Source organism: Amblyraja radiata, chromosome 5 (assembly GCF_010909765.2).
Source record: "Amblyraja radiata isolate CabotCenter1 chromosome 5, sAmbRad1.1.pri, whole genome shotgun sequence".
Classification (NCBI taxonomy): Eukaryota; Metazoa; Chordata; class Chondrichthyes; order Rajiformes; family Rajidae; genus Amblyraja; species Amblyraja radiata.
The window spans coordinates 98926708-99070886 of NC_045960.1; the positions used below are offsets into that span (position 1 = coordinate 98926708).

The window sequence follows — 144179 nt, forward strand, 5'->3', positions numbered from 1 at the left end:
GAAGTGGTTTTACCAAAGTTAGGCAAACTGAAAATCTTGAAGCACAGATTTCAGAATAAAAGGACATACCTTTAGCAAGGAGATGAGAAGGAATTTATTTAGTCAGAGTGTGGTGAATCTGTGGAATTCACTGCTAGGCTGTGGAGGCCAAGTCATTGGATATTTTTAACATGGAGAATGACAGATCCTTGATTAGTAAGGGTGTCAGGGGTTATGAGGAGAAGGCAGGAGAATGGGGTTGAGAGGGAAAGATAGATCAGCCATGATTGAATGGCGGACCAGACGATGGGCCGAATGGCCGAATATGAACTTATGAGTGTCCTAATTCTGCTCCTAGAACCTATGAACCTATGAACTATGACATTTATAGATTTTGGGGCTAACCAGGAATAGAACCTTGTGGTGCACCAGATGAAATAGCACAAGCAAGTGAGATGCTATTACCAGTGATTCTCTGTATAGAGAAGACTGCTGAACACAGGTGCCCAGCAGACAAGTGTAGAGAGGAGTTGGTGTAGGGCCAGATGATCACCTGTTTCAAAGACTGCAGACAGGTTGAGAAGGCTGAGGGAAACTAGATGACTGTTACTATAATAACAGAGTACTTTGATCAGAGACATTTCAAAGTTATGGTAATGGGGGAATTCTGATTTGATGCTTTCAAAGAGGCTTGGTAAAGAAGAACACATTTCTGGTAGATAGCATGTTTAAGGATCTTGAAGTGAAAATGGTGATATGGTGGCAATGTTTGAGGATGGAAGAGCAAAGGTTGGATAATCTTGAGGGGAGGTTAATGAGCGCATTGAAAGACCCCGTGCTAAGTGAGAGATTAATTTCCAATTTTAGGCCAGGAAAGGAAGATGGGGTGAACCTGTTGGAATAGGGTGCAGGGGAGTGCCAAGTTGGTCTCAGAAAACATGGGAGAATAAACCACAGATAAAGTTGACTGTTTAGTCTCATTCTTAGTCAAAGCTTCTTGCATCTATTGTAGGAGAAATACTGGACGTAGGAGGAAAGAGCAACTTAAAACGATGTCTGTAGTTGAGGAGAGGCTGGGATTATATATGTATTCTACTGCCACTGGAACAGTAAACAGCTTTTGGACAAGTGCAGGTCGAGATGGTACGACATGTGGACCAACCAAAACTGGCTCTACCAGCTGTTCACCATATCTATTTATGTGCTTCACTTGGACCAAAGAATATGGAGATCAAGGCTGGTTTGTTTGAATGAGGTGCACTAGATGCAATAAGATTTATTGGGATTTAGGCCTTCAAAGGTCGACATGAGAATGTGATAGAGCAGATAGGTTATAATAGAAATGTTGCAATGATTTGAAAGCGAAAGGCTGTATAGGGTGATTTCACGAAAGGTCACTGGAGCATAGATCCTCACCCACGTGACCGCAAAATCCAACTGGGGTACAAGCGTCACTTCCGGTACATGTTAGTGATGCTGAAAACGCGCACTTTCACACCCGTTAAAAACCGCGAAAACGGCCCGTTTTTGAGCTGTAAATAACTGTGCCAGTCGGGGTGACTGTGAGACACAGTTATCTAACTTTACAGTCCAGAAGATAGATAAAAACGAAGGTAAATACAAGAGGGAGCTGAAGGGGCAAAAACAGCGGAAGTGGTTAGCGGACATTCGCCGTGGAGATATAAAGATCGAAAATATCGGGAATTATCGCGTTTGCTCGCTGCATTTCATCAAAAGTAAGGCATTATTGACGTTTTATCTTTATTCATTTGTTATATGAAAAGTTTTAAAAGTGAAAAATCTGTCAGTAAAATTGCAAAATCGCCCATGCCAGGTTCTCAGGTGGGTTTTAACATGCAAAATGAAAACGGACAATTATCCCATTCCTTAGCTTGCATCGGAGTAAGATTTATTTCAAAACTCATTGATAGTTTACGATTATTTAAATGGTAAATGTAGCTTCAGAAGCGTTTTCATTTTGCATGTTAAAACCCACCTGAGAACCATGGACGATTTTGCAATTTTACTGACGGATTTTTCACTTTTAAAACTTTTCATATAACAAATGAATAAAGATAAAATGTCAATAATGCCTTACTTTTGATGAAATGCAGCGAGCAAACGCGATAATTCCCGATATTTTCGATCTTTATATCTCCACGGCAAATGTCCGCTAACCACTTCCGCTGTTTTTGCCCCTTCAGCTCCCTCTTGTATTTACCTTCGTTTTTATCTATCTTCTGGACTGTAAAGTTAGATAACTGTGTCTCACGGTCACCCCGACTGGCACAGTTATTTACAGCTCAAAAACGGGCCGTTTTCGTGGTTTTTAACGGGTGTGAAAGTGCGCGTTTTCAGCATCACTAACATGTACCGGAAGTGACGCTTGTACCCCAGTTGGATTTTGCGGTCACGTGGGTGAGGATCTATGCTCCAGTGACCTTTCGTGAAATCACCGAAATCGTGGCGTTTTGAAAGAGTAAATGATATTGATTGTCCTTTTCCAGGAGAACTAGAAGAAGGGAATAGGATTGAGAGAGAGAAATTATGAGTGTGTCGAGAGTGAGAATCAGATGCCATCAGAGATCAAGATCAAGGAGGTGAAATATCAAGGAGGTGAAAATGAGTTAATATGGACAGAGATTGAGGAAGGATATAAGAGGATAAGAGAGCAAGACACACTGAGTTGTTGACTGAAGTTACCAAGGGTGAGAAGTTATTTCTTACAGAGGCTAAAAGAAGAAAGTGGTAAACTTGATTAAAAATAATATATTCGATTCTGGTTGGCAATAGAGAAAGAAGATTTTAAATGAGAGACGCAAGGTGCTGATTAAAAAAAAGTACGAGGAGCCAAGCAGTAGACCAAGATACGATTTGATGATAAGGCTCATTGTCACTCGGATGGTTATGCGGCTGACACCATCTAAGCAGAATGTATCATTACCCATGAGCCAGGTTTCCATCACAGCTAGCATGATGATGCATGCAAAATGAATTACATTCATTTGATGCTTTCATGAGCTTGTGATGTCCCAAGATGATTTGTGCTCAAAGAAGTAATTCCAAAGTGTCACTGTGGTAATGTAAGAATCATAGCAATCGATCTGGACACACCAATCTTCCACAAATAGAAATGTGATAATGACCAATTAATCATTTATATTTTACATTGGATTCAGGAAAAAAATGTTGTCCATGTGACAGGAAATAACTTCCTTCTCTCTCTCAACAACATCATCTGCAATAGGTTTATGGATAGCCCGGGCCTTTTTTTACTTGAAAGAACATTCTGAAAGGAGATGAGAATAAAAGGGCGGTGATGGAAGTAGATTTCCTTGGGGTAATTTTGACTATTACAGGTGTGTATAAAGTATTTGATATGAAGTTTGTTGCCATTTTTTCCAAGAATGACAAAGGAACTGATGGATTAAAAAAAAACAAGATCCATAGTGTTCATTTCCTCATTTCAAGTTACACAATAAGATAATTCAGCTCTTGACCAAACATGCTAATTAATCTCTATCAATTAATCTACAAAAATTTAAAGATGAAGCCAGGAAACACCATGCAATGGGGAGCTTTGTGAACCATAGGATCAGTATGCTGCACATTACAGTAGAACTGTACGATACTTAACACAAGTCACATCTCACATCTTAATACACTACATCATAAAGACTTCATTACAAAACAAAATCTACCTAATTTACATTTGGAATGAATCAATACTAACTGCTATCACTGCCTCCCGAGGGATCATTCATATAGATTGATCAGTTACTCACTGAAGTATTATTTCTGCAGTTAAGTTTTGAAATTATTCCACCTCAGCAACATTCACTGGTTCCCTTGTACAAGGTGAATTAATTTGTCAGAGTCTATTATACAATCCTTACCATAAAGAATGGATAAAGATAATTGGCTGATACATTATTATCCATTTTTTGACTGATGATTAAACATGTTATTTTTCCGCCACCGCTTGGGTATCTAATTGGTATCAATAACAAACTACTAGAGATAGTTTGTTGAAACTTTATCTGTTTATCAGCTTTTGCCACGCAGTTATCTTCTACTTTCCGAGGACGATCCTATCAATTAATCTCTTGTCGATTATATTGATACATTCTATTGATCGGCTTATTTGAGCCTTTTTTCATGTAAAAAGTGTGTTGATTTTATTTTCGTTCTAAACTAATGTCTTCATGCTAAACCTATATTGAAAACCACCAGCCATGAGTTTCTCTAATCATTTATCAAAGCCTCTGAAATGTTGTGCTACCCTCCACCTGCTTACGGCACCATCAGCTTTGGAAGATGGATACATAGCTCTCTACAATGTTACCAGTTAATAATAAAATATAGTAAAGTGATGGCACAAGATTCTGATGAGACATAGCTACAGGTACTAACCTACTTCTAATTCAAATGCATATCCATTTTGCCTATTCTCCGTCTCTTGCTGCCGAACAATCCCCCTAACCAAATTAATCATTTGGCTTCAATTTATTAAGCTTAACATTTAACCATTCACCTCTCAGGTGGAACTTTGTTACATCCTCATGTTGTCCTTTTTAGTTAATCATCTCAGAACACTTGGCTAGTGTTGTTTGAAATGGCCTAGTCTTTACAAGCCAAGGTTTATTCAATCTTTTCTGCCCAGATTTGGATGCCCAGCCACTCTTTCCTAAATTATAGATTGCAACATGGTTTTCATAACATATATCAACCTAACAGATCCGCAATTTCCGAGCTTCATTGTCCTTTTAATGGTGTTACAATTAAAATGTTCCAATCTAAATGCACCATACCTGCAGTAATTACTTGTCTCTGTGTAGACACAGCTCCCATTGCTCAAGCAAGAAGCACATGGTCCAACCACATTCTCACACAGGTCTCCAGCATATCGAACGTTGCAGATACAACTAAAATTCTGGAAAGGAATAAACAACATGTAGAGGAGAAGGCAAAATGTTTCAGCAAATGTTACCTGAATGCTTACATTTTGTAAGTCTATTGTGCCTTAAACCTGAGAATAACATGGGATTGGAATTTGGTATAGTTTTCTAATTGGCATGTGTACCAATATAGGGGGGAAACATTGTTTTGCTTGCTATTCAGACAGGTCATATCATACATGAGTACAACAGGTCGTGCAAATGATAAAATAAACAGAGTGCAGAATGTATAACTAAACTGAGAAAGTGCAGATAAAAAAAGTGTAAGTGACAAAATGAGGTAGATTGGAAGATCCAGAATATATTGCGAGGTCTGTTCAAGAGTCTGATAACAGTCGGGAAGAAATTGTTCTTGACCAGGTGGAACATACGGTACTTTCAAGCATTTGCATCTTCTGCCCATGGGAAAGGAGATCAAATGCGACCTACCAGGGTGTGGTAGGGCCCTAGATTATGTTGGTTGTGGATCAGCATGAGGTGTAGATTATGTCAATGGGGGGAGGGGGGAGGGGGGGAGGAGGGGGGGGGGAGGGGGGGGGGAGGGGGGGGGGGGTCAGAGGCTGGTTTGAATGAAGTACTGGGCTGTGTCCATGATTTCTGCAATTTCTTGGGGTTTTCGGCAGAGCAGTTGTTATCCCAACCTGTGATCCATCCAAATACGTTAATCTCTGTGATGCATGTGTAGAAATTGGTGAGAATCGTTGGGGACACGGTGAATTTCCTTATCAGCCTGTCCCATTTATGTGACTTTTTGGGCGACTACTGGAGATTATGAGGTCGCCACAAGGTTGCCACATGTTCGCCGGGGGTTGCCGGGGTGTCGCCTGCATGGTGGTGAGTAGCTCCCCCATTCCTGTAACTAGTCACGGCTTCATTCTGGTCGCCGATAATTTTTAAACTCGTTGAAAAATTAGCAGCGACCAGAACTTTGATGCCATGGAGAGTAGCGAGAATTCTCGTGACATAGGTGCAGTGGTCGTGGGTTGCCAGGGAGTCGTAGGTTGTCATAGGTTGTCGTAGGTTGTCGCCGGTGCTGACCGGTGAATTTTGTTGGCTCATTAGGGAAAAAACCCCATAAACAGTAGTTTTCAGAACCAAGGCTAACCGACCGGTAATGCTACAAGGATAACTGACTGGTAATGTTATAAATGTCTGCTGAACTTCACAACCATGCATCTCTGGCTTCTTAAAAGTTGTCTCCACTCCTTCTCCCCACCCCGTCTCCCCCTTCTACCCCCTTTTCCCCCCTCTCCCCCCCTCTTCTCTTAAAGGACTTAAGTGACCCTTCCCGTACCCTGTGCTTTCACCGTCTTAATTTCAGTGCCAACCTTCCTGTTCATCGTGGTGTGTGTCTGTATCACATTGGCTTTGCACCGCGTGTATTTCACTCAGACAGCGCTCCACCTGCTTGCCCTGTCTCCTGCCTGCATAACTGGCTGGTGAAGGAAGCGATGTGTGTGTGTGTGTGTGTGTTCCACTCTGACAGTCGCCGTTCCAGTCGCCGGATTTTCAGCAAACTGCTACGACTTGACAGTCGCCTGAAACATCGCCTAAGTGGGACAGGCCCATTAGTCTTCTCAACAAGTCGTGATGCCAGTGTGTTTTCCTCACCATATCATTGAAGTGTTTTGGCCAGATGAAATTGTTAGTGATATGTACATCAAGGAACTTGAAGGTATCAATCCATCTCTACCTAGGCACCATTAATACAGACTGGGGTATGTACTCCACCCCATTTGCTGAAGTCAATGACCAGTTCCTTCATATCACTGACATTGAGGGAGAGGCTGTTGGCTTGACATTATGCTACCAAGCTCTCTTTCTCCTTCCTGTATGCCATCTCAGCATTGATCAAGATCTGGGCCACTACGAAGGTGTCATCTACAAATTTGTCAATGGAGTTAGAGAAGAATTTGGCTGGACAGTCGTAAGTGTAAATGGAGTATGATGAGAGCTTAAAGATGCAGTCTTGTAGAGCACTGGTGATGAATATTATTGTGAAGGATGTTTTGCTGTCTATCCTTATTGATTGTGGTCTTAGGTCAGCGTCTAGGATTCAGTAGCAGGTGGGTCAGTGCTGCCCCCTAGGTCCAGGAGTTTGGAGATGAGTTTGGTTGAAACAATGGTATCATAGGTGGAGCAATAGTCAATAAATAGTAGTCTGATGTAGGCATCATTTAATCTCAACACAGATTAGTGATTTTTGCAGATTATCTAACGGTGACAGCCTGGTGGATCTAATCCAAAGAGCATTTCAGAATGTCACATTGAAAAACCAGATGCAAGATTGATTTTAATTTCCCTGTCTAATTACTATGTATTGCTGTGTACTAGTAAATAAAAGCAATGATTCGGACATTTTTGCAGATCGTATAAAATGACTGCGTGCAAATGCAGCAAATTCTTTAAAGTGGAATGTGTCAGGAATCAATCTAAGTTACCATGGACAAAAGAGAAATACTTTCAGGTCTATGGAGAAACAGGGTAGGAGGTGTATGACTGAATGCCTATTTCACATCGGCATGGTGAATGGAATGGCCTCAACCAGTGTCATTTGCACTACAATTATACGAGAGCAAGAAATGATGCTGTGTGGAACAGTGGAACAGTGATATCGTGGCCATTACGGAGACATGGCTGCAAGGGGATCAGGACTGGGAGTTAAATATAGAGGGGTACTCGACAATTAGGAAAGATAGACAGGAAAGAAAGGGAGGAGGGGTGGCCCTTTTAATAAGGGAGGGAATAACGGCAATAGAGAGGAAGGATATTGCGTTGAAGGATCAGGATAGTGAAACAGCTTGGGTACAGATAGAGAATAATAAGGGGAAAAAAACACTAGTGGGTGTAATTTATAGACCTCCAAATAGCTGTGACGCTGTTAGTCAGAACATAAATCTGCAAATAGTTGACGCATGTAAAAAGGGAACTGCTGTAATCATGGGGGACTTCAATTTTCATATTAATTGGGCAAACCAAACTGGGCAGGGTAGACTAGAGGAAGAGTTTATAGAATGTATTAGAGACGGGTTCCTAGAACAGTATGTCACAGAACCGACAAGGGGGGAGGCAATCTTGGATCTGGTCCTGTGTAATGAAGCAGGATTAATTAAAAATGTCATAGTTAGGGACTCGTTGGGAACAAGTGACCACAATATGGTCGAATTCCATATTCAAATAGAAGGGGAGCAGGTTGAAACTCAGGCTAGGGTGCTTAGTCTAAATAAGGGGGATTATGAAGGTATGAGGACTGAGCTGATCAAAGTTGACTGGGATAGCAGACTCAAGAATAAGACGGTACATGAGCAGTGGTGTACGTTTAAGGGTATACTGTATAACCTTCAAGAAAAATTTATTCCTATGAAGAAAAAAAGGGGTAAGGGTAAGAACAGTCAGCCATGGCTCAGTAAAACTATAAAGGATAGTATTCGGCTGAAGGCAAGGGCATATAAGGTAGCCAGAGATAGTGGGAGGGTAGAGAATTGGGAAGCATTTAAAGGTCAGCAAAAAATAACTAAGAGATTAATTAAGACGGGGAAAATAGACTATGAAAGGAATTTAGCGAACAACATAAAAACTAATAGTAAGAGTTTTTATAGCTATATAAAAAGAAAAAGGGTGGCTAAGGTGAACGTTGGTCCATTGGAGGGTGAGACTGGAGAGTTGTTGGTGGGGAACATGGAAATGGCAAAGGCATTAAACGAGTATTTTGTATCAGTCTTCACCATAGAAGACACAAAAAATATTCCAACGCTGGATAAACAGGGGGCGGTAGGAATGGAGGAGCTAAATACTATTAAGATCACCAAGGAGGTGGTATTAGGGAAATTAATGAGACTGAAGGAGGATAAATCCCCTGGGCCTGATGGATTACATCCAAGGGTCTTGAGGGAGATAGCGGTGGGGATTGTGGATGCATTGGTGATAATTTTCCAAAACTCCCTGGAGGCAGGAACGGTCCCAGTGGATTGGAAAATGGCCAATGTAACACCTATATTTAAAAAAGGAAGTAAACAGAAGGCGGGTAACTATAGACCGGTTAGTCTAACATCGGTGGTGGGTAAAATGTTAGAGACAATTATTAAAGAAACACTAACGGGGCACTTGGATAAACATGACTTCATCGGACAGAACCAGCATGGTTTTGTGAAGGGGAAGTCCTGTTTAACGAATCTGCTCGAATTCTTTGAGGAAGTAACAACCCGGGTGGATAAAGGGGAACCGGTGGATGTGGTATACTTGGACTTCCAAAAGGCTTTTGACAAGGTGCCACATAAGAGACTATTGCTAAAAATAAAAAATTATGGGATTGGGGGTAATATATTAGCATGGGTAGAGGATTGGCTAACAAATAGGAAGCAGAGAGTGGGGATAAATGGTTCATACTCGGGATGGCAACCGGTAACTAGCGGGGTTCCGCAAGGGTCGGTGCTGGGACCCCAGTTGTTCACAATTTATATAAATGATTTGGAGGAGGGAACCAAGTGTAATATATCAAAATTTGCGGACGATACAAAAATGGGAGGAAAAGTAGGGGATGAGGAGGATAGGAAGAGTCTGCAAAAGGATATAGATAAGCTAGGTGAGTGGGCAACAACTTGGCAGATGAAATTTAATACTAATAAATGTGAAGTCATTCACTTTGGGAAAAAAAATGATAGGGCAAGTTATTTTCTAAATGAGGAGGAGCTGCGTTGTAATGCAACGCAAAGGGATCTAGGGGTATTAGTACATGAATCACTAAAAGTTAGTATGCAGGTGCAGCAAGCAATCAGGAAGGCCAATGGAGTTTTGGCCTTTATTGCTAGGGGGATTGAGTATAAAAACACGGAGGTCTTGCTGCAGCTGTACACAGTGTTAGTGAGACCACATTTGGAATACTGTGTACAGTTCTGGGGTCCATACTTAAGAAAGGATGTACTAGCCCTGGAGGCAGTGCAGCGAAGGTTTACAAGATTAATTCCTGCAATGAGGGGATTGACATATGAGGAAAGGTTAAGTAGGCTGGAACTCTACTCTTTGGAGTTTAGAAGAATGAGAGGCGATCTCATTGAAACATATAAGATCGTGAGGGGCCTTGATCGGGTGGATGCACCGAGGATGTTCCCAATGATCGGGGAAACTAGAACTAGGGGACATAGTTGCAGAATAAGGGGGGGCTCTTTTAAAACTGAGATGAGGAAGAACTTCTTCACCCAGAGGGTGGTTAATTTATGGAATTCACTGCCCCAGGGAGCAGTGGAAGCAGAAACTTTAAATATATTTAAGACTAAAATAGATGGTTTTTTAGCTGCCAAGGGGATAAGGGGCTACGGGGAGAGGGCAGGGATATGGACCTAGGTATGGTTAGTATAGTAAGACCTGAGTGATCTCCTGGACAAGTGTCGATCGCCTGGATTGGGGTCGGAGAGGAATTTCCCGGATTTTTTTCCCGAATTGGACCTGGGTTTTTATCCGTTTTTTTGCCTCCCCCAGGAGATCACGAGGTTCTTGGGGTGGAGAGGGGTGATAGCGGTATAAAGGGGAGGGTAGTGTCTTGTGTTCTGTGTCTTGTGTCTACTGTTTGTGGGTAAGTGTGTCTGTTTAGTGTTCAGCCATGAGCGAATGGCGGTGCGGGCTCGACGGACCTGGTGGTCTACTCTCGCACCTACTTTCTATGTTTCTATGTTTCTATGTTAGTACACATTTAAAGCAAGGGAACCAAGCCTTTGAAGAGCTGAAGATGAAATTGGTTGGAGGAGAGAATGCCATGAAAGTGGCAAAGGCTCAAGTGATCCTAGATTAACCTTAAGCATTTCAATTGTTATATTTCGTTCTCTTTCCCTTGCAAGATGAACCACACTTACATTTATTCCATCGAAGCATGAACCTCCGTTCAGGCAAGGTTGTGAGGAGCACTCATCCATATTGATCTCGCAGTTGTGTCCAATGAAGCCGGCTGGGCAATCACAGATATATTCTGACATTGTGTCCTGACACAGTCCCCCATTGAAACATGGCAGCAAATCACAGTACCTCATCATCTCCTCACAAAAGGCGCCTTTAAAAGACAGCATCACAGTTTGTTTAGGAAAATAAATTGAAAGCTTAGTCATTGCTCCATTTGAAGTACTTTTGTCAATGTAATGTCAGCTTGATAGCTTAAGAACAATTTCCTTAAGAACAATTTTCAGAAGGAAGCCTGTAAGATGTTTCTGATATATTGAACAAACCAGTTTCATTTGACAATACAAAAGGAAAGTAGAAGATGGTCTGACATTCAATGAAATACAATGCAACAAATACACTCATTGCAGAAATAAACATCTCCGCTAACCGAGTGAGTCACAAATTACCTCTCTCTTGGCATGAGCAACAATGCCTGCTCTGGCATTAGGCCAGAAGGTACTTTGAGCATTGTCCATCATTGTTTATTGATGATCCAAAGTCCTCCACTGCCATTATACCCATAGTTTGAGTAATCAATGATCTCCATGTTGAATCAAGTTAACAATTAAGAATCCATCACACTCGGAAGTGGAAAATTCTGAAAATTCACAACCCTCTGTGTGCAGAAATGTTTTATCTTATATCTAAAAATTGCTTCTTTCATGCCCATTTAATTGCATTTATTTCAGCTTTGTTTAAATTCTGGTTTTCAACGTGTTTGCCACTGTCAAAATGAATATGAGATTCTATGATATTACAATAACTATTCCCCAGAGTATCATTTATGATGAGATTACTAATTATCCCTGCTTTGTGACAAACAACAGGATCTAATTAAGTCTGTTTATATGAGTCCACAAAGCATTGTTCTAAGAAACCAAATGGGATACAATCTGTTAAATCATTCTGAAGGCTTTCTTTGCCAAATTGAATTTCTCAATCTATATGAAGATTAAAGTATTCCATATTTATTACATTATCATTGTTAACAGCCACCATGATTTGAATCTGAAGGAGGGTCTCGACACTCAACGTCACCTACTCCTTTTCTCCAGAAAGGCTGCCTGACCCGCTGACTTACTCCAGCTTATTGCGTCTATCTATAATTTTTCAATTGGCAGGCTGGCCAGCAGACTAGCTACCATGAAGAATCCTATATCATTAGTAAGGTATTTTCCAGAAGAATTCACGGTTATGTTTGGATTCAGAACCAGTTCATTGTCCATAGAAAGTAGAGGGTGGTGGGGGTAGAGTATTATTCTGGCTGGAGGTCTCTGACCAGAGGAGTTCCACAGGGATCTGTGCTTAGATCTCTGTTGTTTGCAATATATACAAACATCTTGGATGTATATGTAGATGGGTGATGGGTTGTTTCCTGAGTTTGTAGCAACACCAAAATTGATGGATTTTCAGACAGTGAGGAAAATTATCAGTGTGTACAACATATATACATCTAGATTACCGATATGGTCAGAGAAATGACAGGTGGCATTTAATCTGAGTAATTGTGAAATGTGTAACTTTGGGAAGTCCATTGTAACTGGAAATTAAACAGTTAATGACAAGACCTTCAACAGTATTGATGTGCAGAGGGATTTTGGGGTCCAACTTCACATCTCCTTGAAAGTGGCAACACAAGTGGATAGATTGGTAAAGAAGGCATAGGTTATGCATGACTTAATCTGTCAGGGCACTGAATATCTCTTGAACTTCTATATGTGTACAGTAGAAAGCAGATCGACTTGTTGCATCACGGCCTGGTTTGGCAACTCAAAAACCCAGAAACAAAGAAAATTGCAAAAGTGGTGAACACTCCCCACTATCAAAGGGATCTAAAGGAGTCGATACCTTAAAAGAGCAACCAGTATCATCAGAGACCCACTATGTTGTACTATTGCAAGTAGGAACTTCATTGTTTTTGTTTTGGGGCATATGACAATAAAACACTCTGGACATATAAGAGTAAGGAAGTAATATTGTATATTTATAGAACTTTAATTAGGCTGCATTTGGAGAATTGTGTTCAGTTCAGGACATCCCAGTACAGAAAGGACGTGGAGGCTTTGGAGAAGGTGTAGAAGTTTACCAGAATGACACCTGGAATAGAAGGTATTAGCTATATGGAGAGCTTGGACAAACTTGAATTATTTTCTCTGAAGAGTCGGAGGCTGAGGGAAGACCTGATGGAAGGTATATAAAATTATTGGAGGCATAGATATGGTAGAGAGTCAAAATCATTTACCAAATAGTGCACCAGCCACTGCATGTTAAAGAACCGACAATTGGTTATGCCTTCAATTTTTAAAGTGACTCATTGTGATGTTTTAAAATTCAAAGAAGCAGCAAATGCAGAGCCGGCTTCAGTAGGGATAAGGAAAAACAATGCTCAAGCACTAGAGCATATATTGCTTCTGACTACATGTAGAATTCTGGGCTTAATGTGTTACTACAGAATATTGTCTCGTTAGCATGGAAGTGAAGAAATTGCCACAAGCAAAGAAATGTTAGAGCAAAGAACCGATAGACAATCACAAAGGGTTAGGAAACTTGAGTGCAATGTTTTTCTTGTTCTACTCACTTGGACACAAGTTGGCTTGAACTTTCCTCCTGGGTAATTCAAATCATGCACCAATTTCCAATTTTTGGAACTGGAAATTCTTCCATTATGCCTTAAGGGTTTTAACAAAGGAACCACACGCAGTTTATGAAATGTATGGATTATTGGGTCTGTCAGCCTTAAGGGAGCATAATGACAAAAACTGTTAAACTTTTAAATTGTATGCCAAGGCAAGACCAGTGCAGGATAGACTTTGCAACGGCATGTCAGAAAATTGCTACATAATAGAAATCCACGATGAAAGGGTCAAGTTTACTGGGTCATCAGCAATTCCTCTGAGCATTTTAGAGTCATTTAGTCATAGAGTGATACAGTGTGGAAACAGGCCCTTCGGCCCAACTTGCCCACACTGGCCAATGTGTCCCAGCTACACTAGTCCCACCTGCCTGCGCTTGGTCCATATCCCTCCAAACTTGTCCTATCCATGTACCTGTCTAACTGTTTCTTAAATGTTGGGATAGTCCAGGCCACAACTACCTCCTCTGGCAGCTTGTTCCATACACCCACCACCCTTTGTGTGAAAATGCTACCCGTCAGATTCCTATTAACTCTTTTCCCCTTCACCTTGAACCTATGTCCTCTGGTTCTCGATTCCACTACTGTGGGCAAGAGATTCTGTGTATCTACCCAATCTATTTCTCTCATGATTTTATACACCTCTATAATATCACTCCTCATCCTCCTGCGCTCCAAGGAACAGAGAACCAGCCTACTCAACCTCTCCCTATAGCTCAGACCCTCTAGTCCTGGCAACATTCTCGTAAATCTTCTCTGAACCCTTTCAAGTTTGACAATATCTGTCCTATAAAGATGGTGCCCAGAACTGAACAAAATACTCTAAATGCGGTCTCACCAACGTCTATACAACTGCAACATGACCTCCCAACTTCTATACTCAATAGTCTGACTGATGAAGGAAAATGTGCCAAAAGCCTTTTTGACCACCTTATCTACCTGCGACTCGACCTTCAAGGCACCATGCACCTGTACTCCTGGATCCCTTTGCTCTACAACACTACCCAGAGGCCTACCATTTATTGTGTAGGTCCTGCCCTTGTTAGACATCCCAAAATGTAACACCTCACATTTCTCTGTATTAAATTCCATCAACCATTCCTCAGCACACCTGGCCATTTTACAGCCAAGACACAAAAAAATATTACACCAACGTTTTCTTGAGCTAGTTGAATCTGAAAGGTTCGTGCTTGGCCGCCTAATTACATGTAGGGCAACACCTCATGGACCAGAAAAAAGATAAAAATGTGTTACAGTTTTCATGATTGATTGGTATCAAGTAAATACTTGTTAGTGCAGAGAGTTGAAGTCAGGTTAGGCTGGGTTATATACCCTCAAGACTGTCAACATTCAAACTCCATTAACAAGAAGATGAGATGAAGTTGACTATGAAAACGTGCATTAATTCAAACATCACAAGTCATGCATATGGGACTCAATGGGTAACTTCTGGCAAGGATTATTTAACGTGTAGGAAAGAACTGCAGATGCTGGTTTAAATCAAAGGTGGACACAAAATGCTGGAATAACTCAGCGGGACAGGCAGCATCTCTGGAGAGAAGGAATGGGAGATGTTACGGGTTCAGACTGAAGAAGGGTCTCGACCCGAAATGTCACCCATTCCTTAACTTAACCTCGGGATTCACTGGACACCAGAATGGAATTCCCCACACATTATGACACTATCACAATACTCTGGAAGTTCTGTCTTTAGATAAATTGTTAATATTCCTGACACCTATTCCAGTTGATGTAAATATCATGAAAATAGAGCCATCAGCATGGAATAGATCCAAGGGCCCATCTTACCCTTGCCAACCAAGATGTCCCATCTAAAGTTGTCCCATTTGCCTGTGTATGGCCCATACACTTCACAACTTTTCAATCCATGTCCCTGACAAATGACTTTTAAATGTTGTCATTGTGGCTGCTTCAACAGCAGAGTTCCTGCCTCACAGCGTCCGAGACCAGGGTTCGATCCTGACTGTGTGTTGGCTGTATGCAGTTTATACGTTCTCTCTGTGACCACGTGGGTTTTCACCGGGTGCTCCAGTTTCCACCCATGTTCCAAAGACGGGCAGGTTTGTTGGTGAATTGAGCTCTGTAAATTGTCCCTAATGTGTAGGATAAAACTAGTGTATGGCTGATTAGTGGTCGGCATGGGCTCGGTAGGCCAAAGGGCCTGTTTCCATGCTGTATTTCTAAACTAAACTAAATTAAATTGCACATTCCATATACCTGCCACTCTCTGTGTCCAAAGGCTGCCCCTCAGGTTCCAATTAAACCTTTCCTCTCTCACCTTAAATCCATGCTCTCTAGTTCTTGATTTCCTAACCTTGGCTAAAAGACTGTGCATTTACCATGCCCGTCATGATATTGTACTCTTCTGTAATATCACCCCTCATCCTCCTGTACTCCAAGAAATAAAGTCATAGCCTTCCATCCTAAAGCACTGGATTCCCGGCAACATCTTCATAAATCTTCTGTGCACTCTTTTTTAATAGAGTGGCATCGTTCCTGTGGCAGGGCATCCAAACTTAGAATATGCATTAATCCTATCTAGCCGCAAATTTCTAAAAAGAATGGATGTGTTCTGATAGGTGCAATTATCAGATTTAATTTCTCCACAGTCATCACAAAGGCATATAAGCAGTCTATAATCCTCCTGCAGTTTGTGGAATCCTGCTGTGCAAAAATGATTGCATAAATCAATTTCAAAAAGCATTCGATTTGCTGTAAAGATCTTTATGATAACCCAACACTGTATACAAGATAAATGTGAGTCTTCCTTTCATCAGAGGAAGGTGAAGAGCATGAGTGGGAAGGAAGAAAGAGGATTTGATGGATCCGCAATTAAATAGTATATAAAGGGAGAGACTGCCGACGATCGCAGGCGTGTGCAGTGGCATCCAACATTATACAGTGCCTCCCAAGCTGCAATTTCCATAAATTGCAGACCTATATAAAAGGAGACATCCAACACACTCAGAACATTTATTTTTGCATCTCCTAAAAGGATACCCATATGTAAGTCCGTGGCACAATCAGGGAATCCTATATGGATAGGTCTGCTATACACCCTGCTTGCATCTTTGTAGGGTATGTTGAACGATCCCTGTTCCAGGTGTTAATATTGGCTAAATTAAAGACACCATAAAATGGAGGATCCCTGCACTTGTTAGAATTGCTTAACCCTTGTCAGCTGAACTTTACAGGCTTTGATTGGCACCAGCCAGTCTAGGCTCAGACTGATATGCTGGATGGTAAGGGGTCCAGGTGTTCTCCATGTTTCTCTTAAATTGATAACATGTATATTGGTTTTGCAAACTAACCTTAAATGCATCATTTCTATTTGTTCGGTGCAAAAGTATTATAAACAGTATAAATAATGTCGCAAGACGGTCATCCTGTTATTGATGATTGGTCGAACTGTTGAGCCTTGGAGAAATTGTTTGAATCTCGGGGCACATGTTTCAATATTTGTTCTTGTTAGCTTTCTTCGAGAGCTTTCTTTCTTACACAATGTATTGAGCTGTTGTGTCATTGGGTTAAGGGGATGTCTGCTATGTTTGGGGTTAATCAATATCTGTAATTGGGTTATTAAGAGACCACCCCCGTGTGCTCCTGCCCCTCGAGGTCCCGGGACATATAAAAGTCCACTATCACATAGAAACATAGAAACATAGAAATTAGGTGCAGGAGTAGGCCATTCGGCCCTTCGAGCCTGCACCGCCATTCAATATGATCATGGCTGATCATCCAACTCAGTATCCCGTACCTGTCTTCTCTCCATACCCTCTGATCCCCTTAGCCACAAGGGCCACATCTAACTCACTCTTAAATATAGCCAATGAACTGGCCTCGACTACCCTCTGTGGCAGAGAGTTCCAGAGATTCACCACTCTCTGTGTGAAAAAAGTTCTTCTCATCACGAGGCTCAGCGTCAATCTTCTGGGTGAACACTTAGGACTGCGTGAACCTCTGGAGTGTCTCTGTCTGAGCGAGGCCTAGAGGGCTTGAACAGGCAGACACGAGGATCGAACCCGCGGTGGGATAGGTACAGTAGTTGCACTGTAATGCGCTTTTGGTAAAATAAAGATTAGTTGTTTCAAGTGTTTGGTTCAGTGTTTTTACTGAAACTAGACTGGGGGGAAGCTTAGAAATGAGCAATTATCACAGGCATACACTGGCCCTATCCCCAAACTCTATCTCCGTTACATTGATGACTGCATCGGTGCTACCTGCTGCACCCATGCAGAACTCATGGATTTCATCAACCTCACCACCAATTTTCATCCTGCACTCAAATTTACTTGGACAATCTCCGACAGCTCCCTCCCCTTTCATGATCTCACAGTCTCCATCACAAGAAATAGACTATTGATTGACGTATATTACAAACCCACTGACTCCCACAACTATCTCGACTACACTTCTCCCCACCCTGCTTCCTTTAAAGACTCTATTCCTTATTCCCAATTCCTCCGTCTACGCCACATCTGTGCCAAGATGAGGTGTTCCATACTAGAACATCCGAGATGTCCTCACTCTTTAGGGAATACGGGTTCCCCATTCCCATCATAGATAAGGCCCTCACTCGAGTCTCCTTGGCACCCCGCAGTTCCATCTTTGCTCCCCCTCCCCCTAGTCGCAACAGAGACAGTCCCCCTAATCCTTACTTTCCAACCCATCAGCCTTTGCATACAACACATAATCCTCCAAAAAGTTCGCCACCTCAAATGGGATCCCACCACTAGCCACATTTTCCCATCTCCATCCCTTTCTGCCTTCCGCAGAGACCATTCCCTCCACAACTCCCTGGTTAACTCATCCCTTCCCATCCAAACCACCCCCTCCCCAGGTACCTTCCCCTGCAACTGCAGAAGATACAACACCTGTCGCTATTCCTCCTTCCTCGACTCTGTTCAGGGATCCCGGCAGTCCTTTCAGGTTAGGCAGAGGTTCACTTGCACCTCCTCCAACCTCATCTACTGTATCCGTTGTTCAAGATGTGGACTCTTATACATCGGCGCGACCAAACGCAGACTAGGTGATGGTTTCGCGGAACACCTTTGCTCAGCCCGCATGAACCTACCTGATCTCCCGGTTGCTGGACACTTTAATTCTCCTTCCCATTCCTACACTGACCTTTCTGTTCATGGTCTCCTCCATCGTCAGAGTGAGGCGAAACGCAATTTGGAGGAACTGCATCTCATATTTTGCTTGGGCAGCTTACAGCCCAGTGGTATGAATATTGATTTATCTCACTTCAGGTAGCCCTGGCATTCCCTCTCTCAAACCCTCCCCACTCAAGTTTCACTAGCTGCTCGTTTTCACCCTACAAACAGCTTACAATTGCCTGTTTCCTTTATCATTGTTACTTTTTGCATATCTTTCATCCACCGTCTATATCTCTCATTTCCCTTATCCCTAACCAGTCTGAAGAAGGGTCTCGACCCGAAACATCACCCATTCCTTCTCTCCATAGATGGTGCCTGAGTTGACTGCTGAGTTACTTCAGCTTTTTGTGTCTATCTTCGATTTAAACCAGCATCTGCAGTTGCTTATTACACAACAATACCACCAGTGGGTCCCCCTCCAAGTTGCACATCATCTGACTTTGAAATACATTGCCAGACATTCATCATCACTGGGTCTAAATCCTGGAGCTGAACCTCAACACCATTGTGGGGGCACACTCTGCAACAGTGCAAGAAGGCAGCTCAACACTACCTTCTCAATGGCAATACAGGATGGGCTATAATTCTTGGACTTTCCAGTGATTTTCAGATACTAAATCTTGAAGAAATAAAATTAAACAAAAAATTCTATTTGTGCCTCAGATTATGTTTTAACTTACTGTTGAGTCGAAAATGAAAGAGAGCTTGAGCTTTGTTGCAGAACTTGAACTACACTGAACATTTTGTTAGGCCTCTTGCCACCTTCCGGTAGTGCCACTGGACTGACACCTTCCGGAGGTGCCACAGAGAAGACAGGGGCCGGTGCCTCACGGTCTGGGCCTCGCTGGCCGGAGCCTCGCGAGTTGGAGTTAGAGCCACGCAGGTCAGACCCCAGGCATTGCGGGCCAGAGCCTCATAGGTCGGAGGTGGAGCTTCGCAGGTCGATGAAGCCCGTGGCCATCAGTGTCTGGGTCTGCAGAGCCCATGGAAGGGGCCTGAGTTGACACCATGGAGGCGTCTGGAGAGGACCCGGCAGCGTTAATGGAGAGGTCAGAGCGGGGGTCGATGATGGCACCGATCGATGGATGAGGACGGGCATGCGGAAGTGAGGACGCCACTGCCAATGGAAGGAATAAAGGTGGAACCGGTGTGGGGGGACCACCATGAGGGAGGGTAAAGAACAAAGGGGGACCTGCCGTAGGGGTACTTTATAACTCGCCCTTTATGGACGACTATTTGCATACCTGGGTATGCAAGCTAAGAATTTCACTGTGACTTGTCACATGTGACAATGAAATATTCAATTCAATTCAATTCACCTGAATATCAAGAATATAAAGTTGAGAGAAAGGAAATGTTCATCAATTGACGTTTCCAAAACTGTGTTTTGCAGGGTCTGACCATCTTAGGGACTCATGTGCACAACACAATCTCAAGACCTTCCAATTTAGAGACTCTTTTTGGCTGCTAAATGCCTTTATAAAATATTATAACTGCTGGTTTTAAAGCTTAACAGGAGGTGATAATTGTTTAATCATATAACAGGTATTAAGAACTGGAAGGTCGAAGAAAACTTACACTTAAAACTATATATATTGTGATTTTCTACTGTCAAGAAGCAAGGGTGTTTAATTGGCATATGTACCAACAATGGAGCAATGAAATTCTTACTTGCAGCAACATAACAGGCATTTAACACAATACACATAGATAATGTATAATAAATTAAAATCAATATAATAAACAAAACAAAAAACAACAGGAACCCTAGAAAAGAAAATGTCATATCATCAATGAAATGGTAAAATATCCTCTTTTGTGCATATAATATTGGTCAAATAGAAAAAAAGTTAAAATATGCTAACATAGTTTAATTTAATAATTTATGTTATTAATAAATTGCTCAACTGCAGTCATTCTACCTGAAAAATAAATAAACTGCAAATACTGGAAATCTGAAATTAAAATGGGGAAAGCTGGACATGCTCAGTAGGTCAGGCAGCAAATGAGAAGAGAGAAACAAGTGGTGCCAATGAAAGATGCGTTTAGATAAGTTTTGTTTAGAGAAACAGCATGGAAACAGGCCATTTGCCCACCGAGTATACACCAACCAGCGATCACCTGCATACTAGTTCTATTCTACACAGTAGGGACAGTGTACGTCAATTAACCTGCAAACCTGCACTTCTTTGGAATGCAGGAGGAAACCACCCGGAGAAAATCCACGCCGTCACAGAGAGAAAATACAAATTTCACTCCAACAGCACCCGTGGTCAGTATCGACCCCGCTGTAAGGCAGTAACTCTACTGCTGCTCCACTGTGCTGCCCACAGTGTTTGTTTGATGTGTGTTGCAATTAAATTCGGAAGACCTTTCATTTGCAAGCAAGTTGTGGCTAACTTTATTGATGAACTGATCACTTGAAGAGCAGGTGAAGGCAAGGAGGAGTTTAATGGGGATATAAAGAGTGAGCTTGGGGCATGTTGCAGACATGATGGAGTAGGCAATGCATGTCACAGCCAATGCATTCAATGCTTCTCCTGTCAAGAGCACCTGTTCACACTTGTGTGTGCAGTTTTGGTCCCCGAATTTGAGGAAGGACATTCTTGCTATTGAGGGAGTGCAGCTTAGGTTTACAAGGTTAAATCCCGGGATGGCAGGGCTGTCATATGCTGAGAGAATGGAGCAGCTGGGCTTGTACACTCTGGAGTTTAGAAGGATGAAAGGCGATCTCATTGAAACATATAAGATTGTTAAGGGATTGGATGTGCTAGAGGCAGGAAACATGTTCCCGATGTTGGGGGAGTCCAGAACCAGGGGCAACAGTTTAAAAATAAGGAGAAGGCCATTTAGAACAGAGACAAGGAAACACCTTTTCTCACAGAGAGTGGTGAGTCTGTGGAATTCTCTGCCACAGAGGGTGGCGGAGGCAGGTTCTCTGGATGCTTTCAAGGGAGAGCTAGATAGGGCTCCTCTTCTTCTTCTTCTTCTTCTTCTTCTTCTCCTCCTCCTCCTCCTTCTCCTCCTCCTCCTCCTCCTCCTCCTCCTCCTCCTCCTCCTCCTCCTCCTCCTCCTCCTCCTCCTCCTCCTCCTCCTCCTCCTCCTCCTCCTCCTCCTCCTCCTCCTCCTCCTCCTCCTCCTCCTCCTCGATCTTATTTGATTGTGTACACCGGGTTGATTGCATTTGTCGAAACAGGGCTGACCACGTGAAGGTTGCAATCTCCCACCCCGATAGGGCTCTTAAAAATAGCGGAGTCAGGGGATATGAGGAGAAGGCAGGAACGGGGTACTGATTGAGGATGATCAGCCATGATCACATTGAATGGCGGTGCTGGCTCGAAGGGCTGAATGGCCTACTCCTGCACCTATTGCCTATTGTCTATTGTGGGGCTAGACCGAAACTGTGAACATAAAAGTAACATAAACTAATACATATAATAAGGAATATTGCTTAGCATACATTCTCTATCAGAAGAACAAATTGTCTAGGTCTTCTGCATGTTGGCACAGACTCCTTCCTTTACTGTGGAGCTATGAACAAATTAAACATGGTGGAATCACCAGTGAACATTCTCACTTAAGTTCATTAATGAAGGAACGTGTTTGGAATTTGAGGAACTTCTGCTGTGCTGTCTTGGGGTTGGGGTGCGTTACCTCCAGCAACACCACCACAGCAGGGCAATGAGTAAATGTATGTGGTCAGAAAGTCTTAAGTCGCCGTGGCAACGTTTATTGATACAAGAAAAGGCTGCATGTTAGAAAAAGCTCTCTGCCATGAAAAGCTTCAAAGTTTTTTAAGGTCAGCTTAGATCACAATGTTCAAGGTGATCTCTGTTGCTGAGATGTTTGCAAATGCTTAAGAGTATGTGGAAAGATTTTTTACTGTTACTAAATGACTCATATACATGACGGAACAGAAACAAATAATTGCTATTTTTATTGATGAGAGCAACATTTTTACCCAGGTTATTTGATGTAAACTAATGGGCTTACTCAACCTTACCCAATAAAAACATACAGTATATTGCACCATTTGCTGCAGATTAAAGATGCTGGTAATAAATTGTGATTTCTAACATACCTGTAGCCGAAAATTAATTTGTGATTTAGTTACCTGTTACTAATAAGACAACGCTTAAGTTCTGATTACAGTGAGCTGATTTCTCACCAGAGAAGGCGCACACAAGATTTACAACCATTACACTAGGACTGAGTATTTACACTTGTTAAGAAGCTGGGGGCTTATTTCAAAAGGAAGGAGGAAGTTGATTTGGAACCCAAGAGTTTACATAGAACAGTAAAGGGCCTGTCCCACCAGCATGCGACTGCAAGCGGCTAGCGCGACCTAACGTGGTCGCTTGAGCCATACGGCCTCGCGGGGCCGGTCCCACTTCGAACGCCGGAGCCGTATGGAGTTGTGCGGGACTGGTCCCGACATCGCACGAGGGTCCGAAAAACTGACACTGTCCAAAAGTTCCGCGCGACAACGGCCTGTCGGCCTACAGCTGCTTTGAGGCCGTACGCAGAGCCTCAACGGGCATAAGCAGCGTCTCGAAGCCGTATGCAGCGTCTCAACGCCGTACGCAGCGTCTTGACGCCATATGCAGCGTCTTGACGGCATAAGCCTAGCGCGTGGTGTTGCACAATGATGTCACTGCCCGGCGTGCCGTTGCGTGATGACGTAACCGCCCGATGCCGTGCGACGTCCAAATTCAGTCGGCCCGCCTCCTGCCCAGCTGATTGATGAGTATGATGTCGGGACCAGCCCCGCACAACTCCAGACGGCTCCGCGGTTGGAAGTGGGACCGGCCCCACGAGGCCCTACGCCTCAAGCCACCACGTTTGGTCGCGCTAGACGCATGCAATCGCATGCTGGTGGGACAGGCCCTTTGGCAGTTTGTTGCAACAGGTGGTGAGAAGGTATTTTCATTTGTGGGAAAATCTGTTCGGAAATATAAGATCATAATAAATCCAATCAGGAATTCAATGGGAACCTTTAGTAAAGGCGCAATATGAACTTACTGCCTCTGGGAGGGGATTAACTGATAGTATCAATACATTTAAAGTATAGAACATGAATGAGGAAGTTTAGGATGAATTCACAGGACAGGAACAACACGGAGCATTTTAACACTGTCACCCGGAGAAAACACAGTCGGTCACAGGGAGAACGTACAGACAGTACCCGGGGTCAGGATCAAAGGTCTGATGCTGTAAAGCAGTAACTCTGCTGCTACACCACCGTGTAAATTCACGGGTGTTGCCTATTAAACAGAGGTTGTTCCATTTGGAGTCCTGTGTAAGGCAGGAGCTGGATGACCATTTGTGCAGGCTTTCAGGTAGTCTCGTTGATGCCCCAAATATCTTGGCGTAGCTATGCCCCAATTTGCCTCCATCTGCAAATCACTGCAAGTCTTTCTCTGAGATTTCCGGAGCAGAGCTTTTGTATAACCTTGTCCTCCAAGAAACTACCTGCCCCTTTCCTCTGTTCTAATACAGGCTCACGCCAACAGAATTTTCATTTAATCTACCCTCTCCAGTGTCAATATGCTGCCAGTGAGATGAGGATGGAAGAGGTGTCAATTGTGAAGCTGGAGAAAGAAATATACATGAAAGGGGAGAAATAGGTATGGCCCATGTGAAATAGAGGATGGAGGGGGAAAAGAAAGGAAAATAACATCTATCCTTATTTCACATGCTTTGTCTTTTCATCTTTGATCAACCATCTACCTATCAATAATTCCCTTTTACCTGTTTCTACCCATCACTCGCCATGCTTTGTCCTGCACCTCCTCTCTTCCAGTTTTCTCTCCGGCCCCTTCTACCACAATCTGTCTGAAGAAGGGTTGGCATTAATCCAGAGATGCTGCCTGACCAGCTGAGTTACTCCAACACTTTTGGACTTTTTTTGTAAATCAGGATCTGCAGTTACTTGCGTCCACATCTTTCTGCTCTCCATTTTGGCTGTGTGCCTTCTTTTGCCCATATTCTTCATTCCATGTTCTCACTCTTTAACTGCTCCCATTCACTCAGTGACCAAACTGATATACTGATGGCCACCCCAGTTTCACCTATGAGAGACACGCTCGTCTCCCAACCTAACTGCAGCACAGGTAGACAAAAGTGCTGGAGAAACTCAGCAGGTGCGGCAGCATCTATGGAGCGAAGGAAATAGGCAACATTTCGGGCCAAAACCCTTCTTCAGACCTGACCTAACTGCAGTGCATCCAGCTTCTTTAGCCTTCTCACCAATTCTGATGAATGGTCTGCAACCTCAAACATTAGCTGTTTTCCCCTTTCCACAAAAGTGGCCTGACCAGCTGAGTATTTCCACAATTTTCTATTTGTATTTTGGAACTGGAGGTTCTACTTAAATTTACACTTAGGTGTAAATTGTGCAATAAAATCATGAATTTCTCTGTTTGCATTGTCCCAGTGTAAGCATTTTAAGCCAAAGGGTAAAGTTCACTGTATACAATGCAATGTGTTGCAAGCCACAAATTCTATTGCTTTCGATTTTCTACATGCTGCTGCAGTTCCCTATTTAATTGGAATCACTAAATGAAGGACCTCTGCAATGTTGTCCAGTGTAATATGTTCCAAATATTCTGCGGAAGGAGTCGACAACTCTGCATTAATAAAATATTCAAATTATGCAATTTAACATAATTTCAGTTGAATCTGTATGAATTCTGGGACCTCATCAAAGAATAGGCACTTCTGTCCATTGAACTTATCTAATTAGGACCCAATTAGGGTAAGTATTACCATGTTAGAAAGTAAAGTAATGCTGAATTCCTGGAAATCTGAAATAGGAAGAGAGAATACTGGAAGCACTTAGCAGGTCAGGCAGCATCTGTAGTTAACGTTTCAAGTCAGTGATTTTTCAGTCCCATTATAATGAGTATTATCTTCCCTTTCTTTATTATATGTTAATGTAAAATCAATATATGTTTCTATTTTTATAAATATGGTACATTGCCATGAGGAAAAAAATAGCTTCAAATCAGTGATGGATAGAAGAATCCAGAAAAAAACTTTTATTGTTACTAGTTGCAGTATTTCAATTGGGTGTGACTTTATTTCTTGGAGCACAGGAACCCGAGTGTTGATCTTATAGAGGTGTCTAATAAGATAATGAGGTGAATATATAGGGTGAACGAAGAGTTTTTTTACTCAGACTAGGCAAATGAAGAAGCAGAAGTTACAGGTTTAAGATGGGAGGGGAAAAATTTAATAGGTAACTGAGACTGAATTTTTTCACACAGTGGGTGGTGGGTATACGGAGTTAGCTGCCAGTGGAGGTGGTTGAGGCAGGTACAAGTGTAAATTGCTCGTTCTAAGCTTTCCCCCCGTCTAGTTTCAGTCAAAAATCACTGAGTCAAGCACTTGCGAATCTAAACTCTATTTTGAAAAAACACAATTACAGTCCCCACTACTGTACCTAACTACTCCTGGTTCAATCCTCGTATCTGCCTGATCAAGCCCTCTTGGCCTCGCTCAAACAGAGACACTGCAGAAGGTCACACAGTCCTAAGCGCTCTCCCAGAAGATTGACGCAGGACCTCGTGGTAGCGGACTTTTATAGGTCCCTGGACCTCAAGAGGCCGAACCACATGGGGGTGGTCTCGTTACAATCCAATAACAGATATCGATTAACCCCATACATGAGGACATTTCCCTAACCCAATAATACAGTGGCTAATACATTGTATTCAAACAGGGTTTCTCAGAGGAAATGAACATCGCAAAATGTGCCCTGATATGCAAGAAAACCAGACGGCTCAATAATTAATCCAATCAACATCCAGCAAAGTAAAGCTTTGCAACATTATTTACAAAGTGTATGTCTGGTTTGCATTTATCCAATCCATTCGATGCATTTTGCACCAAATTGTCAGGGTCTGCAGATGTTCTCATTCTCTTCATGCAGCTCTAATCTAGGCTCTAGACAAACTGGCACCATTCTGCAGCTTGACCCATTTGTGCAGAAAGCACTTTTAAATTGACCAAATACCTAGCAGCCCCAAAGCCTTTACTCAATTTTAGGGACCTAGCCTTTCCAATTAGACCAGGATTAACACAAGAACAACATTTAAAAGTCATTTGGACAGATCCATTGATTGGTAAGGTTTAACGGGATATGCGCCAAACACGGGCAGTTGGGATGTGTAGATCTTGGTCGGCATGAGCAAGCTCAGCTGAGGGGCTTGTGTCTGTGTTGTATGACTTTAAAGACACAGACAACACACAGAAACATAAACTACACATAAATTACACATAAATCCTATAAGAGAGTGAAAAGAATAAGACTGCAAAAAAGAACACAGTACAAAAATACACCGTTGATGAAGTCTATGGCAGTGCAAGGGGTGATCCTTTGTGTTCTGCTGTCGAGATCGGGATGTTCAGGATTGTTCTGAAAACTTCCATATGAATAACAATCTCTTTCTTTCTTTTCTTGGAAGTGCGAGACATAAATCCATAAAAGTACCTAAAGCTATTTATGATGTTAGAAATTAACGTATAAAGTATAATACTCCAGGTTTAGAAAAGTGCACATAACTAGATCACGACCAGAATACTACACTGTGAAATTTGGAAGAGATAATTAACCTATAGAAATAACACAATGAAACACCCATTGAGAATGAAAAATCTTTTGACATGAAAAGACATTTACAATGCTAGTACTTCTATTTCGACAGTAAAGGCGGCCCAATGGGAATCCAATATGTGGTATTTAGATAAAAGATATAAATAATTTTGATAAAAGTAAAGGAAAAAAAAAATTGTTCAGATTGTAGAGGCCTTAATATATCATTAACAAATGAACAATGATCGGGAAAAGAAATTGAGAAGTGAGACAAATATAAAGAATGTTTGGAAATTGAAATGCTTTGTCACAGGGAGCAATTGTGGCAGGGACTACTGAATTTCCGATGGGTCAGCATAAGAAGCAGAGTCAAGACACAAACTGGATCAAAGCGATTCATTTGAAAATTGGTGCAGTGGATCACCACAACTCTTACAGACCCAATAAGCATTTTCTGTACCCCTTTTACCAATACCAAATTATTCTTCAATTTATAATTCTTACTCATCTGCATTTCAGTTGGCATTGGCCTTAGAAAGGACTGCACACGCAGAGTGCATGCACAGCTCTCCCCGTGTGGTTTATTAAACATGAATACAAAATCGTTCTCAATGGTGCAAGGGTGCCAGACATGGTCCATTGATCTTGTATTGTATGATATTTCCATTGACTATACATTTTTTTCTAGATATTTCAAGACATTTATGAGCAGTTTTTTAATCCTATATTCTTGTATATGTTCTTTTTGAGCATTACTACAATACAATACAATACGATATAACTTTATTCATCCCCGGAGGGAAATTGGAGGCTCACGCAGATACACACGCGCATATCAGCACTGTAACATTGTTACAATTTAACTACTTTTCAGACCCAAGAAGGCTACAAATTAATATTTTTACACTGAGAAAGGACATGATAATGTAGCTGTCAGCAAACTGTTTAATTTGGACTGTGATCGTAGAATTAAAGGGCACAAGTACAAAACTATCAAGCTTCAAGTAAAGACTAAAGATGTGGAGAGAATTTATTTAATCTTCACTGAGTATACAATGAACAACCCTTGGCAAAAGCAAAGTCATGTCAGCTAATTCTTTCAATAGAAAAATGCTTGACTTATAGTTGGCATAGGATATTTAGATGTCTCTGGGTCAGAACAAAGACTGGATCAACTCCCTGGAAAAGCTCCAGTGATAATTATTGATGTGTGATCCTCTGCTATACATGTCTACCGACTGAGAGCAACAAAGCTAAGTGTTCTTACCCTATGAATTCCAAAGTAGTCCCCTATAGGAGTAGGAAACCAGGCTGATTTTCACGACAAACTAAAAGGTGTGGAGGTTATCCAAAACGAACTCTCTTTTCAGCAGCGATAAGTCAGCTCATCACAGTCTGAATATCAAATCTGTATGATTGTTTTTACAGCTCATATCTGCAGTAATTGCTCAGGCAAAGCATTAATTTCTGATGCTTTTATGAAATTGTACTTATGGAATTCAAATGAAGGTTCATACACTTGGACCACCGATTAAATATTGGACAAAAAACATTCCAAGAGTTATTTCAATTAAATTGCAAATGATATTGAAAAAAATCCATTATATATACTTTTATTTTGTTTCACAGATACCATTGTGTTCATTTTAAATTCTACATCAAATTGTGCTCCTAATTGATTCTACCCTGGCAGATTATCCATAGTTAATAATTTATTTTGTTTCATATTCATTTTCACTTTCATTTTACAGTGCGCATAAATTCTGACATTCTTTCTGATCACCTAAACTACATAAATCTATCCTTTTAAAAAAAAAAAGTGTTTTTGAAAAATGATTTATATTCATACTTATCGTAACTCTGGAATATGAGCTGCAGAGTGACTAATTTTGAAGAGAGGTTGTTGCTGTTATTTAAGAAAAGAATACCCAAATAAAAGAGTGTTTGGCAAGGAAGAAAAGCTCCAAAAAGTCTACCAAGGTGCCTTTTCACTGCCAGGCGAGTACTGCCTGCTCATTAGAAAGTAGCTCTTTCTTCCCAATAACCCTTTCTGGCTTAAGCCCTCCCTTCACCACCTCCAGTTTAAATTCCATTTGGAATCTTTTGGAGGACCAAGAAACCAAGAACCAAGAACCATTATCAGCCAAGATTGAAGGGTTTCGGCCCGAAACGTCGCCTATTTCCTTCGCTCCATAGATGCTGCTGCACCCGCTGAGTTTCCCCAGCAATTTTGTGTACCATCAGCCAAGATTAGCTAGTTTAGTCCAGTTTATTATTGTCACGTGTCCCAAGGTACATTGAGAAGCTTTTGTTTGCATGCTCTCCGGTCAAAGAAAAGACGATTCGTGAATACAATACAGTCGTCCACAGTGCATGGATGAACAACAAAAAGGTACAACATTTGGTGCAAGATATAACATTGAAGTCCAATAAAGTCCGATTAGAGATAGTTCAAAGGTTTCCAACGAGGTAGATGGACCACATTCTAGTTGATAAGAGGGCCGTTCAGTTGCCTGCTAACAGATAGAAAGACTCTGTCCCTAAATCTGAAGGTATGTGTCTTTAAATTTCTGCACCTCTTGCCTGCTAGGAGAGGGGAGAAGTGGGAGTGACCTACCCATCTAATTGCATTATCATCATTAGCAAGGTAATAATGCCAATCATATCACCACGACAATCACAGTTGAGTCATAGGGAAATATGGTCTTTGCAGAAGTGTTCTGTCCCAAAATAAGTCCACTGCTAAGATTTCAAGTAACATCTCTTGGTTCACAGTAACTATTATGGATAAAGGTTATCCATCTGATGGATGGATATTAAAATGGAAAAAAACTTTCTTGAGTACTTTGTTGATATTTCAGTTCATACATTTTTGCAATGCAGGAACTTCAAAGGTTACATTTACTTGTTTTTGTTTTCATAATTAGTTGCTTTGATCACACTAATCAAAATGAATTATTCAGCTTAAATCTCCTGCTTTTCCTTTCCATGCCTAAAGAGGTTGGTTTAAACAAGGGAGCTGCAAATGCTTATATTGATAGTTGGTCATTGCCAAATTCAATATGCAGCAAGTCCAAAGCATATGCCTTTGGGCATGCAGGGTTGGCACTGTGATTGGTTTCAGGGTTGGGACTGAGGGCTGCAAGGAGAGGGTCTGGAAGAGGAAGGAGGAAATAACAAGAGGAATGGGGGCACAATTTTAGGAGGTAATTGGGCAAGAACTGCTAAGAACTGTAAGTCTTTTTTTTCAGTTAAGGGGATCATTCTGAATGAAGTGAATATAAATATGAATATCAGACTTTAATAACACATGCTTAGTCGAGTGTTTCAGTTGATGAAGTCAAACTTTGATCAGGGGCAAAATGATTATGTTGACTTCTAAGTGCTCAGATGAAAATATCAGCATAGGAAGGAGAACACATAAGCTCCCAGTAAGGTAGTCAATTTTGAAGACACATGGAAGACAGAAGTATGTTTAGATCCTGCAGAATTCGCTTAGAAATACCATTCTAAAATATCACTCACATTGCTGAGTATATCTTCTCAAATATATTCAAGGAGAGGATATAAATTAGAAAATGAAGAGACAGCAAAAGGCATCAAGGTTAAGGACTAATAAACCCTTAATAATAACTAATATCTAATGTCGGGACGACAGATGGCACAATGGGCTAAGTGTTCGGCTGGCAACCGGAAGGTAGCCGGTTCGAATCCCGCTTGGAGTGCATACAGTCGTTGTGTCCTTGGGCAAGACACTTCACCCACCTTTGCCTGTGTGTGAATGTATGTGAGTGATTGGTGGTGGTCGGAGGGGCCGTAGGCGCAGATTGGCAGCCACGCTTCCGTCAGTCTGCCCCAGGGCAGCTGTGGCTACAGAAGTAGCTTACCACCACCGAGTGTGACTGAGGAGTGAATGAATAATGCGATGTAAAGCGCCTTGAGTATTAGAAAGGCGCTATATAAATCTCATCCATTATTATTATTATTAATAATGGAGGAGGATTCAAACAAAAGAGAAAAGGGAAGGTGAAAGGAAATAAGAAGACAATTAAATTGCAACACAGCTCATTGTTTGGTGAAACTGAGGAGGATTAAAGAACAAGACAGGAGAAGTAGTGCAGGGGAAATTTTCTCTAACCAATGAAAAATGATAAAATAATCTGGTGCTTCAAACAATATCTATGAGTTTTTTTTTAAAATACACCTATGTGAGTCGTTTTAGACATATTCTTAACTAAAAAAGAACAAGACTGATACACTAACCTCCTGAGAGGAACAGGGCTTGGGAGTACAGTAAATAGTATTCCTGAAGTACTAGGGAAATACATCAGTTAGACAGCAGCTGTTGGATGGGGAGTTGCATCAGACACTGAGAAATCAGTAGCCACTCATTGTGTGCCAAGTGCAATGAAGCCTGACTTTATATCCAGTAATTTTCTGTTTAATCATTTGTCATGTCTTTAATAAAAAGTAATTGATATCCAGTGATCCAGAGAAAGTGAATTGGTAGAAGTGCCAATTTTCAATGACTGGAAGTATCACATTCAAAAGTTGAAGGTCAGGCAGTGTTCCGTGCTCCTCTATTCCACATTTCTAGCTATTGGAACAGACAGCCTTGTCCATCGATTAACTAAAGGAAAATTCTCAGCAGCTTGGGTGAAAATTGAACTAATGTGCTCTGGTTCAATACTGTGTGCAGATAAGACTCCTTTGCTATTTCAGCTGGATCCAGTGAATTCTTAATTTATTTAAATGTTAAGAAGCTGCTAAGTCCCAAAAGGATATTAAATCTAAAAAAAATCTTTGAATTGATGCAAGATAAAATCAAATAAGACAGTATATATATACCTTGCTTAATTTTTTTTTTTAACTGCAGAAGCTGGAAATGGAAGAGGTGGAATGGAATTGAGTCCTAATAAAATGCTGGATGGGTGAGAGCAAAGTCAGGATGGCTATGGGAGTCTATGGGTTTGTAATGGATGCTTGTGGCTAGCCTATACCCTGAAAGAAAAGGGAAAGAAAGAGTCCGAGATCGACCATGTGAAGATGAGAGCAGCATGGAAATTGAGTTAAAATCTGGATAAATGTCTGCAGAAAACAACACCAACGCAGTCAGGGGCGGAAAACCTGGAGGGGGGGGGCAGAGGGGACAAGTCCCCCCCATGTTTTGAGAGGTGGGGGACATTCCCCCCAAGTTTTTGTCATCCGTATTTTAAAATCTCCACTTTCTGCGAGACAGTGGAGGTGGGACTGCTGATTGAGGGCTGATTGGACAAGAGAGATGTCGGTCAGCAGGCAATGGGGCGGAACATGATGATTCAGCGCGATGATTGAAGGAGGGACGAGTGGGGGTTGGTATTGATGGCACTGCCCTGAGCTGGTTCATCTCCTACCTCAAAGATAGGAGTTCCTCTACAAACATAGGCAACTATGTTCGTTGGTATCATTTAAAAATACATTGGATAAGCATATGGATGAGAAGGGAATGGAGGGTTATGGTATGAGTGCAGGCAAGGGTAAAAAGTTGTTCGGCACGGACTTGTAGGGCCGATATGGCCTGTTTCCGTGCTGTAATTGTTATATGGTTATATGGTTAACTCTTTCTCCTCCCCAGCTAGACTTTGCTGTGGGGTTCCACAAGGCTCCATCCGTTCTCTTCTCCTTGTATATGCTCCCATTAGGCCAAGTCATTCAAAGGCACGCCATTTCCTTCCATTGCTATGCAGATGATACACAACTCTATCTCCCCTGAAACCCAACAACTGATCAAATCTACTCAGTCTTATCCACTGCCTCGAGGATATAAAGTGTTGGATGGCCCAGAACTGCCTTCAACTAAACAAAAGTCTGAGGTAATCCTACTCGGCCCCTCGGACACCATCAAAACTTTAGCAGGCAGCTTTGGAAGCATTACTCCGCTACTCAAACCTCACGTCAAAAACCTTGTCGTGATACTTGTCTCCGCGTTGAAATTTGACAAACAAGTCAATGCTGTGGTAAAAGCCAGCTTCTTCCAGCTTCGGATGATAGCTAAAATGAAACCATTCCTCCAATTTGACGACCTCAAAAAGATCATCCACACATTTATCTCCCCCCGCCTTGATTATTGCAACTCTCTTTACACTGGCATCAGCCAATCATCCCTGTCCCGCCTGCAATTGGTCCAAAACGCCGCAGCGAGACTCCTGACGGGCACCCGAAAAAGGGACCACATCACATTCTGGCCTCTCTCCACTGGCTCCCAGTGTAGTTCCGAATCGATTTCAAGCTCCTTCTTTATGTCCCTTTCTTAACGGGCTTGCCCCCACCTACATCAAAAATCTGCTTACCCACCATACACCTCCAGGTCCCTCAGATCGGCCGACTTAGGGTTACTGACCATCCCGCGGTCTCGGCATAAGCTCTGGGGCGACCGCGCTTTTGCGGTTACAGCACCTAGACTATGGAACAGCATCCCTCTTCCCATCAGAACTGCCCCCTCCATCAACTCTTTTAAGTCTAGACTTAAAACTTATTTTTACTCTCAAGCCTTTCTTGAGGTCCTCTAAGGGAGCGCTGTATGTATGTATTTATGTACGTATTGTTGATCTATGTACCACTCTTTGTAGCACGTTAGTATCTGCACTAATGTAAAGCACTTTGGTCAAGGAGAACCATTTTTAAATTTGCTATAGAAATAAAATTGGCTTGACTTGACTTGGCTCTGTTCAAGGATGAAGCGGAGAGCCCTCAGACTCCCTTGAGGTGAGATGGAGGCGCAGACTGATTGCTTGTCCATGGTAAGGATGAACTAGTTCTGATCAAGGGTCTCGATCAAGAAACAATGCTGCTCTTCTCTCAGACGCCATCTGAGCTGCTGAGCATTTCTGGCAGTTTTTGTTTGCAGTTCATATACATCACTTAACAGGTAGTGGTCAACAATGGAAAAGTAAAGGTGTAGCCAGAGGAAGCCATGAACGATTAAGCTATACTCTGGCTAGATTTTCCTCTGGATAAGGTGCTCATTTTTGTTTGTCAAGAAGCGGAGAATGCAAAGGATCAGAGACCGCACCAAGAAGGATCAGCTAATCCCTGCCAGGAAGCGAGCGGGCAAGATCATCTCTGACCCCTCTCACCCTGGCCACAAACTCTTTGAATCACTTCCCTCTGGAAGGCGACTCCGGACTGTCAAAGCTGCCACAGCCAGACATAAAAACAGTTTTTATCCACGAGTAGTTGCTCTACTCAACAGCCAAAAATCTGTAGCCTCCTTTGATCTGGTATTTTGTTGGTTCATATGCTTGATCAATGGTGTTTTATCATTAATGTTTTATTATTATTAATGTTTAGTGTTTTCTGAGTCATTCGTAACTGTCACTGTATGTCATGTTGTTACTTGTGGGCAGAGCACCAAGGCAAATTCCTTGTATGTGAATACTTAGCCAATAAACTTACTTACTTACTTACGACAGGACCAGCTCAAAATTTTCAATCCCAAAATTAAGCAACTATTGATTATCTTCAAACAGGGGCATTGTTTGAAGATAACAATGTGCCCTTTCCCTCCTCAAGCTAACCTGTGAGTTGGGTAATGGAACACAGGTTCCAAGTAATACAGGATGAGCCCAGGACTGACGTTATTAATTTTCACATGGGATAATACACCTGTAAGTAAACAGGACTTGGAATTTAATCCTGATAGAGTAATTGTGTTGAAAAACATAATCACATCACAACACTGCATTTAGTTTCTATTTAGGCATAATGAGAAATGTTTGTGCCACCGTGGACAATTGAATCATATATCTTACAACAGAGGAAATCATTTGAGTAATCATACTGAGTCTGGCTCTTTCCCCATAGCCCTGCAAAATATCTTCTGTTTCAATATAGATCCAATTCCCATTTTAAATTCACCACTTAATCTGCTTTCATCTGGCTTTCTGGCAGTGTACGCTAGATCATAATAATACGCTGCATATAAAAATCTCATCTCCTCTTATCACCACCTTCTCAATCTAGATTTTGGCCAATTATCTTTGAAAAAAAAATGTCCTTCAGTTAACAACAATCTGCCAACTGAGACAGTTTCTCTTTGTTTACTTTCAAAATCTTTCATACAATAAAAACCTCTAATAATGCCTCTGTAACCTGACTTCTGCAATGAAAACAACTCAAGCCCCTGCAGTCTTTCTTCAACCTTAGGTCCCAGGTGCCCAAAGCCAAACAAGTTCATCTTTACAGAACCAGGATACACTTGTGTTTTATTTATTACCAGAATTTATGGCTCATCCCTAATTGTCCTGGCACAGAGGAGGCAAACAAGGATCAATCATAGTATTGGGTGTGGAGTCATATATAAGTAAGGTTAGCCGATTTTCTTCCAGAATGTCATGAGCAAATTTAAGAGCAATTTGGTCGTTTCGTGGATACCATTACTGAGATTAGCTTTTTAAAATTAAACAGATTTATTTCGTTATTATTTTTTGGTTCCTCAACTGCCAAGCTTGAATTTCAACTGGTACACAAAAAAGCTGGAGAAACTCAGCGGGTGCAGCAGCATCTATGGAGCGAAGGAAATAGGCAACTTTTCGGGCCGAAACCCTTCTTCAGACACACAACTCATTGCCGTTGGATAAGTAACTCAAAACATGAACGTGGCCTAGCTCAAGTTTAATGATATCCACTAACATTTAGAAACTAGAGTTATTTCTTTGGAAAGCCCTTCACAAAGCATACCACTCAAAGTCATCCAGGTCACTCTATGTCACGCAGATAACACACGAATGCAGAGGGGTGTATGGACAAGATCCTCTCAGCCATACGTTTACAAACACAGAATGCAATACTTTGGTGATTTTCCTGGCAGGTCGTGGGAATCTGTGGAATTCTCTGCCACAGAAAGTAGTATCTGTGGAATTTTCTGCCACAGAAAGTAGTTGAGAAAGTAATCTTGCTGGTCTGGAAAGCTAATCTTGCTCCTCCATCTGCTGCTGCTTGGCTGGAAGACGTGATGTTTTTATTAAGGCTAGAAAAGATTAAATTCACATTGAGGGGGTCTGTGAAAAAGTTTTATTTGAAATGGGAACCCTTTTTATCATACTTTGAGGGTCTAAAGGAACTACCTATTGACTGAGGGCACTTGACAGTAAGTGGGGAGCCGCCTTTATTCTGTTTTGTTATTTTAGTATTGTTAATATGTGCATTTGTATTTGTGATATATTTGTATTGTGAAAACATTAGCTGCCAAAGAGTGTTTATGGAGGGTGGGTAAGGGTTATTTTGTTATTATATATAAAAAACAAAATGGAGGGAAATGTAATGCAATACGTCAGATGTACTGTCATTTTTTTTTCCTCCAATAAAAATAAATTAAATACAGAAAGTAGTTGAGGCCAGTTCATTGGCTATATTTAAGAGGGAGTTAGATGTGGCCCTTGTGGCTAACGGGATCAGGGGGTATGGAGAGAAGGCAGGTACAGGATACTGAGTTGGATGATCAGCCATGATCATATTGAATGGCGGTGCAGGCTCGAAGGGCCGATGGCCTACTCCTGCACCTATTTTCTATGTTTCTATGTTTCTATCTCTGCAATATTTTCAGTTCTGTAACCTTGCCAAGGTTAATCTCTCTTTCCCAAGGTCAGGTACCAGTGGAGAATGCCAGACTCCAGGAGCAGTTATGCCAATTGGTGATGACTTACCCAATTGATGACATTTCACATGTCATGCAAACCAAGTGTGGTCTACAATATGTGCATGTAGAGCTGTTTTGGTGTAACTGGTTGAGGGGATCTGGTCCAGGGAGTCTGGCACTGGGAACTGCTTCAGGAGGTTCCATTCAGCTTAAATTATACTTTCTCTACATGCTAGCTGTCTCTCTCTTCCTCGTTCTCTCTGAACTACTACTGCCCCACTCATCCCCAAATCATCTTACAATGTCATATTTTAATGTGTTACATATTACACTAGCTGGAGCCTACCTGTGATATATAGAGATTGAATAAATAAGTCACTGCTTTTGGATTTATGCAAAGTACTGTATATAAAATCATATATCCCTTATGCTTTTTAATACGATGATGAAATACAAAAAAAACTGAATGGTGGAAGATTGTCATGCAAAAGCCATGTCGTGCAAAATAATATTAAAGTACAATAACGGAATAACCAGAAGTATCAGAGTATCAGAAGACCAGAAGGGCTAGGAGCAGAATAGGCCATTCGGTCTACTCTGCCATATGATCAGGGCTGATCAATTTTTCCCACATAACCCCATTCTCCTGTCTTCTCTCCATAACTTTTGACACACTTACTAGTCAAGAACCTATCAATCTCCACTTTAAAAATACCCAATATCTTAGCCTCCACATCCGTCTGCAGCAATGAATTCCACAGATTCTCCACCCTCTGGTTAAGGAAATTCCTCCTCATTTCCATTCTAACGGTATGTCCTTTTACTCTGAAGCTGTACCCTCTGGTTCTAGATTCTCCCACTCTCAAGGCCTTTCATTATCCAGTAGGTTTCAATGAAAACCCCCCTCATCTTTCTAAACTCTAGTGAGTATGGGCCCAGAGCCATCACTTCTAATATGTTTATCCAATCACCCCTGGGATCATTCTTGAAAAGCTCCACTTGACCCTCTCCAATACCAGCACATCCCTCCCCAGATGTAGGGGCACAAAGCAGCTCACAATATTCCAAATATGGCCTCACCAGACTCATTAGACCATCCTTTATTTTATATTCTAATCCCCTCAAATGTATGCTAGCGTTGCTTTTGCCTTCTTTACCACCAACTCAACCATCAAATTAACCTTATGGGAATGCTTAGTACATGGCAGGATCTCCTAGAATAGGGTGTGAAAGAGGTGATTGGCTCATGGGTCAGATAGCACTCGGGGAAGAAACTGTTCTTAAACCTGGATGTCTAGATTTCAAGCTCCTGTTACTTCTCCCAGAAGGAAGAAGCAAGGGAAGGGAATGGCCAGGGTAGTGGGCATCCTTGACAATACTTCCAGACTTACCATTGCAACATACCATGTAGATGGACTGGATATAAGAAAGTGATGAGCCTGTGATAGACTGGGCTGTGTTCACCACTCTCTGCAGGTGTATGACTGTTATTGTTTCTTGTAACTAGAATAAATCACTTCCTTGGTGGAATTTTCTCAGGTACTTATTTTTAAATCATTGCAGAGCACCACAGAAGGTATCGACATGCAAGGGCAGAGATAACATTGATATATTGACTCAAATGTCTACAACGTGGAAAACACAGTAAAGGTTTTGTTGCAGAGAAGCTTCCCGTGTCTACTTTATATTGGCTCACTGGGTAAGTCCGGCTTCTGATCAATTCCACACTGTCCAAGGTTGCAGGTTTGATTTCTGATTCTATGCAGTCTGGATTGTATGGGGATTTGGGCCAGACACATACTTTATTGTCCTTGGACCTGAGAACATGTAGATTACAAGTGCATCCAACGTCACAGTTCAGCAATGCATAATTACAATGGATGAATGTCCATTCTAGAATTTACTGGCTCTTCCAAAGATTAGGTTAGGTTAAAATAAGTTAAATGCATTTATACTGTGCCTATCATTCCCTCAGGTTGCCCCATACCACTCAACTGCCAATGAATGATGCCTTTAAATCATATTCACTGTTTGTGCAGGAAGTAGGTAAGCCAGTAAGCAATATAATAAATCCCAGACAATCTGGCCAAAGCACACCTTGTTTATCCCAGATTACCCTGTGCATTCCATCAGCATTTTTATCTGTGAGTAAATATCATGCTTGGGAAAGGTCGGGTTCAATTGTGACATCCAATGTGTTGTTCAGTGGCCAAGAAGACACGTGAAAACCCCAAGACACCTTCAGATGCTATAAATCTCAAATAAAAACAGATAATACTGTGCAAATTCAGTAGACCATGCCGCATCTGCTTCTCTCTCTGCAGATGCTGCCTCATATGTGGAGTGTTTCCAGCATTTTGTGCATGAAGATAACACCAAGACAAGGAATTGGAGGTCATCCGCCAAAGAAAATGGTTCAGAAGAGTGGACAGAATGCAATGGAGGATGAAAAATGTTGAAAAGTTGAGCCTTGAATTGATAAGCTACTCTGCTGAAACAGGCCAGATGTGAAGAAAGCAATGTTTAAGGGATTATTGCCTTAGAAATGGTAAAAAGGCTGAGCGAGTCAACCATGCAGCACATGTATTTTTATGTGCTGTGGGAATGAACTGCGGTGTAAAATCAATTGCCAAGCACAATCAGGACATTCTGCTGTGCAAATACATACTGAAATTCTAGATTGAGCACTTCCAAGTACGTTGTGCGCATACAGGCAAAAGATCCTGCGTGCACAGGAGTGATCATTTGTCATGCAGGCATATTCGATACTGCTGCTGCTAAACTGAACCAAAGAAACTGCAGTTAGATTGTGACATTCACAAGCCTAAAACTGGGCTCTCAATCCTAAATAAAGCCAATTGCAAAGATATAAGGAGTACATGCGTAAGTTGAATTGGTAAATTACATTAAGAAGTATGATATTAGATGAGCTCAATGAAGTAAATATTTTTTTTTACAAAATTACCTTTCATAGAGAAATGACTGCTTCACAGGAACACTGTTCCAAATGTAGCTAACTTAGGAAGGATAAAGTTTGACTGACCAATGATGCTGATAATTTTGTGAAGCAAGACTGAGGATTGGGAAGACAAAAGTGCTGGAGAATCTCAGCGGGTGAGGCAGCATTTATGGAGCGAAGGAAATAGGCAACGTTTCGGGTTGAAACCCTTCTTCAGACTCAGAGGACTGAGGATTGAGAAGGTGTTTTAATGAACAGCAAAGGATATCCAAAATATTGATACATAGTTGAAAAAGTTAATTGGGAGGAAGTTAGTTCATTTTATATTTATGTAATAATGAAAAGATTTATGATTTTAAATGTTTTAGAGCCAAGGCACGAGACTCCGAAGGAGCTCTCAGCAATTGTTGGGCTTAAAAGATGTGTGGGAAGGTGCTGGTGTGCACGAAAGACAGACACAAAATGCTGGAGTAACTCAGTGGGTCAGGCAGAATCTCTGGAGAAAAGGAATAGGCGCTGTTTCAGATCTGAAATGTCAAGTATTCCTTTTCTCCAGAGATCCTGCCGGATCCTCTGAGCTACTCCAGCATTTTGCATCAATCAGCAGGGCTTACAACTTGTATGTGACCAGACAACTTCCTGTCAATTCAAATAGATTCACCTCATGACATCCAGCAGGGTCACAGTTGAGTTAAGCTACTTTGAGAGCTTCCGTGAATGCAGATTAGTGCAAGGTTCATGTGCAGCTCTTCAAATTGTGGACTGTTAATATGCACAACCATGGTGAATTCAAAATCACCTTACTATATCCATGAAGCAGTGTGTCCCAGAAAACCAAATCAAGTAAGAATCACGTTCCCTCATGTAAAACTATTTTAGCAAATGTACTGTGCCCTCCATAATGTTTGGGACAAAGACCCATCATTTATTTATTTGCCTCTGTATTCCACAATTTGACATTTGTAATAGAAAAAAATCACATGTGGTTAAAGTGCACATTGTCAGGTTTTAATAAAGGCCAATTTTATGCATTTTGGTTTGCAGCAGTGTTTATACAGAGTCCCCCCATTTCAGGGCGCCATAATGTTTGGAACACATGGCTTCACAGGTGTTTGTAATTACTCAGGTGCGTAATAATTGCCTCCTTAATGCAGGTCTAAGCGAGCTCTCAGCACCTCGTCTTTCCTCCAGTCTTTCCATCACCTTTGGAAACTTTTATTCCAGTTTATCAACATGAGGACCAACGTTGTGCCAATGAAAGTCAAAGAAGCCATTATGAGACAGAAACAAGAAGAAAACTGTTAGAGACATCAGTCAAACCTTAGGCTTATCAAAATCAACTGTTTAAAACACCATTAAGAAGAAAGAGAGCACTGGTGAGCTTACTATTCGCAAAGGGACTGGCAGGCCAAGGAAGATCTCCACAGCTGAAGACAGACAAATTCTCTCTATAATAAAGACAAATCCCCAAACACCTGTCCGACAGATGAGAAACACTCTTCCGGAGTCAGGTGTGGATTTGTCAATGACCCCACTGTCCACAGATGACTTCATGAACAGAAATACAGAGGATACACTGTAAGATGCAAACTACTGGTTAGCAGGAAAAATAGGATGACCGGGTTACAGTTTGCCAAGAAGTACTTAAAAGAGCAACCATAGTTCTGGAAAAAAGCCTTGTGGACAGATGAGACGAAGGTTAACTCATATCAGAGTGATGGCAAGAGCAAAGTAAGGAGGAGAGGAGGATCTGCCCAAGATCCAAAGCATACCACCTCATCTGTGAAACACAGTGGTGGGTGTGTTATGGCCTGGGCATGTATGGCTGCTGAAGGTACAGGCTCACTTATCTTCATTGATGATACAACTGCTGATGGTAGTAGCATAATGAATTCTGAAGCGTATAGACACATCCTATCTGCTCAAGGTCAAACAAATGCCTCAAAACTCATTGGCCGGCAGTTCATTCTACAGCACGACAATGATCCCAAACATACTGCTAAAGCAACAAAGGAGTTTTTCAAAGCTAAAATATGGTAAATTCTTGAGTGGCTGAGTCAATCACCCGATCTGAACCCAATTGAGCATGCCTTTTATATGCTGAGGAGAAAACTGAAGGGGACTAGCCCCCAAAACAAGCATAAGCTAAAGATAGCTGCAATACAGGCCTGGCAGAGCATCACCAGAGATGACTCCAGCAACTGGTGATGTCCATGAATCGCAGACTTCAAGCAGTCATTGCATGTAAAGGATATGCAACAAAATGCTAAACATGACTACTTTCATTTAAAATAGACAATAGACAGTAGACAATAGGTGCAGGAGTAGGCCATTTGACCCTACAAGCCAGCACCGCCATTCACTGTGATCATGGCTGACATTGCTGTGTCCCAAACATTATTGTGCCCTGAATTGGGGGGGACTAGGTATAGACACTGCTGTAATTTCTACATGGTGAAACCAATATGTATAAACATGGCCTTTATTAAAATCTGACAATGTGCACTTTAAGCACATCAGATTTTCTCTATTACATGTCTCAAATTGTGGAGTACAGAGGCAAATAATTAAATAAGGGGTCTTTGTCCCAAACATTAAAGAGGGCACTGTATTAATGGTGGGTGAAAGGATCTAGGTCCAAGAGTCCAGTGCTAGGTCCATGCATAATATATGCTCAGTAATAATATTTGTACAAAAAAATTAAATTGATTTATGATAAAACTTTTTAAAGTGCACATCCAAGTGGAAAAGTTAAATGGCTCCAGGTAGGATCAGATGATTACACTGAAAGATTTGTTCAGTGCAAAATGAAAGAAGAACATCTGGTAAGAAGTGCTATTTCATTACCTAATCTACTGGAAAATACATTAGCTACTTCAGGCTGATATTTTATTTGATTCCAACATCACACATTTTCTTTATAGCAATATTTATAAGTCAGTGAAAAAATCTGATGCAAATTGTTTGTTGAATTAAATCAGCGACAAGGGCAGAGCAATGACAAGAGAGAGGGACGTTGAAAGCTAAAAATAAAGAAGGCAAAAAGCTACAACCATTAGCAAGGATTGAACTGACTGCAAAGAAAAGTGAAAGCTTTAAAACTAAATAAGAGGTACATTGCAGAAGTTTGTACTTTGAACCATCAAATGAGCACAGTCATAAATCCAATAAGAAAATCAGGAGAAACCTCCCATTTCTGTGAATATTGAGAGTTTGGAATGCACTACTGTAGATCAGTGCATGCTCCTTTAACATAGTGACCTCACCACTACTAACCACTCCCCATTGTCTCCTGTATAATTGTAGCTTCCCCACCTCCAGCTCGCTCTCTAGTTCCAGTGATGACCACGGACAGCTAGGGCATAATGTGTGTAGTGCCTTTAATAAAGATACTTAGTAAAATACTTTGTGTGTCGAGCAAGACCTTTCACATGGTGTCAGAAGTGGGATCTGAACCCACGCCTCCATGGTGCTGCACAACGGCGTGGTGGTGAAGGGTCACAAGGTCGTGGTGCCGGCCGCGCTGCGGGATCATTACTTTCAAACCGCCCACAACGGCCACCCCGGAGTGGAAGCCACTTTGTCCCAGGCCCAAGCCCAGTTTTACTGGCCTGGCATGGTTCAGGACATCCGGGACAGGGTCTCCGCCTGTGCTGCCTGCAATAGTCTCCGGCCCCATCAACAGCGCCAACCTCTCATGCAGCAGCCGGCTCCCGAGTTGCCGTGGATGGCTGTCGCCACTGACATATTCGAATGGCGTGGCAAACACTTCCTGGTCCTGGTGGACTCCTACTCCAGCTGGTTCGAGGTGGACCAGCTGCCGTCCCTCACGTCTGCTGCCGTCATCGGGAAGCTGGGCTTGGGCCTGGGACAAAATGGCTTCCACGCCGGGATGGCCGTTGTGGGCGGTTTGAAAGTAATGATCCCGCAGCGCGGCCGGCACCACGACCTTGTGACCCTTCACCACCACGCCGTTGTGCAGCACCATGGAGGCGTGGGTTCAGATCCCACTTCTGACACCATGTAAAAGGTCTTGCTCGACACACAAAGTCTTTTACTAAGTATCTTTATTAAAGGCACTACACACATTATGCCCTAGCTGTCCGTGGTCATCACTGGAACTAGAGAGCGAGCTGGAGGTGGGGAAGCTACAATTATACAGGGGACAATGGGGAGTGGTTAGTAGTGGTGAGGTCACTATGTTAAAGGAGCATGCACTGATCTACAACTACCACAACAGGAAGTGGTGTATGTAAGGAGAACCTATGAACATATGAGAATATAATAATACATTGGTGGTTTTAAAGGGAAAAGGGGGATGGCATTTAATGTGGAGATGCAAATATCTGTTCCCATGCTGTAAAGTGCGGGACATAAGTTGGGGTATTATCTATAGGATGCTAAGTGAGCTGGTTTCTGGTCATCCCAGCAATCGTAATAAGATATTCAGTCATAATTCAAAGTTAGGACTTTGCTGGCAGACCTGCAGAATGTCAGTCTAGGTGTCAAGGAAAGTGAAGAAGAGTCCATCATCAACAAGGCAAAGACATTTTACACTTGCTCGGAGGTCATCCTTTCCAATAAAAAAAGTTGTGGCCAGCTGCATTTGCACAATTATGAAACGAGCATAATCTCTTAAGGTTCAATGTTAATGTCAACAAACCACAAGCTGCTAGAAAATAATATCTGAGTACAGTAATGTCGCTCAGAATATTACCAACAAGGTTATGTTGTGTGAAGGGATAATGAGTAAATGACAACTGGAGTGGGACTAATTTGATTGCTCTGTCAAAAAGCCAACTGAGGGCCAAATGGCCTCCACATCATCTACATCAAACTAAAGCTCGATGCTGGCAGTGGAATCAAACTTCCCACAGCTGGAACAAAATCGCAGTAGCTTGGCTTAGCTTCCTGACAATTAGTTGCACAGACAGGCACCCTTGTCACCTTCCTGTTGAAAGTAAAATTAAAATATGGTGGAAACATTCAGCATGTCCGACCGCTTCTAACGTGAAGAGAAACGGAGTTAACATTTCGGCTCGAAGATGAATTTTGAAAAAAGGTCTTTAACCTGAACCATTAGCACTGTTTCTCTTCCAACAGATGCTGCCTGATCTGCTGAGTATTTCCATATTCTCTATTCTTACTTTCGATTTCCAGCATCTGAACTTTTTTTTGATGTACACCTTCATGTTGGATCTTGTTTTTCCGCACAGTTATTGACATTGTGATTTGAATTATAGTATTACGCACAAGTAATGGTGAATTCAAATAGAAGATAATAATACCAATTAAGTAAAATAATGGATGTCTGAACCTTTCTGCAAAAGGAACTTGGCTTTCCCACCCTGTTTTGGTTGATAAAAAACAGTTGCATTCAACATTAATAATTATGCTGAGAAAAACAATGATCGCAAAAGGTAATGATTGTTCAAAAGCTGCGTTAACTGAGAGAAAGCAATTTCTCTCCTCACCCCTTGCATTTGTTCTTGAGCTGATATAAATTTTAAAATTAAATCCATTCCACCCTTCCTTGTTTCAGCTTTCTTGGATTATAAAATTGCATGCATTTTTGGTTTTAACCTTTTCATCTACATATAATTTAAATCTATAATATTCAATAAGCTTGAAACTCTGACACCTGTTGCATGTAAATTGTAGAATTAAAATAGACAATTGTACATCAGTCAAATTACACACTCTGTGATTGAGTGTGCATTGAGTGCTTACAAGTGCATTCATTTTTTGGGCACCTTCGTCTGCTTTCTTTCTAAGGACACAATGTCGAGTTGAGAAATAAAAAAGAGCTGCTGGAGGAACTCAGCGTGTCAGACAGTCTCTGTGGAGGGAAATAAAACAGAAGGACTAAAAGAAGTGGATAAATAGCCAGTATAAAGAGGTGGGGGGAAAGGGTGGGGCAAGAGCCACTAAGTGATAGGTAGTTAGATGTGAGAAGGGGTAGATTGGTAGATGGAATCTGGAGGGGGAAGGGTAGAGATAGTGACAGTGCCTGGGACATAGTGGGTGGGAACAAAAGGCTACAGATTCAGGAATCTCATTGGAAAGGGAGTTGAAAAGTAGAACCAAGTAAGGAGGGATGGTTGCAAATGGATCATACTGGCTGGAGGGAAGGGGAGAGGTGAATCAAGGGAATCCAGTGAAAGGAGTGTGTTGGCAATAGGCAGATGGGTTAGGTTGTGGGGTGAGAAATAAACGGGGTTACATAGGGCTGAGAGGTATTGGGGGAAGAAGGGTCTGTGAATGTGAGAATCTAAGAAGGAAAGAAAAATGAAGACTAGAACCAAATTAGTAGGGATGGTGGCAGGTGGGAATAACAGAGGGAGGGGGATCTGCAACTGAATAACATAATCTGTTGCCTTTTGTTCTCTATTAATCACCCGCCAGCCTCTGTCATTATTTCCACCTTCACCTTTCCCACCTGACCCCTCTCTGCCAATCTACCCATCCTCATCTGTTTCCACACATCACTTGCTATCTCTTGTCCCACTCTTCTCCTCCACCTCTTCACGCTAGCTATTTCCCGCTCCATTTTCAGTCCAGGTGAAAGATCTTGACATAAAGTGTTGACTGCGCATTTATCTCCGCAGATGCTGCCTGACTTGCTGGGTTCCTCCTTTCATTGCTCCAGATTCCAACATCTTTTGTCTCCATTGTGTTGAGGAATGTTTTAATCAACCTTCAAAAGAACAGGGCAGATGATGAATAGAGATGCGTTCATCTCAATTCATATTTGAAAAGCTTATGGTTGGAGATGTATATTTCAACCAAGAGAACTCTGCTTTCCAATAAATCTCTGCTGTCCGTTTCCTGCTAAATTATCGGTCATTAACTGTTCAGCATCTAGTGTTGTGCTGCAAATCTGGAGGAAATTTCATCAAGGTTTCGGCAAAGGTATAGGCAAGATTTACTACCATAGTATCTGGAATGAGAGTCTTCACTTTCAGGGAAAGATGGGGGAGTATCTGGGCTTTTTCTAACAGAACGTAAGTTTAATGGGTGATTTAAGAGAGGTTTCTCAATTAATCTTCTGGGTATCTGCACCTCCAATTCTTGTTTCAGACTCCTCGACCTGTCTTTTTGACTATTTGCTGGTTTACATTGCAAATGAACTTGCACCTTCATCTGCATCAGCCATAGGATTTGGAGTTTCCTCCCCCAACCTCTGCCTCTCAAGTTTTACTCCCTTGACCCCATTGAAACTGTCAGGTGAATGTAAGTTGTTGTCAATTTTGTTGTTATCTTGAAAGCACGTTAGTTAGCACGCAACACATATGTTAGCCCACAACAGAAATCTTTTCACTGTACCTCGGTGCACCTGGCAATAAACCAAACTGATAGGATGGCAACCAGAAGGCATACAATTCAGATCCTGGATTAAGAACCAGACAGGTAAAAAAAATGCGGATTTAAAAAAAAATTGCACTTTGGTGTTGTGAACTGCAGTGCACGGCATGACAGAGTGGTGGAATCCGATTTAGCAGTGGAAAGGGATAAATATTTGAAAAAGAAGACAAAAATGCAGGGATATGAGGTTTGTGCAAAGAGGTCAGGTTAATTAAGTAGCAATTTTAAAGAGCTGGCACAGAAGTGGATGGACAAATGGCATTCTTTTGCGCTGCCAGATATTACCACTATTGCATTTTTCAGACTCTCAAAATGGATATGGGATCAAGACTGGCATTGACCTGCATTCTTTGGTTTGATTGCAAATGTAATGAAATCACAAATCAGTTTTTAAGTGCCAGCCCTTGTAACTTTAAATTGTTGGGGAAGCACAACTGCAGATTACAGAGAGAAGGAATGCTGCTGATGTCCTGGAATCTGACCTCCGCTGTCCATGTGGCACATTAACATGTTGAGAGTGTGAAATCGCCTTCATCTGTGGTGGACCCACGTGGTGATATGTGGGACTGATAATACAAAATGCAGGTTTTCAATGGTAACTTTCATCAGAAGAACAGCTGAAATAACACAAATGGATATACTGTACTGAACAAATGCTCTGTGACATCAGATGGAACATAACAGCTTGCTTTGAAGAGAAAGTCTCAGAGACCTCATTCACACACCTAATAGCCATTGCCAGCCTCTGAAGTTGAGGACATCTTTACTGAAGGGCTAATCCCTCTCTCATTCCTTGCTGATGTTTAGCTCCTTGACTGAACAGGACATCCCACTGAGAGTCCTCCTCCTCCTCCCTCTTTCAAGAGCTTGTCCTATTTCACCAATCCTCCATCTTATATTACTGTGCCTTGCTGCAGGAGGAGTACCTGGTGCACAGGAACAGCCCTGGAGATGGAGTGATACGTAACACACTTGCACCACTTGGCAGTGATCATGTCACTTGTGGTTTAAACAGACTGCGTAAAATTTACACTATCATATTTACTAACTGGTCGAATCACAAAGATGTGGAAACTTACATGAGCTTTCAACCACTAGTTACTTTGAGGTCAATCTCCTGCCCCAACTCCAAATGTACTTATCTATTCCTATTGAAGTCCAGTTTGCAACACTGGTGTGGGCCTGATATTAGCCAAGGCCATTTTCACCCTGTTGCCACCTAGTGCATTGTTGTTCCCATGGTCACCATCAGAGACACGCAATCTTCCACAGGTCCAAGAACAGCTCTCCCTCTTCAAAGGAATGGGTGAAATTGGCTACCCAGGGGAAGCCAAGTCATTCCTTTTTACCAAGTAACAGTTACTTTTGATTACTTTTCACTGCTATTTGGTGTGCCGGTGTCCTTTTTAAATAAATCTAGCTTAATATTTTTAATTAGTTTAGTTTAAAGATACAGAGTGGAAACAGGTCCTTTGGCCCACCAAGTCCGTGCCGGCTAACAATCACCCATACACTTGTTCTATCCTATACACCAGGGTGGGAGATTGCAACCTACACGTGGTCCAACCTGTTTCGACAAATGCAATCAACCTGGCGTGCACAAACAGAAGATCAAATAGAACAAGTTGTCTTACAACTTTAGGCTGTGCACGCCATACGCAAGAAGAAGATCCTACACACCAGGGACAATTTACAGAGGCCAATTAACCTACATGTCTTTGGAATGTGGTAGAAAACTGGAGCACCTGGAGGAAACCCACACGGGCATGAGGAGAACATGCAAACTTCACACAGACAGCACCAGGAGTCTGGATCGGAACCGTGTCTTCGGTGCTACCCTGCACCACTGTGCCACCCTGATCTTTTGCAAGTTTTTTTTTAACATGCCCTGAGTGTGTCAAATATGTTACAATGTCCCTGCCAAATTAACAGCTCAGGCAGCCATTGAGCCTGGACCTCAAAACTGGATCCACAGCCGGCTGCCTGCATTGAGACAGTCTCACTATAGCACTCACCACAGCAAAAGTGCTGGGAGCTGGAAAATCACCTCCTCTGCCCGCCCCTCCCCATTGCTGAAACACTCAACGAGCCCAAGACAGGGGGCAGGTTCATGTTAAATAGAAGAGCTGCTCCTTGATTCACCCAAATAGGGTTTCTTTGCATCCTGAATTTATTTCTTTAATGAAATGGTGGAAATGATCAGTAGGCCAGGCAGCATCTATGGAGGGAGAAATTAGGCTAATATATCAGAGACAACATTCCTTTGCCTGCTTGAATGCATCTTTTGTTTGAAACGGCTGTTCCATATGACAAAATATTCAACAGTCTCTCCATTTATCTCCTGAATTCATTATTGTTGTTATTTTTATGCCCTTAGTTTTGAACTCCGTGTAAAATTCCCAAGAAAATATAGTTTAATTCCCCTAAACTACAGCTCTCTGTGAATCTTTTGTGCTAATCTAGATGAGAATTATCTCTGCTTTAGGATTTTCACTTCTCCGCATTGGCGACTGATACTCTCATTCAGGTACACAACATTTAGATGCCGACTAAATATCTTCCTATTCAGCTTCAACACAGGCTAGCAATTTGCAGAATCTGTCACGGAGATTTGCTATTTATGATCCAGTTACAAAATGGTAAGATGGCATGGTTTTGAAATGTGTATTTATTTTGACTATGCTTTTCACAACGATTTTGAGAACCAGCCAGTCAGGATATAGCATTAACATTTCTCACGCAGCAGCATTATGTAAAGGCATGAAACGTTTTGTAATCTGAATGAAGAATGTGCAGTATATTTTGCCAAATTTGAGAAGCCTCTTTTTTTTTCTTTTCATCATGTCTTTGTCAACTGCACCTTGTAAGAGGCAGAAAGTTTGCCTCTTATTATGCTACGGAGCCAGCGAACATAGCAATATGTCAGAGATAATGTCAACAGTGCAGGACACATATGCAAATATAGGAATAGAACAATTCTGAAAAATATATGCAAATAATTCTGTAGTCTCACACATGAATGTTAACAAGGTGAGAAGCATTAGGAGTGAAAGTAATAAGCTTATGGAATTTAAAATAGACAACTTTATGGCAAATATAATGTCCAGTGGGGGAAAATTACATGACGTATTATTTTGACCTAGTTAGCACTGCTCTCACCTTTATCTACAGCCACCCTCTGAGTTTACAAGGTCTTGAGTTCAAGTCCCTATCCACTTCAGCACAAAATTTAGGCTGACACTGCATGGCCAGTGATGCAATGTAAAGCAGCTTACCTTTACAATATTTAATAGACCCCACCTAACTATTTGATCCCACTTATCTTGATGGTTCAAGGGTCCTGATTCAGTAAGGCATCTCTGTACGACTCAAAGAACAGTCAGCAAGTTGTCCCTGGTAGCCTGGTTAATACTTGCCCTGCAACCAACATCCATATACCAGTCCACCCAGTGGTTGCTTTATTGCAGAACATTCATGTGCTTAAATTGGCTGTGGCATTTCTGACATTAGAACAGTGACTGCACCTCACAGGCTGCACTTCACCCAGAGGTCTGGAAATGTGTAAATTGAAGTATTTCCTTTCAGGGTTAAACTTTAATGCCACTGGGATTTAGAAACATAGAAACATAGAAATTAGGTGCAGGAGTAGGCCATTCGGCCCTTCGAGCCTGCACCGCCATTCAATATGATCATGGCTGATCATCCAACTCAGTATCCCGTACCTGCCTTCTCTCCATACCCTCTGATCCCCTTAGCCACAAGGGCCACATCTAACTCCCTCTTAAATATAGCCAATGAACTGGCCTCGACTACCCTCTGTGGCAGAGAGTTCCAGAGATTCACCACTCTCTGTGTGAAAAAAAGTTCTTCTCATCTCGGTTTTAAAGGATTTCCCCCTTATCCTTAAGCTGTGACCCCTTGTCCTGGACTTCCCCAACATCGGGAGCAATCTTCCTGCATCTAGCCTGTCCAACCCCTTAAGAATTTTGTACGTTTCTATAAGATCCCCTCTCAATCTCCTAAATTCAAGAGAGTATAAACCAAGTCTATCCAGTCTTTCTTCATAAGACAGTCCTGACATCCCAGGAATCAGTCTGGTGAACCTTCTCTGCACTCCCTCTATGGCAATAATGTCCTTCCTCAGATTTGGAGACCAAAACTGTACGCAATACTCCAGGTGTGGTCTCACCAAGACCCTGTACAACTGCAGTAGAACCTCCCTGCTCCTATACTCAAATCCTTTTGCTATGAAAGCTAACATACCATTCGCTTTCTTCACTGCCTGCTGCACCTGCATGCCCACTTTCAATGACTGGTGTACCATGACACCCAGGTCTCGCTGCATCTCCCCTTTTCCTAGTCGGCCACCATTTAGATAATAGTCTGCTTTCCTGTTTTTGCCACCAAAATGGATAACCTCACATTTATCCACATTATACTGCATCTGCCAAACATTTGCCCACTCACCCAGCCTATCCAGGTCACCTTGCAATCTCCTAGCATCCTCCTCACAGCTAACACTGCCCCCTAGCTTAGTGTCATCCGCAAACTTGGAGATATTGCCTTCAATTCCCTCATCCAGATCTAATATATATTGTGAATAGCTGGGGTCCCAGCACTGAGCCTTGCGGTACCCCACTAGTCACTGCCCGCCATTGTGAAAAGGACCCGTTTACTCCTACTCTTTGCTTCCTGTTTGCCAGCCAGTTCTCTATCCACATCAATACTGAACCCCCAATGCCGTGTGCTTTAAGTTTGTATACTAATCTCTTATGTGGGACCTTGTCGAAAGCCTTCTGGAAGTCCAGATACACCACATCCACTGGTTCTCCCCTATCCACGCTACTAGTTACATCCTCGAAAAATTATATAAGATTCGTCAGACATGATTTACCTTTTGTACATCCATGCTGACTTTGTCCAATGATTTCACCACTTTCCAAATGTGCTGCTATCCCATCTTTAATAACTGACTCTAGCAGTTTCCCCACTACCGATGTTAGACTAACTGGTCTGTAATTCCCCGTTTTCTCTCTCCCTCCCTTCTTAAAAAGTGGGGTTACGTTTGCTACCCGCCAATCCTCAGGAACTACTCCAGAATCTAAAGAGTTTTGAAAGATTATTACTAATGCATCCACTATTTCTGGAGCTACTTCCTTAAGTACTCTGGGATGCAGCCTATCTGGCCCTGGGGATTTATCGGCCTTTAATCCATTCAATTTACCCAACATCACTTCCCGGCTAACCTGGATTTCACTCAATTCCTCCAACTCCTTTGACCCGCGGTCCCCTGCTATTTCTGGCAGATTATTTATGTCTTCCTTAGTGAAGACGGAACCAAAGTAGTTATTCAATTGGTCCGCCATATCCTTGTTCCCCATGATCAACTCACCTGTTTCTGACTGCAAGGGACCTACATTTGTTTTAACTAATCTCTTTCTTTTCACATATCTATAAAAACTTTTGCAGTCAGTTTTTATGTTCCCTGCCAGTTTTCTTTCATAATCTATTTTTCCTTTCCTAATTAAGCCCTTTGTCCTCCTCTGCTGGTCTCTGAATTTCTCCCAGTCCTCCGGTATGCTGCTTTTTCTGGCTAATTTGTACGCATCATCCTTCGCTTTTATACTATCCCTGATTTCCCTTGTTATCCACGGATGCACTACCTTCCCTGATTTATTATTTTGCCAAACTGGGATGAACAATTTTTGTAGTTCATCCATGCAGTCTTTAAATGTCTTCCATTGCATATCCACCGTCAACCCTTTTAGAATCAATTGCCAGTCAATCTTGGCCAATTCACGTCTCATACCCTCAAAGTTACCTTTGTTTAAGTTCAGAACCATTGTTTCTGAATTAACAATGTCACTCTCCATCCTAATGAAGAACGCAACCATATTATGGTCACTCTTGCCCAATGGGTCACGTACAACAAGACTGCTAACTAACCCTTCCTCATTACTCAATACCCAGTCTAAAATAGCCTGCTCTCTCGTTGGTTCCTCTACGTGTTGATTTAGATAACTATCCCGCATACATTCCAAGAAATCCTCTTCCTCAGCACCCCTGCCAATTTGATTCACCCAATCTATATGTAGATTGAAGTCACCCATTATAATGGTTTTGCCTTTGTCGCACGCATTTCTAATTTCCTGTTTGATACCATCTCCAACTTCACTACTACTGTTAGGTGGCCTGTACACAACACCCACCAGCGTTTTCTGCCCCTTAGTGTTTCGCAGCTCTACCCATACCGATTCCACATCCTCCAAACTAATGTCCTTCCTTTCCATTGCGTTAATCTCCTCTCTAATCAGCAACGCTACCCCACCTCCTTTTCCTTTCTCTCTATCCCTCCTGAATATTGAATATCCCTGGATGTTCAGCTCCCAGCCTTGGTCACCCTGGAGCCATGTCTCCGTGATCCCAACTATATCATAGTCATTAATAGCTATCTGCACATTCAACTCATCCACCTTATTACGAATGCTCCTTGCATTGAGACACAAAGCCTTCAGGCTTGTTTTTACAACACTCTTACCCCTTATACAATTATGTTGAAAAGTGGCCCTTTTTGATTTTTGCCCTGGATTTTCCGGCCTGTCACTTTTACTTTTCACCTTGCTACCTATTGCTTCTACCCTCATTTTACACCCCTCTGTCTCTACGCTCACACATTTAAGAAACCCTTTCCCTTTAACTCCATCCTCCACTATCCCATTCGACACCCCACCCCCCTTATTCAGTTCATTTCACAGGAATGATATCAGAAGTCGTCTATTGGGAATCTGCTCAGGAGTGAGGTTCTACCTCTTTGTACATTACAGACATGAAGAGTGGCCTATACCACTTATATTTTTTTCTAACCTTGATCCTTTCAGGGTATTCCCATTTCCCCAAAGCAAAGTCAAGGAAAAGTGGATGTAGATTCCAATTGCTGAATCTTTGCTTCCTCTTTGGAATTTTTAAGGATTAGAAAATGGTTTGGCAGCAGGATATCTACTCCTGTCTAAGATACAGATGCACAGAAGTGTAAATGCTGCAAAACATATTGCAGATTCATCGGCGAGATCACAGAACCATTCATCCTTTTTACAAAATGCTGCTGCAGCACATCTAACTATGATTTAACATGCACATGCTGGCCTGTTGTAAGGGGAACCTCAAGAAGCTGGAGCATGGTCTGCACCATAGTGAGCAACCCTGGTCACATTATGGTTAAGGAGCATGTGTGTAGCCCGGACATTAAACTGATGGCTGTGGATCTCAATCCATACTAGGGGAATACCCAGGGAATTCTTACACGCCATTGTGGTGGCTGTTTACATTCCTCCATCTGCCAACCCGCAGCGCACATGTGACGTCATCCACACAGTCACTGCGAGACTCCAGACACACCACCTGTGTGCTTTCATCAAAATCTCGGGGGATTTCAATCACGTGACTTTGGACGCTACCATACACACTTTCATTCAGTTTGTTGACTGTCCCACCAGGGATATGAAAACATTTGAACTGTTGTACGCCAATGTTAAAGAGGCATACAGCTCCATACCCCTTCCACCACTGGGAAGATCCGACCGCAACCTGGTTCACCTCTTACCCAGGTATAAGCCAATGGTCCAGAGGCTACCTGTGACCACAAGGTCAGTGAGGAGGTGGTCACAGGAGGCCTGTGATGCTCTACAGGGCTGTTTTGAGGTCACATACTGAGACGCTCTCTGTCGTCCCCATGGAGAGGACATAGACTTACAGATTGTGTTAACAGCTACACAACGTTCTGTGTGAATAGCGTTGCCCCTGGGCAGACTGTACACTGTTTCCCCAACAAGCCCAGGGTCAACAGTGACATAAAGGCCCTTCTCAACCAGAAGAAGAGGGCCTTCATAAATGGTGACCTGTAGGAGGTGAAATGACCTGAAGGCAAGACTGAGACAGGGCAAGGATGACTACAGGAGGAACTGGAGCTGAAACTTCAGCAGAACAACATGGGGAATGTGTGAAGCAGTATGAAGAGCATTACAAGCGACACAAAGCCCAGTGGCCTGGGAAGGGAAAGCAAAAGCAATCAAGATTGGGCCAGCGATCTAAACCTGCTTTTTAAAGATTTGATGTTGGGGCCTCTGCCCACCCTCCCTCATGCTCACCAGCAGACTCCCCCCCTCAATCCCCCATGTCCACTAACTCTGCCCTTTCTTTGTTGCACCTGACCATCAAGGCTGAGCATGCGAGGAAGTTCTGAGCAGACTCCGCCCAGGCAAAGTCATGGGTCATGAGTCAGCCCTAATGTACTCAAGGCATGTGCCAGCCAGTTGTGCTGAATGCAGGACAATTATCTTCCCGCCGGCGCTTCCAGCGCCCATCAGAGCGCTGTCAGCTTGAAGCTGCCCGCGTTTATCAACCTCAGGTGTGGTTTGCCCATGTTGAGGCACAGTTTCATCTGCATCACATCGTGGCAGATGAGACGAGGTACTTCCACGTGGTGGGAGCCCTGCCGCAGGAGTCCACCTCGCGCTAACTGCCTTACCTTCGGGATCCACCCGCAGCTGCCAAGTACGAGGACCTCAAGGCCATCCTGTTGCACACCTTCGGACTCAGCCGACGGGACCGTGCTGCTCGCATCCAGCACATGGAAAGCTTGGTTGATCGACGGCCGTCCGCCCTGATGGCCAGGATGCTCATGCTCACGGATGGCCACCGCCTGTGCCTTTTGTTCGAGCAGGTGTTTCTAGAACAAATGCCCAATGATGTCCGTCTGATGCTCACCGGCGCGGACTTCAACGGTCCCCAGCAGCTCGTGGAACAGGTCGATGAGCTCTGGATGACCTGGCATCAGGATCTCTGCACCTTTGACCACATGCCCGCACCAGCGCGCCCTTCGCCTCGGCAGCTCCGCAAGGAAGGCATGCCTTCAGCTTCCACTGAAGAGCCGCCGCAGCGTCACGAGTTTTGCCGTAGACACCGTTGGTGCTACTACCACCTCCGCTTTTGAGCGGAGGTGCGATGCTGCCGCCCTCCCTCCATGTTTCAGGGAAATGCCCCGGCTGATTGTCCGTAGAGGCGATCGCAATCGGCCAAAATGACCACCTCTACGTCCGCGACCACCATTCCGGCCGCATCTTCCTGGTGGACTCTGGCGCAATCGGCAGCATACTGCCCCCGAACGGCCGCGACACTTGTGCTGGTAAGAAGGGCCTTGTCCTCTTGGCCGTTAATGGGAGCGACATACGAATGTACGGTACACGGAAACTTACCCTCACTTTCGACTCCCGCCCGCAGGTAGACGCAGTCGCCGGAGTCGAGGACCCGTTCGCCGCCATGCTCTCCGATTTTCCAGAGCTCCTTACGCCCCTGTTTAGCGGGGTGGCTCTCCGGCACGGGGTCGTGCACCACATCCCCACCGAGGGCCCCCCGGTGCATGAGCGGGCGCGCCGCCTCCCGCCGGACAATCTGCGCATCGATTGAGACGTATTCCAGCTGATGGAGGACACGGGCATTGTCCAGCGGTCCGACAGCCTGTTGGCCTCCCCGCTACATATGGTTCCCAAAGCATTTGGGGGGTGGAGACCGAGCGGTGATTATAAGCTCCTCAACGCGGTAACCACGGCAGACCGTTACCCGGTGCCTCATATCCAGGATTTCTCTGCACACCTTGACACCACCGGGTTTTTCTCCAAGGTAGACCTAGTCCGTGGTTACAACCAAATCCCCGTCCATCCTGATGACGTTCCCAAAACCGCCACCATCATCCCGTTTGACCTGTTTGGATGGCTTTGAATGCCTTTCGGCCTAAAGAACGTCGCGCAGGCGTTCCAATGGCTCATGGATCAGGTGGGACGGGGCATGCCTTCATGTTTTCATTTGCCTGGTTGACATTCAGGTCGTCAGCGCTTCCCAGGCGGAGCTCGTCACCCACCTACGTCTTTTGTTTCAGCGCCTCCGCGCACACGGCCTGGTAATTAACCCCACGAATTGTCAGTTTAGCCTGAGTTCCATTTTGTTCCTGGGACACCGGGTTACCTCGCTAGGTGCTACCCCGCTCACTGTGAAAGTGGAGGCCATCCGGCAGTTTCCCCACCCGCGAGCGTCCGCCCCCACAGCGCTGCCTGTTGACGCCTCGGATGCCGCTGTTGGTGCAGTTCTGGAGCAGTTTGTTGACAACCGCTGGCAGCCGTTGGCGTTTTTCAGCTGGCAGCCGCAAATACAGCGCTTTCGACAGAGAGCTCCTGGCGCTTTACCTGGCCTCAGGCATCAGGCATTTCAGGTATTTCCACGAGGGCTGCGTGTTCACCGCGTTCATGGACCACAAACCCCTTACTTTCGCCCTGGGTAAGATTGCGGATCCGTGGTCCACCCGACAGCAATGGCACCTTGCCTACGTCTCTGAATTCAGATCAGATATCCGTCACGTAGCTGGGAAGCTTAACGTCATGGCCGGCGCCTTGTCCCGCCCCGCCATTCCCTCCGTTTTGGCCCTGAACCACGGCGTCGACTACGGCGAGCTGGCAACAGCTCATAAGCTGATGCCAGTATGGGAGACTACCGCAACGCCGGCACTGGCCTTCGGCTAACTGAAGTTCCTTGCGGCGTGGCAAGTGTCATGGTCCTGTGCGACGTCTCCACAGGACGCGCTCGCCCGGTAATCCCCATCAGTTGGAGATGGCAGGTTTTTGACGCGGTCCATAGTTTGGCCCACCCGTTCATACGTGCGACGTCCACCCTGTTGGCCGCCAAATTCGTTTGGCACGGACTCCGTAAGCAGGTGGCTGCCTGGGCCCGCGCCTGCATTCTGTGCCAGACCTCTAACGTCCAGCGACACGTACGGCCTCCGGTGCAGGATTTCGCTGTCCCTGAGGGTAGGTTCCTGCACGTGCATGTGAACCTCGTCGGTCCCTTGCCATTCTTGAGGCGCCACGCACCTGCTCACCATCGTGGACCGTTCCATGAGGTGGCCGGAGGCGATTCCACTTTTGGATACCTCCGCCGAGGCTTGCGCCCGGTCTATGGCAGCCCACTGGATCGCCCGGTTCGGGGTGCCATCCGACATCACCGCGGACCGTGGGGCCCAGTTCACCTCTTCCTTGTGGTCGGTCCTGGCCCAGCTCTATGGCGCCCGGCTGCACCAGACGCCCACCTATCACCAGCAGGCTAATGGGATGGTCGAAAGATTCCATCTGCACCTTAACTCGGCGCTGAAGGCCCAGCTAATGGGTCCGTACTGGGTGGACCAGCTGCCCTGGGTCCTCCTGGGTATCCATACCACGCCTCAGGAGGATTTGGCTACTTCCTGGGCTGAGCTCGTGTATAGCTCAGCCCTACGGGTGCCTGGGGATTTCTTGCATACCGCCCGTGGTGAGGAGGTTTCGGCCCCAGCGTTGCTGGCCAACCTTCATGAATGGGTGCGCACGTTGGCTCCCGTTCCCAACTCCAGGCATGGGTCAGCCGAGGTGCATGTGCCCACGGTGTTACAACAGTGTGCAGCGGGTCTATGAAAGTCCTTTTCGGGTGCTGCGGGCCGGAGTCACCACGTTCACGTTGGACGTGGGTGGCCGGCAGGAGTTCGTCTCCATTGGCCGTCTCAAGCCCGCCCACGTGGATGGGGACAAGCCGGTGGTCAATGCTCCACCGCGACGTAGGGGTCGTCCGCCAGCCATTCCGCCCGTGCTGAGCACGTCTGTTTCCGGCTTTGTTCCGCCGGCCCCCATTGTTACGACCATCCCACTTTCGTGGGCCTCGCGTCCTACCGGCTTTGTTTTGCCGGCCCTACTGTTACGCCCACCCCGCTTGCGAGAACCACGCGTTCCAGACGAATCTTCCGGGTCCCTGCTCTGTTCCGTACCTCTGGTTCTGGGGGGGGAGCCATCTAGCGGCATCTGCTGGTGCTCGCAGGTAGTCGAACTCTGCGGTTGGGTTCCTCGGGCACGTGACTCTGGGAGGGGTTGCGTTTTCACGCTCTTTTTGGGCTGTGCCCCTTCAGTCGATCGAGACCACCATTGTGGCTGGATCTGTGTTGTTGGTGTTTGTGAGACTCATCGCATGTTCGATCGTTTTCGAATAAAACTTGATTTACAACATCGACTCCTGTCTCTATCCGCCAAAAAGTAACTATTTAGGGCATGGAAAGAAAAAATTAAAAAAATCGTTCTATTGTCGTGTTAAATCTTTAAAGATTGAAGAACAGGTATTAAAAAAGGCATTCGTAATCCATGGCTCTATAGACATCAACACAAGGATAGTCCATGAAACTTGGAATCTATTGTACCCTGTCATTCTGTGTGAGTTACTGTTTCACAACTGTGAAATGCATTATGATGATTAGCGACTAAATTTTGCCCATTTGCTCAAAATGACGACATGGTTTGAGCTAGTTCGATTGTGTGTATTAGCTGTCATTACAAGTGTTTAGTGCTGGTATTCAGGGGTCATGTGGAAGGTCTATTAATCACAGTTTTAATATGCAATTAATATTCAAGGAAATTGAGCTCTCTCCTTATTGGCATCTATTTGTCTGCTTCAGAATGAGATCAGCAAGCTACCACTTGCCGTTCTTAATGTATCAAGATGAAGGTCCATGATCCTCCTCAGATGCTGCTCACCTCTTGAGTTCCTCCAGCAGATTGCCTATAGTATCAGATTCCAGCACCTGCAGTGTCTTGTGTCCACATGAGCACCATTACAGTTTTCCATGGGTTACATAACATAGAACATAGTACAGCACAGGAACAGGCCTTTCAGCCCGCAATGTCTCTGCTGAATATGACGCAAAGCTAAACCAATCTCATCTGCCTGCATCTGATGCATATCTCTCCATTCCCTGCATATATGTGCCTGTCTAGAAGCCTCTTTAATGCCACTATCGTATCTGCCTCCGCCATTACCCCTGGCAGCACGTTCCAGACACCCACTGCCATTTGTGTAAGAAACTTGGCACACACATCTCTTTAAAATTTGTCTTTTTCACCTTAAAGCTCTGCATTCTAATCTTTGATAATTACACCCTATCTACCCAATCCATGCCTCTGATAATGATATTTACTTCTATCAAATCATCCTAACTGAACGTGGGTATTTCAGGGACCACATGAAGAGTCTGTGCAATGTTGGTCAATGATGTAGAGATCTACGGGCCTGTGATGCATCTAATGTAGATCTCTACATCATGGTCCCAGTGACCACTTGGATTTTTCCCAGGTGCTCCAGTTACCTCCCACATCCCAATCATGCAGGTTTGTATTTTTAATTGGCTTCTGTAAATTGTCCCGAGCTTGTAGGATAGAACTAGTGTATGGGTGAATGCTGGTCGGCATGGAATTAGTGGGCTGAAGGGCCTGTTCCCATGCTGCAAATCTAAACTAAACTAACATGTACATTCAAGATAAGCACCACTGCACAGGAAATTATTTTGTTCAAAGAGATTTGTGACATTGGGCAGTTGACTTCTATAGTTAATGACCAAGGAAACTGTCAAAATTCAAGATGAGAGAGAAAGATGATACGGGTACAGAGCATCTAAATGCACATTAGATCATTGTTGGGTTATGGACAAATTGTCCACGGTATGGCAGCTTCACTACATTGCTGAAGAAAACTGAGTGAAAGAGGCAAGAGATAAATCTAGCATCTTTTGCTCATCTGCTCCATTGACTGATTGGCCAAAATTTGAGGAAACACACATTTTGATTTATAAATGATTGGGGATTCTGTCCTGTTTGAAATCATGTCATCAGTGCTTGGATTGTTGGATAAACGTGTCCGTCTGTAGTTGTATTATGCAGTAATTTTATAATAACCTTGTATTTATAATTGCACCTGAATCCCAAAGAATTCACTGAATGCATTATCTTTAATGTGTAGATACTTTCAGATTTTAGAAAATACATGTCTCTATATGCAAACACCCAGCTCCTGAAAATAGCTCGTTAATATTGAATGAATGAATCATTTGATTTCCTTAAACATAGAAGACAGCCATTTCACCCATTTCTTACTTTTTTAAATTAGCCAGAAAAAGCAGCCAACCAGAGGATTGGGAGAAATTCAGAGTCCAGCAGAGGAGGACAAAAGGCTTGATTAGGAAAGGGAAAATAGATTATGAAAGAAAACTGGCAGGGAACATAAAAACTGACTGCAAAATTTTTATAGATATGTGAAGAGAAAAAGATTAGTTAAAACAAATGCAGGTCCCTTGCAGTCAGAAACGGGTGAATTGATCATGGGGAACAAGGACATGGCAGACCAATTGAATAACTACTTTGGTTCTGTCTTCACTAAGGACGACATAAATAATCTGCCGGAAATAGCAGGGGACCGGGGGTCAAATGAGATGGAGGAACTGAGTGAAATCCAGGTTAGCCGGGAAGTGGTGTTAGGTAAATAGAATGGATTAAAGGCCGATAAATCCCCAGGGCCAGATAGGCTGCATCCCTGATTACTTAAGGAAGTAGCTCCAGAAATAGTGGATACATTAGTGATAATTTTTCAAAACTCTTTAGATTCTGGAGTAGTTCCTGAGGATTGGAGGGTAGCTAATGTAACCCCACTTTTAAAAAAGGGAGGGAGAGAGAAAACGGGGAATTACAGACCAGTTAGTCTAACATCGGTAGTGGGGAAACTGCTAGAATCAGTTATTAAAGATGGGATAGCAGCACATTTGGAAAGTGGTGAAATCATTGGACAAAGTCAGCATGGATTTATGAAAGGTAAATCATGTCTGACGAATCTTATAGAATTTTTCGAGGATGTAGTAGAGTGGATAAGGGAGAACCAGTGGATGTGTTATATCTGGACTTTCAGAAGGCTATCGACAACGGTCCCACATAAGAGATTAGTACACAAACATAAAGCACACGGTATTGGGGGTTCAGTATTGATGTGGATAGAGAACTGGCTGGCAGACAGGAAGCAAAGAGTAGGAGTAAACGGGTCCTTTTCACAATGGCAGGCAGTGACTAGTGGGGTACCGCAAGGCTCAGTGCTGGGACCCCAGCTATTTACAATATATATTAATGATTTGGATGAGGGAATTGAATGCAACATCTCCAAGTTTGCGGATGACACGAAGCTGGGGGGCAGTGTTAGCTGTGAGGAGGATGCTAGGAGGCTGCAAGGTGACTTGGATAGGCTGGGTGAGTGGGCAAATGCATGGCAGATGCAGTATAATGTGGATAAATGTGAGGTTATCCACTTTGGTGGCAAAAACAGGAAAGTAGACTATTATCTGAATGGTGGCCGATTAGGAAAAGGGGAGATGCAACGAGACCTGGGTATCATGGTACACCAGTCATTGAAAGTAGGCATGCAGGTGCAGTAGGCAGTGAAGAAAGCGAATGGTATGTTAGCATTCATAGCAAAAGGATTTGAGTATAGGAGGAGGGAGGTTCTACTGCAGTTGTTAAGGGTCTTGGTGAGACCACACCTGGAGTATTGCGTACAGTTTTGGTCTCCTAATTTGAGGAAATACATTCTTGCCATAGAGGGAGTACAGGGAAGGTTCACCAGACTGATTCCTGGGATGTCAGGACTTTCATATGAAGAAAGACTGGATAGACTCGGCTTGTACTCGCTAGAATTTAGAAGATTGAGGGGGATCTTATAGAAACTTACAAATTTCTTAAGGGGTTGGACAGGCTAGATGCAGGAAGATTGTTCCTGATGTTGGGGAAGTCCAGAACAAGGGGTCACAGTTTAAGGATAAGGGGGAAATCTTTTAGGACCGAGATGAGGAAAACATTTTTCACACAGAGAGTGGTGAATCTCTGGAATTCTCTGCCACAGAAGGTAGTTGAGGCCAGTTCATTGGCTATATTTAAGAGGGAGTTAGATGTGGCCCTTGTGGCTAAAGGGATCAGGGGGTATGGAGAGAAGGCAGGTACAGGATACTGAGTTGGATGATCAGCCATGATCATATTGAAGGGCGGTGCAGGCTCGCAGGGCCGAATGGCCTACTCCTGCACCTATTTTCTATGTTTCTATGTTTCTATGTTTAGTGTTTTTCAAGAGCCTAGTGGTTATTGGTTGTTCTTGAACCTTGAAGTAACAGTTCTCAGGCTCCTGTAGCTTCTTCCCAATGCGAGCAGTGTGGCCAGGCTGGTGTGGGTCTTGATGATATTAGTTGCCCTCTTCAGGCAGTGTTTCATGTCGATCCTTTAGCTGGTAGAGAGGTCACTACCCATTGATGGACCAAGCAATATCCATCATTTTCTACTGTCTTTTACATTCTTGGGCATTTAAGTTACCGAACCAGGCCTTGAACCAACCACTCAGTATGCTCTTCACCAAATGCCAGTGGAGATTCGATAGAGGAATCAGAGACATGCTTAATCTGCTCAAACTTGGGAAGTAGAAGCATTGATGAGGTTTCTTTGTGATTACATTGATGTGCTGCACACAACAGAATGTTTACACCCAGGAACTTGAAGCTGTTAACTCTATCCACTGTCATCCCATCTATGAAGATTGCTCCCCTGATCTCAAAATGCTTCATTCCTCACTAGGTGCTCCCAGTTTGACAACCTTGAATGGGAGGAGGATGAATTTCAATGGGATTCGGGAACATTGTACACATTTCAATTAAAATCTTAGACCTTTCCTACTTGGACTAGTTTAGTTCAGTTTACTTTATTCTCATGTGGACCGAGGTACAGTTAAAAACTTTTGCTGCATACTAACCAGTCAGCGGAAAGACAATACACGATTATAATCGAGCGATCCACAGTGTACAGATACCTGATGAAGGGAGGGAATAATGGGAATAACATTTAGTGCAAGATAAAGCCACTAATGTCCGATCAAAGATAGTACGATGTTTCCTCAATGAGGTAGATAGTAGTTCAAGACTGCTCTTTAGTTGTTGATAGGATGATTCAGTTGCCTGATAACAGCTGGAAGAAACTGTCCCTGAAACTGGAGGTGTGCGTTTTCATACTTCTATTACTTTTGCCCAATGTGAGAGGGGAGAAGAGGGAGTGGCCAGAGTGTAACTCAGCCTTAATTATGATGGTGGCCTTGCCGAGGCAGCGTGAAGTATAAATGGAATCGGTGAAAGGGAGGTTTGTATGATGGTCTGGGCTGTGTCCACACTTCTCTACAATTTCTAACGGTCATGGTTGGAGATGTTCCCAAACCATGCTGTGATGCATCCCGGTTACATCCGTTCTGCGGCACATCTGTAGAAATTGGTGAGAGTCGTTGGGGACATACCAAACTTCCTAAGCCCTCTAAGGAAGTAGAGGCGTTTGTGTGCATTATTGGCCATAGCTTCAATATGGGTGATCCAGGAGAAGTTGTTGGTGATAATTTACCCATTCTTCTGGATTTTCAGATTTCAAGGTGGCTCATCCAATCGATCCTGCCAACTATGCATTCAATCAAGAAAGAAGTGCTTGAATTTATGCAGCTCAGGGACATTTCCTTCCTGTAGCTTTGTGGTGAAAGTAAAATGGCAAATCATTCAATGTCCTAAAAATCAGGTCAGAGATGTGTAGCACAGCACCTCACTCAGTGCACATGACACACACAATATGTGCCTTTGTATATTTTATGAAGATAAAGGTGTCCGTCCTTTCTCCTTTTTAAAAACTTTTTTTAGTATGTTAAAAAGTTCATTGGAGGTCTAATCCTTTTTATGTGGGGGGTGGGGGGTGAGGGGGGGGGGGAAGGGGGGAAACTGCATTTCTCAGTCCCCATCTGGTCGGAGATACGTCTTTTCTCCTAGCCGGGACCGGCAGGCCAGAACTTCAGCTTCGGCGGCGGCGCAGCGCTAAAGGACCATCGCGGAGCGGGCGATGCCTTACCCGGGTCGCCATATGGTAAGCTCCGAAGCTCTGAGACCGCCGACTCCATCATCGCGGAGCTAGGGATCTGCGGAGCGTCCAGCTGCGGCGGCACTGGGTTTGAACACCGCGGAGCCTGGGATCTCTCGCCGAGATCGCCAGTGCCGGAGCTCCGACCAGCACGGCCTGTGGATTTCTGGAGCCGCGGTCTCTCGGGAGGAAGCGACCGTTCCAGACATTCCAAGTGTCGGAATGTCGGACCCGATGTCGGAACTCCACCATCTGGCGTGAGGGGGCCTGAAACATCGGGCCGCCTTTACGGCGACTGCGGAGGCGTCAATAGGCCCCGACTACGGGGTGAACAAGAGGAAAAGGACTGGACTTTGTTGCCATCCCTCACAGTGGGAACCATGGTGGAGGGGGGAGGGGGGGGGGGGGCGTTTTTATGTTCTATGTTAAATTCTTCTATAATGTGGTGTCTTAATTTTATTGGTGTGCTGCAAAAGAACATGAATTTCCCAAAAAAGGGATTAATAAAGTATCTGTCTGTCTGTCTGTCTGTCTGTCTGTCTGTCTGTCTGTCTGTCTGTCTGTCTGTCTGTCTGTCTGTCTGTCTGTCTGACTGACTGCCTGCCTGCCTGTCTGTCTGTCTGTCTGTCTGTCTGTCTGTCTGTCTGTCTGTCTGTCTGTCTGTCTATCTATCTATCTATCTATCTATCTATCTATCTATCTATCTATCTATCTATCTATCTATCTATCTATCTGACGATTGTTGCTCTGTTGTTGCTAATATGTGCATGAGAAAAAATAAAATGCAATGCAAATTTACAACCTAGCTCTACATTTACATTTAGTCGAAGGTCTTGATTCGTATTCACTTGTAACACTTAATGGACACATAATACAGTTCAAATTCTCAGAGTAACATCAATGTATTATCGGAATAGTTCTCCTCTCAGAAAGCTGACACTTAATAGTTCCTCATGACATTGCAAGAGCTATTTGCTCAGCATCTTACTGGCAATAAAGTATGTCTGTGTGATGCTACAGTTAATCTTAAGAGATGACCTAACATGATTAATCTCTTAGCTTTCTTGAACAGCAAACTTAAAAAGATTAAACATCAAACTCATTGACAAAAGAAAATCCTTACTTGACACAAATTTGAGCTTGATATGTGTCACTTAATAGCATGCACAAGACTATTACGGTGACAAGAACAAACAGCAGAAATGCAGGAAATGCTTATGATTGAGAAAATGAAAAATGTTATCTTAAAAAAGGATTTTGCCTGATGACCCTTAAATGTTTTTCTCTTTAGCCATTCACCTTTGGAGGTGTTTTTTGAAGCTGACAATAGTTACAGGGACATGGAACAGCATGGTGGCGCAGCAGCAGAGGTGCTGCCTAACAGCTCCAGATACCCGGATTTGATCCCGACTTCGGGTGCTGTCTGCGTGGAGTTTGTATGTTCTTCCCGCAATCGCATGGGTCTTTTCCCACATTCTAAAGATGTACAGATTTGTAGGTTAATTGGCTTGGTATAGATGCAAATTGTCCCTAGTGTGTGTGTAGGATGTGTTAATGTGTGGGAATCGCAGGTTGGTCTCAGTGTGCCGAAGGGCTTGTTTCTGCGCTGTATCTCAAAGTAAAAAAAACAAAAACTAAATAGGGTCTGTATATTGAGCCGACTCCAGCATTCAATTGAGCTCTGAGCGATTCTGCATTTTTGTTCCATTTGCTGGCTTGATAAAAGTATTGCAACTCAGCTTTGAAATTTTCAGCTGGCTTAACCTCAGCTGGTCTTTCGTGGACACAGCTGCAGATCCCCATCGGTGCTTGTATGATGAAGTACTAGTCAATATCACAAATGGGCAGTTGAACAGAGTTCAGCTGCTTTAGCTTCTTGGCTCCGGACTCTCCCATCTGAGGAACTAGCTTCTTTCAGTCGTGCCCAATCAATTGCTTTAATCATCTTAAACACCTCACCTATCTCTGCAATATTTTCAGTTCTGTAGCCCTGCCAAGGTTAATCTCTCTTTCCCAAGGTCAGGTACCAGTGTAGAATGCCAGACTCCAGGAGCAGTTATGCCAATTGGTGATGACTTACCCAAGTGATGACATTTCACACTTGTGTACTGGCAACATTCTTGTGGGGTATCAAAACTCTCTTCCATCCACTTCCCCTTACCTTGCATTACAAAACCAGCATCCTCTAATTCGCTCTATTTCAGATGTAAGGCCATTGACCTGAAATGTTAACTCTGTGTCTTCCTCTGCAGATGTTGCCTGATCTAATTTTATCTTTACTCTTCTTCCCAAATTTATTTTCACTTGTAAACGACACACTTGTGATCTAAACTGGGATTTACCATATCCGTGCAACTCATGGTCACAATATTAATGCACTTTGGGAAACTCACATAGTAGTCCTTTAGGAATCTACTTAGCTTTCAGTTGTTTCTCTGTGCCAGTAACCACCGTGGGTCAACAAGTAAGTCTACTCTTGCACATATATCATGATTCTAGTCTCCTCTTTGTATCCCAGATCATATTTCAATCAACTTCATAATTGAGAAATAACCCATTTAGTTCTGATTAAGGTTCAAAGACCGTTATTACTTTGGCAGCAAGGAAGAACTCCTCAGCAAATTTTCAACATTATATCAGGGTTTTTATATGATCCTGATAGGGTAAATAGGGATTCAGTTTGAAGTCTGAATGGCCCCTCAAACAGAATCCTAAGAAGGATAAGCATTTAAGGAGATTGTTCAGGTCTTTCCACACCCCCGCAATCTTACCATAAGCCTATCAATATTTTCCTTCTAAGTAATGATCCATGTCTATGTCAAGCATTACATTTGAATTTGCCTCGGATACTCCTCTATGTATTGATTGATTGAAAAATAGAGCAAGGAAACAGGCCCTCCTTCACCCCTTCACTAGTTCTATGTTATCCCACTTATACAGTCATGCGCTACACATTAGGGATGATGTACAGAGGCATATTAACCTACACACCTGCATGCCATTGGGATGTGGGAGGAAACCGGAGCACTCGGAGGATACCCAGGTCTCTGGCATGGAGAGGCAGCAACTCTTCCAACTGCACTATCGAGTTGTGCCTAGTACATTCTAGATCCTCTTGCAGTGCACTAGGAGCAACAACCAAGATAGGTGTGCTCAAGACACTTGGAGCACCACTCAAACCCACAGCTCGCTGAATCAGAAACAAATAATGCTATTACATGAAACATGCATCTGTTTATTTCAGGGGGATGTACATTTGGAGATGTTCTTATCTGTAAGAATGTGGTGAAACCCCAAACTATTTTGAGAAAAACACAGGCTATTCAGCACTGGAATAATGGGCTGGAAGATCTGACCTGCCAGTACATGGCATTGCCTCCTGACAGAAGCTGGCTGGATTGGTGGAGCTATTTGTTGATCATTGGCCTTTCACTCACTTGTAACGCTGGTCTTTCTTTGCATGCTGGGAACTGCGACCTTCTGGAGGTTGTCTTAGAGGGTGTTCTCTGCTCTCAGCAATCCAGGATCGGCTCAGATTTGCTTGTGTACTTAAACTGTTGAATGAGGTGGGGAGCAGGGGTGAATTCTGTCCAGGTGAAACACTGGGGCGGAGATGGTATGGAGGGAGGGGAAGGAGAGGTTTGAAATGAACATACCATATTTTGTTCAATTCTCGCTATTGCAGGTTGTGGAAGTTAAGCATGGATTGTGATGAAGAAACATGAGTTGGAACTCAAGCAACCAAGCAAGTGGTAAAAACTGCTACAATCAGGAATCCCAACACTTCACCAGCAACATCCAGCATCAACAACATCTCAAGTTCAAGTGAGTTTATTGTCATGTGTCCCTGTATAGGACAATGAAATTCTTGCTTTGCTTAAGCACACAGAAAATAGTAGGCATTTACTACAAAACAGATAAATGTGTCCATATACCATGATATAAATATATACACACATGAATAAATAAACTGATAAAGTGCAAATAACAGAAAGTGGTTGCTAATAATCAGAGTTTTGTCCGAGCCAGGTTTAATAGCCTGATGGCTGTGGGGAAGTAGCTATTCCTGAACCTGGTTGTTGCAGTCTTCAGGCTCCTGTACCTTCTACCTGAAGGTAGCAGGGAGATGAGTGTGTGGCCAGGATGGTGTGGGTCTTTGATGATACTGCCAGCCTTTTTGAGGCAGCGACTGCGATAATTCCCCTCGATGGAAGGAAGGTCAGAGCCGATGATGGACTGGGCAGTGTTTACTACTTTTTGTAGTCTTTTCCTCTCCAGGGCGCTCAAATTGCCGAACCAAGCCACGATGCAACCGGTCAGCATGCTCTCTACTGTGCACCTGTAGAAGTTATAGAGAGTCTTCCTTGACAAACCGACTCTCCGTAATCTTCTCAGGAAGTAGCGGCGCTGATGAGCTTTTTTGATAATTGCGTTAGTGTTCTCGGACCAGGAAAGATCTTCAGAGATGTGCACGCCCAGGAATTTGAAGTTCTTGACCCTTTCAACCATCGACCCGTTGATATAAATGGGGCTGTGGGTCCCCCTCCTACTCCTTCCAAAGTCCACAATCAGTTCCTTGGTTTTGCTGGTGTTGAGGGCCAGGTTATTGCGCTGGCACCATAAGGACAGTTGCTCGATCTCTCTTCTGTACTCTGACTCATCCCCATCAGTGATACGCCCCACAATAGTGGTGTCGTCAGCGAACTTGATGATGGAGTTCGCACTGTGGTTCGCTACGCAGTCATGGGTATAGAGTGAGTACAGCAGGGGGCTGAGCACGCAGCCTTGAGGTGCTCCCGTGCTGATTGTTATTGAGGCTGACACATTTCCACCAATACGAACAGACTGTGGTCTGTGGACGAGGAAGTCGAGGATCCAGTTGCAGAGGGATGCGCAGAAACCCAGTTCTGCGAGTTTGGTAACCAGTTTGGAGGGGATGATTGTGTTAAATGCCGAGCTGTAATCAATGAATAACAGCCTGACATATGAGTTTTTGTTGTCCAAGTGGTCCAGTGCGGAGTGGAGGGCCAGCGAGATCGCATCCACCGTTGATCTGTTGTGGCGGTACGCGAACTGCAGTGGGTCCAGGTTTTTGTCGATGTAGGAGTTGATTTGCTCCATGATCAACCTCTCAAAGCACTTCATCACCACCGGCGTTAGTGCTACTGGTCGATAGTCATTGAGGCACGTCACCTTACTCTTCTTGGGCACCGGTATAATTGATGCCCTTTTAAAGCAGGTGGGGACCTCAGACCTCAGAAGTGAGAGGTTGAAAATGTCCGTAAAAACTCCAGGTAGTTGGTCCGCACAGGTTTTTAGAACACGGCCGGGTATACCATCAGGTCCAGGTGCTTTTCAGGGGTTCACCCCTCTGAAGGATTTCCTGACATCGGCCTCTGTGACTGAGACTGAAATGCCATCACAGCGAATGGGGGATCGGGAAGGCACATCAGTATTCTCCCTGTCAAAGCGTGCGTAAAACGCATTGAGCTCGTCAGGGAGTGATGTTACACCGGCATTCGAGCTGCCTCCTGGTTTTGCCTTGTAGGAGGTGATTGCATTCAGACCCTGCCACAGCTGCCGAACATCTGTCTCGTCCTCCAGTTTGGAGCAGAAGTCCCTTTTGGTCTTTTTGATGGCCTTACCAAGGTCGTATCTGGTCTTCATGTAGGCCACTGTATCGTTGGAAGTGAATGCCCTGTGTCTGGACTTCAGGAGAGTGCGGATCTCAAAGTTCATCCAAGGTTTCTGATTGGGAAACACTCGGAAGGTTTTTGTAGGGATGCAGTCCTCCACACATTTCTTTATGAAGTCTGTAACGACTGTGGCGTATTCGTTCAAGTCCGTTGCCGAGTCCTTGAACATTGCCCAGTCTACAGACTCCAAACAGTCCTGGAGTTCTTCTTCTGCCCCCCCCGACCAGCTCTGTGCTGTCCTCACTTCTGGGGGTGCGCTCTTTAATTGCTGCTTGTAGGCAGGAAGAAGCAGCACCGCGGTATGGTCGGACTTACCGAAGTGAGGGCGAGGGATAGAGCGATAGGCATTCTTGATGGTGGTGTAGCAGTGGTCGAGGGTGTTAGGTCCTCTGGTGCAGCAGGAGACATGTTGGTGGAAGTTGGGGAGTGATTTCTTGAGGTTCGCCTTATTGAAGTCTACATGCTTTAACGACAGATTGTCTACATCAAATGATTCATTTCTATTAAAACCACAGTGCCCACCTCAGATTCTATACCACCACTCTCCAGGGATTTAAAGAGATTATGCCAGTGTATGTTCACACTCCAGGTATAATCTTGCATAAATAACATTTTAAGATAAACTTCTAACTTTATCTTAGAACTGGTTTTGTTGATGCAGTTTTGTTTTTCGATTTCAGTTGTTGAAATATCGGATCAGATGGTGTTAGAGATTCCCCAATGATTTATGTTACTGCATTGTGGTTAACGTGAGATAACACAACAAACACGACTTGAATGGTCCACCTGCCAGGAGACTCAGCTCACCAATGTATTATTTTTATTTGCAATTGATCTTTAGCTATTTTCTGATCAACAGTGATGATCACTGATTGTTTAAGACTTTAAAGCCATGTAGTGAATTTCTGTTAAATCTTCAGTGAAAAACATTTGTAAAGCATGATCCAATCTTTTGAATGGAGACACAAGGAACTGCAGATGCTGGTTAACAAAATGGACACAAAGTGCTGGAGTAACTCAGCGGGTCAGGCAGCATCTCTGGAGAACATGGATAGGTGATGTTTCGGGTCTGAAGATGGATGTTGATCCAAATCCTCATCTATCCATGTTCTCTAAAGATTCTGCCCAACATTTTGAATACTCCTTAACATGAAAATCTATTTTTCTTGAGGAGATGCCTCTTTAGTGCTGTTGTCATGGGCCAGTCACCGCTGAGAACACCACAGTGTCAGATCCATCATTATTTGCCCGCAACTCACCTCACAACTTTGGTTGTCCCATTACAGAACTCAATGGTTACGGGACAACCAAACTTGTGAGGTGCGTATAGAAACAAAATGCTGGAGTAACTCAGCGGATCGGGCAGCATCTCTGGACAAAAGGAATAGGTGATGTTTCGGGTCGACACCCTTCTTCAGACCAACCGGTAAATAATGATGGATCTGTATTATATGGCTCCTTCCTGTTCCTATCGTTCACAGTTCGAAAGCACCCTCAAAGTTGACGAGGAGAGAATTATAGAAAATCCAGATCATCTGTAAAATCCATTTTCCCGAGTGGCAAATCAAATATATCCAAGTTTGATTGGTTAATTATACTGAGATTAAAATTGAAGAGGAGGCTACATTCACAATAAAGAAATCAATTTAAATACAATTTCCAATACAAACTGCACAAAGGATTGAATTATGCAATACCAACATTTATATTGGCCTTAAATTTCTATTTCTCACTTCAAATGCCAAGGTTAAGGATCGAAAGAAGAATAAACATTTGCTGATGCCATTCAACTGTATTATGTTAATTTTATTTCGCTCTGCCTGACCTTCCTTTCATGCTTCATTTCAGTTCTTACTGTTTAGCTTTTGTCACACTTTATGTCACCATTTTCCATTACACAAAACTCTCACCAACACTTATAAAGGATTTTACCAGCGTTAATGCTAAATGTGCTGCCTGTTTTTTCACGCACAGCTTCCCGAGCTGTCTGAGAGTGCTCAGCCAACACCTTGTTACATTAATGCAATCTTCCTCAGCCTTGGCTACCTGACAGATAATAGAAAAAGTGGAAGTCCTCCACTCAGTCCACAAGCACAACATCAAACTTTTAAATGATGTCACTAACTTTCTGTCTCGTTCCCACTCTGAATTCCCGAACCACCCTTCCTGCACTCTTTCAATGAAGCTCAAGCAACAAGCTTACTGTGTATATTATATCGTTTAAGAAGTTCAGATAATAAGTATTCCATTCATTTTCATTTCCAGATTTCCAGCATTCTTTTTGAATTCTGAGATTCATAGAGTCAGTGTGGAAACAGGCCCTTCGGCCCAACTTGCCTACGCTTGCCCAATATGTCCCAGCTACACTAGTCCCATCTGCCCGCGTTTGGTCCATATCCCTCCAAACCTATCCTATCCATGTACCTGTCTAACAGTCTCTTAAATGTTGCGATAGTCCCAGCCCACCACCCTTCATGTGAAAATGGTACCCCTCAGAATCTGATTAAATCTTTTCCCCTTCACCTTAAACCAATATCCTCTGGTCCTCGATTCACCTACTCTGGGCAAGGGACGCAGTGCATCTACCTGATCTATTCCTCTCATGATTTTATACACCTCAATAAGATCACCCCTCAGCCACCTGCGCTCCAAGGAATAGAGTCCCAGCCTAATCAACCTTACCTTATAGCTCAGACACTCTAGCCCATGCAGCATTCTTGTAAATCTTCTCTGTACCCATTCCAACTTGACAACATCTTTCCTATAACATGGCGCCCTGAACTGAACACAATAAAAATGCGGCATCACCAACGTCTTATACAACTGCAACATGACCTCCCAACCTCTATACTCAATACTCTGACTGATGAAGGCCAATATGCCATACGCTTTTTTGACCACCCCATCTACTTGATGAATTTCAGATTACTATTCAGAATTTTAATTTCTTTCAGGCTTTTGCTACTTTGTACTGATACCCCTTTTAGAACATGGAACAGTGCTGCACATCGTCTGTCAACATGCTTCTTAAACATTGCTGTTGCACCTGCCTTTACCACCTTCCCTGGTAGTGCGTCCATGCACCTGCTAACCTGTGTAAAAAAACATGCCTCAAACGTTACCTCCTTCATGCTTCACCTATATTCTGCAGCATTTAACATTTTCATCATGAGAAAAATACTTTGGCTTTCTCCATAATCTATACATCTCATAATTTAATAAACTTCTATTGTCGTTCTCAGCCTTTGGCACTTCAGTAAAGACAATCCAGGTTTGTCCACCTCTCTTTCTGGCTAATGTTTTCCAATCCAGGCAACATCCTGGTGAACACTTCACCACCCTCTCCAAACCCTCCGCATCTTTCCTGTATGTGATGATCCGAACTACGCACAATACCCCAAATATGGGGAAACTAACGTTTTATACAGCTGCAACATGATTCCAAACGTTTATGCTCAAAGCCCTGACTGATGAAAGCAAGCATACCTTCAGGCCTTTTTACCACTCGATCCACACTTTCAGGGAGCTGTAGACTTGTACCCCAAGGTACCTCCTCTGTACATCAATGTTCTTAAGGGTTTTGCTATTAATTATAATTTATTTTTGTATTTGATCACCCAAAACAAAAAAATACTTCCCAAATTTTGTTTAATCTCTCCTGTCCTACTCCCTTTTGTTGCAACTTAAAACCTCCATATTTCTACGCATTTCAAGTTCTAGCGATGTAATCGATTTGAAACATTAACCGTTTTTCTCTCTCTGCAGCTGCTGTCTGGCCTGCTGTTTTTACTTTGATAATGTGGTTGTTGTGTAATCACCGTTAATTAGTCGACAAATTACTGAAACATGAAGCGAGGAAAATCACTGTGATGGAGAGAGCTTTAGAAATCATGCGTCCAAAGTCACTGTTCCTTCCCAAGTTACCACGCCTAGCATGCATAAGGAATACTCAAATAGTTTTTCAATCTGGTGTACTGCATTCACTGTTTATAATATGATCTCCTGTGTATTGAAGAATCCAAACACAGATTGGACAATCACCTGATGGAGCAGTTTTGGATATTCACTCACCAGGCTCAAAAGGTTTATTGCTGACCTCAGTTTTCTTGCACAGCAGCTGAAGCTTGGTTCAAAAGGCTTATTGTGGATTAGGGTAAGCGTTTGACAAATAAACTTTACTCGTCATCTTGACATTGTCAATATTGACCATGATGACCTTAAGGTTATAACCCTCCTGTTCCATGGACTGATAAAAAAGCATAAGGTCCAAAGTAACCTTATCAAACATAGAAACATAGAAAATAGGTCCCTAGTGGGTGTAGGATGGTGTTAATGTGTGGGATCGCTGGTCGGTGCGGACTTAATGGGCCGAAGGGCTCGTTTCCGTGCTGCATATCTAAATTAAACTAAACCAAGGTGCCAATTTGGATCAGGATCTATCTTTATACCCACTGAATTACCCCAGCACTTTGTGTCCTTTAGTTTAAACCAACAGTTCATTGTTTCTGATTTTACAAGTCTGACTTCCTTATGTCAATGTACTTTTATCTACCCTCTGATTCTAACAGTTCACATTCAATCAGTGAACAAACCCCATTAACAGTTTATTCCCCATGGTCACACTGGGCATACTCTAACAGAGATATTCTCATCCTCCCTCCCTCAACCTTCCATCCTCGCTGCAGTCCAACAAGCTTGTTTTGTCTCCTTCCCAATTCTGCTGAAGGTTCTTCAACCTCAAACATGGTCAGTTTTTCTTTCCACAGATATGGCCTGGTCTGCTTCATATTTCTAGCCTTTCCTGTTTTAACTTGAGGGGTGTACTACAAAGGCTCCCACACCCTGTTCAAGAAACATGGTCTACAGATTGAACAGTTGCACACTGATATGATTCAGTGAGTTAATTCTGAATTTATCCACTCCACATTTAGTTTACATTATCTGCAGTTCTGGGCAGAGAGAAAAACTCTTAGCAGTCGACATTATCCATTCACCTTAAAATCGTAAAAACAATTAAATCATGCCTCAATGTCCTCTATTCCAGCAGATGAATAATTAGTATCATTATCCCTTGGTGAACATTGAAAGATAATTTACCATTGAGACACAGATAACATTTCACATCTAGAAATTTTGTGACATTAGAACATTTCTGAATGTTTTATAAATTTCTTCTCATTCCACTACTTTATTGATTAAGGAGAATGTCACAGTAGTACTCTGAGATGACAATACTGCTGGTTCATCCCATGAGGCTATATGGGTGGAGCTACAAAATAAAAAAAAGGATGATCACCTGCTTAGGAGAGTAATATTGGCCTCCAAATAGTTAACAGGAATTAGAAGAACAAATGTGCCAAGATACTGCAGGCAGCTACAAAACGAATAGGAACGCCGTAGAAGCGTATTTTAACTTTTCCAATATAGATTCCAACATCGGGAACATTTTTCCTGCATCTAGCCTGTCCAATCCTTTAAGAATTTTATATGTTTCCATAAGATCTCCTCACATCCTTCTAAATTCCAGTGAATACAAGCCCAGTTGACCCATTTTTTCATCATATGTCAGGCCCGCCGTCCCGGAAATTAACCAGGTGAACCTACACTACACTCCTTCAATAGCAATAATGTCCTTCCTCAAATCAGGAGACCAAAACTGCACATAATACTCCAGGTGTGGTCTCACCAGGGCCCTGTACAACTGCATGTAGGGACTCCTTGCTCCTTAACTCAAATCCTCTAGCAATGAAGGTCAACATGCCATTAGCATTCTTCACTGCCTGCAGTACCTGCATGCTTACTTTCATAGAGTCATGCCAGCATGCTGCCTATAATAAATTCACCCTTTTCAGTCTTCAAGGGTCCAACTTTGGTCTTAACTATTTTTTTCCTCTTCACATACCCAAAGAAGCTTTTACTATCCTCCTTTATATTCTTGGCTAGCTTACCTTCGTAACTCATCTTTTCTCCGCGTATTGCCTTTTTAGTTATCTTCTGTTGCTCTTTAAACGTTACCCAGTCCTCTGGCTTCCTGCTCATCTTTGCTATGTTGTACTTCTTCTCTTTTATTTTTACACTATCCCCGACTTCCTTTGTCAGCCATGGTTGCCCCTTACTCCCCTTGGAATCTTTCTTCCTCTTTGGAATAAGCTAATCTATTGTATTGATCCTGCGCCTTCTGTATTATTCACAGAAATACCTGCCATTATTGTTCCACTGTCATCCCTGCTAGCGTATCTTTCCAGTCAACTTTGGCCAGCTCCTCTCTCATGGCACCACAATCCCCTTTGCTCAACCGAAATACTCACACCTCCGACTTACCGTTCTCCCTCTTAAATTGTAGATTAAAACATCATATTATGGCCACTACTTCCTAATGGCTTCATAATCTCAAGTTCTCTTATCAAATCCGGTTCATTACACAACACTAAATCCAGAATTGCCTTCTCCCTGGTAGGCTCCAGTACTAAGAATCCATCAGGATTCATCTAAGAATCCATCACAGAGGTACTCCACAAACTCCCTTTCTTGGGGCCCAGTACCAACCTGATTTACCCAGTCTACCTGCACGTGGAAATCCCCCATAACAACCATAGTATTACCTTTACGACATGCCAACTTTAAAAATATGCAACATTCTTATATGCTGAAGATAAAACTGAAGGGGCCTAGCCCCCAAAACAAGCATAAGCTGAAGATGGTTGCAATACAGGCCTGGCAGAGCATCACCAGAGAAGACACCCTGCAACTGGTGATGTCCATGATCGCAGACTTCAAGCTGTCGTTGCATGCAAAGGATATGCAACAAAATACTAAACATGACTACTTTCATTTACATGATATTGCTGTGTCCAAAACATTATGATGCCCGAAATGGCGGGACTTTATATGAACAATGCTGTAATTTCTACATGGTGAAACCAAAATATATAAAAATGGCCTTTATTAACAGCTAACAATGTGCACTTTAACCACATGTGATTTTTTTTCTATTACAAATCTCAAATTGTGGAGTACAGAGGCAAATAAATAAATTATGGGTTTTTGTCCCAAATATTATGGAGGGCACTGTATCAACTGACTTCCCAAACTATAAATTCCTGTTCTGACCATCTTCTGCGTTCCTTTGAGGATTCTCTTTATTTAAAAAAAAATAATAATTGCCGAGATAACTATTATTTTATTGCATCCATCTCTGTGCCGTCACACGTAAACTGCTGATTATGTGCATGCAAGGTCAAGAATCACTAATCTTGCCCTTCCTCCAAATTACTATTGCCCAATGGGTAATACTTTGAAGTAAATAGCGCAACAGTAAAAATGTCAACAAGTATTTGTTATACTTCAGTAGATTTTGGCTCTACAAAAAATGGGCTGTGTAATTCAAGTTCATGATAATCTCTACATCACAGCGGGTCATCAATTCAGTTTAAAGTATTAAAAAGAGAAAACTAAAATGGTTATTTTCAAAACATTCCTTCCATCAAATGTTCACCCACAGTACTGCCACAAATGCTAAACTTATACAGCACCAACTTGATTTGACCTCTGAATTTTTTACAATGCATCCACTCATTATCAATAATGGATGCACATGATTACTATATTTAATATAGGCTAAATTAAAATAACATCTCTTTGTGAAGATGTAAAAAAGACAAAGCCGTATATCTATCTCCTGCCACAAGATGGTGTTCCAACATTGTAGGCACTGATGATGATATCTGTGTTTTTTTCCCCCCTTTGATCATTTGGATGGGTTTGCTGTGAAAAAACATCATGAGGCTGAAGATTATCTTGTTACAATGCTCCCCTGTGACATCAGGCTAGATGAAGCAGCGGTATCTCTCCAGAACCATTTGAGAGTTGATAATCTAATCCCCAGGTAACAGCATCAGCCCTAGTTTTGCCAGTTTGTCTTTCAGGAGTTCATGACAAGCAAAGGTAGAGCCTTATTATAAAGTACTCGAGCAGCACAAGTGTTGGCAGTTTTTATTTTTTTTTGCAAATTAGCTATATTTGGTTTCTTTTCTTCCCAGACATATGGCATGTTTAGTCAAACTACAAAGAATGAAGAATAAAGGCAAGAGAATGAAACTAGTCAAAATGCCTGCACTAAACTCGACCAAACCCTGTAAATTATTCATGCTAATTGGTTAGAATGCAACAGAGCTCCACAGTAAAAACAGTTGGTTTTATTTAAAATCAGAATTAACATTTTTGTGTGTCAAATATATGTCTTCATATATTTTAAATGCGGGTGATTGGTCAAAGTTATTAATGTAGGACATAACTAATTTTTAAATAGTCAAATAACAAGCAGGTACAGATCTGACCAATTTTGTAATTTGAAGGCCAGACGATTTCAGGAGATATGAAATGTCCTCAAATGGAAGCACGGTTGAAGATGGTGATCAAGCAATGAGGAATCAATCGTAGGAAAATATAAAGTATGAAAAGATAAAATGTAACTGAAGAGGTGAAATGGACGATGGAAAACAAAGTGAAAGTGCATTCTTATGCATCATAGCTTTGTCAGAAGGAGGAGCTGAATGCACTTCCTTTACCTCACATACAATTTTGCCAAAGCTCAAATCAGGAATTTTTCTGTGTCTTTGTTTCAAAAACAAATTCAGCCAGCTTACCGTGCAACGCCCGTTTATTTTATGCAATGGAATCATTAAGCAGAAAATGATATGGAAACATTCTCATTACATCTACACAATATACTCCACACATCGGGTAATAGAGAATTCCATAGATTCACAAGTCTCTGGGTGAAAAGGTTTTTCCTCATCTCAGTCCTAAATGACATACCCCTTATTCTTAAACTGTGACCCCTGTTTCTGGACTTCCCCAACATCGGGAACATTGTTCTTGCATCTCGCCTATCCAATCCTTTCAGAATTAATCTACAAACCTGTACATGTTTGGGATGTGGGTGGAAATCAATCACAGGGAGGATGTGCAAACTCCACACAGCCAGTACCCAAGGTCAGGATTGTACCAGAGTCTCTGGTGCTGTGAGGCAGCAGCACCAACAGCTGAACAACTGTGCTGTATGTGGAAAGAAAAAACAGTTCATGATTTGAGTCAGGGATCCTTCCTCAGAACTGGGGGAAGAGTAGAGGGGTAACAATTTTCAAACAGAGTTGGGGAGGAAATTATGTGCAAGACAAAAGACCATGTGAAGATTGTTTAAGTCAGCTCTGGGCTTGTACTCGCTGGAGTTTAGAAAGGTGAGAGGGGGATCTCATTGAAACTACAGGATAATGAAAGGCCTACATAGAGTGGAAGCAGAAATAATGTTTCTGGTAATGGGAGAGTCAAGAACCAGAGGGCTCACCCTCAGAATACTAGTACGAATTTTAGAATGGAGATGAGGAGGAATTTCTTAAACCAAACTGTGGCGAATCTGAGGAATACATTCACACAGACAGCTGTGGTGGCCAAGACATTGGGTATTTTTAAAATGGATTTTGATAGGTTCTTGATATGTAAGGGCACCAAAGGTTATGGGGAGAAGGCAGAAGAATGTTGAGAGGAAACAATAAGAGTAGCCATAATTGAATGGCACAGTAGACTTATTCTGATGAATGGCCTAATTCTGCTCCTTTGGTTCTTGGTCTTGTCAGAAGCATGAGTACTAACTGGTCCGGGGCCAGTTTACTGAAATGAGGTGAGAAATCTGAAACTTAACAGAAAATGCTGGAAAAACCCCACAAATTCAGATAGCATATATAGAAAGATAAACTGTCATAGTACCAGATGCCAAACCATTGGGTTTTCTGAACAGTTGGGTAGCAGATTATTGTAGGTTTACAAATCTACGGAGAAACCAGTTGGCAGCTTAGTTTTTTAGGTGGAATTACACAGAACAATGGAGACATAATGTGGATTTTATCCCAATAGACAAAAAGGATGTCACATCTTGACTTGTCAGTGGTTTGGTCTGGCAGATGGAACTAATAGAGAGACATCAGGAAAAATCTAATGCAAGCAATCAGTTCAGCCATGCAATTCACAGATGAAGATGCAAATATTAGTTCAAGGAACAGTGAGACCAGAACTAAAACGGGTACCAGAAGACAACTGAAACCAGCCAAAAGATGCAGCCACACTGCATCAGAAGCCCTGAAGATTTGTGGCCATTAAAAGTGGAGACATGGTGACGGTGAAGCCTGCATTACGCAAGGCAGAAGGCAGTGACGCTTCAACACATATTATACCTCAGATTACTGATGATGTTTCAATGGAGGAGGGCAACTATATCAAAGGACATGTGCCATCTTAGAAATATGGAAACTTGATGGAAGCAGATACAGGGATAACAGGGGATGCAACACTAACCTGCATGACAACAACAAAATACATCCGCAACAACATGCCTGGGAAATACTACGACCAAATAAGTTCACGTCTGACAGACTTAGTGCCATAATGCAGCCCAGTGATGTTGTGTGCAGTACATATGACATGTGGAAGGCATCCATCTTTTCAATGTACATCAAGAATAGTGCATCCTGTGACTCGCACCAGAAGGGACAGTGTCCTGAGCGGAATGTCCAGAGCAGGTTCACGTTAACAAATCAAACTTGATCCTGTCCACAGTGTGTAAAGAGTTTGCATGTTCTCCCCATCATCCTCTGGGTTTCCCCCAGTGCTCTGGTTTCCTTCCACATTCCGAAGATGTGCTCATTGGTAGCTGAATTGACATGAGTGGGTGGCAGAGCAGGGAAACCAGCTGCCAGAGGTTTAGGTTAGGTTTAGGTTAGGTTTATTATTGCCACGTGCACCAGGGTACATGCTTTGTTTTGCATGTTATCCAATCAAAACCGGAGTTGGTGCGCCTGCCTGGCTGCTACTTCAATGTGGTTGGCCCACGACAGATCGTTAGTAATATTATTAGTCATGGAGTTATGGAACAGATTATAGTAATATAAGGAAATTACAGCACTTTGTCCTGCTGACATAGAGGGGGGAGTGGTTGGTGTCCTGACACCATGTTACGAAGGTCTCTTTCTCTTTCAGGAATTTTGTCATTGTTCATGATGTGGTGTCACCTGCAAGCTTGCTGATGGAGTTATTGCTGAATTTGGTCACACAGTCGCGAGCATATAGGAAATATAGTAGCAGATTGAGAACTAATTCCTGAAGTGCACCAGTAATGAGAATTATTGTGGAGGAAGTGTTGTCACCTGTCCTTACTGATTTTGGTTTGTGGGTCAAAAGGTCAAGGATCCAGTGGCAGAGAGGGGTCCTGACTCCTAGATCCAAGAGTTTGGAGATGGGTTTGGATGGGATTATGAGTGGAAGGTGAAGGTGAAGTAAAGTCAATAAAGGTACAATTACAACATTTAAAAGATACTTGGACAGGTACTTAGATAGGAAAGGTTTGGAGAGATATAGATTGTTTAGGCAACTTGTTCGACATGGATGAGGTGGTATGAAGGATTTGTTTCCATGCTCCATAACTCCATAACTAATAATGGGGAGAGGAGGGCACTTGCTAATGGGTAAGTGTGACAGAGACTGAACATATTTTGCATGTTCTTTTTTTAATTTTTGTCTTTCATTTTTAAAAAGGACAGATGTAAAAGGAGAGTGTTCACATTCGCAAACAATTATTACTGTTTTAAGGTTCCCCCTGCCAAAGTATCGCGCACCAACCATCAACCTGGACACACTGCAGCAGCTGTCGATCGGAACGCCTGTTGATGTTTAGTAGAGAGTAGAGTGTTTAATTTAATTTGTTCATGATATATGTTTTTTATTTCTAGTTATTTGTTGTTATTTGTACTGCACACTGAATGGACACTGGTTGAGCAACGTTTTTTTGTTTCCTCTGGGTATGTGAGTACTCAGGAAAATGACAATAAAGATATACTGATACTGATACTGATACCATTTGAAGGATTGTATCATGTTCTCGAAAATTAATGTAACAATATTTAGATTGGAAAGTCCAAGAGACTTTCGGCTTCTGATGGACAAAACAGGCTGCCATGACAAAGTGAGCTTTTCTTTAATTTAGCGATTTTGGTTTGAACTCCAGAATACTTTCCAGTATCATGGAGAGAGATCACATGAGACAAGGTGATTCAGATTTTCTTTGAAACATTCATTTTTAAGGTCAACATTTCTCAGAGCTTTCTTTTTGCTCAGAACTCCATGCATGGGGCAAGCGGAACTATTTCTTGAAGGAGAAGAGTTGTCAATGTAGCACAATCCGCACTTTGTTTTTAACTTAAAAAATCCTGATTCTGTTCACAATTCTTTAAGGCAAACTTGACATTGCTAGCAATGACAAGATGGTGGTTTTGGTGTTGTGGTTCCATTACTGGATGAATAATTTAGAGACCATGAAAAGACATGAATTTAAACTCAGTTTTGTAAACAGCCTGGAATTAAATTTAAAACCCTGTCAGACACAGTAATAGTGATCATGAAAAAAACGGATTGCCATAAAATCCCAAATGGTTCACGGGTGTCCTTCAGAGAAAGAAATCTGCCTCCCTCAAATCAAACTGGGCGTGTAATTGCTGACCCATAACAACAAGGTCTGCTTTTAAATGCCCTCCGTCAAGGCCAGATCAGTCACTTAGTTGATTTGTGACCATTTCAGCCTTTGTGATCATTTCAGCCACATTGAAACACAATAAGCATAAAATCAGAACAACTATTGGCATTGACACTATTGCGGACACAGAAACATCACTCCCAACTCAGCTGCTTTATAAAAACTTCTCCTCACGAGCATCTGGGACTGACTGGTGTAAGCAGCTCCACAAACTGGTTGAGCAGAAGCTTGACATCGTCACACTTTTTAAATCATAATTTGCATCTTATGCTGCAGCCATCCTAATACCAGGATACTTGTCGTACAGCAGGACAATCCAACAGTATGAGCATTAAATGAAACATTTCCAATATCCTCCTCTCTCTTTTATGTTCCCCCCCATTCCTATGTATACCATTTCCCCCACTATCTACCAAACTCCCATCACCCTGCTCATTTCCCCAACTCCCATCCCCAGCCATTTCCCTTTTATCCTTCCATTCATCTGCCTTCTCCCTCCACCCATATACCTCTCATTGGCTTTACATTTCATTCCTTTTCTCTCCTTAACTGACATCTTTATGTCTATGAAATTCGGGACATGGAATGAAAGACCCTCATGGACAGTTCTAATGACAATAGACTTAAACATTACTCTACTTCCTAGCTCAGGAACTCAGTCACTTTGACAACAACATCACAGTATCAAGGTACAAGCTCAAGGAACAAAGTGATGGGTACCGTTTTCTCACCCTCTTCTAGTGACTAAACTAGAAGAGTGAAGTCATCATTGACTAGACTTCATCATTAAAAATTAGCTAGTCTGAGAACTCCCTTTGTGGAACTGGTGAATTTAATCTGGCACATATGACAGTTAAACACTCTTAACTCTCTTTTTTCTTGCCTTTGAGCCCCATACCTGAGGAAGGATGTGCTCGAATTGGAGAGGATCCAGAGGAGGTTTACGAGAATGATCCCAAGAATGAATGGCTGAACATATAATGAACGTTTGACAGTACTGGGTCTGACTCGCTGGAGTTTAGAAGGATGAGGGGGCACTTCATTGAAACTTACTGAATAGTGAAAGGCCTGGATAGGGTGGATCTGGAGAGCATGTTCCCACGAGCGGGAGTGTCTAGGACTAGAGGTCAGAGCCTCAGAATTAAAGAACATTCAATTAGGAAGGAGATGAGGAGGAATTTCTTTAGTCATAGGGTGATGAATCTGTGGCATTCATTGCCACAGAGGCCATGGAGGCCAAGTCAATTGATATTTTTAAGGTGGAGATTGACAGATTCTTGATTAGTAAGCGTGTCGAGGGTCATGGGGCGAACGCAGAAGAACGGGGTTGAGAGTGAAAGATAGATCACCCATGATTGAATGGCACAGTAGACTCAATGGATCGAATAGCTGAATAGTGCTCCTATGATTTATGAACTTATAAATTGATGAATCGGCCCCTTGTAAACTCCATAGCAAACTCCAAATCAGCTTGTCCTCTGAACAAGCAGTATGCAGCTAGCACGGTAGTGGTTCAGTGGTGGGGTTGATGCCTTACAGCATCAGAGGCCTGGCTACGATCCCAACTACGGGTGCTGTCTGTATGGAGTTTGTACGTTCTCCCTGTGACCACATGAGTCTTCTCTGCGTGCTCCCATTTCCTCCCACATTCCAAAGATGTGCAGGTTTGAAGGTTATTTGATTCTGTAAATTGTCCCTAGTGTGTAGGAAAGGACTAGGGTATGGGTGATCATTGGTCCACATGGACGGTGGGCCAAAAGGCCTGTTTCTATACTGCATCTCCAAACTAAACTAAAATTGTAAGCACAAGAAAAACAAGAGTATTGGACAATGTGATATTTGCCATGAGGCATTTCAACTAATGTTTAATTTTAATTAATGTTAAAAGATAAAGAATTGCATGGGTGGAACACACTTGTAATATCCATGCAAGTTAAATTAAGTTTATTTTAAAGGTATTTCCCATAATTAATTGTAGTTATTACAATATATCATTCATCTGTCATTAGGTTTCCATCAATGAATGCAAAATCAAATCCCCATTTTCAGCAGCAATTCTAATCAAGAAAGGTTCTGCATTATAGGGATTTAGAGAGGTTTCCTTTGTGAGTTGTGCGTAATAAAAGCACCCATCTGTTCTTCCTAAATGTTTTATGATTGAGTGCACAAAGAAAATCTCAGTTTGAGTCATGTGGCTGATTGAATAAGCATTAGAAAAAGACTATCTTACATAAGTTTGTCCAGCAGTCTATTTTTTTTACCCAACATAAGGTGCTTTGGATTGAGTGCAGAAGATTTCAATAGCTCATTTTGGAAAAAAAAAAGCGGGGAGATTACACAGAAGCAAAAATTGCAAATTATTCTACTGTATTATACCAGTGGAATAGAATACTGATTGTGAATTTAGATAAGGGAACAATGAACATAATATTAGAAGAAACTCTGTCACCTGGAGGTGACAATATATGCACACGGATATTAAAGAATCTAAAGAAAAGAAGATTTATGCTGAGGAATGTTTAATATGAATACACAGTTGGACTGCCATAGTGGAGCTTTGCGAAAACCTAGATTGTACTTTCAGATGATACAGAGCATGGATTTTCACAAATGACTAAATTGATCATTTATGCCAATCCAGACATGAGTGACCCTAAACCATTATTCCCTATTAGCCCGATGAACAAAAAAAAGACCACAGTAAAACAAGGCTGGCCAGTGTGAATCAGGCCGAGCACACCCCATTGGTCCATGGTTTGGGGTTCAGGCTCCATTCTGGAGCACTTGACACCAACTATGCTGCCTTTCCATCGTGGCTGAGGGTTTCTGCAGTGCCCAAGCTACTTTCTCAGGTGTGTTTAGTAAATACCACAGCATTATTTTCAAAAAGAATGGGAGAGTTATTTGTGAGATCCTGATATTAATGTTTATCAAGGAATATTTATTCGTTGATAGACATTAATGTTACTATATTATATTATTGTTATAGGGAAGTCTAAAACTATACAGCATATGTTGAAGGTGAGAGAAGATTATAAGGGACAGACCTAAAGGACAGTTTAATATACTCATACAGGACAGAAACAGACCTTTCAGTCCAACTGATCCATGCTGATCAAGATGCTCTGTCCAAACTGGTCCCATTTGTCCACGAAGATAGACACAAAAAGCTGGAGTAACTCAGAGGGACAGGCAGCATCCCTGGAGAGAAGGAATGGGTGACGATTCAGATCGAGACTTCTTCAGAGATTTGTCCACACCTGGCCTGTAGCTCTCTAAACCTTTCCTATCCATGTACCTGTATATATGGATACAAGGACAAATTGTACAAATTTGTATGATTGTGTACAAACAGATATATGGAACTAGCTGCCAGAGGAACTGCATAGGCAGGTACAACTGCAACGCTTGAAAGACATTTGCACAGGTGCATGGTTAGGAATGGTTTAGGGGGATATGGGCCAGCGTCGGAAAATGATAGGCAATTTGGTCAGAATGGACGTTGGATTGATAGAATCTGAATTGATTGTTAGAATCTGAAGAATTGGATTGATAGAATCGGAAGAATTGGATTGATAGAATCTGAAGAAGGATCTCAACTCGAAATGTCACCAATTCCTTTTCTCCTATAGATGCTGCCTCGCCCGCTGAGTTTCTCCAGCATTTTGTGTCTAAGTTGGATTGATAGATCTGTTTCATGCTATATAACTCTCTGACTATATAATCTTGGTTAGCAGAGCTGGGAGAGGGCTGTGTAAGTATTCCAGCATATCTAAAGCCAACAATAAGTTTTTGGTGACACTCTCCAAAATATCTAACCATAATCTTATTGCCATTATTTGTAATTTGTCATGGATTACGTGTTTCCCTGCATTGAAAATTGAGAATAATGTTAAATTAGGTAATTGACAGGAATTTATTTTACATATACAACAGACATTTTATGCAGTCCCAGCACAACCTTTTCACTAACAAAATATCTGAAAACTTGTAACTTTTGAACAACTTGGGTAATGAAGGCAATAATATAAATGCAAGAGTAGCTGTTTGGTTTATATCTTAGTTAATAACATTTTAGAAAACTAAAATACAATTGTGTCAATTGAAAGATAATCACACAAACATAAATAAATCTACACGTAGAACTATATTTTGCTAAGAAATATAAATTGTCAGAATAAGGTTCACTGTTAATTGTTTGTGAAAAGTCCTCTCATGTCCAACTCATGTTGAAGAGATACTCCACAGAGCAGAGATTGCCACAGTTTACAGGACTCTGCAATTACCCCCATGAACATTGCATCTCACACTTAACCTCTCATGACATTGCTGCACTTGTATGTTTGTGGTCCATTAAACTCCTTGTGGAAAGTAAACCCGAGTAATCAATAGTAGAAGCACTCTTTAAACAACGTAGAAATTATTCATGATTGCCAATTAATCCTTCTGATTCAGAAAGTGTTTTGCCTCATTCCTTCCTGTTGCTTTAAGAGTTCCTAAAATCTTATGCTTTACATTTGAAATGATGCTGTTATTTTTCCTTTGCATTTCTCTTCTTAAATTAGTTTTATTTATTGTTATTTTCCATTTCCAGATGCTGATTTTGCATTGAAATCTTTCTCTCCAACTCATCTTCCATCTCAGACCTTTTCTCACTGGTTTCTAATCCTTTATTATCTCTCGAGACAATACGGTATTTGCCCAATCTTTGCCAAGGTCCTGGGGGGTACTGTTGTTTTCCCGCCCTGTCTCCAATCAGTATGTCCAGCAATTTTGTTGGCAGAAGAACATTACATCCGATTTGACTTCCGGTGGCGCTATGGAGTAGGAGAGACTCGCGCCAGCTAGCTCCGTGAAAAATCCAAAAAAACGGGAGGAAAAGACAGATCCTACCTGCAGAACCCGGGACCGATTGTTTTGAACTAAGCCCGTGACGTCATCAGGCGCGCGACACCGGCAGTATGTCGACTCAACATACTCCCCCCCACAAGGCAAAAAACGGCAAGACTAAAGAGGTAGGCCCAACTGAAGCCTCGGCCTCAGGTTTAACAGCATCCCGAGAAGACATCTCAAAGAAGAAGAAAAAGACTGAGATGGAAGAATTAAAAACGTTCCTTAAGGAGGAACTTAAAAATCTTAGACAGGACTTTAAAGAGGATCTAGCATCTTTTAAAAAAGAAATGAAAGACCAAATTAAAGAAGAAGTTACAGAGATGGTACACGAAGTCCTTGAAGACTGGAAATTAGATATGGAAAGAGATATGACCCAAAATGTTGAAGAAGTAAATGAAAAACTGAATAAGATGGAATCCAGATTTGATTCTAAACTTGAACCTATTCTCCTGACATTAGACCAACACTACAAGATTGTAAAAGAACTTGAGGAACTTGCTGAGACAAGCACCGCAACTACAAAAAAACTCATCACTGAGAACCAACGCCTATCAAAGTTATTGTATCAAATAACTGAAAAATGTACAGACTTGGAGGGACGACAGAGGCGTCAGAATTTAAGAATCGTGGGCATCCAGGAAGGCAGAGAGGGGACTCGTGACCCCCGTGAATTTGCTGCAGAAGTACTGAAAACAATTTTGAACCTGGATCAGGCGCCATTACTTGCCCGAGCGCACAGAGTGGGTCGCCCAAAGGTGGGCGACCGACCAAGAATAATGATAGTAAAGGTCCAATATGACCATGTATTGGATGACATGATGAGGAAAATTGGTAAAAGCAGAAATCTTGTATATGAAGGAGACAAGATTAGCGTATTCAGAGATTACCCCGTGGAAGTTGCTAAGAAAAGAGCGTTGTTCACAGAAACAAGAAGAATACTGAAGAACATAAAGAATCTGAGATATGGACTGTTATACCCCGCAACACTGAGAGTCAGTTACGAGAAGAAGGAATACTTCTTCATCAAGCACACGGAAGCATTTGAATTTGCCAAGAACGTCGAGGACAAGATCGAAGATTGAAAAATATTCAACTCTTAACACCTACCTATCTCGCAGAGAAGATATGGAACTCTAAACTTTAAACTATTATATTTAAGAGTTGCCTAAAATTCGCAATAAGAATTGGGTATATTTCCTACAACGGATATATATAAAACTAACATTCTAGTACTAACCTCTAACCTCTAACAACTATTAATAATCAAGAATATTAACTAACACTAACTAATGATAACAAGATTATTTAGATTATTTAAGAATTAATTAAAAGTATGAAATATAAGTAAAGTATGATTCAGGTATTTTATAATGAGAAATGTCTGATGGCCCTTGCCCTGATGTTTTCGTTTTTGATTATTCTTTGATAAATGTTTAGATTATACAAAACTAATATCTCAATTTGAGACTATTAATTATACCATTAATGGAATATAATCAATATTTCTTTCCCCCCCACAAATTGTATGCATCGAATTGGAAACTTTCCTTTTAAGGAAAGCACGGAGCTAGTATTTTTATAAACCAAAAGCTACGGAAGTCCATAGATGCTTAGCCACATTAGGGTGGCTATCACTAACTGCACTACTTGTAGTTGTAGTTGCTTTTCTTTCTTACTTTCCACACTTTACTAACCCTATTAGCTATCACCTTTTTTATCTTATATCACATTATATTTTGTATATGGAATGGAATTGCATATTTTATTTAAGGAGATACGTTCGGATGGAAAACAGACGTGACCTAAAATTCATCTACCTGAAGTTCAAGTATAAGGTAGGGTTGAGTGTGCTGAATCATCTGCTCTACCACTTAATCACAAGATGCAAGACATGAATATAAAAATTGGGGGTGAGGGAATTAAATTCTGTAGTTGGAATGTTAAGGGAATTAATGAACCTATCAAGAGAGGCAAAGTGTTAGCACATTTAAAATCATTGAAAACAGATATAATATTTCTCCAGGAGACACATCTTAAAAAGGAAGCACAACATAGACTGAAAGCAAAATGGATTGCTAAAGCGTACCATTCTTCATTCTCACATAAATCAAGAGGTGTTGCAATATTAATTCGTAAAGGTATACCCTTTAAACATATATCAACGATAGAAGACATTGAAGGCAGATATATTATAATAATAGGGGAGTTATACTTAAAAAAGGTGACTCTCCTCAATGTGTATGGACCAAATTTTGATAGCCCTCTGTTTTTTAAGAGAATTCTTAACAATATCCCGGAAGGTACACAACAAAACTTAATAATTGGTGGAGATTTAAATTGTACATTGGATGCTTGTTTGGACAGATCATCAACTCAAAGAAAACTTAAATCTCGATCAAGTGAATTTTTAAATTCATACATTAATACCACTAATATTAAGGACGTCTGGAGAATTGAAAATCCATCGGGCCGAGAATATTCATTTTACTCACCAGTACATAAAACTTACTCAAGGATAGACTATTTTTTGGTAGATTCAAAACTTATCCCATTCACCTATAACTCACAATATCACAACATCATAATCTCAGACCATGCCCCATTAACATTTATGATCAAAGTAAACGGAATGGCAGAGACACAGTCACAATGGAGATTTAATCCCCAAATCTTAAAAGATAAGTCATGTAATGAATATCTAGTAAAACAGATTAAAATGTTTTTTGAGGCTAACGATAGCCCTGAAATCTCTGCCTCGCTTCTTTGGGAAACATTTAAAGCATTTGTACGAGGAGCATTAATTTCTTCCCAATCATTTTTTAATAAAGAGAATAGGGCCAAACAAAAGAAACTGGAAATGGAAATAAAGCAATTAGACACAGAAAATGCAGCAGCACCATCCACGATAAAACACAATAAAATTGCAGTATTGAAATATAAATTAAACAAGATTTACTCAGACCAAGTTATAAAACTTTATCAACATACAAAACAATTAAATTTTGAATTTGGTGACAAACCACAAAAACTATTAGCGCGTCAACTTCGCAAATTGGACGGGGAAAAAACAATATACAAAATTAGAACAGATAAGGGAGAAACATTAACATTGCCTAAAGATATTAATGATAGATTTCTACAATACTATCAAAAATTGTATTCATCTAAAATAACAGAACAATCAACGGGAATGGAAACATTTTTACAGAATTGTAAGTTTACGGGTCTAGATCAGAAAGAGAGAGAATTGCTAGGGGCTGAAATTACGATAAAAGACATTGAAGAATCAATAAAGTCCTTAAAAAATGGAAAGTCGGCAGGACCCGATGGACTAAATTCGGAATTTTATAAAAAATTTTATGACTTGCTTTCCCCACGCCTACAGACAATGTACAAATATGCTTATACTCAACAGAAACTCCCAGAAACTTTAAATGAATCAACAATCATACTTATACCAAAAACGGACAAGGATCTTGAAGACCCAGGTTCATACAGAGCTATAGCCCTCTTAAATACTGATCAGAAAATATTAACTAAGATTCTATCTAATAGATTGAGCTTAGTGATCAGTAAATTAATACATCCTGACCAAACAGGGTTTATCCCCAAACGGTATTCATTTTTTAATCTGAGAAGATTATTTAATATTATATACTCCAATAGAATCCCCAACGCAGAGCTAGCAATTATCTCGTTAGATGCTGAAAAAGCATTTGACCAGGTAGAATGGCCATATTTATTTTCGGTGATGGAAAAATTTCAACTAGGAGAGAAGTACTGCACATGGGTTAAATTGTTATATTCTAACCCAACAGCTAGAATATTAACAAACAAAATGTTATCAACTAAATTTAATCTCTCTAGAGGCTGTAGACAAGGATGTTCACTATCCCCACTATTATTTGCTCTTGCAATTGAACCCCTAGCAGAAAGCGTTAGAAACCATCCAGGAATATTTGGATACAATACTAGAGACACAAGGAATAAAATCTCCTTATATGCAGATGATATACTAATATATATTACAAAATTAGAAACTAGTATTCCAAACCTATTAAATCTAATAACTCAATTTGGTCAGTTTTCGGGATATAGAATCAATTGGAATAAAAGCGAAATCATGCCAATAACAAAATTTAATTTACATACAATACAACAATCCCCTTTTAAAATAGTTAAAGATAAATTTAAATACTTAGGAATCTGGGTAACTAAGACATATACCTCTTTATTTAAACTAAATTTCCCACCCTTACTGAATAAACTACATAAGAATATTCAATACTGGAAAACACTCCCCATTTCAATGCTTGGGAGAATTAATGCTATAAAAATGATTTTTTTACCGCAACTACTGTACCTACTTCAATTAATTCCGATATATATCCCAAAAACTTTTTTCAAAAAAGTCGACTCCATTGTTACAAGTTTTGTCTGGGATTATAAGAATCATAGAATAAGTAAAAAACACTTATGTAAATCAAAGATAAATGGAGGTCTGGCTTTGCCAAATTTCTTATTTTATTTTTGGGCAGTCCATATTAAAAACATGAATTTTTGGCTGGAAGAAATGGACCAACAACCAGATTGGCTAATGATGGAAAAGGAAGACTGTCTACCTTTTGAAATTGGACCGATCATATTTGCCCCCACAAAACAGCACAAAAAAACCTATAAAGAAAACCCCATAATACATAGTGGAATACGAATTTGGAAACAAATAAAAAAAGATTTAAAATTGAATAATATACCACTCTGCCTTCCCATTGTAAATAATCCTTTGTTCAAATCATCCTTTATGGACAAAGGTTTCACACAATGGAAAAATCATGGAATCAAAAATATAGGACATCTTTATGGGAAAGGTACTTTTCTTTCATTTCAAGAGTTACAACTGAATTATGGACTGCACTCAAATAATTTTTTCAGATATCTACAAATTAGAGATTATGTTAAATCTAATACACAAGTTTACAAGAATAGGGAATCAGAAATTCTTGATGAGTGTCTGAACAAGCATCCTAATACTGAAAAACTAATAGCTTATATTTATAACACCCTACTAAATAACGAGGTACCACCGACCGAACTACATAGATACAAATGGGAAATTGAAATAGGTCACCCTATCACGAAAGATATGTAGGACGAAAGTTTACAACAAATACATCAATGTTCATTAAATGCCAGACATATTTTAATACAATTCAAGGTCTTACATAGACTACACTTCTCTAAAATAAAACTAAATAGAATTTTCCCACAAATCTCTCCTATTTGTGATAAATGTCTACATTTAGAGGCTAATTTAACACATACTTTTGCAAACTGTATAAAACTTAAACATTTCTGGACAGATATTTTTGAAATAACTTCAAAAGTTATTAATACAAAACTGGACCCAGACACAAAATTAATAATACTTGGAATATCAGAACAAAGCTTAACACTCACAACAAACCAAAGAAACTTCCTCAATTACAGTATAATAACCGGAAAAAAATTAATATTAAAATTTTGGAAAGGCCCTACAACCCCCACAATCAAAATGTGGATTACGGAAATGTCGGAGACCCTATACTTAGAAAGAATTAGACTTGTCTTAATGGACAAACAAGATCTTTTCCATAAAATTTGGGCTCCATTCATTAACTATCTGAAGGGATAGACTGGCACAGCACGAGGACCCAGCTGAAACTTGAACTCAGGAACAGATGAAAAACTATACTCTATACTTTATAACCTACGAACCTATCTCCATTGATGTATCACAGGTAACCCATTCCACCTTCCTTGTTTTTCTGTTGTGTTTTTTTTTTTTTTTTTTTTTGCTTCCTCTTTTTTTTGTAACTTTCTACCCTCTCTTTTTCTCGCTTTCTATAAAAAATAAAAATACTAGAAGCAGAAGTAATTGATAATGGAAAATTTTAATAATGTATGACTGATGTATATGAAAAGTTTTTTTTCTACTATAATATGTAATTACATTGTATAATATGTCTACTTCTAATAAATAAATTAAAAAAAAAAAAAAAAAAAAATAAAGAAAAGAAGATTTATGCTGAGGAATGTTTAATATGAATACACAGTTGGACTGCCATAGTGGAGCTTTGCGAAAACCTAGATTGTACTTTCAGATGATACAGAGCATGGATTTTCACAAATGACTAAATTGATCATTTATGCCAATCCAGACATGAGTGACCCTAAACCATTATTCCCTATTAGCCCGATGAACAAAAAAAAGACCACAGTAAAACAAGGCTGGCCAGTGTGAATCAGGCCGAGCACACCCCATTGGTCCATGGTTTGGGGTTCAGGCTCCATTCTGGAGCACTTGACACCAACTATGCTGCCTTTCCATCGTGGCTGAGGGTTTCTGCAGTGCCCAAGCTACTTTCTCAGGTGTGTTTAGTAAATACCACAGCATTATTTTCAAAAAGAATGGGAGAGTTATTTGTGAGATCCTGATATTAATGTTTATCAAGGAATATTTATTCGTTGATAGACATTAATGTTACTATATTATATTATTGTTATAGGGAAGTCTAAAACTATACAGCATATGTTGAAGGTGAGAGAAGATTATAAGGGACAGACCTAAAGGACAGTTTAATATACTCATACAGGACAGAAACAGACCTTTCAGTCCAACTGATCCATGCTGATCAAGATGCTCTGTCCAAACTGGTCCCATTTGTCCACGAAGATAGACACAAAAAGCTGGAGTAACTCAGAGGGACAGGCAGCATCCCTGGAGAGAAGGAATGGGTGACGATTCAGATCGAGACTTCTTCAGAGATTTGTCCACACCTGGCCTGTAGCTCTCTAAACCTTTCCTATCCATGTACCTGTATATATGGATACAAGGACAAATTGTACAAATTTGTATGATTGTGTACAAACAGATATATGGAACTAGCTGCCAGAGGAACTGCATAGGCAGGTACAACTGCAACGCTTGAAAGACATTTGCACAGGTGCATGGTTAGGAATGGTTTAGGGGGATATGGGCCAGCGTCGGAAAATGATAGGCAATTTGGTCAGAATGGACGTTGGATTGATAGAATCTGAATTGATTGTTAGAATCTGAAGAATTGGATTGATAGAATCGGAAGAATTGGATTGATAGAATCTGAAGAAGGATCTCAACTCGAAATGTCACCAATTCCTTTTCTCCATAGATGCTGCCTCGCCCGCTGAGTTTCTCCAGCATTTTGTGTCTAAGTTGGATTGATAGATCTGTTTTCATGCTATATAACTCTCTGACTATATAATCTTGGTTAGCAGAGCTGGGAGAGGGCTGTGTAAGTATTCCAGCATATCTAAAGCCAACAATAAGTTTTTGGTGACACTCTCCAAAATATCTAACCATAATCTTATTGCCATTATTTGTAATTTGTCATGGATTACGTGTTTCCCTGCATTGAAAATTGAGAATAATGTTAAATTAGGTAATTGACAGGAATTTATTTTACATATACAACAGACATTTTATGCAGTCCCAGCACAACCTTTTCACTAACAAAATATCTGAAAACTTGTAACTTTTGAACAACTTGGGTAATGAAGGCAATAATATAAATGCAAGAGTAGCTGTTTGGTTTATATCTTAGTTAATAACATTTTAGAAAACTAAAATACAATTGTGTCAATTGAAAGATAATCACACAAACATAAATAAATCTACACGTAGAACTATATTTTGCTAAGAAATATAAATTGTCAGAATAAGGTTCACTGTTAATTGTTTGTGAAAAGTCCTCTCATGTCCAACTCATGTTGAAGAGATACTCCACAGAGCAGAGATTGCCACAGTTTACAGGACTCTGCAATTACCCCATGAACATTGCATCTCACACTTAACCTCTCATGACATTGCTGCACTTGTATGTTTGTGGTCCATTAAACTCCTTGTGGAAAGTAAACCCGAGTAATCAATAGTAGAAGCACTCTTTAAACAACGTAGAAATTATTCATGATTGCCAATTAATCCTTCTGATTCAGAAAGTGTTTTGCCTCATTCCTTCCTGTTGCTTTAAGAGTTCCTAAAATCTTATGCTTTACATTTGAAATGATGCTGTTATTTTTCCTTTGCATTTCTCTTCTTAAATTAGTTTTATTTATTGTTATTTTCCATTTCCAGATGCTGATTTTGCATTGAAATCTTTCTCTCCAACTCATCTTCCATCTCAGACCTTTTCTCACTGGTTTCTAATCCTTTATTATCTCTCGAGACAATACGGTATTTGCCCAATCTTTGCCAAGGTCCTGGGGGGTACTGTTGTTTTCCCGCCCTGTCTCCAATCAGTATGTCCAGCAATTTTGTTGGCAGAAGAACATTACATCGTGAACATGCTCGAACAAATGTAACAAACAGCTTGCCCTAGGACCATCTGGCCTTCTGGAATATTAAAACATACATTTGATTTGTTAATTCGAGCCTTCGGCCTCTCTCTCTGAGGCCAAAATGTAAAGTTCATATTTTGACATGAGATTAGATTCATGAAGGGGTGCAGTGTGAATTCTATATTCTGCACACTTTTCTGATTGTGATCAGTTCAATTTTCTGACTGCTGTTGAACTTCTGAGAAGAATTGGTGTCTTTCTTAAATCCACATTATTCCATGGCACAGCAGGGAACACATTCTCATTTTTCTCCTCCTTTCAAGTATTGCAATGTTTTTAAAACTTTTATTTATTACAAAAGTAATTTGATTATATTTTACCCCAGAGAAAAACAGCAGGTGCTTCTTCTGTTATTTATTCAAAAAGAACCCTGACTGAGCTGAGGTTTTCTCAGTGGAATGGTTCCTTTCCTTCATTTTGACTTCACACATTACTCAGGATTTTTTTCTCTTCAGTCCAGTGAACAATTGCAGCTCAGAAGCTTGAGAGATAATCAATTATTTTAACTGAAAAAAATCCTGAAGAGAGGATAAACTGAAGGTGCTTTGGCAAATTCCACGTTAACTTGTAACCTAGATTTTCCTGAGTGGGACACATCCATCAACTGTATTCAGTACTTGCTTGTTCTGAGTCTAGTAGAATTATCCCACAGGCTCTGACTGTCCCAGAGCCAAGTGCCAATAGGGACAGAGAAAAATAATATGCATAACTAAAGAATATACAAAAGACAAAAAGATTGGCCAAAAACTTTTTTGAAGACCTGTGAACCAATACAATGCGATGCAATAGAACTTTATTTATTCCAGTAGCAACATTGATCTGCCAACAGTCATGAAACACAATTAAAGTTACGAGTGGAAAGGATCTGGGATGTGCAAAGATTGGGGATAGAGGAGAGGGAGAGGGAGAGGGTGGGGGGAGGGGAGGGGAGTCAGTCTACCCCACGACAGAAGGGGGTTGTACAGTTTGATAGCGTCAGGGAAATAGGATCTCCCGTGGTGTTCTGTACTGCATCTTGGTGGAACCAGTTTGTTGCTGAAGGTATTTCTTTGGCTTGACCAGTGTGTCATGGAGAGGGCAAGCGGTATTGCCCAAGATGCTCTGCAGTTTGAGGAGCATCCTCCCCTCCAAGATCACCTCCCATGAATCCAACTACGCCCCCAGGACTGAGCCAGCCTTCCTGATGAGTTTGTTAATCCTGTTGGCATCCTCAGCACACGACAGCACACGACAGCGAAGATGATGGCACTGGCTACCACAGATTGGTAGAACATCTGCAGCTTCTTACTGCAGATGTTGAAGGAGGGAGCCTTCTCAAAAAGTACAGACAGCTATGTCCCTTCTTGTATAGGGCCTCAGCATTCCTGGAGCTGTGCAGTTTACTGTCCAGGTAAAATCTAAAGTATGTGTACTTCTTGGTAAACTGCACATCCACACCATTGATGGAGACATGGGACAGGGGTGTTCCTCTCCTCCTAAAGTCCACCACTAACTCCTTAGTCTTTTCGGTGTGGAGCTGCAGGTGATTAAGCCCACGCCACTCAACAAAGTCGTTGAGTGCTATTGATTCTGGCAGGTAGGTACATCAGTGTAAAAAAATTAACCAAGAGTCAAACCTTGTCACGACAGCTAGTGTGCACATGCTCGCTCGGGGGCAGTTTCTAACCAAGTTGTACTGTTCAGGGTCATTTTAAGCAGCGGCATCAGTCTGGTAGCTACATTGTCCAATGCTCAGAAATTACCACCTCCTTGACATCAAATGTCAATCCATGTATTCTCACCACCGATCACTCGGTACTACAACCTTTCACAAGACACACACTTCCAACCTCAGCAAGCGAGGAAGTTTCTTACTGCTGAATTGATAACTCTTGCTTGGCAAACAACCTGATTTCCCTTCGCAAATATTTTCATCTTATAAATGTAATTAAAAAAAGAGAATTAATTTTCTCTCCAAAGAATGCTCCAAACCCTTCTTCAGACTGAGCCAGGGGACAGGGGACAGGGAAAATAGAGGTATGAAAAGATACAAAGAACAAATGCATGAAAGGTGTGAAAAGATAACCGATGATCTAGGATAGGCAGAGCCCACAATGGCCCATTGTTGTCTATGAAAAATGTGATAACGAGGGGATATATTGAAACATAGAAAAATAGGTGGAGTAGGCCATTCGGCCCTTTGAGCCAGCACTGCGATTCAATATGATCATGGCTGATCATCCAAAATCAGTACCGACCTGTGCCTGTGGGACCCCCAATATCAGGACAACTAGGGTGGAGGAGGGACAGAGAGAGAGAGGGAATGCAAGGGTTATTTGAAATTAGAGAAATCAATATTCATACCGCTGGGTTGTAAGCTGCCGAAGCGAAATATGATGAGGTGCTGTTCCTCCAATTTGTGCTTGGCCTCCCTCTGGCAATGGGGGAGGCCAAGGCCGGAAAGGTCATCATGGGAATGGGAGTTAAAGTGTTTGGCAACCGGGATATTGCGTAAACCAAGGTGGACTGAGTGAAGGTCCCTCCGCCAACCTAGTAGGCCTACTAATTTCACTGTAATCATACTTAGTTTCACTCTTTGTATCCAGTCATTATCACCTTTTCCACAGCCGACATTGGACCATTGTGGGTTCCACATTTCCTTGATCATCTGTGCTGGCTTTGATTTGTTCTTTTCATACCTTTCATTCATTTGTTCTTTATACCTTTTCATACTGCTAATTTCCCTCTCCCCTAACTGTCAGTCTGAAGAAGGGCTTTGACCAGAAATGTCACCTATTCCTTCTCTCCAGAAATGCTGCCTGATCCGCTTAGTTACTCCAGCATTTTCAGTCGGTCAAATAGAGATGTGAGGATTGATGATGTTGGCACACTCCCTTGTTGTCTGCTTCTAGTTCCAGGAGTATTTTGCCTTTCTGCTGAGCAATCTGTCAATAAGTGTCGCAATGGTTCAGGTATTCAATACTGGCAGCTAATGACCAGGCCCTGGTTATTGATGAATTAGGAGCACACTCAGACAACATTACTTTTTTTCACTCTGATGATGATTAACTGTGGCATTTGACCACAACAAAGCACTCTTAGTTATTAATTTCATTGGTGTACTCACAAGTCTGTCAGTATCCCAAGTCTCCAAGTCACAAAAACTTAGGTATTGTATCCAGCTTTCACAAATGTATAAATTAACCTACATTACTTTTGCAAGTATGTTTCACTTTTCATTTTGTGTAATTAATTAGGTTTCTCAAATTTTCCATTAAACACATCTTTTGGTAAAGTTCATAGATGACATTTAAGTGCCACAGATCATTTTGAAAGAAACTGTGTGCATTTCTACCTTTTATAAGTTATAATTCCTATCTGCATGGCACAGATGTGAACTTTGAGTAAATGCTCTAATCTCTTCCCACATAACTGGTTTCACACTATTAGAAATACTTCTTTATCCATGAGAAAATGAACCAGACAAAATCATCTCCACATTGTAAAGTAGAACAATTAGTATCTTTAACATAGGTCACAATTTAGCACAAGGCACCTAATTTCCAAAAGGCCATTGCTGCAGGGATGATAAATTAGACTCCAGCATTAAAGGTAGGAGTTCTTTGTTTTCATTAAACATGTAGTCACTACAATCGAACACATTGTTTTGGAGTCCACACATTGACACATAGGCCTGTGTAAAATGAACTGGAAAATGACAGGGAGCACAAAACAAATAAATCCTCAAAGGAAGTAGGGCAAGTGTGATGAACCAGAACAAGGAGTTAGCTTACCAGGGACACCAAGCTTAGGGAAGTGGGTAGATCCCCAAATCAAAGCAAAAAAATGGAATGGTGGTCAGAACTGTTCATTTCCAGCACTTCATCTGCCTTCTCCTGAAACAGTGCTTTGGGTCAATAGACAATAGGTGCAGGAGTAGGCCATTCGGCCTCTTCAAGCCAGCACCAGCCATTCAATTTGATCATGGCTGAACACATCTCCAATTCCCTCCCACACTCCAAAGATTAATTAATTATTATTAATTAATTAATATAACTTTAATTGTCATTCAGGTATACACATAGACACAGTGCACATTGAACGAAATTTTGTTGCATTGACTCTTCAAAGTAGCAGCAGAATATAACATTTATATCAGGCGATCAGTAAAAGTGCTTAGTGTGTCCATAAAAAGTGCTTCATGTGCATAGTTCTGTAAAATAGATATGTAGGAAAGTTTTTAAAAGTGGCAATGTATAAGAAAGTTCTAGCCTCGGTTTGATTGTGAGTTCAATAGTCTTATGGCCTGGGGGATGAAGCTGTTGCAGAACCTGGTTTTCCCGCTCTTCATGCTGCGGTACCTCCTCCCAGAGTTCAGCAGTGTAAACAGTCCATAAATATAATAATTGTGGGTGTGTGAGGGCTCTGGTAATGCCCTTAGCTCTTGTCAGACAGCGTTTGTAACCAATGTCCATGATGGAAGGAAGAGAAGTCCCAATGATTTTTTCCGCTGTCCTCACCACTCTCTGAAGGCACTTCCAGTCCGCAGCTGTACAGCCGCCGCACCACGTAGAGATGCAGCTGGTCATGACTGATTCAATGGTGCTTCTGTAGAATGTGGTGAGGATGGAGGGTGGAGGTGTGATCTTCTCATCCTGCGGAGGAAGTACAAACGCTGCTGTGCCCGTTTTACCAGAGATGTGATGTTTGTAGTCCAAGTTAAGGTATCCGTTATATGCACTCCCAGGAACTTGATGCTTTTCACCTGCTCCACTGCTAAGTTGTTGATGCACAGCGGAGTGTGACTGGGCTGATATTTCTTTCTGAAGTCGACGACAATCTCCTTGGTTTTGTCCACATTTAGGAGAAGGTTGTTTCTGCTGCACCAGCTCACCAGCTGCTCCACACTCCAAAGATGCACAGGTTTGTAGGTTAATTGGCTTGGTGTAAATGTAAATTATCCCTAGTGTGTGTCGATAGTGTTGGTGTGCGGGGATCGCTTGGCGGTGTGGAATCGGTGGGCCGAAGGGCCCATTTCTGTGCTGTATTTCTAAACTAAACTAAACTAAACTTCCTCAGGAAGTTCCTCAGACTTGATGGGCTGAATGGCCTAATTGTACTCCTATCACTTATAATCTTATGATCACCCCTGGTAATGTGTTCTGGGTACTGACCACCTTATGTGTAAAAAAATAATCCCCTGCTCATTTAAACAACTGAAAAAAACCTGTCCACTGCTCATTCAAACAACTGAAAAAAGCCCATTAATCAGGGATGGAATGCTTCCACTAATTGTTCTGACGTGGTTAAAGTGTCCCACATGAGATCTGCAAATCCCTAGACAGGTGAGAGAAGTAGTACTTTAGTAGGGCTGGTGGGCAGGTTGTTTGGGATGTTGTGTTTACCTTCCCCTGTTTATGCATTGCTTCCATGGGGTCCTGTCAAAGAAGTGTGAGGTGTTCAGCGTTTTTCCAGGTGCTACCTCCCCATTTTGATCAGTCATGTGCCAAGGATTCCCCATAAGGATTGTATTTTTTTTTTTTCCAAGGCATCTTTGAGAACAATATTAGAACATTTCTCTGCCCTTTTAGAAATATCTTGCCATGATGGATATTTCAGAAGAGTTAGTGTTTAAGGGATTCTGCAGGCAGGTATGAGAACAATATGCCCACCCATCAGAGTTGGTTGAGTCTGATCAGACCCTCTGATCAGATATAGTATTGGGGTAAGAAGGGTTGATAAGAGAATTGGTACAATGGTACAGTTTTGCACTGGGACTGGGTCTCAAACAGGAATGGAGAGAAGGCAGGTACAGGATACTGAGTTGGATGATCAGCCATGATCATATTGAATGGCGGTGCAGGCTCGAAGGGCCGAATGGCCTACTCCTGCACCTATTTTCTATATTTCTATGTTTCTATGTTAGTTGGGGTTAGATGGAGTCAGCTTGCATGTCACCATGTGGCATGCACAGAGTGGGCATGCGTTTCTGAGGTCAGACAAATTTTAGAAAGATTCCTTTTGGTTGATTGAGCCAATGCTGGAATAGGCCATGCACAGTGGTTATTGCTCTATTAATCTCTAGGATTATATTGGTGACTACACTTCAAAGGCATCTGAATAGTTGTAACACATTTTGAAATGCTCCATAAGTCACAAGAAGTATTGCATAAAAGCAAATTCCTTTTTTCATACATGGTTTGAAAAGATCACTATTAAAAACCATTATCATTTCACATTATAACATTGATTTACAGAATGCCTCCAACTTTCCATTCACTGAAATTCATAGCAACTCTATCACCTGATAAACCATATTAAAATGCCAACTTTGCAAAGTTTATTTCTCTTCATGCTCTGACTTATTTTCTATGACACTCATCAACTTTGCCTCAGCTGCTTAGTTCCTCAGAAGCTGATTTGGAAATAAATCCAAGAAACTACTGTAAAGTTAGATTGAACAATATAGAAGAATTGAGGTGATGGGTGTAATTTACATACAATTTATGTTATTGTGTGTATATCTGAATCTATTTATGTGACCATGATGCTGCTGCAAGCAAGATTTGTTAATTTACCTCTATGTCACCATAGCCGTGCATGTGACAATAAACTCGACTTGACTTGGTTTGAATGGAATAATATTCGTAAAAAAGAGAAATGAGCTCAGTAAAAAGAGAGATATAAACTGAAAGATAACTGAACATTATGAAGGTATAACTTAAATGGGATCTAAAACCAATTAAAGAGCTGGGGAAAAAAGTGTGCTACACTGAAATGAGTGATCTCAATGTGGATCGCAATCTCTTATTTGTGTACCATTACCCCAGGGCACAATGCAGCACTAATGCAATCAATTCTGGAATGCAATAGTGGTATTCAATTGCATGTTGATCAGAAGCCAAACATTATTCATTACCTTAATTCTCTATTCTATATAACTCCAAATATAAATTATAATTGAATATACTCCATTGATGCCACATGAGAAATAGACAAACTAAAGTGAAATCAATAATTAAATGAAAACTAAAGTTTCTGCCTCTTGAAATAGAACTGCACACGAATAAAGCAGTAATTCAACCTTGAACAAATTTGTCATCATATTGACATTGAGTTGGTTCAAATTTATAACCATGGAATGTTTAGCAGTATTTATAATGATTTTGGAATTTCAAGAAACAAATAAACTACTTCAAACATCATATGTATCATATCATTGCAAATCATATATTGTTTGCCAAACTAGGTTTGGCTTAATGTGACACCCAGCCAGATGAACACCCAAACCTCAGTGCAACAATTTTATACAGGAAAAGAGATAGTTCATGCCTGTGTTTAAGTCACATCGCATCTTCTGCCAATGCTTGGGTTCTCTCACAGTTGGCCCATGACTTTTAAAAATAATTGCCTGAATGACTTAAAGGAACACAGCTCTGGGGTTTACTTATCATGTATAATGAGAAAACAACATCAGTCTTTTTTTTAATTCTCTCGATCTCTTGTTGCCGCAGAAATGATAAATGACAACAGGTCCCGAGTGAAGCCCCTTAATTGGGCCTCTGACCCCCTGTTAACATTTTTTCTGGCTGAGTTGATGCTGCCAACTCAGGAAAGCAGGAGTTACACAAGTGAAATGGATTCTGTCCAGTACCCGAGGGACACCTGTCTGTCAGTATAATGGAGACAAACGTAAGTGTATGGAGGGAGAGAGGGCAGAAAGAATTGGAGAGGAAAATACAAGAACAGGCTGTAAAACTGGAATGGACACATGAACAGGCCATTAGCTCGTCCCATCCACTGACTGATGTTGGGGAAAACAAATAAGAGATAATATTTTCCAACTATTTTTGCAATACAAAAATAAGGGCACAAATAATAATCTAACAATTCATTGACATTAAGACTTTGGAAACAATATATTAAATTGAATTTTTTTTTGTGTAATGCTGGATAAGTTCTTGTAGTATACATTATTTCTCATTAAATGCACTTCCATATTGAATTAGATTTCATCAAATTTATTTTATATTGGAGTAACTCAGCTGGACTGGCAGCATCTCTGGAGACTGAAGGTCTCGACCCGAAACATCACCCATTCCTTCTCTCCAGAGATGCTGTCTGTCCCGCTGAGTTACTCCAGCATTTTGTGTCTACCTTCGATTTAAACCAGCATCTGCAGTTCTTTCCTACAAATTTATTTTATATACGGTTTGAACAGATTCCTCAACTAATTGGAATTATTCCACTATACTTCCACAATTAGATTCATTTTATATTTATTTATTAGTGACTAACCAACTTCAGTTTTAGGTTGAACACCAGAATTCATCAGACTCATTTGCCAGAGGCAGGTGCATAATGTACATGCTAATCGGGAACGCAAGCCTCCAATTAAATGTTCATGCCTGTACAGCTGAACACATGTACAGCAGCTGGCAAGACATGCTTCTCGACTCATTTTAAGGGAGACACAACTACTCGTAGGCACATCACTGTTTTATTGCATGTTCAATGTAAAGAAACAAGTTAATTAGAGTGCAGTACAATGTGATTGATACTCCAACACCATTTAGAACCAGTAACCAAAAAAAAAAAAAAAATGACTCCCAAGAGTTGCAAACATCTATAGAGAGTGGTGTGTTGGGTGTTGAGGAGTTTACCCTAACATCAGGGCTCCTGTACAATCCAGGACGTCTTTACATCTCACAGCCAAAATATGCGTTCACAGGGATGAATTTGCTCTGGTGCACATCAAGACGGGGAGAGTAAGTAGAGAGAATACAGGAAGGTGAGGTATGTAAAGGGAGATCATGGCTCTGAACAGGAGGCCATAATATCAACAGATGTTCAACCAAAAACAGCTTTTCATTGTGCCTCGGTACACTTGACAAAAATAAAAAACACTAAACTGGTGCCAGACAGATTCTAAGCATTTTCATACCTCTTTCATGTTTTTTTTGCTTCCTGACCTTGCCATTAATGCCATGTCCCCTACCTTCTATTCAGTCTAGGCATTTCATCATTTTAAATACACTGATCTGATCTTACTTTACCGTCCTGTATCAGGGGGCGCCGTCCTGTATGGGTTTGGCTGCCCAGCCTGCAGCTGTCCGTTTTTTCACTTATTATTTTTTATTTTTAATTAGCTGAGTTTTTGTTTTTCGGAGCTCTAGTCTTTTTTATGTGGGGTGGGGGAAGGGGGAAACTGCTTTTCAGGGTCCCTACCTGTTCGGAGAGGCGTCTTTTCTCCGGGCAGCATCTTCAACCCATCCTCGCGGCCTACTGAGGGGACCGGCCAGAACCTCAGCTTCGGCAGCGGCACAGCGCTGGAGCGCTATCGTGGAGCGGGTGATGCCATGCCCGGGTCGTCGCACAGGAACTCTAGAATGCTGAGTCCGCCGATTGAACATCATGGAGCCGCGGGTCTGTGGAGTGGCCAGCCGTGGGCGGCGGCGCTGAACTTTACATCGGGAGCCTGGGATCTCTCGCCGAGATCACCAGTGGTGGAGCTCCATCCAGCGCGGCTTGTCGGCTTCAGAAGCCGTGGTCTCCGGTAAGGAAGCGGCCGTCCCAGGTTTCCCATGCCGCTGTGAGGATTCTCCCGACGCCGGAGCACCATTATCCGGCGAGAACGGCCTGGAACATCAGGTCTCCATATAGGCGACTGTGGAGGCCTCAATAGGCCCGACTATGGGTGGACATGGGAATGGGACTGGACTTTGTGCCTTCCCTCATAATGGGAACCATTGTGGGGGGGGATGTTTTTTATGTTTAAATTTCTTTATTACTGTTATGTCGTATTCTTTTTTTTATGTGCTGCAATGGCAAGAAGCATTTCACTACACCAATTGGTGTATGTGACTAATAAAGAACCTTTTGAACCTTTTTTTTTAAACCTTTTGAGAGCAGCCAACCTAGTCACACCAGACAGCCTAATTGTTTGCCTGAAGCGAAGCCTACATCAAGCCGACATAAAGCTGACAACGACCCGTGAATAATTTCTAGTGACAGACAACAAAAACATTTCTCAGCTGTCTATTTTGCACAAAAGGTTTAATGACAACTTTCTTGCGTTAAAAAATGATTCTCAGTTCACAGATTAATAGTCAGGGCTTCATCATCATCAGCAGCTGTGCTCATGAGGATTTCTAGAATACACAGAGGAATCACTCATTCTAATCACATGGATTAATTAGGGCTACTTGCAGAGAAGCACTGTTTAATGCCTACACACCGAACAAGTCAAGAATGGTATACAATTGCCAATCATGGCCTAGAAAGCACACCAACGCCTCTACTTCCTTAGAAGGCTTAAGGGCCTGTCCCACTTGGCGATTTTGCCGACGTCATATCAGTGTCGCCAAAAGATTTAACATTTCAAAATCCAGTGGCGACAAAAAAAATGTTGCGACACTTGAAAAAACACCGTGCATCACATGTCATCATGCCGCTTCACCACTGCATCATACGTCATCATGCTGCGTCACCTATACGTCATCACGCCACGTCACGCCGCGTCACGCCGCATCACGCTGCGTATATTTCGGTGACCTGATACATCAGTCAATGATGCCGGCAGTCGCCGAAAAAAATCGCCATGGGACATGTCCATTAGGAAGTTCAGCATGTCCCCAACAACCCTCACCATCTTCTATAGATGTGCCGTAGAAAGCTCTTTATCAAGATGCGTCACAGCATGGTTTGGGAATATCCAAGACTGCAAGATAGTGCAGAGTTGTGGATGTGGCCATCATGCAAACGTCTCTTCCATTGACTCCATCTACACTTCACGCTGACTCGGCAAGGCCACCAGCATAATCAAGGGCCAGTCTCACTCAATCACTGCCTCTTCTCCCCTCTCCCATCAGGCAAGAGGTAGAGATGTATGAATACGCATACATCCAGATCCAGGGAAAATTTATTCTCAGCTGTTATCAAGCAACTGAACTGTCCTCTCACCAGCTAGAGTGTGGTACTGACCTTCCATCTACCTCATTGGATTCCTTAGAATTATTTTTAATCCGACCTTGTCAAACTTTATATTGCACAATCATGTATATCTTTTCGCTGACTGGATAGCACACAATAAATTTTCACTGTACTTCAGTGCATATGACAATGATAAACTAAATTAAACCAAACTCGGCTACATCATATGGTCTTTGCAGCTGGGTAACTATGCCATTTGACAAACTATCAGCAGGCAGCATTTGATTCAGAAGAATCATATTTGAGGGGCCCATGATATACAAGATGTTGTGCTAATGTGTGAACCTAGAAAACTAAAGATGCCACATGGAACAATTCTAAATAAAACAATGCCACACAAAGCCAACAAGCAAAACACTGACCATCAGCAGTGCAAATAATGCAGAAATGTGGGTGGCAATCATAAACACATTCATGCACGTTTAACCCACTATATATTGAGTCCACATCAATGCACGTTTCTGGATGGGGAAACAATAATGGTAATCTTATTCCACAGCAACATTTTACCTCCCAGATGAAGAATCAAAAAAAGTGATTTCAACTAAATGAACAAAATGAATGGCTGATATTTAACTGTGCCAGAAGCCTCAATGTAATGTTCAACATAATAGAAGCAAGGAATATTAGCTATCCATTAAAATACTTGGATTATCGGCAAGTTTTATGGCTGATTGGTTAGCCTTCAGAATGTCTTCAACTCTCACTATCCATGTACTTATTGCCCACATATCACATTGAACAGAGGCCTCAGTGAAGTGTCGGGACCAAGAGCGGACATGCAGTGAATGCTTCTTCTGATTGAGTATGCTGTTAAGGGCCTGTCCCACGATGGGAGTTCTCCCAAGAGCTCTCCCGAGTTTAAAAAAAAATCAAACTCGTGGTGAGTACGTAGAATGTACGTAGCGGGTTCGTCGGAGCTCGCGGATGTCTCGTAGCGGCTCATAATGCTAACGGCAGGTACTTGGGAAACGCGGAAACTCGTGACGTTTTTTCAACAATGTGAAAAATTTCCAAGAGTAAAAAAATACTCGTGATGAGGTACCACGAGTTTGATTTTTTTTAAAACTTGGGCGAGCTCTTGGGTGAACTCGCATCGTGGGACAGGCCCTTTATGTGCTGGTCCCTGGCACTGGTCACTTCTCACATGTATAAGATGATTGGCTTTACGTCTGCAACAGTCCTTGCTAATTGATCCAAATGTACTTGCACAAAGGGCGCAAACAAGTTTAATATTCATCTTGCACCAACATTGGAAGCAAGGATTCACTGTGCTGTACTGTATTATTGTTCCTATTCAGAAGCAATTTCTAAGCCTCTCCACTTCCTGCATCAAAATTCCTAGCTTAGTGTCAGAGAGTCGCAGAGCCCCAGTTCTCCAGTAGAGTTCTATTGTTCAAAGAAGCACATCCTGCATGATCGTTTGAAAGAATCTTCCCATTTCTCATTCAAACATCATATACCTCATTATTAAGAGGTGCAGAGAGGCATTAAGTGGTATTATCCACGTACAATATCAGCGTCACGTGCAAAGAGGAAAAGCCAATTAAAATAACATTTGCTGCTGTCTACATGCTGCGGTGCCATAAGTGAAGAATTTCGCATAAAGTTAGTGAAATACAAACAGAAAATGCAGGATCCACTGCACAGGTCAGGCACTGTGCAAAGCCAAACAAAGTTTGTGCTTCAGGTCAAAGAACTTGCAACAGAACAGGGAAGGAGGAAAACACACACCAGTTGCAGAAGGTAGGAAAGCATGTCCAAATGCTGAACGACATGCTGAGTGTTGCCCACATTTTCTGTTCTTTTTTATTCCAGCGTCTGCAGCTTTTTCTGATTTCCGCATAAAGTTATTGCACTGTGTACAATAGAAGCTCCAGGCATCGACTAATTGCATGTTGTAATCATTATGTTTCTTTGCTGGCCTTCATTATACTGTTGTTTAATGTGAATAATGCCAAAGCTAATATAAGAATGTGTAGAGAGACACGCTCTGCACAAATTGTCCCCGACATTCCCCTCAATGTAACAGTGACTCTCCTTCAAAAAATCTTCATTACTTGCAAGACATTTAGTGATCATGAGAGGCAAAATGCATGTTCAGGTTTTCCCTAGTAAAATATACTAAATTACAATGGAATTGATTTCGATTTTTTTTTAAAGTGTGTGAACACTTGGATTATTTTCTGTATAGGCTTCAACAATAACCCTCTGAAATTGAGTAAATCTACCATAAGTGCTGGTCAAGAGGGGAGAAGGCAAGGATGGCTTAAATTAGTATGTTATCGTTACAGGCTGTGGCTCACTGCATAATATTGATGTTCACACAATGTTGGAGGGATTATGTGATATGGTGGTCGGGATTGTCATGAGCTGCAAAACATTTAGGGACATTAGGGGGTTGTAAAAGGAACAAGCAGAATGGAAGTCTTTATTTGCTATATTAATTGCTGTACACATTTCATAGTGTTGTTTCTGCTGGACAGCAAATGTTAATAAAAATATTCTGCAAATATGTCTGCTGTCAAAGCATTATATTTTGCATTAGCTTCTGATTATTAAAGCAGCAGTTAAATATATTGACACTGAATGGGTATTAATCTGCGGTGACCAATCACTTTCATAGATATAGGTTGACCTTCCAGTAATTAGTTACCATTCGCTTCCAACAATGTGGATTAATCACTTGTTTAATTATCAACAAGTAGCAATCAAATTGATAACAAAAATATGACCTCAACAATCTAACACCAATCTGAGCTTCACCTTTGTACTCAGTCAACACACACTAACAAACGTGTCATGTTGCTGCAGTTTCCATGGACACAGACATGTGGCTCACATTGTCCAATCATCTCAGTACAATGATTACCTGTGCAAAACATAAAAATTAAGAGTTAATTATAATTCACCATCAACTTTAGCCCACTGACGGCAACATTAACCTACAGACCTTTTTCAACGAAAGGAACTAATTACGGTAAATGTCATGAAGCATAGTTAAATGCCAACTCACATATCTGAACTATTATTTAATAATCAACTGTAGACTGGGTTTGAACCAAAATGATAAACTAAGTGCTAATTAATACCAAGACGGTTTATTTTTTCCCCACAGTTAACCATTCAATCCTGCAGCATGTTCCCTTTGATGGAGCAGTCTACAAACAATGTATGGATATTTTTGTGGCAGCACAAAGCATGGCTGGCACCTCAATTGCAAAGTCAGCAGGCTGCCTATAATTCCAAGCATCGCTATTTCACCTCGTCAATGCGGTATACTTAATTTTAAACAGATTCATAACCTATTTAAGTTGTTTTTTTGTGACAGACTTTTGCACAAAACAGAACACAAATCAGTTATTTCCTAGAAATATATTCTGTGTTTTAATACAGAAGACCATATCTACTTTCAACCTGACAATCCTTTTATTTTCAAATATAACCTCTATCAAACAACACAAACCTGTGCCTTTACTGTAAAATATCTACAAGACATGTCAAGCAGATGCAATTCGTTCTCAAATTCCAAATGCACTCAAGTGCAGAAAACATGACATCTGGCACATGTTCTTAGGATTTGGATAAATGAAAAAAGCTACAGACAAAAATTGGATCATGCTCAATACTACCTTTATTTCTTTTAAAGGGTCAAGAGAAGGTCGTCAGCCACTCTCAAACACGACTCATTATTCAAGTAAGATCATAGCATTTCTTCACACCCACGTTGGTTTTCCCAATTATAAATGCTCTTCCCAAATATTCCATTTAAAATAACCTCACTTATTTCTCAGTTTACTGGTTGCTCTTCCCAATTCCTCCACATCATGTTGACATCAGAGAGAAAAGATGCATTCACCTAACATGGAATGTGAAGACTGTCTACCAGTATGAGCATTAAAGCTGAATATGAGAAATGTTGTTTGTGTAGATCTTTAGAAAGTTATACGCACATGAATCCCCTACCTGAATTCGATGTTTTGCTTACCAACATCATTTACCACTCAACTGTAAAGTTACTATTTTGTAATCACAGCAGGTATAAGTTCCCATCTAAAGATTACCGAGGACAACAGGATACACTTCCAACTGGTTACAAACAAAACCCCCAAAATGTTGATGGAACAAAAGCTAATTAGCGGCAGGTGTTTAAAGAGATTCAAAAATCTGCATCAATATAATAATGTATTTCTGATGTGAATTAATGCAAAATTAAACATGAAACATGGATATGCAGCCGTCCAATGCCGGGAATGAATCAAATTTATTCCATAAGGTTACTGAGCATTCTCTTAAGATTGACGAACAATGTAATGTTGTCATTAACACAGCCACTAGCAATTACTCAGATTTAATATTATTTGGAATGACAAATATCATTGGAGAATGCAGTTTGCAAAGTAGAGCAGAATATTGGGCATTCATTCCTTCAAAAGCTACAATGAGATGCTGCTGCTGAATATATGGGAAATGCTGGGAAGGAAGAGAGTGAGAAATGGAGCTTAAGATAGTGCCAAAGTATCCAAATTTAGTTTCAGTATAATTAATACGAAAGAAACACAAGATTAAATTTAATAAAAGCTTACCTGGCTTGGTAGGACACAGCCACGTGAGGAAAATCTAAATACACAATCCAAATCTTGCAGTCAAGGTTAGCTCCAGCACTGGACCTGCTGAAATTAACTTCCCCTCTATCCAAAAGTACACAGAGCATGCGACTCCATGCGGCAAGCGCAACCTAAAGGGCCTGTCCCACGAGCATGCGACTCCATGCGGCAAGCGCAACCTAAAGGGCCTGTCCCACGATCATGCGACTCCATGCGGCAAGCGCAACCTAAAGGGCCTGTCCCACGAGCATGCGACAAATTTTATTTCAGATTCCTGGTTGATTCTGGAATCTCGATGAGATTCTATGTTTCTATGTTTCTATGGGTTATTGATTGGGGGCGATCAGCCATGATCACAATGAATGGCGGTGCTGCCTCGAAGGGCCGAATGGCCCCCTCCTGCATCTATTTTCTATGTCTATGTTTCTATGAAGGGGATATGGTGATCAAATGTGATAAAGATCAGCGAAGGGAGACACAGACAGAGTGTGAGCTAGTTGGCCACATGACCTTTATCTGTGCTGTGATTTATGTGTAATCTTGGCTATCTGGTTCCTTCATTAAAAATAGTTATCTTGCCAAAAGGATTGTCACTTATTGGCAATCGTCCCTTCTGCATGATGATGCAATGGGAAGGATATGCTGTGCTCTTATCTTTCATGTCCTGTTTCTTTCCTATCACCCACCATATTACTTTGTGTATGGTTTATGGTTCACTTTCCACCTCGGAGCCTATTAGCTCAGATGACCAGGCAACATAAACACTCTACACAGAATAAGACTTCTTCTACAATATATCTTGTCCAAATGTTAAGCTTCATTGCTGGCAGTCTTTAGTCTGTGTAATTACATACATTGACTGTGTTTGTTTTATTGCCAATGAAAATGGTTGACTTTTATACACAATGGTGTGAGCTGTTTCTCTCTTGTAAAGTACCCAGCATCTCAAATAACTGGTGCATCTTGCAAATAACAGTACAACGACAACAACTACATTTATATACCAACTTCAGTGAAGTGAAATATTTCAAAATGCTTCATGAATCTTTGGTATCTGGTGGGCCAATGACAAAAGTGGCCAATGGTACAGAATGAAAGAACATAGAGAATTGTAAAGTCTATAGATGGTTAGGGTAAGTGTACAGAGACTGAAAATTTTAATTTTGAGGTAATGTTAGAATTGGCGTGAAGTGAGCTTGACACATTGATGCAAGGAATTGGTTGTTATTGGCAACCATCCATAATGCAGCATACTCAATGAATAGTTTGTGTGACAGTAAAACTCAGATCCAAAATCATGGGTAGGTTACTAAAGATTTGTTTAAGACTGGAACTGCAGATGCTGGAAAATCAATGGTAGACAAAAATGCTGGAGAAACTTAGCGGATGAGGCAGCATCTATGGAGCGAAGGAAATAGGCGACGTTTCAGGTCGAGACCCTTCTTCAGCCTTCCTCGCTCCATAGATGCTGCATCGCCAGCTGAGTTTCTCCAGGTTACTAAAGATGGTCATTGAAATAGGCAGCAAATCTAGGCTCAAGACGATTGATATGCTGTGAAACGGAATAGATTTGGGAATACAGTGAGAAGTAGCGCTGACATGCAATTAAATAAAGATTTCTGATCTTAATCCTAAGGTTGCTTTTAAATTGAATAATGCCGGTAAAAAAATCAAACCAGACATTAGGATACAGTAGTTATAGGATTCAACATGTAATCTAGAGGTATTGAAGTGAGATTCAATCAAGATAAATTACAAAAGTAATTTCAATAAATCTGGTAGTATTTGTGGGCCAGCAACAAAACAAAACAATGAATAATGCAGAGCTTTTGTGAAAATCCAAACATCTCATGAATATCCTTCAATGTTAATTGTTAACCAATCCATTCTGACCTGCACGTAACTACACTATCACAAAATAAAGTCTTAACACCCTCAAGGATAAGAGATGGGCAATAAATATTACCTTGTCAATTCTACTAATGTCCCAGCATTTTTTGCAAAGATTTAGCAAGGTGTTTATTTGTTAAACATTTGATTTTACAACAAAAGAAGAGTTTTGCTTCTCAGAAGGCACGTTGGATCAGTGATGACACTGTGTATCAATGGATGCCTCCCTGCAATATTTATTTTGTGCACACAAGCCAAGGCATCAGGCTCAATAGGTTTGACCTTTCAGAATATGTACCTTCCTTCTGATAGCTCACCCATTGTACAATCATAAGAGGAACTTGCACAAAACATTATTGCTAAGAATCCAGTGGTTTCATTATATCCCAATTGCAGCTAGTTTGTGCATTATACTTACCTGAAAGAAAGGTAAAATAACATTAGAGGGGAAATAGGGAAGACAGAGCTAATGCTACATCAACAGTCTACAACAACAAATAACCTGCTGGAGCAACTCATCTGGTCAAACACCCTCCCATCATCTAGCTCCATCCGCCTCTTTTATTCATTCTTCATTGTTTTCCTGTTTGTCTCCATCTATCATTGATCTGCCTCTGCCTCCCCCTCTCTCCCAGCATCATTTGCCTCTTCTGGATTCATTAATTATCTCAAGGTTCTGCCTCACTATTCCCCTTCTCCTCTTTCACTGGCTGTCTCCCCTCTCCACTCTCAGTCCTGATGCCTGCATGGTGACCACTCCTTTCCTTCCGCAGGGTCTGATTGACCCGCTGAGTTCCTCCAGCAGATTGTGTGTTCCTCTGGATTCCCAGTATCTGCAGTCGCTTGTGTCCCGACTCTCCATTCCCTTCGGAACCCTAAATTTAGACCCTGAACTTTTAACTATGATTTCCCAACTCAGTACTCTTTTCCAATCCACACTTGAGGTCAGGTTTATTGCACAGTTGAAATAATACAATCTACGCTCCACTTCCATTTGGATAGCGTATTCCATACCCATCCTGTGGAGTTCTACATCTGCTTCTGTGTCTCTATGGCAAGTGGGAAGAAAAGAACAGCTGTTGCACAGAAATGAAAGAGCAGGGAAACAGAGAAAGGGAGTAAGTTCAAGGTTATCAACAAGCCTATGTACACTTTATGTGTAGAGACACAGAAAGTGAGAGATGCAGAGGAATAATGATTATGATATAAATAGTCTTAGATGCATTGAGGAAGAAGGGGCAAAATATAAGACAAAAATAAATTATGAAAAGTCAAAATATGCAAAAACTGGGAACCGAGAGACATTCATTTTAAATGCTGCTCATTGATAGTACAATTGGAAATCAAAAGTTACATTTAAAACATGAAAAGCAACATACCTGAAAATTGTGGTGGACAAGTGCAGTCAGTAATCTCTTCCTTCAAGCCCTTCCTTCCTGTCAGCGCATGTACCTCCATTCAGGCAAGGTCTCGCATGAACAGGCATCATACTCCTCACAGTAAAGGCCAGTGTAGGGAAGCTGACAATGGCAGTAATAAGCTGCCTGCCAAGGTTGTGTTTGACATTTTCCATGACTCGAGCAAAGTGCTGAATCGTTGGAGGCTTTGCAGTATTCTGGTTTAACAGTGAGATTAATCTGAAGGCCAATTCTACATAATGGAGGGCCATCATCCTGAACTTCCACAAGAAAATGTTTCCCAACACTCAGCGGCATTGGGTCTATCTGTTGTGTGCCCTTTGCTCTTTCACCAATTTTCACCAAAAGCTCCACTTTAGGAAAGACCCGCTGTGAGCAGTTAGTAAATTCTGCCTCTGAAACTTTCACCAGGTTCCTTCTGTGGTTCACAAATGATGGATCCAGCCATAGAAAACTATTGACCCCCAATTGCACTTCCAAAGGGCAGTTTTGGCCCAAATTAATAATTGTGTTGCTGGAAGATATATTCCACATGCTAAGGCTCCAACATTCTGTATAAACATCGGAGCCTACAATATGGTTAAATGTCCAGTTCATATGGAGTTCTTTAAGACTGGGATACCATTCAATAACTTCATCGCGTTGGGACACTGTTTGTCCACTTGCCTTCCAGTGTGGGGATGAATGCAAGATACAAACTGCTGTTATAACTTTGATGTATGTGGTGACTGCTTGAATCATGTGGGCTCCAGTTTTGGCTGTCATAGTTTCCAATCAATAAAATACAAGAACAATAGAAACAGTTTTCCCAAAAGCTCAGTGTTTTCCTTTAAACATAGTCAAAGTGTGACAGGCAATGATGAGAAACAGTATGTGATCTGCAACTGGGAGTTTTCACATCTGTCTCTTAGTCCAGTAGATTGGAATATGATGTACTTCCCTCCAAGATAGTGGCTCTAATATTCTGTTTGTTGAAATGCACTGGGAGGTTGGAATAAAGAGTCTGGAAAAAAAAGAAAGAAATAAAGTCATTAAATCTCACGAACAATCACTCGTAATGATCCCTTCTTGAAGCTAGACTGCGACATATGCACTGGATTCACATTTTCTTCATTTGTGAACAGTAGGGAACAATACACTCACATTTATCTTGCTCCGTTGTAATACTCTTTCATTTTCTTTCATTACCCAACTCATCTCTGCGTGTAAACCAAGTAAATTCAAGTTAAATATGTACAGCTCATCAAATATCTCCAATCAACACTTTAAAATAAAACATTGATTACATATTAAAAAAGACAGCAGAGACGGAGCAAATTGACGAGGAATTCACTTTCTTATAAGTGATATGGATTATTTCCCAAAAGAGGCCCAATCACCCTAAGAACAATGTTCTATCATTATATTCATTCACCAAGGAGCAATTACAATACAGGCACAAACCAGAGTGCTGAATGTTTGATTCGGGTCAGAATTGATGTCAGCAATCTTCACAAAAATATTAGAAAAACAATAACAGCACAGTTTAGATTTTTTTTAACCCTTCATAATTATTTTAAAAACTCAGTTGTTAATTTGAGAAATATATTTCCAGTTTAGCTGAAATCAAAACAGCATCATAAGCTGTTCATAGACTCATTGAATTCAAAGAGTCATCTGAGTAAATCCAGATAAATCAGTGTTTTTTATATTGTTCTCTTAATGAGAAATAATTATGTCAGCAGGGCCCTGGAAGTATACATAGAAGTAGAACTGTGGTATGATTTGCAACAGTGCATTTGTCTTCCACTGAGAAGGCAGAGTTTTTATTGATATTGAAACTCGACTACTCTTCGAGAATAGTTTTTGTTGTTTTCTGGCAGACTCGTCATATAGAACGGCACATAATGGCAGATGAATCCAGCTTGGCAGAAGCAAAATCCTTCGGGGAAATATGCTGGGGAGTTAGGCTATACAACACACCTATCTCCTGCTGGCTGAGAACAGTTCTAAAGGCATCAATGTTACTGGGCAATAAATTGCTTCCTTTTTCAGTGGAGTTGATGATACAGAGATGGAAAGAGATTCAAAGGCAGCAAATATTTTTTTTTGTTTCAATATATTGTTGTCGAATCAAAATCTACTTGCTTGGAAATATGGGTAGCGTGCTTTGTTTCTAAATGAGGTCGCTGAGAGAGCCGAAAGTTCCCCTTTTCTCATCAATGTAAATTGTCCCGGGCAGTTCATTACATGGCCTATGCCTCATGCATTGCCAACTAATCCTGGATCTGATACTCCAGATGTTTGAAGCACAACGGAAAGGGAATGACACCTTTTCCTTTGTGTGCTCTGGCACGTTCAAAGTAATTGTATCATTTGGGGCCTAGGGGATGGGAAACGGAGAGGGTTGGCAGTCAGAAGCACTATAAAGTCCTAGATGGGTGGAGATAAGAGCTGATTCTAGTCAGTCGTCATGGGATGAGAACTGGGCAGGGATTGGAGTAAAAACTGATATCTCCATTACAGGGTGTACAATACTGGTAGAAGATTAGAGCTTTAGCGGGTTGGGCAATCATGCTTCCTATCACAAAGTCAATTTTGTATCCAGTTAGCTCCTGCTCTCCTTGGATCCCATGTGATCTAACTCTCCAGAGCAGCCTACCATGCAGAACCTTATCAAAGGCCACATTGATTTTGTATATAGCCCTGCTCTCATCAACTTTCTTGGTTACTTCTTCAAAAAAATCATATTTATGACATGATTTCCCACGCATAAAACCAAGCTGACTAACTTCAATCAATCCCTGTCTTTCCAATAAATGTATATTTTATCCCTCAGAATCCTCTCCAGTAACATTCCTATCCTACCACAGATGTTAAGGTTTCTCACCTATAAGTTTTTTCTTTGCAGTCCATCTTAAGTTGAGGCACAACATTAGCCATCCTCCAGTCTTCCAGTGCCTCACCCATGTCTAACGACAATTCATATATCTTATCCAGGACTGCTGCAATTTTGTTTACTAACTTCCCACAATGTCCATGGATATACAGTATCTGATCAAGCCTGGGAGATTTATCTACCTTCATGTTATGGACATCCAGCACCTCCCTAGCTATAATACGGACTGTCCTTAAGACACCTCCATTAACTTTCCATGTTTCCTAATAATCATGCCTTTCTCCACAGTAACAACAGAATTGATAAAATTACATCTATTGATGTTCCTGAACACATCATCAGTGCTGTAACCTGGGGTCTTTGGGTGTTTCGGGTCTTTCAACATCAGACACCCTCACCCAGGCGACCCAGCCCTGGTTGATCAGACCACGACTTGTGTTCAGGTGGCATTCGCCCCTCCCCATGAACCTCCTCTCCCGATCCAGAGTTATCTCTAGGTTTTCTCCGCTGCCTCTGTGGTGTTCTTGATGGCTCTTCCCCTCCCCAATCCGTTGATGCCCAGTGCACTTAAGGCTTTGTAGAGCAATTGCCCAGCAAAACCTCTGCAGCCAACCTCAATGGGCATACACCTTGACTTCCAGCCCTGCTTACGGCAGTCTATGACCAGCTCTTCGTACTTGGTCACCTTCCTCTCGTGGGCCTCCTCCCGAAGGTCCTCCCAAGGGACTGTCAGTTCCAACAAGACAATGTTTTTGTTCGCCTCTGAGACCAGGAGGATGTCTGCCCTCAGGGTGGTCTTGACAATGTGCTGTGGGAACTTCAGCTGTTTCACCAGGTCTACACAAAGCTGCCAGTCCTGTGCAGTCGCCAGGATTCCTGATGGATTCCTGGCTGCTGTGGTTCTTGGCAGCTGCACTAGACCTTCACGAAGGTGATCATCTGGGTGGTGGGGCGTGCTCATCTGCAGCTGCTGATTCCCATGCTGATGGCTTCTGCAATGGGTTTAAGAACCTGGTCGTGATGCCAGGTGTACCGGCCCTGCCCAAGAGCCTTTGGGCAACAGCTCAGGATGTGTTCCAACCTCCCCTTGCCTGAGCATTGCGGGCAATCCGGAGATTCCGTTTATCCCAGATGAAGAGGTTCGATGGGCTGGGCAGGACATCGTACACTGCTTGGACCAGGAACTTGATGCACTGTGGTTCAGCCTGCCAGAGCTCAGTCCATGTAACTTTCCGGTCCATGGCCTGCTCCCACCTTGTCCAGGCTCCCTGCTGCCTCAATCCAACTGCTCTGGTAGACCCCTCCTCCTCCACCTCTGCCCTCACTTCCTCCTGGACCAGCTTGCACCTCTCCTTCCCCTTGGCCTTGTCAAACTGGGGAGTTGGGAAGGTTCCCAGACCAACTCTTCCCCGAGTCACTGCTCCCACCTGGACTTTGTGGCGTATCCGAGACTCCGCTTGCAGCACAACTTCGCTGACTCTCCATTTCCTCCCAGTTTTCACCTCCACCCCTGCCTGAGCCACCTTGGGGTCGCTGGAGTCCCTGTACAGCATCAACTCTCTGGCCCGAGTCACCTTAAACACCTCCTCCAGGGACTTCAGGGGCAGCTGGAGCTTGGTGTTATTTCCGTAAAGGGCGATGCTGCTAAGGCTCCTGGGCAGTCCCAGCTACCTCCTGAGAAAGCTGCTGACTTTCCTCTCCAATCTCTCTACGATGGACATTGGGACTTCGTAGACAAGCAGTGGCCAGAGTATCCTTGGCAGGACACCATACTGGTAAATCCAAGCCTTGAACTTGCCGGGAAGCCCCGACCGGTCCACCACTCTCAACCAGCTATCCAGCTCCTGACAGGTTGCCTGGACAGATGCTGTATCCTTCAGGCTGCTGTTAAACACCTTGCCAAGACTCTTCACTGGCCTTTCGGAGACAGTTAAGATTGGTGTCCCTTCAAAGCTGAAGCAGAACCTGTCCATGATTTTTCTCTTCTTCAGCACCAGTGGCCTTGATTTTCCTGGCTTAAACCTCATCCAAGCCCATCCAAACAGTTTATCCAACCCCTGCAGGATCCACCTGCCTCCTGGCACTGACTCAGTGGTGACAGTCAGGTCATCCATGAAGGCTCTGATTGGTGGTTGGCTCATTCCTAACTTGGTCCGAGGGCCCCGACACTCTGGCTCAGCAGACTTGACGATCATGTTCATCACAGAGATGGTACAGCCTGTGATGATCCCAACCTCCAGTCTGTGCCACTCTGATGTTACTGACCCTGCTGAGACTCTCATGCTGAACTGGTTGTAATAGTCCAGGATGAGATCTGCCACTTGGCCCGGCACATGATTCTTGGCCATGACTGTCTGGATCAGCTTGTGCGGGATGGAGCCGTGGGCGTTGGTCAGGCCAAGCCAGAGCACTGTCAGGTCTCCCTTGTTCTCCTTGGCTTCTCTGATGAGCTGGGTCACCACACCCGTGTGCTCTAGACACCCCGGCACTCCAGATGAGCCTCACTTTTACACTGAGCTGTCGATGTAGCCATTGCTGGAGAGGAAGCTGGTTAGCCACCTCTCTACTATGCTGAAGAAGATCTTGCCTTCAATGCTTAGCAAGGAGATGATCCTGAACTGATCGATCTTCTTGGAATCTTCTTCCTTTGGGATCCAGACTCCTTCAGCAAATCGCCACTGCTGCGCCACTTTCCCTCTCCACCAGTTGACTTTCAAGATCTTCCACAGCCATTTCAGTACCAAGGGGAAGTTCTTGTAGACCCTGTAGGGGACTATGCTCGGGCCAGGGGCTGAGCCAGATCTTGCTCTCTTCACAACGTCCTGGACCTCTTTCAGGAGCGGTTCTCTACTATCAAACTCCTTGATGGGTGGAGGTGGTTTTATCAGGATGTTGCACTGGCCCAGCTCCTGGAAGCAAGCCAAACTTCCACTGTACTTTTGCCCTAGCAGTTGTTTGGTGAAGCCGAAGGGGTTGGCTAAGAAGGATGCTCGCTTCCTGGCTCTTTCCTTCCGGCATCTTCGGTGCCACTCAGCTCTACGGAGGATCAGCAGCTTCTTCCTCAGGATGGTTCGCAGCTCAGCCAAGGGGGGACATTGTTCTTCACTGGCCTCTTTGTACTGCTTCTTGAGGAACTTCAGCTCCTGCCGGTTATTGTGGATCTTTGCTGCTCATTGGTTCATGGTGAAAGGTGTTCTGGCAGGCTGCTTCTCCACTGCTCCAAACCTTTCCACAGCTAGTCTGACGATGATTGTCATCATCATCTTCAGTCTTCGATCCACGCTTTATAACTTATTTTAAATCTCATACTCGTAGAGGCAGGTTATTTGAATTTACTGTGAGCACAGAACTTATGGATACAGAGTTGAAAGTGCAAGGCAAAACCATAAGGATGGTGGAGACACATGTACATAATCATTAGGAATATGTTTGAAAAGCAATAATATTTCCCACAGTTTTACACGATGACTACAAAAGATTTGCACAACACCGAGTGAAGGGGCAAAGAGTATTTGGTGAAAAACTTTCAGGCTGTAGCCCATTTTTTTTTAATGTGGAAGGAGAAGAGAGAGCTTCAAAATCATGGAAGGTAGGTGAGAGTTAACATTGTTGGACAAAAACAAAATGTACATTTTATTTTCATCCATGCTGCTTCAGTAGTTGCTCTCCTACTTTCATTTACCACCTCCTTCCCTATTTTGATTCACATCCACGCCCACATTTGGTTCATTAGCCTCTATTAACTCAACGAGAAAAGCTGTGCAACACCCACTGGACATTAATTAGTGTTTATTCCTGCCTGGGAAGTCAAAGAGAGATAGAAAAAGGAAATCCTTTGTACCCAGGGCTGCAGTCAGCGTCATCTGCCAAAAAGACTGCATCCAAAGCAGACAAAAGAAGTTGTGGCATTGAACATTGCTTTCACTATTGCTGTAAGCCTCTCTGGTAACACAAAATGCTCTGAGGTTCCAGATTTCCTGCAATTCTGGCCTCCACTACACAATTTTCACTGCGACTCCATGGCATTGAGCCTCCTACTACAAGCCACATCCCTTTTTCAAACAAATGTTTTTGCTTCTTTCCCCATTTTATTGTTATTGATTATTGACACGTGTGCCAAAATGCAATAAAAAGCTTGTTTGCAGGTAATGCTATACATGGGTACAATCAACTCATACAGAAGTGCAACAGGTAAAGCAAAGCGAAAAATAGCAGAGTACAGCATATAGTTTTGCAGCACTGTAGTGTTAAAGCCCTGTCCCACGGTATGAGCTCATTCCAAGAGTTCTCCCGAGTTTGCCCTGATTCGAACTCGAAGATTTATGGTAATGGCCACTCATCGGTACTCGGGGCTCTCGTGGACATTTTTCAACATGTTGAAAAATCTTCACGAGTCTTCCCGTGCTTACCTGCCGTTAGCGAGTCTTCCCTGCCGTTAACGAGTCTTCGTTGGAGACGTGCCAAACTTCCTTAGTCTCATGAGGAGTGCTTTCGTGGCTGTAGCTACATTGTAATTAGTCCAGGACAGACTGTTGGTGATATTTACACCTCGGAACATGAAGCACTTGATCATTTCCACATCAGGCCCCTTTACAGTGGTGACATTTGCAAACTTGTAGATGAAGTTAGAGCAGAATTTGGCCACACAGTTGTCAGTGTAAAGGGCCTGTCCCACTTAGGCAAAATTTTCGGCAACTGCCCGCGAGTTATATCAGATCGCCGAAAAAGTGGCAACTGGATTCCCCCCACGGCAATATCTACGACAAGCTACGACAACCTACCACCTAGTCGACGTCAAGCTACGGCAAGCTACCGACAACGAGCGACCCATTAGAATGTCCACCTACGACCACACAGGCGACAACCTTTGTCGCCAGGATGACGCAGGTTGTCGCCGGTTGTCGCCGGTTGACGCCGGTTGACGTAGGTAGTCGCCAATGGAATTCACCAAAGTCAGCACCCGGCGAGAACCAACCACCTGGCAACAACCTGCGTCATCCTGGCGAAACCTACGACTGCACTTACGACAGGAGAAGACAAGCTACGTCAAGCCCACAGTCGCGGAAAAGTTTTGAACATTTCAAAGTCCAGCGGCGACCATTTACAATTGCACGGCTGGCGTCCGAATCCACAACAGTCAAAAGGATCGACAAATGTTGAGAAGAAAGCCGATGAACCCTAACTATAACATGTATCACACCCCTTAAGTAAAAGATTCTCATGTATTTCCCCGGTAAATTCTCCCTGCTTCTTTTGTCACATCTCCCTGCAAAGAACAAAGCTGACCATAACATGCATCTTTCCTCCACAGTACACAGAAAAGAATGACAGACCCACTGGTCGTCTTGTCCACATATCAATAACACGCTTAGACCCTATGATCATATCAAAAACCTTCTTTGTGTATCTTTCTGCCAAATTAACAAGATAGGAAATAGTTGTTTATATATCATCAGTAATTATGCAGAGCACAAACAAAGGATTCTGCAAATCTATAATTGACACCCACCATTGATCAGAGGTAAATTGAAGGCTTTCATTTTCCTGGATATATAATGACATCTGATCCCAACTTAATCAATATTATTCAAGCTGAACATTAAACAAAATGCTTCACAGCATTCAAATCTTTACAAAGAAACAGAAAAATGTAATTTCCTTTGCCGTTTGTAATTACAAAACGCATTATTGGGTAACTTTGTACCCACAATAGCACTTGTAATTTGAAGGTATGTGAAACGTTCTTAAAGACCTCATATCGATTGAGTGCATCATTGGGTTTCACTTTATGAAGATCAATAGCCATGTCGATAAATATAGATTAGTCAATTTTTATAATGATGTTTTACTCTATTGCAGAAAAGTCACCTCTCCCCAGAACTGTGAATTAGCCAAGAATCAACTTAATTTGTTTCCGTTCTTGCCCAGCTATTCACCACTAGTTGGCATGCATTTGCTGGGGAAGAACATAGAACACTGCAGCACAAAAACAGGCCCTTCAGCCCACAACAGGGGGTCTATATCGAACATGAGGCCAAAAACCAACTCATATTTGCCTGCACATAATCTATATCCATCCGTTTCCTGCCTTTCCATTTGCCTATCCAAAAATCTCTTAAATGTTACTATTATATCTGCCTTGAGGATGAGGGATTGAAATACTCCTTGGATTGTTAATGTAACAACTTCACTTATTTACTTAAATTGTTAATGCCAATGCATCTTGTAACATTAAAATAAGGAACATAGAACAGCACAGCACAGCTACAGGCTCTTCGGCCCACCGTGTCCGTGCTGAACGGATGCCAAGTTAAATTCTTCTTCTCTGCCTGTACATGTTCTATATTCCTCTATTCCCTGGAGACTTTGCGCCCCACCCAAGGTTTCCGTACGGTTCCCGGAGGTTGCAGGTGGTTGCCGGAGGTTGCAGGTAGTGGAAGCAGGTAGGGAGACTGACAAAAACCTCCGGGAACCGCATGGAAACCTTGGGCGCAAAGTCTCCAGTTCAGGTTTCCTAAGTGGGACAGGGGCATTAATGTATTTTAAATGGGACTATTGTGTATGCCTCTCCATCACCCCTGGCAGCATGTTCCAGGCACCTACCACTCTCTGTGTAAAGACTTTGCCCTGCAATTCAACTTTAAACATTGTCCCCCTCACCTTAAACATATGCCCACTAGTTCTTTGACATTTCCACCCTAGAAGAAAGGTTCTGTTTATATAATCGAAGGAGAAAAGGAACCTGGTTATGCAAATGTACAAGCACATATAAATACATACCAACAGATATAGATTCATATTGATAAACATATGATTTGGAAATCTCTAGACACTTAATTTAAAAATAGACCTTGGACTAGAAACCTGCATAATGGTACTCACTATTCAGGAGACCATCGGATTGCCTGCAAAGAGAATATAAATTGCTTGCTATGGCAGAACTGAAGTCTATTAATTTCATTTCCCATTCATTAACAAATGCGTCACCTTCTGAGCTTGTTAGGTGCCACACAATGTTCTTTCTTGAGGAAGTTAAGTGGAAATTTAGTAAAGGTATTCAAATAATAAGCAGAATTGATACAGCAGATATCTCTAACCAGTCGATATAATTGTATCCACAGACAGGAGACTCAGTAACCAAAGGGCAGAGATATAAGGCAATTAGCAATAATGCCAAGGGAAAGCGAGGATGATTTTCATTTCACTCAGCAAGTTGCTGTGTAATGAAATGCACAGTGATGACAGCAGATTTAGAAGCAGGGAGCAGAGAGAAAGGGAATAACTTCCTGCACTTTCTGAAATCCATGATATGTCCAAATGGGCTCAATGACCACCTGTTCAACATGTCTCCGTGTTGACTTAGGATAACGTCGACATCTTGTTTATCACAATCAGCAGTGCTGCAACATAGCTGATGATGAGATTTATCCTCTGTTGATAACACAATTTAAAAAAATTAAGCAAACCAAAACAGCGTACCTAAGATCAAAATTCCATAAAAGTAGACGAAAAAAGACACAAGTGTTGCAGTAACTCAGTGGGTCAGACAGCATCTCTGGAGAACATGGATAGGTAATGTTTAGCATGCCATGATTCTCACAGACACAATCCCAATGCCGACTGGAGTTAAACAAGGTTGTCATTGCTGCGACCATATCAATCTTTCACAACACTATATATTGCACCTCATCTCACGTATTACTCCTATTGGAGTGAAGCTCATCCAAAGTATGAAACAGGAAACTGTTCCACCATCATGCCTACAATTCTGCTTCATTCAAGACCGCAAGAAATTGTAGAGAGTTGTGGATGTAGCCCAGACCATTGCACAAACCAGCCTCTCTTCCATTCACTCCATCTATACTTCATCTGCCCTAACAAGGCCACCATCATAATCAAGGACCACTCACCCTCTTCTTCTCTCTCTTCTCCCCTCTCCCAAGAGCCAAGAGGTACAGAGGTCCAAAAAAGCATCAGATCCAGGAACACATTCTTCCCAGCTATTATCAGGCAACTGAACGGTCCTCCCACCACCACAACAAGGTATTTGCTTCTTCAACTTTGATCTCCAGCACATGACTGCTTTCTTTCACTTCACCACCTGCTGCTGTTGTTTTAGTCATTTCTGGCCTAAGTTTAACCGTTTATCCCTTCGACCTGTTAACCTCCCTTGCTTTCTTAAATTCCTTTGACCTCTTAACCTCCCTTGCTTTCTTAAATTAGCTCTTTAAAATCTACCTCGTACCAAGGATTTGGTCAAATACAATGCCTCCTTCCGCAGCATCAAATATTTATTTGGCTCTCCTGTTAAGTGCTCTGAGCTCTCTTCAGAGAAAGCAAAATGTAAATGCAAATTGTGGTTGCTGTTATCATACAGTGATAGCTATCAGGTGAACTGAATGCCAAGTCATCAGAAGGAAAATAGTGTTTGTGAGACGGGAATGGTGTGAACCCATGGCTTTTTGTGCTCAGATTATTCAATCTTCTTGTCTGGATGATCTTATCCTCTTTCATTTCATTAACCGTTTAGCATTCCCTTCTAAAGTTCGATAGGCACTGGTTATCTTCCAGGTTCTCGTTCAGCTGATCATTCCTCTCTATATAGGACGGTGCATTTTCACTTAATGTCATCAAGGACAGCAAGTATTTTCTTTTAACAAGGCTTCAATTATTCCTCATCATGACAATGTCATATTCTTCCCATTATAATTTGGTGAATATAATAGACCACAAAGCTCTTGGGCTTTACCATGGTTTATACGAGTTTCACCAAGATCATTATTAAGCAGAACAAAGTTAACTCATATTGGGAAAGGATTAAAAGTAGCTAGATATAATGAGATAATTGAGATCTTGTGAAATCTTTTATCCAAGGTCTTAGTTTAGTTTAGCTTGGAGATACAGGAGGCAAACATGCACTTCGGCCCACAAGGTCCCCATCAACCATCAATCACCTATTCACCCTTGTTCTAAGTTATCCCACTTTCTCCTCCACTCCCTAGTCATTAGGGGCAATTTACAGAGTCCAATTAGTCTACAAACCCGGACATCTTTGGGATGTGCAGGCTCGTGTTGCAACAGGATTTGGGATGATTCCAGAAAGTAATACAATTTAGGCCAAGGTGACTGGGTCGATGCATGCTCAAAACTGTTTCAGGAATTAAGTAGCTGCATTGACAGTTTAAATTGCCAATATTGTCCAATATTTCGGAGGCATTATTTGGGGAGATACTGCCTTACAGCTGATCTGAATATCAAGACACCAAAATAACTAAAGATTCTGACATGGCTCAATTCTTTATGGGTAAAGCAAAAGTTGGATAGTTATATGGATGGGAAAGGAATGGAGGGTTATGGTCTGAGCGCGGGTATATGGGACTAGGGGAGATTATGTGTTCGGCACGGACTAGAGGGGTCGAGATGGCCTGTTTCCGTGCTGTAATTGTTATATGGTTATATGGTTATATGGTTATATGGTTATGATTACAAAAGGAAACTCAACTCTTTCCATGACTGGTTCTTACTTCTTTAATTCGCAAAACTTTCAATGTTTTTTTAATGTGCTATTTAGTTCAAAGGGTAGAATAATCTTTGGTGGTTCTTATGAGAATTGATAATGAAACAAGACTGGTCGTGGGTAGCCATATGTCACAATGACTCTCACTTAATAATAGGATCTTAAATAACAGTCAATATGCGCCAAATACAAATCTGCACAAACACATTTAGGTACTGTATTATATATTAGAGATGTACATTTAGACATTTGCATCTATATGTCATTGTTCCTATGCGCTTTGGGGAAAAAAGTTGATAGTAGCTTCTATTACTTCCATATATATTTACGTTCTTAGTGTATACATTTTCCCTTTGGTTTTTATGGCTTTTTTGACATGTATTTAATCCAGCAAAGGGACAGGGTGTCCAAAACATACCTGACCTTTTCTCTCTTCTGCTATTGATTTCCTAAAGCCATTTAAATATTACTAGACCAAGTGCAGACCCGTTGGGTCTGTTTCCCCAACGGCGTTTTGCAGGGGGGGGGGGGGGGGGGGGGCTGCGGCATCAAACTCATATTAACCAAACCCCAAACACACAGGTGGGGGGAGGGAGGGGGGATGTGAAGAGGGGAGGGAGGGGAGAGGAGGTGGAGGAAATGGGACAGATTTGGGAGGGAAAGGAGAGCGGGGTAGGGGGTGAGAGAGGGGGATGGGGAGATAGATGTGGTGGAGGGGGAGGATGGGGAGGTAGGGAAGGAGGGAGGGAGGGGGAGAGGGGTGGGGGAGAGAGGGGAAAGAGTGGAGAGGGAGGTGGAGAGGGGTAGGGGGAGTGATGGAAGAGGGACAGAGGGGTAGGAGGAAGGGGGTGGCGTAGAGAGGGAAGGGGGGTGGGGGAGAGAGGGATGGGTGGGAGAGGGGTTTCGGAGAGGGAAACATAGAACCATTGAAATTAAGTGCAGGAGTAGGCCATTCGGCCCTTCGAGCCTGCACCACCATCCAATATGATCGTGGCTGATCATCCAACTCAGTATCCTGTACCTGCCTTCTCTCCATACCCCCTGATCCCTTTAGCCACAAGGACCACATCTAACTCCCTCTTAAATACAGCCAATGAACAGGCCTCAACTACCTTCTGTGCCAGTGAATTCCAGAGATTCACCACTCTCTGTGTTAAAAATGTTTTTCTCATCTCGGTCCTAAAAGATTTACCCCTTATCCTTAAACTGTGACTCCTTGTTCTGGACTTCCCCAACATCTGGAACAATCTTCCTGCATCTAGCCTGTCCAACCCCTTAAGAATTTTGTAAGTTTCTATAAGATACCCCCTCAATCTTTTAAATTCTAGCATGTACAAGCCGAGTCTATCCAGTCTTTCGTCATATGAAAGTCCTGACTTCCCAGGAATCAGTCTGGTGAACCTTCTCTGTACTCCCTCTATGTCAACGATGTATTTGAACATTGGGCATTGTGACATCACACGATGGAACGTTCACCAGGGGCTGGGGCTGGTGCTGCTTCTATGGGTGAGAAGCCAGTTTAGTTGTGAAATATTGGGGGGGGGGGGGTGGGTTAGGATTTGATTAAAAACGTGCACTTAAACACGACGACCAATGGCAAACCCGTTGGGTCTGATCCCCCAACGCAGCCGTTCCCTACCCGTAGCCCCCACTGGGGGGGGGGGGGTGGGGGGCGGGCGCCTCACACACACTAACCACCCCCACACACAGAGTTGGAAAAGTGCATAAAGACCGTTCCCTACCTGTAGCCCCCAGGGGAGATTTGGTCGTCGAAGTCGGGTCCCTGCCGTCTTAAAATATCGTATCTTGAAGTCGTCGAAGTCGGGTCCGTCTCGGCAACGCGTGGGGGGGGTGGTGGGGGGGTTAGCGGTGCGGCATCACACACACGAAGCTTCGACACACACAGAGCCTTAAAAGTGTAAATGCCCGACCTCTTTTCCGTTTTTCTCTAATTTAATTAAGATGTGCAGGTGGTGTTCTTATCGAGGTTCAGGGGTGAATGACGTAAATATTTTCACACAATATGGGAACATCTCATGTTGTCTTGAAGGCTCCTCGGCCCACATCTGACTCTCTGTACTGTCACTATGGCAACGATGTCTATGAGCACTGGGCATTGTGACATCACACGATGGAACGTTCACCATTGGCTTGGGCTCCTGCATAGGCATATGTAAATGAATCCATTCCGATTGGACATATGTGAAGATTGGGCATTGTGACATCACACGATGGAACGCTCAGCAGGGGCTGGGGCTGGTGAAGGTTCTGTGGGTGTGAAGCCAGTTTAGTTTTGAAATATTGGGGGGGGGGGGGGGGGTTAGGATTTGTTTAAAAACGTACACTTAAACACGTCGAAATGTAATGAGGAACGGATACTTAGAAAGAAAAGAGAAATCTCTACCAAAATGGAAAAGATGTCGGCGATTCAGCGTTCCCCCTTATCCTTAAACTTTGACCCCTTGTTCTGGTCTTCCCCAACATCCGGAACAATCTTCCTGCATCTAGCCTGTCCAACCCCTTAAGAATTTTAAACGTCTCTATAAGATACCCCCTCAATCTTCTAAAATCTAGCGATTACAAGGCGAGTCTATCCAGTCTTTCTTCATATGAAAGTTCTGACATAACAGGAATCAGCCTGGTGAACCTTCTCTGTACTCCCTCTCTATGGCAACGATGTCTTTGAGCACTGGGCATTGTGACATCACACGATGGAACGTTCACCATTGGCTTGGGCTCCTGCATAGGCATATGTAAATGGATCCATTCCGATTGGACATATGTGAAGATTGGGCATTGTGACATCACACGATGGAACGTTCAGCAGGGGCTGGGGCTGGTGAAGGTTCTGTGGGTGTGAAGCCAGTTTAGTTTTGAAATATTGGGGGGGGGGGGGGAAGGATTTGATTAAAAACGTGTACTTAAACACGACGGAATGTAATGAGGAGCGGATACTTAGAAAGAAAAGTGAAATCTCTACCGAAATGGAAAAGATGTCGGCGATTCTGCGTCCAGTTTCGGAGTTGCAGGGAATCAATGGAAGAAATGTGACAGCCGGACGGAGTTCCGTTTCGGAATTTTGGGCGAGAGTTTTATATATTATATGATGTTGAGTACAAAGCAAAAACAGGCTATTTGGCTCAAATGCTCCATGGTTATAAACTATCTCTTACCCTTCATCAACAATACTTTCTATTCTTTCCATCATCATGTGCTGAACCACCATCTTTTTAATGATTCTGTTGTTCACCTCAACTCATACTATGGAGCTTTATATTCTGAAAACTCTTTAGATAAGGATAGTTTCCAGAATTCCCAATGGATTTATTTGCACCACCGTTATGCCCTTATGCTCTCTGACTCCATGCTGACCATTAAGCAGCCATTTGCACAAATCCTACTCTAATACCATTTTATTCTCTCCATATCACCATCAACTCCTTGGGATTCTATCACTCACGTACACACTAGGGACAATGTATAGTGACCAATTAACCTTCCAACCCACATATGTCCAGGATGTGGGAGGAAACCGGAACACCAGAGGAAATCCAGACAGTCCAAGGGAGCATCTGAGGTCAGGATTGAACCAAGATTGCTAGAGGGGATCTGAGGCAGCAAATCTACTTAGCTGCATTTACTACAGCTGCTGCCTCACAGTGCTATCAACATTGCTTCTGAATTTGTAGCAATTCTTGGCATTAGAAGCTGATTATGATATCAGATCATGGGGCACTTATTGCACTCCTATCCATTCTTGCAGCTGATTGATTCTGATCAGTAATATTGCACAGCAAACAGACATCTGCTTGCTCAGGTACCCGGCTGAGATTAGATTCCCTTTGCACAATGAATATATATATAATCTGTATCAAATTCAACTATGAAGCAGCAAGTTGGTTCAGGGCCAAAGTTGCCAACTAATCTTTTAGTGGTTATTAAATGTATTAAACTATTCAAAGGTGCTTTGTGTCCTTATCCACCCTCTTTCTCTTCTTCTCTACTAAGTGACCAATTAATTTACTGAAGGCAACATTTTCTCTTTTGGGGAAATTGAACGTAAATTTGAGTTCAAAGGGAAGTATAGGCTTTGGTGGTTCTTAGATGAATTCATGTCCTTTATCACTGCAGCAATGGGATCAATTAAATATATTAACATCAAATTTAATTTAGAAAGCAGATCACATTTTCAAGGTTTAGTTTAGTTTCGAGATACAGCACGTAAACAGGCTCTTCGGCTCACTGAGTCCGCACCGACCGGTGATCCCCGCACATTAACACTATCCTACACACTAGGGACAATTTACACATGCACCAAGCCAATTAACCTACATACCTGTACGTCTTTGGAGTGTGGGAGGAAAGCGAAGATCTCAGAGAAAACCCACACGGTCATGGGGAAAACGTACAAAGTCTGTACAGACAGCACCTGTAGTTGGGATCGAACCCGGGCCCCCGGTGATGCAAGCGCTGTACGGCAGTAACACTACTGCTGCGCCGCTGTGGCCGCCCCTGATATGGGATGAGTGAATACATCCCTTATTATTGAGTTCCAGTTTGTAAGGACTTAAGCCTGTGGTGCAGGAGGAAATGGTAAGAAAGGCATGCATAATGTTGATTACTTTATGGTGAATTTGTATTCAATTTGAAGTTGCTACATACATACAAGACATGTAAATGCATACTCAATGACATATAAAGTAATCTTGACAAGGATTGGAATACCAAAATAACCCCATTTCCTGAACATATACGATAACGTACATTATGGATACAGTTATAGATTAGCCATAGCAAATTCTACACTAGGTCTGGTGAGAATGGAGCACACCATCTATGCTGGCTGTTGCAGAGGCAGCTCTACATTGCCAGTATTGCTACCTATTGAATAATGTTGTTTGCCCTCTCTACTAAAGAGATCTCATGGCAGCATCCCAAAGATAATACTCCTTCATCTATATCTATTCATCAAACAATATTTCTCAAATCAGATGGCCATAGGATTTTTATTTGTGATTGGGACCTATTATCTACACTCACAGCACATTGTGAACTGAATCATTGGACATCGTCTGTGTGGGATTTGCACATTCTCCTTCTGACTCTCCCTGCATCCAATTCGAGGATCTCCATTCAAATGAACATTCCACAGCAGGTCAGATGAATGAGGTAGATTTCTTTACATAATGGCAGGAAATCCCAGCAAAAGAGACTCCACCATTGAACTCCTTGTGCAGAGCAGCGATACAGTAAGAAGACAGATTCATACAGCAAGGCTGGGGCCTGCATTCCTCTGGATGGTCAAATGCTACCATTTCCCCACCCCAACCCACCTGCCCCTGCCCCTGCCCCTGCCCCTGCCTCTGCCCCTGCCCCCGCCCCCCAGAATTATTGACCACACCCAGCTCAGTTCATACTGTGGTTATATATTCCCCATTATCTTTTCATTACAACTGGTTACTTGTGAATCGTTCAAATAGACTAGTTACAGTCACAATTTGTGATAATGATACGAGTTACAACGATCATTAAAACAGACTGTTGGTGAAGCACATATTCGAGTTTCAGTAATAAAGCTGTCGAAACATTGGGAATTGCTCTATTGCAGTAATTTAAACCCTTAATGAGTCAATTAGATGCCTATGCACAGTTGAATGAAAAAAGACCCAGTAAACAGTTTACCTGAAATTGTTGTAATCTGCATAAGCAATAATGACATTTCCATCTTAAGTTAATGTCTTGTGCATATCAAATTTATGCTAAAATAGAACAGATAGCAAAAAAAAAAATATAGCCATGTCCCTAAAAATTGGGCAGAATCCAAAACTACTTTGAGGGATTCTAATATTTCATCCGTGGGACAGTCAAAGAACCCCCTAAAATTCTCTGCCTCAGAGTGGAATTCTCTGCCTCAGAGGACGGTGGAGGCAGGTTCTCTGGATGCTTTCAAGAGAGAGCTAGATAGGGCTCTTATAAATAGTGGAGTCAGGGGATATGGGGAAAAGGCAGGAACCGGGTACTGATTGGAGATGATCAGCCATGATCACATTGAATGGCGGTGCTGGCTCGAAGGGCCGAATGGCCTACTCCTGCACCTATTGTCTATTGTCTATAAATCGCATTTATTTTGAGTGCAAATAAACTAATAGTGCCTTTTGAAATTTGTTGATTTTACTCCAGTTTGCTCCAGTTGACTGAAGAAATTATGACTGCAACCCAATTCAGGTCACAAATATTTGTGCTTTATTTTTCAATTCATATAGACTTGTTTAAACTTGAGTAACTCATTGGGGGTAGTTTAATTTATTAATGCTCATCTTTGATTGTAAATGTATTTTCAGACATCCTAATCAAACTGCACAAGGTTACCACTTAAATACATTTAATAACTTACTGAAAATAATATTCTTTGAACTTCCTGTGCAATTACCCTAATTGCTAATTCATGTACTCAGGATATAGACAACCTGCAATGGCCTTTAACAAGAGGGCTTAGTCAGTCTTGGTTATACATTACATACACCATGCCAGGACATTGAAACATCTACCACCAGGTAAGTTCAAATTCAAGTTCACTTTTATTGGCACATGCACCAGTTAAGGTATAGTTGATTTACCATGCAGTCACAAAATTTAAAAGGGCCCAATACACAATAGAATATAGCGTGAACATCCACCACAGTGGAATCAATATTCTTCTCTGTGGTGGAAGACAATAACGTTCAGTCAGTCCTCCTCCTTTGTTCATCCGTGGTCGGTACCATAAACCCTCTGCAGTCACCACTACGGATGGCCCGATGTACAGGCCCTCTCGTCAGGATGCTCGAAACTCCGACGTCGGGACGGACGGACACTCCACGGCTTGAAGGACCTGAATCGGCCTCTTCCTACCGGAGATGTTATAAGCCGCAGGCTGGCGGTCGGAGATCTTCTCTGGCGATCCCCGGCGAGGGATCCCAGACTCTGCGATGGAAAGTCCATGCCGCACCCACGGATAGAAGCTCCACAGACCGCAGCTTCAGGATGTTATAGTCCGCGGGCCAGCTGAAGCTCTGGGCCCGACTCTGAGAGAGGCCGCACCAATCCAAGTTGTTAGGCCACGAGAGAGGGCAAAAATGCGACTAGGAGAAATGTCGCATTCCACCGAGGTAAGTGACTGAAAAACAGTTTCCCCCTATTCCCCGCCAACACCCCCACCCCCACAGTGAAACACACTAAAACACACTTTATCCCCAAAATATCAAATGGCTGGAGGAACTCAGCGGGTCAGGCAACATCTGTGAGAGACAACGACAGACAGCATTTCGTGTCAGGGCCTTTTTTCAGTCTAAAGAAGGGTCCTGACCTAAATCGTTTTCTGTCCATTTCACTCCACAGATGCTGCCTGACCTGTGCATTGCTCTAGCCGTTTGTTTTGTGTTCAAGATTCCAGCATCTGCATTCTCCTGTAAATCTCCAGGTTTATCCTAACTGATTGAGCCGATCTGGGCTGTTGAGCAGAGCCATTGTAGTTTGGGCTGCACTCACTTGGCCCTTGGATCAGGTCCTCCAGCACTCACTGTTTAGTCTGATCCATGAAGAGATATCAGTTGAAAGGAAATGACACCTCTTCCAGAAGCAACCGGGCAATCAATTCAGAATAAGCAATTTAATATTGGAGAAGAAATATCCTGTGACTTCCACACTACAGATTTGTACTTGCTTCCAAAATTCTTCAATTTCAGATGTGAAATAAATGAGCTTCATTTCTGCCACCTACAAAAATAATGTCCAATTATTATTTTTTTTCTTTATAATCCCATTAAACCAATTAGACATCAAAAGTTGCTCTTAAGCAGAATCCTTTCAAGTTTCCTTCATCATCAAGCTTTCGAGATTTAAAAGTAAGTTTTTATTTCTCCCTTCTTCTGATATCACAGACAACCTTTCAATAATATTCATAATTACAAGTAATTTGTTATACAAATACATACATTAACTATTCAGTTCAGATGCAGATAAAAATTGCATGCTCCCATCTGCCTTCTTGTGAGATCTAAGAATTATTTCTCATTAATAAACTCCATCTTCTGTTCAAAGAGTAATGAGAGCAGAGTCTAGCTGCATAATTGGAAGTGTTATTTCCATTTCTCTTCATGTTAGGTTTCTTTTTGACAAATGCATTAAAAAAGCTATTAGGTGTATACACTTATAACAAATAAGTATTGGTATTCACTAAGAAGGGAATGGAGGATAGTGAGATCAGTGTCGGGTTTACTAATATGGTTGGGCATTTTAAGATCAAGAAGTTAGTGCTGTTGGGTCTCTTGAAGACCACTAAGGAGGAAAGTCCCAGGCCCTGGTGAAATCTATCGCAGCTTGTTTTCTCCGGGTCCTGCAGTTTCCTCTAAAGATGACCGGTTTGTAAGCTAATTGGCTTCTGTAAATTGTAAATTGCCCCTCGTGTGTAGGATAGTGCTAGTGTATGATGTGATCACTGGCTGGCATGGACCCGGTGGCATGAAGGGTCTGTTTCCATGCTGTATCTCTAAAGACTGAAGAGTAGCTAATGTTTTTCTTCTGTTTAAGAAGTGAAATATAAATAATCCAGGGAATTATAGGCCTGTGAGCCTCACATCAATGGTAGGGAAGCTTTCATGAGGATTCTTAGGGATGGAATTTACTCACATTTGGAAGAGAATGGGCTAATTAAAGACAATCAGTGGCTTTCTGAGGGGTATGTCATGTCTTACAAACTTGATTGAGTTTTTTATGGAGTTTTCAAAGGGGTTCGAGGAGGATAGGGCAGCAGATGGTGTCTTCATGGATTTTAATGCACTTAATAAGGTACCTCATGGTAGGCTGATGCAGAAGATTAAGATGCATGGGATCCACTATGACTTGTTAGTTTGAATTCAGCATTGGCTTACCATAGAAGGCAAATGTACTGAAGGTAGAGTATCATTTTAGGTGGAGGTCGGTGATCAATGGTATTCCAAAGGGTTCGGTGCTGGGACCTCTGTTGTTTGTGGTATATATATATATAGTTTGGACGTAAATGTAGATGGGTTGGTTAGTAAGTTTACATATGAATGCAAACAATTGTGAACTTGCAGACGGTGAATAAACCTGTCAATGAATATAGCAGGATATTCATCAAGTTGAGTTTATTGTTACATGCACAAGGATGGTGAGATACAAGTACAATGAAAAATCAATTACAGGTATGGGCAGAGAAATGGCAAAAGGGGTTTAAACTGGGAAATGTGTGGTGTTGCACTTTGGGAGATCAAATGAAAGGGGAAACCACACAGTTATTGGCAGGACCCTAAACAGCAATTATGTACAGAGGATTTTGGGTCCAAGTACATTGTTCTCTGAGAGTGGCAGCACAGGTAGATAGAGTGAGAATGAAAGCATATAGTATCCTTGCCTTTATCAGTTTGGGCATTGAGTATAAGAGTCAAGAAGTCACATTGCAGCTTGATAATGATTTAGTTGTATCATTTTTGGAGTACTGTGTGCAGTTCTAATCGTCCCATTACAGGAAGGATGCAGAAGCTTTGGAGAGACGCAGAAGAGGTTTACCAGGATACTCTGATTAGAGGGCATGAATTATAAAAGGAGGCTGTTCAAACTTGCATTATTTGCTCTAGAGTGACAGGGGCAAAAGGACACCAGAGATAAGTATGTAAAATTATGAGAGGCAGAGATAGGGTAGACAGTCAAAACCATTTACCCAGGGTAAAAATGTCAAACACGAAAGAGGATGGCTTTAAGATGAGAATAGGACAATTTAAGGGAGATGTAGGAGGCAAGTTCTTTTTACACAGAGAGTGGTAGGTAAAGGCTTGGAATGCCTCTAACCACAGGGTCACAGCAGTGTGATGGGAGGTACCACCGTGGCGTTTGGCAGGCTGATATAGTAGATAGGCACATGGATCTGCAGCGAATGGAGGGATATGGATCATGTGCAGGTGTAGAGGATTAGTTTAATTTAATTTAGCAGTATGTTTGACACAGGGACCTGTTTCCGCACTGTATTATTTATGCACTATATGTAAGCAGAATACAAAATTCATTCTGTTACCATTCCTTCTCAAAGTTCCACTAAGGAGAACTATAAAAGAGAGTCTATAAAATATTTACAATACAAAACAACTGATATATTTTACTTTTTTTTTAAACAAATATTGTTTGTATATTTTATATACAATTGTATATTATTTGTATATTTAATAAATTATTGTGTATTGTGTTTGTATAAGTGAAGGCCAATGAATACATTTTAAAGAATCATGATTTAATTTATAAGCAAAGAGACCAATGATCAACAAATTGCATCTTGTGATAAAATGCACATGGCACTTAACAAGCAACATTTTGAATTTGACCAACGTAAAAAGATTTTGGGATATCTTATCAAACGTATGCTTACAGAAGTGGATATAGCAGAGTGTATTAAAGGAAGATAGAGAAAACTTGAGGGCTGGAGATATTTAATACAAGAGATTCCAGGGACTGGAATTATCCTCCAAAGGAATGACATCACTCCACATTTCTCTTGATTTACCATCTATAACACCACAGGCCAACTGACTTAATGCAGGCAGGCAGGAATAGTAATCCCTGCAGATTTCCTTCTTGTTTGAACAATGGTCTGAGGTGGAAATAGAACATCCTTCTGCCATTCTCATGGGGCCTAATCCCTGGAATCTTCTACCCAGAAATACCACGGCAATATTTCCACCAAGGTCAGCTATGGTTCGGAGCAGCTGCTTATCACCACCTTCTTACGAGTAAATAGAGCGTGGCAATAAATACTAATCTTTCAAGCCAGGCAAATATTCCTTAAATTAATAAAATAAATGTGATTATCTCAGTATTCCCTGACAACTTTACTGCAAGACAAGTTCAGCCAATGGATCTTTGCACCATCTGGACTCAGTCAATCTTGGCAAATGCGTAGTCTCCGTAAGATTGCTGCTCTCCACCAAAGGCGCAGATTGGAAATTATTGCCAGGGTAAAGGGCCTGTCCCACTTGCATGCGATTGCGTGCGTTTGGCGCGACCAACCGGAAGCGGAGTTCACGCTAAGTTCGCGCTAAGTTCGCGCTAAGTTCGTGCGTGACGCAAGTCATGCTTACCAATCAGCTGGGCAGGTGGCAGGCCGACTGAATTTGGACGTCGCACGGCGTCGGGTGGTGACGTCATCACGCAACGCCACGCTGGTCAGTGACATCATCACGCAATGCCACGCGCTAGGTGTACGCCGTCAAGAGGCTGCGTACGCCGTCAAGATGCTGTGTACGACATCAAGATGCTGCGTACGACCGCAATGCCACTGCAAGAATTTCGGAGCCCCGCGCGGTGTCGGGATCAGCCCCGTACAACTCCGCGCTTCTAAGTGGGACCGGCCCCGCGCTGCCATACGGTGCCGGTACGCCTCAAGCGACCACGAGGTCAAGTAATTTGCGAGCCAAGGTCGCGTAAGTGGGACAGGCCCCTTAGATATAGAAACATGGACACCCATACACATATACCCATATATTTCAGTGCCACCAGCAATCATGGCTCTTCTCTGGACATAACCCAGTGCACAGCACCTCGGAGAAGGCGTCTCCTGTCCCTCATTGAAATGGATTTAGGACAAACATTTCCTGAAGATTTTAGGAGGGACTAATTTCCTGCTGATGACTCTCTTCCCCAGTCACTGTTCAGCAGCCAATTCACCTCTCCGTATTGTGGTCATTGAACTTTGTCTATGGACCAGATTCACGACAATGCTGAGAACTATATTCTGCACTCTGTATCTTCCATTTTTCTATATCTATTGCACTTGAGTTTGACTTGATTGTATTTATGTATGGTATATCTGACCTGTTTTTGAGATTGTGCAAAACAAAGCTTTTCATTACACTTTGATTCACATGATAATAATAAACCTACAGCTAAACAAAGCCGTCCTTATTCTCCCTGAAGACCAGCAAGTGCAACCACCAAAGCATCCATGCCTGGTTGGGATGGTGACTGAAGTGTGGAAATTAGTTTACAGTCCCATTTTCATCCACATCAGATATCAATTCACTACACCCGACCTGCCTGAAGATGAATAGGAGCAAAGAAAACTGTGTGATCATATCTGTAAGTGATGGTGGGTGGATGAATGACCTACCCACGGATGAGTGCTTGTGTCTTCATTTAGGTTGAACACGCGATTGGCAGGATTATTGCCAAGCAATGCAATAACGCAGACATCAAATCCACATCACAAACGTTCCAACATCACGATCTGTTGATTCAGCATGCACAAGCATTTAATGCATTCCCAGATGTACCAATATGCTCTTCCACATTGTGGGGGAACACACAATATTAAAGCACAAGCATCATGCACTGCACATTAAATGGTTAAATCACCACCCAAAGCATCAAAACATTGTGGAGCTCAATTTCACTGACTATATAACTGTAATGCACATTTTGTACAAGGGAAATGCACTCAACTGTTTCCAAGTTACCGACGCGACAAGTTGATAGTTTTTCGAGATAGTGTGAGAGAGATAAAAAGCAGCATTAATCTCCGAAAGGCAAGATTAATTTGAAGAACCTTACGAGAAACTCCAAAAAACAGATAGAATGGGCATGGGAGTTGAAGAATCAGAAAACCCATACATGTAGCAAAATAATTTAGAGGCCATGAGACAAATTTGGGCAGTGTTATTACAAATCACCAAGGGAGGTGCAAGAAAGTTGATGTAAAGCAAGAGATTATGAAAAATTCAAGTCTGCAAAACAAAGAGCTAAGGAATAAAATATTTTCACTTGAGGCCAGATACTTTCAACTGCAGGTAAGGGAAATGTATTTTGTGTAAAGTCTGAGGATAGTCTGGAGATCAGATTCCAGATAATCTACTGCTCTGTAGAGATATATCCAAAGCAGACAAGAACTGAATGCTGTACTTGGTAGTAAATAAGTACGAACAGATTTCCCAAACTGGTTTCTACATTTTAAAGTTTTATTCAAATATTGGGCTAATTTCTTGCAAACGTCAAGAACAGATTTGTATCTTATAGCAAAATTATTCCTTTAGATGCCATATAAAGGTTCCTTGAATGTTACCTGGATATAGGGTGTAGCAGACGTCGATAGTGATGAGAGAGATGTTGGTGCAGAGGGGCGAGGGGAAGACATCCAGCTCAACAGTTCAGTTATTTAGGTGACTAAGATTAGGGCAGCATGGTGGTGCAGTTGGTAGAGCTGCTGCTTCACAACACCTGCGACCCGGGTTCGATGTGTGGAGTTTGCACATTGGTTTGGACGATTGCACATTAATGACTTGGACGAGGGAATTGAATGCAACATCTCCAAGTTTGCGGATGACACGAAGCTGGGGGGCAGTGTTAGTTGTGAGGAGGATGCTAGGAGGCTGCAAGATGACTTGGATAGGCTGGGTGTGTGGGCAAATGCATGGCAGATGCAGTATAATGTAGATAAATGTGAGGTTATCCACTTTGGTGGCAAAAACAGGAAAGTAGACTATTACCCGAATGGTGGCCGATTAGGAAAAGGGGAGATGCAACGCGACCTGGGTGTCATGGTACACCAGTCATTGAAAGTAGGCATGCAGGTGCAGCAGGCAGTGAAGAAATCGAATGGTATGTTAGCATTCATAGCAAAAGGATTTGAGTATAGGAGCAGGGAGGTTCTACTGCAGTTGTACAGGGTCTTGGTGAGACCACACCTGGAGTATTGCGTACAGTTTTGGTCTCCTAATCTGAGGAAGGACATTCTTGCCATAGAGGGAGTACAGAGAAGGTTCACCAGACTGATTCCTGCGATGTCAGGACTTTCATATGAAGAAAGACTGGATAGACTCGGCTTGTACTCGCTAGAATTTAGAAGATTGAGGGGGGATTTTATAGAAACTTACAAAATTCTTAAGGGTTTGGACAGGCTAGATGCAGGAAGATTGTTCCTGATGTTGGGGAAGTCCAGAACAAGGGGTCACAGTTTAAGGATAAAGGGGAAATCTTGTAGGACTGAGATGAGAAAAACATTTTTTACACAGAGAGTGGTGAATCTGTGGAATTCTCTGCCACAGAATGTAGTTGAGGCCAGTTCATTGGCTATATTTAAGAGGGAGTTAGATGTGGCCCTTGTGGCTAAAGAGATCAGGAGGTATGGAGAGAAGGCAGGTACGGGATACTGAGTTGGATGATCAGCCATGATCATATTGAATGGCGGTGCAGGCTCGAAAGGCCGAATGGCCTACTCCTGCACCTAATTTCTATGTTTCTATGTTTCTTCCAGGTGCTCTGGTTTCCTCCCACATCACAGAGACCTGCAGCTTTGTAAGTTTATTGGTCCCTGTAAATTGCCCCTCATGCATAGGGAATGGATAATGTAGAACTAGAGTGAATTGGTGATCAATGGTCAGTGTGATGAACAATGGTCGGTGGGTGAGGGGCCTATTTCCATACTGAACTATCTAAGTAATCTCAGGGCTATGATATGGTTTGAATTAAATTTGGTTTGGTCAGTGACATTTATAGCAAATCTAAGAACAAATAAGAGTGATTTTTTTTTGTCTAGAAATTGCCCTGTGAATTTTGAAACTTGCTTCTTTGTACCAAAATACTAACCTGCTCAAATGTTTGCTTTAATCTCTGTATCTGAATCGTCTTGCCACCAACACCATTATTAGATTATTATTACTTAAAAGAAAAAGAGGAGACAAGGTGCTTTCAACAAGCTGTTTGCAAATTCTCTCTATTTATTTTGTACATTTCATACAATTTCTTTTGAAATTGAAAATATTTGCTGACTTTCCCACCTTCATCCCAAGGAGCACAATTTACCAGAAACTTAAAAATCCTGGTTACAAGAGTGGCTCGGCATCCTGTGGTGTGAAATTCACCTCCTGACACTCCAAGACCTCTCCACCATCTAATATATAACAGTCAGATCTACAATGCACAAGGCAGGTGTATCATGGAAGAGAGGCCAATTACTTGAATGAGGGTGACTCTCAAAACACATTGCCTGCTTACTTGATTGGCACCTTGACTATTCCAGCAAATTCCAGTTGCAATGAGAAGAATAATGGTGACAATGGGATGAGAATCCAGGGATTCTGGGATGTCTGATTCCTGGGATGTCAGGGCTTTCATATGAAGAAAAACTGGATAGACTCGGCTTGTACTCGCTAGAATTTAGAAGATTGAGGGGAGATCTTATAGAAACTGACAAAATTCTTAAGGGGTTGGACAGGCTAGATGCAGGAAGATTGTTCCCAATGTTGGGGAAGTCCAGGACAAGGGGTCACAGTTTAAGGATAAGAGGGAAGTCTTTTAGGACCGAGATGAGAAAATCATTTTTTACACAGAGAGTGGTGAATCTCTGGAATTCTCTGCCACAGAAGGTAGTTGAGGCCAGTTCATTGGCTATATTTAAGAGGGAGTTAGATGTGGCCCTTGTGGCTAAAAGGATCAGGGGGTATGGAGAGAAGGCAGGTAGGTACAGGATACTGAGTTGGATGATCAGCCATGATCATATTAAATGGCGGTGCAGGCTCGAAGGGCCGAATGGCCTACTCCTGCACCTATTTTCTTGTTTCTATGTTTCTATGAGAATGTTACTATCTTGTAGTTCTTCTCCGAGTCACAGATTTCCTGGCTTAGAAATATTTCACATTTACTTCGCTGGGAATGGACAGAAATCTCTCGCTGCACATACTTTACAACTAGACAATAAAGGATGATTATAAAATGCTTACTTCCCACAGGCCAATAAAAATAAAACAAATATTTTTCAATGTACAATAGTCCCCATCTTCCATCTATTTTGTTGCTAATCATTCCAGCTTACTATTGATGAAACTAAAGTGCAACCAAATCACAGCACAAACCAGGTAAATGCTTCCAGTGAAGATTCTTAAAGCTACAATATAACTAGGAACTAATCAAATTCTTTAAAAAAGCTTATTGTCTGTGCATTCCTGGTTCAATCTCATTGTTCCTAACTAGGGCTCTCCCTGTTGTAGGGGCGATGGAGGGATACTCACTCCCAGTGTCTTTGAGTGATGGTTCTGAGCAGGCAGGAATGTTAGTTAGTTAGTCAAGTACTAGAAGGAAATCCACCAAGATGAAAAATTCACTGCCAAATCCGCCTCAGGGCAAACTCACAGAGACAAAAATCATGGAAGCAAACCCCTTGGCCCACTTGTTCATGCCCCAACGAGAATTCTGTATCTAAGCTAGAACTGTTACGCATATCCCACAAAACCTTTCTCATCCGTGTAATTGTGCTGAGAAAGTACCTCAG

The 144179-nt window shown here is 42.1% G+C and overlaps 1 protein-coding gene across 1 annotated transcript; it reads right to left on the reverse strand.

Annotated features, from left to right (window-relative positions):
- Nucleotides 1-2993: 2993 nt before the first annotated feature.
- On the reverse strand, nt 2994-115781 carry LOC116973783 (fibropellin-3-like). The gene is made up of 4 exons (XM_033022090.1): nt 115440-115781; nt 10784-10977; nt 4804-4912; nt 2994-3097 (listed from the first exon to the last, which is right to left on the reverse strand). Exons 1-4 carry the CDS (start codon nt 115516-115518, stop codon nt 2994-2996), a joined length of 486 nt encoding a protein of 161 aa, XP_032877981.1. The 5' UTR covers nt 115519-115781.
- Between the last annotated feature and the right edge of the window lie 28398 nt (nt 115782-144179).

Excerpts from the sequence above, each read along its gene's own strand:
- LOC116973783 (XM_033022090.1), bottom strand. The coding sequence starts at position 115,518 with ATGGAGGTACATGCGCTGACAGGAAGGAAGGGCTTGAAGGAAGAGATT. Across the intron at positions 10,978-115,439 it reads TTGTCCACCACAATTTTCAG|GCGCCTTTTGTGAGGAGATG; the intron begins GTATGTTGCTTT and ends TGTCTTTTAAAG. Across the intron at positions 3,098-4,803 it reads CTGTGTCTACACAGAGACAA|ATTGGTGTGTCCAGATCGAT; the intron begins GTAATTACTGCA and ends TATTTGTGGAAG.